The sequence below is a fragment of the Chinchilla lanigera genome, unplaced genomic scaffold (genome assembly GCF_000276665.1).
Source record: "Chinchilla lanigera isolate Chin_1 unplaced genomic scaffold, ChiLan1.0 scaffold00011, whole genome shotgun sequence".
NCBI lineage: Eukaryota > Metazoa > Chordata > Mammalia > Rodentia > Chinchillidae > Chinchilla > Chinchilla lanigera.
In genome coordinates, this window is record NW_004955412.1 from 19,211,576 (window position 1) to 19,354,962 (window position 143,387).

At 46.8% G+C, this 143,387-nt stretch overlaps 3 protein-coding genes and 1 pseudogene across 4 annotated transcripts; 2 read left to right on the forward strand and 2 right to left on the reverse strand.

Annotated features, from left to right (window-relative positions):
• The first annotated feature begins 47,379 nt into the window (after positions 1-47,379).
• On the forward strand, positions 47,380-81,191 carry Tmprss4 (transmembrane protease, serine 4). The gene is made up of 13 exons (XM_005378227.1): positions 47,380-47,629; positions 62,545-62,578; positions 66,979-67,092; positions 69,950-70,102; positions 71,098-71,227; positions 73,304-73,405; positions 74,356-74,396; positions 75,916-76,075; positions 77,183-77,349; positions 78,889-78,987; positions 79,260-79,402; positions 80,077-80,226; positions 80,656-81,191. Exons 1-13 carry the CDS (start codon positions 47,597-47,599, stop codon positions 80,665-80,667), a joined length of 1,338 nt encoding a protein of 445 aa, XP_005378284.1. The 5' UTR covers positions 47,380-47,596; the 3' UTR covers positions 80,668-81,191.
• A 15,578-nt stretch (positions 81,192-96,769) lies between these two features.
• On the forward strand, positions 96,770-97,171 carry LOC102005786 (annotated as a pseudogene).
• A 3,950-nt stretch (positions 97,172-101,121) lies between these two features.
• On the reverse strand, positions 101,122-119,338 carry Scn4b (sodium channel, voltage gated, type IV beta subunit). Its single transcript, XM_005378229.2, has 5 exons — positions 119,118-119,338; positions 111,545-111,717; positions 110,259-110,487; positions 108,381-108,510; positions 101,122-104,880 (listed from the first exon to the last, which is right to left on the reverse strand). The coding sequence occupies exons 1-5, from the start codon at positions 119,176-119,178 to the stop codon at positions 104,787-104,789; spliced, it is 687 nt and encodes a 228-aa protein (XP_005378286.1). The 5' UTR covers positions 119,179-119,338; the 3' UTR covers positions 101,122-104,786.
• Positions 119,339-129,432: 10,094 nt separating this feature from the next.
• Positions 129,433-141,988, reverse strand: Scn2b (sodium channel, voltage gated, type II beta subunit). Of its 2 annotated transcripts, XM_013511243.1 has the most exons (5): positions 141,715-141,988; positions 135,574-135,698; positions 134,227-134,393; positions 133,746-133,956; positions 129,433-133,145 (listed from the first exon to the last, which is right to left on the reverse strand). In XM_013511243.1, exons 2-5 carry the CDS (start codon positions 135,686-135,688, stop codon positions 132,946-132,948), a joined length of 693 nt encoding a protein of 230 aa, XP_013366697.1. In that variant the 5' UTR covers positions 135,689-135,698; positions 141,715-141,988; the 3' UTR covers positions 129,433-132,945. The 2 variants fall into 2 exon arrangements, with proteins under 2 accessions (XP_013366697.1, XP_005378287.1); XM_005378230.2 differs by lacking the exon at positions 135,574-135,698 and having other exon boundaries at positions 141,715-141,984.
• Positions 141,989-143,387: the final 1,399 nt, after the last annotated feature.

The window sequence follows — 143,387 nt, forward strand, 5'->3', positions numbered from 1 at the left end:
CATACAAGCACATAGAACAGCAGGGTGAACATCCATGTGCTCACCACTAATCTTCAAAGGTTTCTAGAATTTTGCCATTCTTGCTTATCAAATGATCAATTTTAGAGTAATCCTTTCTTCTCTCTCCCTCTACAGAATTCTTCTCCCAGATTTTGTGTTTATCTTTCCTAGGCCCAGGCTTTTTTACACTATTATTTCATAACCTTTTAAAATAGGCTGCTTGGGGGCTGGGGATTTAGCTCAGCAGCAAAAGCGCCTGCCTGGCAAGTGCAAGGTCATGAGTTCGGTTCCCGGTACCAGAGAAAAACCAAAAAAAAAATAAAATAAAATAGGCTGCTTCTGCTTCCAGTCATGGAATAGAGACCAGATTCAATCTCCCAGTTTTTAGTTTTCTGTCATCTTAAATAACTAGAAAACCAAACAAAATAAATAAAATAATGGACAAGGTGGTGGAAGACAGTGACTCTGAAGGAAGAAAGTAAAATGAGAGCACTGAGATTGCCCAGCTAACTGCCAGCACAAGTTTCCAACAGCCAGGACAGGGAGGAGGAACACAGAGAAGGTACAACTTAGTCTAAGTTGAGCAGACAGAATCTGGAGTGGAAGGAGGCCAAGGCAGCTAGAATTTATGGGACAAAACACCAGAGAGGAAGGAGCTGAACAGAGAGTGGTTTCTAGAGTCGGTCACCGAAAGAGATCCCCAAAATCTTTGGCTGTGGCTTGTCTTTTAATTTTGTTCATGGCGTCTTTTTTAAGCAGAAATTTTAATCAAATTTGGCCATATTTGCAGGGTTTTTAAATCTTAAGAAATTGGGCCAGAGATATAGCTCAGTGGCACAGGCACCTGCCTGGCAAGCGTAAGGTCCTGAGTTTGATTCCTGGTACCAGAAAAATAAATCTTAAGAAATCTATCACTACTCCAAGATATACTCCTTAATTTTCTTCTAAAAGTTTTAAAGTTTTATTTCTAATAGTTATGATTTTAATTTATCTGGAATTCATTTTTGTATATATTATTTATATAATTTTATATGGAAGAAGATTTTCTTTTTTTCCTTCAATAATCTTTATTGCTGCTGCTTTCACAGTTCAGGTTTAATATATGTGCATGCTTCTTTTTCCAGGCTCTCTACTGTTTTCTGTTGCTCTTGTGTGTATCGATTTACCACTCCTACCATGCCTTCATTACTACGGCCACATAACAAATGTTGATAGCTGGAAAAAATAAACAATCTACCTTATCCTCCCTCAAAAGCATATTAGTTATCCCAGGTACTTTGCTTTTCCTTGTGAATTTTGCAATTAATTTTTCAAGATCAGTGAAAATACGTACAGTATTAAAATTTTGGCTGGGATTGTAATGGATTTATACATTCTTTGGGGATAAAACTGGTATTAGTTTATGCTGAGTCTTCAAATTTATAAATATGGCAGATGTTCTCATTTATTTTGGGACATCTTTTATAAGTTATAACATAGTCTATAATTTCTCCCTTAAAAGTTTGCACTCCTCTTTTTAGATTTATTCCTGGTGTTGCAAGTATGAATGGCAGCTTGTTTTATAGCTATTGGTCAAACATATAGCAATGTTATGAACAGTTTCATTCTAATAGTTTTCTTGTGATTTCCCTTAAATATATAGGTGATTGTATTGTCCACAAATAAGGCAATTTAATCTTTATGTTCTTTTATGTCTGAATTTATTTTTTTGCTTGTTGTGTTGGTTAGAATTTCCAATACTGTGCATTTAGTATATGTATTTAATACATATGCTAGGTCTCACTTCCTTCTGCAAGGCTTGATGTGTAATATTTGTTTTTCAGTTGAGTTTTTTTGTTTGTTTTGTTTTTTGTTTTTTGTGGTTTTTTTGGTACCAGGAGTCAAACTCAGGACCTTGCGCTTGCCAGGCAGGCGCTTATGCCACTTAGCTATATCCCCGGCTGATGTGTAATATTTTTACCTTTGTCCAATTCAAACGTTGTTTAATATCCTCTTGGATTTCCTCTTGAATCTATCAGTTCTTTGGCAGCAAATTTTTAGTTTCCAGGTACATACAGTGTTTGTCCTTTTACTGTTTAAGAAGATAGATGTTTGTTATAGAGTAGTGACTGATATTTGTATAAGAGAGAAGAGAGAGTAATAGTTAACATAAGCTCAGTGATGGCCTAGTGTTTTCATCTATTACTGAAGTCAAAGAAAAGCTTTTGAAAGCTCATTCTGTAGAAAGCAAAACATCTGAAAGTACTGTGAATGTTATTGAAAGTTCATCATAAAGGTCTACAACTAACAAATAAATTATTTTGTATCTTTCATACTTTTTGGTACTCTGAGATTCACTCTTAGATATTTTCTGACCTGTATGTTAATTGACCACATCTCTCTTCAGCTATGTTTAATCTGCTTTTAAACCATCTACTTTGTTCTTAATTCCAGTTCTTTCTTTTTTTGTTTTTATTTTTTGGTAGTACTAAGAATTTAACCCAGGGTTGCACACTGAGTTATATCACAAAGCTTTTCTTTATTTTTTAGAGATAGGGTCTTGGTAAGTCACTAAATTGTTCAGGCCGGGCTCAATATTCCAATTCTCCTGCCTTAGCTTCCCAAAGTGCTCAGATTATAAGAGCATGTCAACACACCTAGCCCCAGAACTCCTTTTTTTTTAAATAAAATAAGGCAATTTATTAGAAGATGGGGGAAGTGCGGAGAGAGAGACAACCGGCAACTACTGTGGGTAAGTGGGGCAAATTCAAAAGGGAAATACTCCCAGGACTTCCATTTAATTCTTTTTTATAATTTCCAATTTTTTGTTTAAAATTTCTATCATGTAACTTAATTTTATATAATTTATTGCTCATATTTTCTATATTTTATTGGTCATTCTAGGGCTTATACCATGTATCTTTAACTTATCAGCATCACATATAAATTAAAAGTAAGAGGATAAAGAAGATACTCCAGATAAAAACTAATCAAAAGAAAGATGAAGCGGTTACAGCTATATCAGACAAAGTAGATTTTAGAACAAGGAATATTACCAAAAATAAAGAAGAATTTTTACGATAAAAGGGCTAATTCATCAAGAGGATATGGCAATCCTAATATGCAGGCATCTTTTTACACAGAGTTAAAGTTTAGGAAGGAATAACAGAACTGGAAAAAATATGCTATAAAATCTATTGTTACAGTTAGAGAACTCAATCTTCTGTCTTAGTAATTTGTAGACCAGGAAATCGCTAAGATTATAGAAGATACTATAAGCCAGCTTGATCTAGTAGATGTATATGTACTTGATCTAGCAGAGTGTATCCAACATCTGCTAAATACACCTTGTTTTCAAGTACACAGAGAACACTCATCAAATTGGATCATATGCTAAGCCGTAAAACAAGTTTTAATAAATTTAAAAGACTGACATCATACAGAGTACAGTCGCTGGCCACAGAATTAGGGAAATGAACAACAAAAAGATATTGGGAACATCTTCCAACTTGAAAATTAAACCACACACTTCTGAATACCTCATGAGTAAAAGAAGATATCACGATGGAAATTAGAAAAGACATAAAACTGAAAAGATACTGAAAGCACAACACTTTATAAAAAGTAAAGAGACATTCCAAGGCAGCTGGAGTTAATAGGACAGAAGTGAGAAACCTAGGGATGTCCAGAGGACCCTTTGAGTGTCCAGTAAGGTGTGAATCAGTGAATCTACCTGAGGCCTAGAAGGGCATCGTGTGAAAAAGGGAACTGGGAACAGTATCTAGTATTGGAATAAGTCAGACTGTAAAAACTCATACACCACAGCGCATGAGATGAAGAACTCAGGAAGGCCTTGCCTTGGTAATGAAAAAAAAAAAAAAAACTAGCCCAAAGACAAACACTGCTCTGGACTCACCCAACAGATCACACAAACAAGACCAGAAGGCGTCAAACTCTTTCCAAGTAATTTAGCTCTTTCCCGTAACATTTATAGGCAAACAAAAATATCCAGGATTCAGCAAGGTAAAATCCACCATGTCTACATCCAATTGGGGCAACATGTCAAATAGAATGAGTGGATTTAGTTACCCAAATAAATGGGATTAACTATTACATTAGCTAGTATAGCACAAGTAAATAAATAGAACCATAGGAACAAAGACCATGACCAAGAGTAAAACAGTACTCAAGAAAGAGGAAATTTCTAAAATTTGTTTTACTCTCTAGTATCACTTAATAAAAATATTTCATTAAAAAAGAAAATATTAAGAAAACAAACAAATAAACTATTATTAGTATGCAGAAAATACTTTTTCAATATAAAAAGCAAGGGATAGAATAGGTTAGAGTAGAATAGACATCATTAAAGACTAAATTAATGAAGACACCAGAAATAAACAGCTTGGGGAAGGAAAGAAGGAGAGAGGCAGATCCCTGGGGCCCAGGAAGAACCCGAAGGGAAAATTGGAGCCTACAGAAAATCAAAGAGACAGACCACAATGCAGAAAAAGAAAGGGACAGTCTGCACTCTCTCCCTGGCTCCTGGCTCATGGTGTGAAAGAGGAAGATCAAATCTATAGAGATACACTGAAAGCAGATGATTCCAGAGGCCTCCAGTAGAACAGAGCAATGGATGCTGTTGTGCTACAACAGCTAATGAGTTATTCCAGCCAAAGTGACTGCTGTGTCCCCTGGAAAGACCTTGGTCAGATGCCATTTTAAGGAGGGGCAAATTGAGCCCAGGACTTAGAACAGCTGCAAGTCAGCTTCATCTCATTCCTCCCAGTGTTAAACTACCACAGTGACTGGGTGAGGGAGAATCACAGGAAACGTCCACGGTCAGGGAGACTTGGGCAGAGCCATAAGAGATGCACAGAGTGCTATAAGCTAAAGGACTCAGGCCCCAACTCCAGGGCCAGATGTTGGGAACTTCCTGAATGTCCATGGATTTGAGAGTACCAGAACCGACACCACACCCCAGTCCCACCACCCGATGGCTGTGATTGTCAAACACAGGTCTGGACACTGACCATGGACTTTGTCTACAGTGAAAGCACAGTCACACCTCAAAGTGGACACTACCACAGACTACAGATCCAAAAAGGTGACCACAAGCCTGAAATCACAAGGAAAATTCTTCCTCTTCTTTTTTTTCCTTGTTTTGCTTTGCTATGCTTTGCTTTGCTTTGCTTTGCAGTTGTTTAGTGTTTTAAGTTTTTGTTCATTTGGTTTCTTTTCCCCTCTGATTGTTTGCTTTTGTTTCTTTGTGAGGGCAAATATTGTTTGTAGTTTATTTTGTATTATTTTGTTTTGCTTTCTCCCTCCTTTTGTTTTTTCATTCTTCCCTTCCCTCCTGCCTTCTTTACCAGGCTCTTGAAGCTGGGGTAATCTTCTCCTGTCCTTCAGCTTTGTTTTCTAATCTCTTTTTCCCCTTTTATTTCTCTATTTTTTCCTCTTCTGCCTTTGAATTTTCTCCCCTTGGGGTAAGATTGCTCTACTGAGTGCACATTTACTGTACAAAATTTTCTGATTTGTCTTAAATTTTGTTATATAACTATAAATTTTGTACATATGTTTAAAAATGGCAAGTTATTACAGTTTGTCATCTTTCAGTGTGTGTTTGATGATATTGCTTTTGCTGATTATACTACTTTAGCCAAGGTGACATAGTTGCTGATCTTCCTTGAATACCAATAGATTATATGGAGTACATAAACAAAACCGCAGTCCAGTACCAAAGAACTGGGTACTAGGCCAAGTAGGCTGCAGATCTCATTCTTCGTAAACAGATGAGGCAGGATTCTGGCACAGACTGAAAGGTCAAGAGCCAGCTACACTTAGAAGACACCTCTGAAAAGTAGTCATTTCCTAAAGAGGTCTTGATACTAGTAATAAAGCTACATGCCATAAGCAATTTATAAGCATTAATGCAGAAAATAAATTTTAAAAATAGAAAATGAGAAAAAATGGAAGCAAGATGCAACCCTAGACTTCCAGCTCACCCAAGGCAAATTCAGGGAACACTGAGGTGGAAGAAATCAAAAGCCACCCACTAAACTTTCTAAAATGGTAGCAGAAGTATCAAAGCAGATAAATGAATCTCTAGAAAACAAAACAGAAATAATTACACAAATAATTAAACAGGTGATGAGCATAATGAAGGACATGGTTTAGTGAATCTAGAATAGATATAGATAAAAAAAGAGGAGCTTAGAAAGTGATAGAAACCATGAATGCTCAATGTAGGAAAGAACTGGATTCCATAAAACAGATTCAAACAGATATGCTGGAGATTAAAATTCTATTGAATGTATAAACAGCAGAATTAACCAATGTGAAAATAGAATATCAGATCTAGAAGTCAGGGTTGCAGTTAGAGACCATCAAATGAATGACTTCTTAAAAATTGCAAGAGGGGCTGGGGATTTAGCTCAGCGGCAAAAGCGCCTGCCTGGCAAGCGCAAGGTCGTGAGTTCGGTTCCCGGTACCAGAGAAAAAAAAAAAAAGAAATTAAAAAAAAAAAAAATTGCAAGAGACCACAAAAAAAATCAACCCAAAAGCTGCTAGATGATGCAAAGAAGAATAACATAAGATTATTTGGAATCAGTGAAAAATAAGAAGATAGGACAAAGAACATAAAAAACCTGTTCACAGAAGTAACAGTGGAAAACTTCCTAAGCATAGAAAAATAATTTGACATACAGATAAGTGACATATATAGAACTCCAATTAGTAATGGTCATGAAGGAGAAAAAAGTATACCAAGACATTATAATAGTCAAGCTTTCAGAAATTCAATGCAAGAACAGGATATTAAAAGCTGTTAGAAAAAGAAACAAATCACCTATAAAGGAAAATCCATCAGAATCACAGCAAGTTTCTCAACGCAAACCCCTAAGTCAAGGAGAGCATAGAGTGAAGTATTTCAAATCCTAAAAGAAAACAACCTCCAATCCAGATTGATGTACCCAACAAAATTATCTTGCAAATTTGATATAGAAATAAAATACTTCTCTAGTAAAGAACACCTGAAGAAATTCACAACCACCAAACCAATACTCCAAAAAGTTCTGAAGAATATTCTAGAAAAAGACAACAATTCCAAGAATCCCAATAGAGTGAATCTACCAGGCAAAGCAAACAATTAAATAAAAGGGAAGGAAAGAGACTCAACAACAGGAAAATAGTATATTGACAAGGACAATCAGTTATAACCATCAACATGAATAGTCTCAATCCACCAATCAAAAGAAACAGATTGGTAGAATGGATTAAGAAGCAAGGTCCAATAGTATGCTCCATACAAGAAACACATTTAACTCGAAAATAAACCCTTAGACAAACTCATACACAAACTCAACTCATAGTCAAAGGATCAAAAAAATATTTCATACAACAAGAACCCCAAAAAAGGCAGGGGTACCTATTCTATTTACAGAGAAAGTGGATTTCAAGCCAAGATGGGATAGAAGAGACAAAAAAGGGTATTACATACTTGTTAAGGAAACAATCCAAATGAAAAGCTAACAATCATAAATATATATTCACCAAATACTTGCACATACAGCTACATAAAACAAACACTAATGGACACAAAAATCAGATAAGCACTAATACAATTGTAATGGGGGATCTTAATAGTCCACCATCACAAATAGACAGATCAACTAGACCAAAAAAAATCAAGAAATACCAGAGCTGAATGAAAACTTTGAACAAACAGACTTAGTAGATATCAATAGTGTTCCACCCAACAAAAACAAAATACACATTCTTCTCAGCATCACACAGGACTTTCTCCAAGATAGACTACATACTAACACTCAGAATATGCTTAAGTAAGAGAAAGGAATTGAAATTATCTCATGCATATTATCAGATCATAGTGCAATTAAACTGGAAATAAATGGTAAAAGAAACCTAAAAAACTGCATAAATACATGGAAATTAAATAATACCTTTCTGAACAACCAATGGGTCACAGATAAAGTTAAAGAAAAAAGAGACAATTTCTACAATTAAACAATAAGGTCAATACAACATATCAGAAATTATGGGATGTAACGAAAGAGGTTCTACAAGGGAGATTTATACCAGTGAATTCCCACATCAGAAAAACAGAGCAAACTCAAATAAATAACCTAATCTTGAGTCTCAAAGTTCTAGAAAAAAAGAAGAGCAAGTTAACCCCAAAGGTCACACAAAGAAGGAAGTTATAAAGATCAGAGCAGGAATTAATGCAACTGAGACTGTGAAAACAGTACAAGCAACCAAGGAACAGAAGAGCTTGTTCTATGAAAGATTAAATAAAATAGATAAACCCTTACCCAACTGTATGAAAAGAAGGAAAGAAAAAACCCAAATCTATGCAATTTGGAATGAAAAGGGTGGAATCACAGCAGGCCCTGAAGAAATCCAGATCTTTAGTACCTACTTTGAGAACAGTACTCTAATAAGGTAGAAAATTCAGAAGAAATGGACAGATTCCTAGACACATATGAATTACCCAAACTGAATCAAGAAGATATAAAAATTCTAAATAATCCAATATCAGTTAATGAAATTGAAGAAGTAATTTTAAAAAATCTACCAACAAAGAATAACTCAGGTTATGACGGATTCACTGCTGAATTCTATAAGAAATTTAGAAAAAAATCTGACGCCACTATTCTTCAAATTCTTTAATGAAACTGAAAAGGAAGTAATGTTCCCAAAGTCATTCCTGGAAGCAAGCATTGCCCTGACACAAAAATCAGAGAAGGATCCAACCAAAATAGAGAACTATAGGCCAATCTCTTTAATGAATATAGATGTAAAAATCCTCAATAAGATACTGGCAAACAGAATGTGGCAAGTCATCAAAACATTATACATCATGACCAAGTAGAATTCATCCCAGGCATGTAGGGATGGTTCAACATAAGTGGATCAATAACCAATGACAAAAAGCACATGATCATCTCAATAGATGCAGAAAAAGCATTTGACAAAGTCCAACACACATTCATGATTAAAAAACAACCTACAGAAAATTGGAATAGAAGGCTTTATCCCAATCTGATAAAAGCCATCTATGACAAGCCAACAGCCAATATCATATAAATGATTGAAGACTGAAAGCTTTCACTCTAAAATTAGGAACAAGACAAGGATGCCCACTATCACCACTCCTATTCAATATAATTCTGGAAGAATTAGCCAGAGCAATAAACAAGAGAAAGAAATAAGAGGAATATGGATAGGAAAGGAAGAAGTTAAAGTATCATTATTTGTAGATGACATGATACTCTACATAGGAGACCCCAAAAACTCCACCAAAAGACTCCTAGAATTAAAAAACAAATTCAGTAAAGTAGCAGGATACAAAGTCAGCCTTCAAAAATCAATAGCCTTTCTGAACATGAATAACAAACTCACTGAGAGAGAAATTAGGGAAACAACACCTTTCACAATAGCATCAAGAAAAATGAAATATTTAGAAACCAATCTAATGAAGGAACTGAAAGCCCTTTATATTGAAAACTACATTGCTCTCCCTGTTCTTGGATAGTCAGAACCAATATAGTGAGAATGCCCATATTTCTAAAACAGTTATTCAGATTTAATGTATATATCATACTTTGCAGAACTATAAAAAATCCTAAAATTCATTTCAAGCCAGAAGAGACCCAGAATAGCAAAAGCAATTCTGGGCAACAAGGATAGTGCAAGGGACATCACAAACCCCAATTTGAAGTTATATTACAAAGCTACTATGGTTAAAAAATATATATCATGGTACTGGCAAAAAATGGACTCAAAACTCAGTGGAATGAAACAGAAGATGCAGAGGCAACTCTAAGCACACTCAGCTACCTTATCTTGGACAAAGGGTCCAAACACCTTGCCTGGCAGAAAGATAGCCACTTCAATAAATGGAGCTGGACAAACTGGCTTTCCACAGGCTGAAGATTAAATCTAGATCCGTAGCTTTCACCATACTGAGCAGATTTAGTAGACCACAAAAGCAAGGCCTTTTTCAATAAGGCCCTGGTTCAAATAAGGTCCTCATAAGCACAAAGTACTCAGCACACCAAACGAAGCCCTTCTAGACTAACCCAAGGAATGTGAGGGGAGGCCTGCTTATACAGAGCAGCAGGAGGCCTGCAGTTAGTCCAAACTTGAGTCGGCTGGTTGGTCTAGATTCAAGCCTGCTAATTTAAGACTACCGATTGTCCAAATGCAGTTCTGTTGCTTGGTTCAAACTTAACCCTCCTGCAATCAGGGCAAAGATGTCCTGGAGCCCATCTGGGTTGCTCAGGATGGCCACAGCTGTCATGGGGACAGTTCAGTAGACCACCAGAAGTGACTGTGTGACTGACAACGGCCACAGCCCTATGAAAATTGCTGGGCTAAAATCCAACTGCCACCACTTTCAGGGAATCTCTAGGAGGGCTAGCTATGTTGGCTTATTGTGATTTGGGGACTTTGGGGATGCTCACAAGGGGACTTGGATCTTTCCCTGATCTCTACCCTATTAGGGGTGGTTCCCAGGCCACATCTTCAGAAAGGTGGCAGTAGTGCCTAGGGCTGCAGGAGCCAAAGAGGGGTACTGCAGCTGACCTCACAGCTGTGTCTCCTGTCAGTGGGACAGGAGCTCTGCTTCCAAGTATCTCAGGAATGGTTGGAGGACACTGGGGCAAAGGGCCCTGGTTCATCCTCAAGGGACAAAGGCAGAGTGAGGGCCGAGAGCAGGAGGGACACTACAATTGTTGGTTGGGGTGTGATCCCTCCTGGCTGACATGGGAAAAGAGAAGAGTTAGGTGATTTCTTCTCAGGGTCATAAGTTCTTCCCTATGTTCCCCAGTCCTAAAACTAGTAGCTCTGTCCTGTTATTGCTATGCCCAGGACACCTAATATTCTCTATTTACCTTTGCAATTACCTAGTTTACAACTCTTTACAATAAACTCTCTCTGTTAAAAATAACTAGTGTGGCTTTTGTTTTCTTTCTTGAACCTGACTGCCCAGACAGAAATAGAAATACCTTGGGGAATAGGTAGGGGGATACAACATAATTTACTTGTGTTTCGGACTTCCTCACAAGAACTTAATGCTGGTAGACAACGGAGCAATGTCTACTCTGTAGACATTGGAGGAGTGAAATTCCAAAATATTTTACTAAGGCTAAATGTTCAAATATAAATATAAAAGGCAGACATCCCAAAACATGGAGGAGCCAGAAGTGCTGGTGCACGCCTGTAATCCCAGGCTGAGGCAAAAGGATTGTCATGAGTTCGAGGTCACCTTTAGCTATATAGTGAGTTCAAGCCTGGACTACATAGCAAAACTTCGACGTGCGTGTGCACACACACACACACACACACACACACACACACAAATATGGAGGCAGATAATATAAACGTTTTTGGGGGGCCCACCTTCCATTGGTGGCACTGTACTAATCCGAAGCAATTTGAGAAGAGAGTTCATGGAGGAAGGAGCCGTGCAAGAGGTCTGCTTCCAGATGGGGAAAGGGAGAGTCCCTGAGAAGGAGCTCCCTGGTATGGGGAGTAAGGCTGAGCAGTAAGGAAGAAGGGAGCTGTATAGAGAGTCAGAGTCCAAGTATCACAGACAACTAAGCTAGACAGAAATTAAAATACAGTCAGAGAGGGATTGGACCCTCAAAGAAGTCAGTGCAAAGGATGAGACATACCAAGATCGTGGCTGGAGGCGATCTGAGGAGAGCCCGTCCTCAAGATGGAGGCACAATAGACAGGCTTTCAAGCTTCCCTAAAGATAAATACCAGCTTGAGATTACACTGTAATTAGCACCACCTTGTCCAGGGGGCTCAGACAGGCATCAATCGAAGAGGTGGGTGATAAGAACACCTGGACCCTTACTCCCAGCCCTCTCCAGAAACGCCTTTGTTCTTTCTATGATTAGAAGTTATAGACAAGCTAAGTTAATGATGAATGGTGCTTGCCATATACCTTTGCCATGTGCTTCATTTCCAAAAATGAATCAATATTAGTTAAGCGACTATACTTGTAATCCTATAGGTTGATTATAATTTGACCCACATTGTAATTTTGCTGTATAAAATATTCCTGGCAAACAGCCTCAGCAGCCTCCCACTTGGGACCCCTTCTGGGAAACCCAGAAGCTATTCTGCTTTTTCTTTTCTTTATTATTATTATTATCATCATCATTTTCATCATCATCATTAAATTTATTGGTACCATTTAGCTCTACTTAATGATCACATTTATTATAGGGAATTTGTACCTGTACATGATATGTCTTGATTCCTCTTTTATCCCATTCCTCTCCCCTTCCTTCAATTTTTCTTCCCCTTATTTATAAAGCTTTGTTTCCATTTTGTCCTTCTTTTCTCATCCTTTTCTTTTCCCATCCTTTTCTTTTCCCTCCCTTTCCCCTCCTCGTTCCCCTTTCCTTCTGAAAAATGCCTTCCTATTTCACAATATCTATTATATGTTTTGGTTTTTTGTTACAACTTCAGTTTCTCAAACCAAAGAGTCAATGCAATATATACATGTTTGTCCAATTTATTTCACTTAGAAGTATGGTCTCCAGGTCCATCCATTTAGCTATAAATGTCTCAAATTTATCCTTCTTTATGACTGACTAGTACTCCACTATATTAAAAAAAAACACATCTTTTTTATCCTTTCCTTGGTTGATGGTCATCTGAGTTGTTTCCCAGATTTAGCTATTACAAACTGTGCTACTATAAACACGGGTCTGCATATATCACTGTGGTACAATGCTTTTCATCCTTTAGGGAAGATATCATGAAAAGGAATAGCTGGGTCAAATGGAACCTCTAGTCCTAGTTTTTTGAGGAATCTCCACACTGATTTCCACAGTGGTTGCACCAGTCTACAATCCCAAAAGCTTAAGGAAAGACAGGGAGCACATAATCCCTGACTTGAAATTATACCTACAGAGCTACTGTGATTTAAAAAAAAAAAAAAATCATGGTACAGGCAAAACAAAACAAAACAAAACCCTGGGTGACCCTGGATGTCATGGGTGAGCAATTTCAACTCTTTTTTTTAACTTCCTTCTCTGGAAAATACTCCTTTAGATCTAGAGCTATAATTGGAGTTGAGGAGAGTCTTAGTCAGAGCTGCTTTACTCCTGCTTTAACATGTCAATTCAAAACTCAAATGTTTAACTATGAGTGTTTAATTGTCCTACAGTGTCCTACTCCTTACTAGGAAGATATTTACTGGCAAAATTGGGGGTAACTTTTCAGTTCTGGCAAAAGCCAGAGTGGATTTTATCCATTGGGACTAGGCCAGGCCATATTTCTAGATACACCTGAGGTTACCATGAAGACTTGTATTCCAATCTCGTGAACAGGTTATTTTCTAGACCTAAATGTGCAGGACATCAGTGACCTGCTCCTCCAAGACCCTGAGCAGGTGTGGTTCACTGCGGAAGCAGCTTTGTCCAAGAAGGAAATAAAAAGGCAAATTATGCACTTGTCGGTTTGCAACAGATCACTGAGGCTAAATCGCTTCCCCAAGGGACTTCTGCTCAAAGACCAGAACTCATAACTCTTACCCAGACATTGAGATTATCCTAAACATCTAAACAGACTCCAAATATGCCACTCTGGTGCTACATGGCCATGCAGCAATCTAGAAAGGAAGAAACATGCTGACTAGTAAGCAATTATCTATAAAACAAAAGTAGGAAATTCTACAACTTTTAGAGGTAGTCTATCTTCCAAAACAGGTCACTATCATTCACTGCAAGGGACCCCAAAGAGACATGTCTAAAGACTCTTTGAGGAGTCAAAAGGCTGGTACATACGCAAAAAGGGCAGCCTTACAGTCTCTTAGGACCTTAGCTTTATTCCTAGTCCCTGAGTAATCATTAAAGTGGTTCTTCCTCAAGGGATGCAGTGAAAAGCTACAAAAATCCTACATGGGAAGTGATCACTTGAATTTTCACAGGAGTAGGAAGAAGGCTACTCCTGCGAACCTCTGGAAGACTTAAGATTCCTCTTCAAAAACCAAGACTCCGGTCCTGTTTCAGGTACAGTTAAATAAATGAGCATTTGTACTGAGGCTTCTGCTTTTAATTAGATATATAATTGAGTAATCTTGCTAAGGCTATTGTTCTCCAGCTCTCTATAATTTAATCTAAATCCCTCCGGCCATACTTTCTCCTCCATAGGAAGCAAGGAAATCTGACCTTCTCATATTTAGGTTCTGCACACCCAACCTAATAATAAATTTACTCTCCTGAAAACTCCACCAAGATTTCTCCCATGGAATAGGTGGCTCATGTAAACACAAGCACTCTTCTCATTGTCTTCTGACAGATTTCTTTTTCTTCAAGCCAGTCAGTGAGGTACATCTTAAGGTAGTTGGAGAACACATAATCTCCGGTAGATAGGGCTTACAGCCCCTTTCAGCATGAGGAAATTATACGAAGACGGAGACCTCCACTCTCTCAGGACCCCGTAAAGAATTATAAGGATTTCTGTCTCTCAGGAGGAAATGAAGCAGATTACGGTATGGCAAAGACTGACTAGGGATGTAAACACAACCTGTTAATTACAAAATCCCAGCACACATGCATGGAGCAGTTCCAAAGACCCTGCGTGTAGATGTCCTACAAGAACGTGAACAGGTTCGCAATAAGATGGGCTGGACATGACGTCAGCCTGAGAGCAACTGTCCACATCAGGCTTTTTGCCACTGTGTTCTCTCTTATGCAGTGGTCCACTCTCACTCCATCCAGTATGCTTGTTTACCTACTTTCACCTGGCCCAAACTCACTCTACCAAGCATGTTTTTTTCCCTACCTTTAATAAATGTAAAACTTTGCTAACATTTATGCTTGTCTTTTTTGTTGTTGGTGGTTTTCTGGTTTTTTGTTTGTTTGGTTTTTGGTTTTTTGAGACAGGGTCTCACTGTGTAGTTCAGGCTGGCCTTAAGCTCACTGTGTAGCCCAGGCTGGCCTCGAATTTGTGGTGATCCTTCTGCCTCAGCATCCTGAGTGCTGGGATTATAGGTGTGCACCACCACACCTGGCATTTATGCTTACCTTGACCAATTCTTTGTTCAAGACAGAAAGAACTTAAAAACCACCTCTAGAAGCAAAAAACAACACACCAAAACCCAGCAACACAACTTTTCTGTAAGTTTATAGCCATTTCAAAATGAAAAATAATATTTTTTAAAAGTAGTTTGCTATGGTTTGGATCTTGAGTGTCCCCTTGAAGTAGAATAGAAAAAATAAAGATAGGTAGAAAAGAAACAAAGAAAGCAAAAATTTTAAATTTGTACTTGATAAAAACTGCAACTTTAGGACACAAACCCAGCGCAAAAAATTCCTAAGATCTTTAGAGACATAATAAGCTCTGACCTTTGACCAGTCCCCCCTCTTTTTATTCTTGTTTTTTTGGTTTGGTTTTTTGTTTTGTTTTGTTTTTGAGACAGGGTTTAGCTACGTAGTCCAGGCTGGCCTTGAACTCATTACGTAGCTGAAACTGGCCTCGAACTCACAGCAATCCTCTTGCCTCAACCTCCCAAGTGCTGAGATTACAGGAGTGCTCCACTATGCCCAGCTGGCCATTCCCTTTTATATGTAAATGGTCCTTGGTTCTATCTTACTGTACATGGGCCTGAAACTATGGGGACACTGATAGAAAGAATGTAACAGTTCTGGTGTAAACTGATCACCCATTGCTAAGGCCACAGTGTTTGCACAAGAGAGAAAACACATTTGAAACTGTGCCAAGGACCAGTCAAAAATTCCCAGGCTTTAGCCTAACTCTACAACCTGCTCATCAATAAAATCTTGATCCACAGGTTTGTTAAGCAGTCAGCCTGATTTCTTCCCTCTTATCATGTTATTCTCCCTTCAGCTTTCTTTCTCCTCAAGTTGAAGTGCCATCCCCCCTCCTCCTTTTTATTAAAAGCTTTGTCTGCGTAAGCTTCTACTCCTGGCTCTGCTTTTATTTCTTCGGACACTGAGTCAGAAGATCCCAAATCCTTAGTATCGACAGTGCCAAAGGAAAATCTCTAAAACTGTGAGCCAAAATAAACCTTTTCTCTTTATAGGTTGATTGTTTCAGGTATTTGTTAGAGTAACAGAAAGTTACTATATCCCCAGCTGGTCTCTATTTACTGGTTTGTAAAATCTCCAAGATTTCAAATATAAAAAAAGCAAACTTTTTTTTGTCTTTTTGAGACAAGATTTCACTACGCAGTTCACACTGGCCTTGAACTCAGAGAAATCCTTCTGCCTCAGCCGCCCAGGTGCTAGGATTACAGGTGTGCATCACCATGCCCAGTTTAAAAAAGCAAACTTTAAGTAAATTCCATAAAATTATTTTAAAAGAATGTATTTTGTCGTGTGTGTGTGTGTGTGTGTGTGTGTTTGCAATGTTTCTGGACAAATGCAGAATAGTAACGTGATAATCTAGGAAAAGAAATGAGTAATAGTAGGAAAGAGCTTTTTTCATTTTGTATCTTCCTGAAAGTTTTAAATTTATTACCAGACACATGTAGTACTTTAAGAACAATAAAACAAATGAACAAACAAAAATATTTTCTCTGGGATGAAGAAAATGGAGAAAAGAAAGAAAGAAGGAAGAGAAAAAATATATGTACATACAAGGATAGCTGGGATAATGGTACTGCTAATGTCTATTGGTTTATTGAAAGGAACAATTAATACTTAAATTTCTTTTCTTGACCAATTTTGCATGCTTACATCTGGTGATCTGAACAACTAATTTGAAGGCAACAAAATAAAATATAACAACCATTGTTGATTTCCTACCATCTTGTTTAGTGAAGCTCTGATAGTTTTTAATGTTTTTATTATTTTTTATTCTCTTTAATTATTTGATCTATCTTGCATTCTTACATCTATCTGGTAATCTGGGCAATTTCACTGAAGACAATAATATGTAATGTAACAACCATTGCTAATTTCCTATCATCTTGTTTTGAAATTCTGTATCATTTTTATTGTTTTTGTGTTGCTTTTGTGTTGTTGTTGTTTTGTTATTTTTTTTCTCTTTAAAATAAAAAAGTTTTCTTGCATGTGGGAATATGTACTGTTTTAATTTTTATTAATTTTATGCATCCAAAAACCTAGTAAATACTATTAAACATTTACATATATGCACATTAAAATATTTTAATTTTTTCTCTACAATAGGACAAAAATAACAAGGATCAGCTCTCATAAATTAAGTCATTTTCAACTATTTTAATTTAGATTATTAGTTTTTTGAGACAGGTTCTTGCTGTGTAGCTCAGGCTGGTCTTGGACTCACTATGTACCTGGGCTGGCCTCAAACTCACCATTATCCATTTGCCTCAGCTTCCTGAGTGCTGGGATTACAGGTGTGCACCACCACACCCAGCTCTCAACAATTTTAGTGACACAAAGTCCTCACCTGTTTTATGTAAGTTAGTCTTTTTAATTTAAAGGGATTGTTCTTGGCTACAAATTAACAAGGATTCTAGAAGACGTGGACTCTGTGGAATGTATTTCAAAATCCACCCTTTGGTTTGGGTCAAAGTCCCTCGACATGTGTTTTCCTAACTTAAAGCTTTGGAAAATAGTGTTTAAACAGGTTTAGATTAGAGAAGCCTTTCTGTGGTTTCTTCTACATTTCTTTATGTATTGCCTTCTTAGTATAATCAAAGGGTTTTTTTGTTGTTGTGGTGATGTTTGGCTTCCTGAAAATGTCCTTGTAAAATCAAGAAAGTCTAGACCAAAACTCACATCCATTCAAACATGGAGTGCTTAACATAGATTTTGGTTAATGACCTCTTGATAAGATGAAAAGGGAAGTGTCTTACTCTCTCAGTACTCCTCAGATGAAGGCTTAAAAGTTCAAAAGGCCATCAGACAGCAAGAAATCACTTACAAAATGCTAGACTCTCCTGGCAATATGGAACAGAGGTTAAGTGTGTGGGTGCTTGTGCCTGACAGACATGACTTTAATCTCAGCTTTATCAGGTACTTACAATGTACTCTTGAACAAGACACGTAATCTTAAACAGAAAAATAGAAGTACCACCTGGAATTGTTGTAGATTTATTTGAAATAATCCATATCAACCACAAAAGAAAAAATAAATATTAGTTGTTATTATTGATCTATTATTTTTTGGAAAAAAAATTGTAACTATCTCAGTTTATATTCCTAATCTCACAATTATAGTCATGAGTTAAAACAGGCTCAGGAATCACAATGTCAAGGGTAAAAATAAGAAATGGCTATTTCTATATCTTTTTTGAACCAGGAATTGAACTCAGGACATTGAGCTTACCAGGCAGGTGCTTGTGTCACTGAGCTATATCCAGAGCCCCAGCTATTTCTATATTAAACAAGATATTCATCACAAGAATGACAGAGGTGTCGACCACCTTTCCACAACACTAGCCCTGAGACAGATGAGCAGTGCCTGCCTCTTCCCTTTTTCCTGCGATGACTGGAAGAGGGCATGGAAAGGAGTGTGATTTGGCTAACAGCTGTAACACCCCTCCCCTTGCTTCCCTTCTCTCACCCTCCATCCCCTGAAGATGGACTGGGACAACTTGCCTCAGTGTCCTCTCAGGTTACTCCACAGCCACTCTCCCTGCAGCTCTGACAAGAGATGAGGCTTGGCCTGTAGCCACAGTGCTCCTCACCTACCCATGCTGCTCCAGGCAAGAAGCAGCAGGGAAACTGACCCTACTGTGGCAAATATCAGGGAGGGATCCTTTCTATTACTGTCACAAATGCCTGAGACAGTTATTAACAGCCCCAATCTCCCCAAACCCTTATAAGCTGTGAATAACACAGCTATCACTCCTAAAGATTTTCCAGTTTTAGCTTCAGTATTTTTGCAGAAACACAACAGCTGCCTGGATGACAGCTGCAACTATCCTAAGTGCCCTGTACCCATTCCAAGAGATGTCTGCACTGACAATAGCAGGCTTGAACTGAACTAACATTAGAATTGAATTTGGATCAGTCAGTAAGCTTGAATTAGAAGGGTTGAGGTTAGACCAATTTGGACCAATTCGTAGGCTCCCCTTTGCACCAATCAGCAGCCTAAAATTTGGGCTTCTCACAGGCTTGAATTTGGACCAGTTAGCAGGCTAGAATTTGAATCAATCACAGGCCTGGTGCTGCTATATAAGCAGTACTCTTCTTACAGTTCTTGGGGTAGTCAAGGAGATCTCTCTTGTGCATGGACCTCCCTGTTCTGTAGCAACACACACTGTTCAAATAAAGCCAGTGGCCCTGTAAACTTACTCATGATTTATTTCTTGGGTAAGGTTGCTCAGATCATCCCATAAATCTACTTGGAATTCTTATTTCAAATAGTGTGGACCCCTTTAAAAAGAGCTATAAGCCAGGTGGATTGACACACACCAGTAATCTCAGCACTCAGGAGGCTGAGGCAAGAGGATCACCATGAGTTAGAGGGCAGCCTGGGCTACATACTGAGTTCAAGGCCAGCCTAAACTGCAAAGCAAGACATTGTCTCAAAAAAAAAAAAAAAAAAAAAAGAGCTATAAACACTTCGAGGTATTAACCCTGAGAAGTCCCAGAGAACACTAGCCAATGAAGCTCAGTAACCAAGGGCAGCAACTGGCAGAGTTGAGCAATGGTGTTCAGCATTAACTACTGTAAACTGGTAGCTTTGGGGCCCAGGGCTATAACACTGAGGTTTGAGGGCCATTGGACCAGAAGTGCTAGCAGAGCTACTCTTTGCAGTTTATGATTTCTATCCAAATTGAACCAAAGAACCCTTAACTGATTGGCAACAGTCCAAAGATAGCGCCATCAGTGAAACTTCCCTTAGAATATGAGTCCATTAAGTTTTCAGTTAGAAAGACCAAGTTGTAGTTCTGAAGAGAAGGTAGATTGAAGAGTTTGGAGAGAAGGTGAGGAGTTTTTCTCCTAAATTTTATATAACTTTTCTTCTAGTTCCACATGAACCCTAAGTAAAGCCCCAGAGCACCCTTTCCCACACGAGGCCTGGCAGAAGCATGTATTCTCACACTCAAAAAGTATTTATTGGGTTCTTACTATGTGCTGGGCCCTGTACCCAGTCTTGCTATGTGCTGGGCCCTGTACCTACAATGGACATGGAGCAGCCGAGACAGAGGAACCCTGCTGTCATGAAGCTGTGTTCCATGGGAAAGTATGTCAAACAGATCATCACCCTGGTAATGGGTTGCTGAAAACATGTGCTAGGAAGAAGTGCAAGGGATCAGAGTGCCAGGAGAACCAAGGGGAATGAACTTGTCTAAGAGGTTAGGAAAGGCACTCTTGAACTTGACATTTAAGCAATACCTGAAGGATGCTACAAATTTAAAAAATAAGTTTAGAAAAATATTTTAGGCCAAGAAAACTACATGTGTAAAGGCCCAGAAATAGAGGCGATATAAGATATGGACAAAAAGTTTGAATGATTTCTATAAAGCTAGAGTTTACACTGTTGTGGGTCAAGGAGTCAGGATAGACCAGGGAATGGAGCACAAGAGGGAGAGGCACACAGAGATGAACACACTATTGTAGTACATGTTAAGGATTTTATGAGATATTGTAATAACAATTGGAAACCACCTAAGCATTTAAGCACTGTGATGTCACAGATACATGTGTCCTTTCTTAAAACCACTCTGGCTGCCGTCCATAGAATAAATTACAGCCCAAAAAATAGAGGAAAGGAGAATAGTTGGGAGGCAAGATGAGTTGACCTGACTTTGAGTAATTATTGTTTTTGCTATAAAATGCATGGAAAGAGTGTCAAACATCCTGATATCTGTACAGGTAGCTTTGATAGGATGGATACTGAGATAGAGGAGAAGCATCTGACTCCTCTCCCTGTCAGCTGGAGAGGAAATGTAGCTTAGCTAGCTGCTGTCTGCCTCTCTCCCTTGCTTCCCTTTGCTCCCCCTTACACTTTAATGGACTGGGACAGTTTGCTTCAGTGTCCACCCTGGCTATTTAGTGTCATCCCTGGCTATCAAACCACAATTTTCCACACTGACATGTGGGGCCAGGGAGGGTGGTGCCCCCACCCCAATCCAGCCACTTCAGATGATATTGTTGCATTTTAGAAGATCAGAGAAGGCACTCTCAAACAGCTAAAATCCAGAAGGAAGTGATCTGGATCCCAAGTAGTGTGGACAGAACTCTTGTTTCCAAAGAAATATAAAAAACAAAAAGTAAAAACAAAGAACACTCAGAGCTGTTAATACCCGAAAGCTCCAGAGACTATCAGGCAACAAAGACTTGTAGCAGAGACAACATGGGCAGTGACTGCTAGCAGAGTTACATGTTGGCAATTCATGATTTCCATCTGAATCAAGTAAAGAACCCTAGGCTGAATGGCAACAACATGGCATTAAAGATTATATTCAGTTAACTAGAAAATTAGATTGGGGCAAAACAGAATTTTTTTTTTTATCTTGGCCCAGGAGCTCCGTCTCTTTAGGTTTATTCAGAAATAAAGAGACCAGAGGGAGAGGATTCTGGCATGAGGAAGTTCATGGACCTATATCCCAATGAACCAGATGAGAACCTTGTTTTTTTTAAGTCTCATAGGCAAATAGCCTATAAGAAAACCTATAAATATTTGTTTACTATTCAGTAATATCTACAAATATTTGTTAAGAAAGGTAAGAATCTCCTACCTTCCTCTCAGTTGAGCAAAGTAGGGCACACTATTCTGGCTTGCTCAGGCCAGAACAGTTCTCTGCATCCAATAACAGAAGTAAGGGAAAGAACCAGTATCCCAGATTGTTGCAATATCTAAAATGCTCAGCAATTATTTAAAATGCTCAGCTTCCTATAACAAAAAGAGGCATCAAAGGGACAAGGGAATATAACCAATATATACACAAATATTAAGCAACACAGATCACCTGCAAAAATTAGATTTAACAGAAAAATTGCTCTCATAAGTATGTGTATAGAACTAAAGGGAAACATGATTAAAGAAATAGAAAGAGGTACAAAAACAACATCACATCACATAGAGAATTGGTGAAGGGATATAGATTATTTTTTAAAAGAACCAAATGGAAATTCTAGAGTAGAAAATTCTAGTAATTTAATTAAACAATTCACTAGAACAACTCAACAGTATATTTAAACTGGTAGAAAAAAGAACTAAAGAACTTGAACCAAGCCAAAGGACAGAAAGAAACAGGGAAGTGAATGGCCAGAGAAATCAAGACACTGTCAAATACACCAACATATGTGTAACAGCAGTGCTGGAGTGAGAGGTGAGAGAAAATACTTTTTAAACCAGGCATAGTGGTGCACACCTGTAACCCCAGCCCTCAGGAGGCTGATGCAGTAAAAATGCTGTGAGTTAAAGGCCAGCCTGGGCTACACAGTGAGACCCTGTCTCAAAAAAAAAAAAAAAAAAATTAAAAATTAAATTTAAAAACTTCCCAAATTTATCAAAAAGCAATAACCTACACATCCAAAAGTGTAATGATCTTCAAGTAGAATAAATTCAAACAAAAAGATTTGCAAATAGCCATATAATAGCAAAAAAAAAATGCTGAAAGTCAAAGATAAGGAGAAAATGAAAGCAGCAAGAGAAAAATAATTCTGTCACTTACAAACAGCCCAACAAGATTAGCAGCTAGTGTCCAGGCAGAAATAATGGAGGTCAGACTAGGGGTGCTCAAAGACAAAAACTGTCAACCCCAAATTCTGTATTTAGCAAAGTTGTCTTTCAAAAAAAAATTGTTTCAAAAGACAAAATAAAGACTGTTCCAAGGTAAACAAAAGCTGAGAGAATTTGTTGCTAGCAGACCCAGCTTGCAAGAAATACCAAAGGACATTCTTTAGACTGAAAACAAATAACCCTGCAAATAATTTGAATACATTCATATACATAGAGAGAGAAAGAGGGGGTGGAGCAACAGAGGGAGGAAGGAGGGAGGGGAAAAAGAGACAAGTAAAAATAGTTGTTATTATTTTTAAAGCTTATAAATACATAATTTTTCTCCTCATAACTGACTCAGGAAGCAACTATATGAAATAAATATATACAATGTACTGTGGGGCCTACAATGTATAGAACTATATTTGTCAATGACAGCACAAAGGAGATGGATAAAGCCAAAGATGTATAGAGCTAAAGCAATAACTACAGTTGATAAAGCAAAAATTACGATAATATACTGTTGGGCAGATGTGGTAACAACAATACAAAAAGGGGAAATAAAATAGAGCTATAGAGTAATAATGTTTCTACATATCATTGGAATTAAGCTAATATAAATCTGATGCTAACTCTGATAAGCTAAGAAGTATGTGGTAAACCCTAGAGCAACCACTTTTAAAAACGAAAAGAAGTTTAAAAAAATAAGGACATTAAACGTTACAATAAAACTTCTCTACTTAATGCAAAAGGAAGCAGTAAAGGAATAAAACAGACATGAGACATAAAAAACAAAAAGTGAAGTGACAGATGTAAATCTAACTGTTCATTAATAGCACTAAATATGAATAACTAAATCCAGTAAAAAGACAGAGATTGTCAGACTTAAAAGAAAACAACACAGGGGCTGGGGATATAGCCCAGTGGTAGTGTACTCACCTAGTACACACGGGCCCTAGGTTCAATCCCCAGTGCCACAAAAGAAAAAAAGAGAGACACAGAGAGAGAACCTGACCAACTATATGCTATCTATAGGAAATGCAATTTAGATTCAAAGAATAGAAAAAGATAACTCATGCAAGCAACAACCACAAGAAAGCTGTAGTGACTGTACTACTACCAGACAAAATAGACTAAAAAGAAAACTTTACTAGAATAAAGATGGACATTTCATAATGATAACATGATCAGTCTATCAGGAAGGTATAATACTTATAAACATACATGTACCTAACAACAAAGCACCAAAAGTACATGAAGCAAAAATTGACAGAAATGAAGAGAAAAATAACAATCCAACTATAATAGTTGAAAATTTCATAATCTCACTTTCAACACTGATAGAGTAATAACATGAAAGCAACAAAGAAGTAGAAGATTTGAATGATACTATATACAGTCCCAACTCTTTCTAGCAGATATCTATAGATATCTAATCTAATCACACCTAATAACAAAATATATATCCTTCTCAAAAGCACATAAAACATATTCAGTATATCACATATGCTAAGGCATGGACAAAACCTCAATAAAATTTAAAGGATGGCAATGACACAAAGCATATCCTCCAAGCATCACAGAATGAAATTGAAAGAAACATTAGGAAAAAATGTGAAATTCATAAATATGTAGAAATGAAACAACACACTGTTAAATAGGACCATAACCAATGGGTTCAAGAAAAAAAAAATCAAAAAGTGAATTAAAAACACTTTGAGATGATTTAAAGTAAAGACATGCCATGGCAAAACTTATATCTGATCAGTTAAAGCAGTGATTAGAAGGAAATAAACTGAAAATAAAAGTGGACTTCCTCAATCTGATAAAGGATCTTCAGAAGAAACCCAGAGATAACATCGTATCTAGCAGTAAGAGACTTTCCTTCTAAAATCAGGAAGATAAAGATGTCTGTTCTCACTATGTCTATTCAGCATTATATTGGAGGTTCTAACCAGGGTAATAGGCAAGAAAAAAATAAAATAAAAGACATCATTAAAAAAAGAAATGAAACTATCTCCATTTACAGATGATATAATCTTAGGTATAGAAAATGCTAAGGAATCCATGGGTGAATGAATAAATGAAGTGTGATATATTTGTACAATGGAATGTTATTTGGCAAAAAAAAAAGAATGAATTTTTGATATATGGTATAAGTTGGATGATTCTTAGAAGACATCATGCTAAAAGTGAAAGAAGCCAATCACGAAAGCCACATATTATATGATCCCATATACTTGAAGTGTCCAGAATAGGGAGCACAGGGCTTTCCTCAGCGCAATGTACACTGGAGGCCCAATCCCAGCACACACCACTGCCCAGTCCGTCTTGGGTAAGTCACTCGGACCTTCATGTTCATCTTCTGTAGCATGAGTCAGCTATGCCTCATTGTGGCAGGCTAACAGGAGGTAATGGAAGACAAAAGGGCCTTTGGGGATCATAAAGCATCTTTCTTCACAGAAGCAGCCTCTCACAGGCATGGGGTAGCCTCTCTGGCCTCCTGAAATCCAAAGGTCTGCAGAGAGGTCTGTTACCTGTGTGAACCCATGCTAGGGACCCCTCCCAGGCAAAGCCAGGATTCTGTGCAGGTAGACCAGAAGTCACACACAGCTCAGATGAGCTGAACACCCTACCCAGCCACTGCACTAGCCATCAGCTGCCCCAGCCATCAGCGGGCACCTGCAGCTACTGCGGAGGTTCAGAGGCAAGGATGCTTTCACTCTTTGTGTCTTCCACCAGGCCTTCAGGAGGAGGGTGGGAGTAGAAACAGCTGACATGCACACAGCGGTGGGCACCCATTCAGAGCACCCCAGGATCTTCCACTGCACAGGCACCATTTCATCCAAACTCTTCCAGCCCCCACCCTTCACGTCCTCACCGTAAATTCAGGCTGGCTCAAGCACATTGCAGAAAACAGCATGGGCTGCTTTGTATGGTTGCAAGTCCAGAGACTTTGAGGTTTCTGTATCTGGTTGTGAATATCTAGAAACACCTGGATATTTGCCCTATCTCTCTTTTTCCCATCACCTCAATGGATACTGCACCCAGGCCACCTGTTTCCTTTAAGTACTCCCCAGAGAAACCCTCTGGGGCTAAGAGGGTATTTTAACTCATTCCATTCTCCCGTTTTGATTCCACAGTATTTAGGGAAGCAGGAGAAGAGAAGGGGTTTTGCTTGGAGCCTTCATGGGGTTGTATGAGGGAGGGAGAGGAAGGTCATCTCCATCTGCATCAGAGCCAAGAAGAGACCAGCAGAGGTCAGAGGCATTCATTCACTCCAGCTGGTGACACAAGAAGCAGACAAAGTGTCCCACCCAAATCTGCAGGCTGCCTTCTGTCTTGTTTTGCTCTCTATGGATGCAGAGGGAATATTACCATCCCAGTAGAGACTAGGGCCTCTCATGCTTGGGCACACAGCTCACTCACCTGGCTCCAGCTCTCCCACCACCCAGCTCAGTCCCTGACATACAGGAGCCACACTGGATGTTGAAGTGAGTCTTGAGGACAAGGCCACACCTGATTCGACTCTATCCTCCCAGGTTAACACAACTGGAAGCTCAGCACTCATTATTGTACTAGTGAATAACCCCATTTCCCTCCGCCCTGGATGAGACAATCAAATCGAACACCCAGAAGATCTTGCAAACCAGTGCTGAGTTTCAGACATCTGTCACATGGCACAGCCTGAAACTGAGGTTTTACCAGGTAAGAGTTCCCCCAACCACGCAGAAAGGGATAAAGTAAAAACTCTATCTCATTACAGTACAGATAGATGGACTGGGTTGCAAGGGCTGCCAGCTCTGCCAACCTGTGTACCGTTAATATCAAAACACACGGCAAGAAGGGGAAATACCAAAGCCAGGTGTCTGCAGTTTCACCTCTAGGTTAGCACGTTTGCCCACGCAGGTGTCTAAGCAGAGGGTAAAGCAACAGGTGTGGGTGAGGTCTCGCCTGCCAGGTGTTCACAGGGTAAACCATTCTCGAGCCTTCTGTAGCAGGCACAGTATTGCCTGCCTCAGGGGGTGTGGGAGGAGGACTTGCAGATGCAAAAGTCATGGCAGGTGAGAAATCCTCTGCCTGTGTTGCTTAGAAGCGAACAGGTCTGATTCAAGCCCCCCCGCAACAACTGGGAACAAGACTTTGTATGAAGGGGTATCCCCTCCCACCACCCTGGCAGTGCCCTCTGCCTCCCTTCTTCTGGACAAAACTCTAGATGCTGGCTTCCTGAATCCAAGCTCATACTCCAGGGGACCCCAGGGGAGATGGGCAGGACCAAAAGAAGATTTGCAGGGAACTGGAAAGGGTAGGCCAGAGCCCTAAGAGGAAGTAGAGAGATTATGAAAGCTGTGTCTCCCTTGCAGAGGAGGGTTCACCATGAAGCAAATAAAGTAAGGCTCAGAACCTTCACTTGCATTGCTTCTTCCAAGCCTCTCTACCTAATTTTGCATTTTTGTTCTAAGAAAGCCTCTAAAAGCCTTGGTCTCCACCAAACTTCAGTCAGCTCCTGCTTCCAAGGAGGACTCCTCTCTCCTCTGAGGTAAGCTCCCATTCCCCCCGCCCCAAGCCGGTAGCCAACACTCCCGTCTTCCAGCCTCAGCCTACCTGTCCTGCCTGGGTATTTGTCCATTTAGCCAAGCCTGAGCAGACCAATAAGGGACATTTTCCTGCTTGCCTTTCCCCTAACTTTCCAGTCTGATGAACTCCTACTCATGCTTCAGGATCCACAACAAATACTGTGAACCCTGTGAATCCTTCCTTAAAGTCCCAGACAGAATCAACACTCTATCCTAGGTTCTTTGCTGTGCTCAGTGTGTGCCTCTGTCAGAGCACAAGTACCCCATTTGGATCTGGAGCTCTGGGGATGTAACTGTTACCCAGGCTGTGGGCCCTCCAGGGTCCTGATGGTCCTGAGTCTATAACCTGGAGCATTCCTCCTGGATGCAGGGCAAATGTTTCCTAAATGCATGAATCTCTGAATGGCTCTAGTGCTGGAGACAACGCCAGAGTGATTCAAAGTTCAGAGTGTACTGCTGGTTTCACATCTGCATGGCAGTCACTCTGACCAGCCCTCCCAGATGCCTCCTTTTCTCTTAATACAGTCCTGAAAAACCACTCCTGGGGACTGTGCGCCCCCTGGTGGTTGAAATGGCTCCTTCCCCAAGAACTGAAGATAACAGGCAGGACCCAGCATCCCTGGACCTGCTGCAGAGGTCCTAGGCCCCTCCCAACCTCACCACTCCCACCACCCTGTCAGCATGTTCATGGGGTCTTATTCCCTTGGAAGCATGCTAAAGAGCGTGTCATTTCTTGGCCTGGATGGGGTTATGAGGACTCATGTCATTCGTGGTCCCAAAGACCCCACCCTAGGCCCTATTCCCCAGGGTTGGTGATTCCCAGACCTGCCTCCAGGATCTTATAGAAGAAAAGCAAAGGCAATCCCCACCTCCTGTGTCTCTTGCATGACATCGGTGCTTGTGACTTCCAAGACAGTCTGGAGTCTCTAAGTAGGGACCTCAAGTCCCAGGGCCTCCAAGCCCCTGGACAAATGTCAAGGGAGACTGAGCTGCAGACACCCAATCCTGCAGGGAGTCAGCATAGCAAAGTCATGTCTGCTTAAGGACCTGCCAAGGACTCTGTTCCAATGGTCTCGCTCACTGTGTCACACATTGCCGTCGTCACCCCAGCCCACCACCTCCAGTTGGGCACAGAGCTTTGTGCTTTGTTAGAGCTGGACAATGCCGCATTCATGCTCGAAGGTGATGCCTTTCACAGGCCATGCCTTCTGCAGGTGTCTCCCGCTCTCCGTGACACACACCTAGTCATTTCCCTGTCTCCCCTGGGTTCTGAAGAAATTTGTGTCTGAAACCCCCACTCTAAACAATTCCTTCATCACCTCCTTCCCACACCATTTCACGACTGCCTACAAAGTACCACTTAATAAGGTCCTCTTCTAGGAAGTCTTCTTTGTCATTTATTTATTTAATACGTAATTATGTACTACTGTTTTGCCCATGAGGCACGTAGTGATGAGAGCAGCGGCCCAGACTTCTGCTGGAGAGGACAAAGAGGCCAGCCTGCTCTTTTTATGGGTATTATGTGCCGTCAGGGGTAAGCACAGAGGTTCTGCAAGCACAGCAAGCAGCCTAGATTTGAGGGTTACGGGGGGCGCTCCCCTGGGGTGGAGGCAGTGCTGTGGCTGTGCTCCTGTAGAGTGGCTGCAGAGTTTCCAGCATCCAGGTGCAGGGCTGGCGTGGGTGGACGCTGTCCGACCAGGTGCTGCGGAACAGCGGGGCGGGGGCTTTGCAAAGGGTTGGTGTGCTGAAGGGTTCCGCCTGGGGCTGGGCAGGAGAAGGTGACAGCAAAGCCAGGAAGAGGCTGACGGAAGAGTCTGAAAGGTCGGGAAGGGAAGGAAGAGCAAGTGCAAAGAAAGGGAGTGGCAAGCCAGTGGGCTGGAGAGTGTGACAGGAGAACGTGCATTGGACACCGAGTTTCACCATGTCAAGAGACGATTTTTGTGAAATTAAGCGCAGACAGCTTAAAAATGGAAAATTACATTCACCTTCAGTTCATCCAAGCCTGTAATTTGATACCTGGCCCCAGGGACAGGATAACCACAGGCAGGGGATTCAACTATTGACCCTATGTCCTAGTTGCCAAAGGTCAACTAATTAGGAGAGTTGGTTGGCTGCCCTACCTAATTAGAGCAAATTTTGTAATTGTGGGAAAAAAACCGTCTCAGGTACCTGCGGCTGGTCAGCCTGCTATAGGGACTGTGCTGTTGAAGCAAAGGGAGTCACCCCTGACACACTTTGACTGCGCCTCACCTCTGGAGTCTATTCTGTGTGCCATCCCCCTCCTGGGTGATAAGTGAAGCACTGCCCCCTTTTCAGAGTCTGCCCCTCCTTCTGTGGCAGTTTCCCTCCTCTCACTCTGATCTCAGGGTCAGTATTCAGCCCAGGGCCTGGATATGGGGAAGGAGCGAGAGCCAGAAGTGGACCCGGGCAGAGGGAAGTGCAAGTGTGTGCAGCTGGGCAGCAATGGCATGGGCACACAGAAAATGATGGTGCTCAGGAGGTTGTTCAGGATGCGTGGGTGAAAGGCACATGGCTCAGAATAGCGACCAACTAGAAACTCACCTGTAAGAACATGAGAAAACTCAGAGCTTGAGAAACTTGAGGTAAGTGCCTCTCCCTTAAAGTAGGGACAGCTCAGATGAGGAGCTGAGAGCCCAGTGCCTGGCTGGGTGCCATGTGATGCACCCCTGACTCTAGGGCTGGGTCACCAAGTATGTCCTGCCTACCAGCCAGACTGTTCTAGGATGGGACAAAGAGCTTAGGCCCCGGTACCTGGGGAAGAAATGGGAGGTCCTCTGCAGAAGGTGAGCCAACACTTTCGGAGCCTCTCCCACTTCCTGGCACCCAGAGAGAGCACAGCTCTTGAGACGTTGGTGGGAATGGGAGGGAAGCAGGAGCGAGGTTAGCAAAGGACAGGATGGGCAAGTTACAAATGGACAGCCTGTGGCTGAGCCGGCTGAGGCCTCTCCCTAGGCCATGGCCTTATCTGGAGAGGAGCCTCCCTGCTCCTCCTTACTCAGGCTTGCCCAGGCTGGTATCTCTGGCACAGCCTCAGTCAAAATCACCAGGAACTTGTAAGCACCTATTTGGTCCAGTGCACAGATGTATAGGAACCAGGGTGGACCACCAAAAATATTCAGGACACTCTGGGAGGCTGAGGCAAGGGGACCACACATTCAAGGCCAAATTCGACAACTTAGTGACTTCATGAGACACTGTCTCCAAAACAAGGGCTGAGGATGAAACTCAGTGTGAAGGCCCTTGGTTGAATCTCCAGTACTAAGGGAAAATCCCGTGAGACCTAGCTACCCCACGGAGAAGAGGGAGCCAGGAAAAAGCATAGTGCTTCTTGTTCACCAGCAGAGTCATCTCCTTGCATGGAACTGATATGAGAAGGGAGAAGACAAGGCCAGGAGTGTAAAGAAAGCCGCTGCCTGGGCAGCCTGGGATGCACTAAGTGAGCCTCTGTCTGGGAGGGGGAAGGCACTTGGCCCACAGGCCTGCTGGGCCCTGGTGCTGCCCCTTACTTGGGCAGTGAGCTGCCTTTTAAACCCCAGCCCAAAGTGGCTTAAAGGTTAACACACGTGAAAGAACGTCTCCAGCTGCAATGCACTGAGCAGATGACGGTCACCAGTGCCCAGCACAAGCCGGGGGCTGGGGGCTCCAATGCCTTGGAGCAATATGGTGAGACTTTGGATGCCCTGGAAATCTCTGTCTCACAGGGCCCTCCAGTGTGACTCACCTCTGGCTCTTTCCTGACCTGGAAAAGCACCCTAGATTTCCTAAACCCTGCCCCACTTGGGACCCCGATGACACACTGCAGTGCTGTTAGCTACCCCCAGATCTGGACAGGAGACAAGGCTCTCAGCGCTGCAGGAGAAAATTAAGTGTCATGAAACCCACCCTAGGCAGCAGGACCTGGTAGGGACCTTACAATCAACTTCAGCTCTCTCTGCAGTAAGGAAAGTAAATGCTGAATAAAGCTAAGCACTTATGGGCAGGGAAGAATTTGATTAGCATCTTATGTCCCGGCCCTGAGCTTGGGTGCCTGCTGGGAGCCAGTGGAGGCTGTACAACCTGGTAGATAAACCTGTAGACCCACCAAAGTAGAACAAGGAGAGCTTGGGTGTAGGGCTGGGTGGGGCGCTAGAGGCAGCCAGGCTCTACCTGAGCCCAGGCCCTCAGCCAACAACCCAATTCCCACACTCTAGGACTCTCTCAAACCACATCCACTACCATGCTTTTCATCCCAAGATGGCCCCTCTCCCTGCTGGCCTATGTGGAGTCTCCATCCAGAGCCCAGGCAAGCCTGCATCTCACCACCACCCTTATGAACAGAGTTGATGGGGAAGACAGAGTCTTTCTCCACCAGCGGAGCCCCAGGCCCGTTTCCAAGCTCTGAGTGTGGATACCCTCTTCCACCTCCTGCTCAGCCCTCTTACAATCAACTCTTGGTGCTAATGAAAGAGCTGGATGATACCAAAATAAGACCTCTTGACCTTGGAAGGTATGAGTCAGGATTCTGCTGCAGTTCTATTTTGCTTCAGCCAATGTTGTAACCACTTTTGCTCACATCCTTGGGAAGCATTCACAGTAAAAACCCAGACGTGACTGTCCTGTTCCCCTGGGGAGGCTGTTCTTGGCTGCCTTTCCTTCCAGGCTTAGTGTCGTGCAGGCCTCTGAGTCTCTGGGAGAAGGAGGAAGGAGAAAGCTCCTACTGGCCATCTGGAACCGCTTCTCTGAGCTGGAGTTTGTAGGGAGCAGGTTTTCCTCTCTGAATCTCTAGCTGTTCCCTTCCCCTTCCCTTCCTCTCCTTCCCTTCCTCTCCTTCCCTTCCTGTCATTCTAGGTCCCCTGGAAGGCTGACTCCAATCTGGCTTCCCCGTCTCCCTTCAGCCAGCCCTGAAGGCAGACATCCATCCTCCCACCACCTCCCCTCCTTATGGCTCCCAGGCAGACACCTATTCTGGTTCCTTCTCTTTTCCTTTTATTGACCTAAGAGCAAGAGGCAGAGAACATACCTGTTCCTTCAGCCCTGTGTTCTCCCATCACAGTGGCCGTAGGACTGGGCAGGGGAGGCCCTGGGCCATCCGAGCTGCCTGGAGCACAGCTTCTGCCAAGTCCTCTGCTCTAGTACCTGCTCCCAGCCCTGCTTGTCCATAGATGGGACTTGTTGCACCACCGCCTCAGAAACAGACACATGCCACCCACTGTGGGGATGACTGAGTGTTACGGACAAGCCAGGGCTGAAAGCTCAGCATCCCCTTCGATCCTGCCTCCTGCAAGAAGGAAGGTGCATAGGAAACTAGGCTTTGGCCTCAGAGAGACTCCACTTCAAACCCAGCTCTGAGCCCATCTTCCTGCCTATAAAATGTGGGAACACATGCTCACTTCATGAGACTGCTGAAGACTGGATAATTTACACACATGAAGCATTTGGCATGTGCCCACCCCATAAGTGGCATTTTTGCTGTTATGCGAGTGGACTGTGTCTTCAGTAGTAAATTATTGCAGAGATTAGTTGGCAAGTCCCCACATCATGTTATCTTCTTGGCATCACTGTTCCAGGGAAGTCGAGTCAGTGAATGGGTAAGCAGAGGAACACACGATCAGATAGAGGGAAGTGGGAGGGGGCGGGGGAATGCTTCCTGAGCTCTGGGGAAGCCCCAAGGTTAGCACCACCCCTGCAGGGGCCGCCCTTTGATGTGCAGAGCCCTCCAGTGGCCCTGCTCCCCAGGCCTTCCTCTGACCTGGGCTGGTGGACACTAACTCACTGAGATCTATGAAGTCCAATTTGCAGCCTGGAACCACCCTTTGCTGACACTTGCCTTGTGTAGATGTGGAAATGTAAGAGATTCCTGAGCCTTTGTATCTTCTACCTCTATGAGTTAACTTCAAAAAATCAGCTCTCTGTGCTCAAGGGGTTCCCGCTGCTGCAGGGAGTTCCCCGGCAGTTGATGTGTAAGTAACAACACCACTCCATGTACATGGCATGACCCCACCCACAGCCTCAGTCCCAGTTTATCCTGACTCAGTCTGCTCCTCTGATTTGGAAGGTCCTGAGCTCCCACCAAATGGACTTCCAATTTTATTCCATCCAAAAAGAAAAGCAGGTCAAGCGAGGTACCCCAGAGCTGATACATTACGTCAGGCATCCTGGATAGCTCACGGGGCTGCTGATTGCATGTCAGCCCAGCTCCTCTTCAAGTGCTGCCTACGGTCACTTAAGCAAAGGTGACAGTTACTACCTAGCCACATCGCACAGCCCAGCTATGGACTGTCACCAATGGAGACAGGCCATGCACTCAGGCTCTACTCTTGATTTGCAATTGGGAGCCACATATATGAACAGGAAAGGACATGGGCCTCTCCATCCAAGCTGACCTCTCTCCAGCCCTGTGGCTGCCTCTTAGTTTATGCTTCTTCATCCACTTGCTTTGTTTCATTTTGTGTGTACATGTGCATGCTCACTTTAATTTTTTTTTTCTTTTTTGGGGGAGGTACCAGGAATTGAACTCAGGACCTTGTACTTGCCAGGCAGGCGCTTATGCCACTGAGCTATATCCCTGGCCCTCTTCTCTATGTCTTAATTCCACTCTTCTTTTTGTTTCTTCCAGCTAGTCATTTTCTACATATGTTTCTAGTCTCCCTTTCTGTCCCCTTTTCTCCTTTTCTGTCTCTTTCTCTCTCTCATCCCCAATCTGTGTATTTTTATTTCCTCTTAATTCTGAAGCTTTTTGCCTATCTGTATCACTCTTTCTTCTCTTCCAAAGAAAAATTTTGAATGGAGAATAAAATTGCCACCAAGCATGTATTGATTTCATACACCTCGCTCCCCGAATCCTCCCAGAGGTTCAAGTTGGTAATTCCAGTTGTCAGCCTCAGAGTCATCACTGATATTAAGTGTTGGCCTCCTCCAGGCTAAGCCCCAGGTACACTCTCAGTCCAGAACATCTTGCAGCAAAGACAGCCCGACTCAGAAAGGACCAGGTCAGGCCAGAATGGATACTTCTGTTCTAAACCCCACTGGAGCCCTTCTGCTTGGTGAAGAGCCTGTCCCTGACCAACCTTAGTAGCTATGTAGCACCCACACTCCACCCTGCCCCACCCCTCTTCCTCTGCCTTTCACTTTGTTTATCTCAGCTCTGATGATGACAGCAAAGACACTCCCTAACCAATCAGGTTCCAATGGCTTTGGCCTGGAGCGTGGAAGATAAATAGCTTGATCATATTCAAGATGGCTCAGAGGAGAAGGCAGACACAGGGGCCCCACTCTTAGGGTGTTTCTCAGAAATGAAATATAGGAAGAGGTCAGGGTGTGACGCTGGGGCATAGCACCAGTGGCCTAGCTAGAATCAGGAGGTCCTCACAGAAGACAGCATTACTGCCCCTTTACTCCCTTTGTCTCCTTCAAGAGCTGCCATCACCACCACTGTCCAGGCCCTGCCCTAAATTGCTGTTGAACCTTAGAAGCTGAGGGAACAGGCAGCCACTCAGGGTTCTTCCTGGCATGTCTGGCCAACCTGTTCGTCTTCCTCCCCAAACCCCTCCTCACTTCTATTTACCATCTTGGTAAATAAAATGGTGCTACAGTTTGCCTGGTCATCGAAACAGAAAAACTACCGTGAACCCTTCCCCCTTGTTTGCCAAATCTAGTCAAGTTACCAAGTCCAACTCATCTGTGAATTTTTCTCTGCTGTCTTGGTTCCCCTAACCAGGTGGGATCTCTTCTTCTCTCACCTAGACTTCTAGACTTCTGCACTGGTCCCTGCTACTTAACTCCAGTGTCTCTTGCTCCATATGGTGCCAGGTGCTCTTTCAAAACAAACAAAACAGAAACAAATATGTCATCCTCCTGCTTACACAACTGCTACAGGTTCCTCAGCGCCTAGCGCTATGGGTCCCAAACTTCTTTAATCCCTGTCAATTGAAAAACAAAATTAACACACATCTCCGATATATGTGCATTTTTAAATTATGTTCACATGCGTTATCACTAGCCAATATCTGGAGGCATGATAAACCTTTATGCAAGTACAGTATTACTGCTATCAAGAGCTGAAACTCTGTATTATATTTGGTAATGGGGAATTTGGGGGCAAACTTCTATCGCTACGAGTTTTAATCTAAGATGAGTGGGTAATGAAGACCCCATTCTGAGTGAAGAGCAGCCTTTGTTCATAGCTGGGCTACTGACCTCTTGATTCTGGTATCTTTTCAGAAATTTTGCTAAGTGCATTATCTATTGTGTGAGTATTAACTCACTTGAATCTAGATAAGATCACTGATAAATCCACTTTGCTGACCAGTATAAATTCGTCACCATACAGTGAAAGTGAATAAAGAGTCGAGGATCCCTCTGACGCCCTGTCATGGAACTCTTGTGCCTCCCCTTTCTCAGAGTCTGCTTGCAACAGGGGAGCCTCCGACATGAGGACGATGCCCACAACCCAGGGTCAACCATCACATTAAACATTAGAGGAGCTTAAATCCTTTCTTTGTCTTTGGTTAAGAAATAGACATAAGCAGAAGTTTTAATATTTTTCTCCCATCCCAATGCATCATCCTGCATAATCCGTAGATTCAAAAACCGTAGTTTGGAGCCTTCTGGTCTACATGAAAGGTCCGTGTTCAAAGTCTTTGGTTGTGTTCAAGTCTTTTAAAAAAAACTATCTTTTGTGAGAGTCTCTTTATTAAGGCCATGCATTACTCATCTTCCCAATGCACAGGAGGGGCTGGGGATTTAGCTCAGCGGCACAGCACCTGCCTGGCAAGCGCAAGGTTGTGAGTTCAATTCCTGGTACCGGAAAAAAACCAATTTTAGCACAGAGTCAGTAAGTATGTATGGAATTAAATGCTGTTTCCCCAAACACACACAGCTTCCTATCTGGGCTGAGGATGCTCTCCTCCCCGCTGTGCCTCCAGTTGCCCACCTGACAAGGTCCTATTCATCCTCATAAGCTCAGTTCAAATGTTACCTCCTCAGCCAGCTGCCCTGAACTTTCCACCTCTGTTTGCCCTCATATTAGCAATTACCAGTGTGTCACAATACAATGTCTGTGTCAAGTCACCTCCCCACCCTGCTGGAGAGTCTGCAGGCAGGGAAGGGGCCCTAGTCATCTTCGTGTCCTCGGTGGCTGGCACATCGGGGGTGCTAGGTACATGCCTGATGAGTGAGAGACTGTGCCAGACACCGGGATGACATCGAGGGATATCTGGGCCTGAGGACTTTGGGTTCAAGAACTTTCATTCTGGCCTTGAACCCAGTGCTCTGCAGGCAGCCTAGATAATGGGCAGGGAGAGGGTGAGGGAGAAGGAAGGTGGTCAGAGAGGTGTCCGGAGTAGCTCTGTGTGTCAAATCTCACGCAGGTGCCTTGCTGAGGGCCTTTAAGGTTGGAGATGAGTCTTTTTGGAAAAACAGGGACCCTGGGATGGGAGAATGGGCTTCTGCCACTGTGTATGCATTCCTGGCAACTCCACCAGTGCCAAGTGGCATCCAGGTGCCAGCCAGCAACCTCTCCCCAAGCATCACTCTATAGCCAAAAGCACTCAGTCAAGCATAGGCACAAGCATTATCAGTAAATTATCATCCACAGGATGTGCCAGGGCCTGGACCTAGACTACCTAAAAGCATTCTCTCTTCCAAAGGGCTCAACCCCACCAACTCACCCATTAATGGCCCACCACTGAGTCCATCACCCGTATAGAAAACTGAGTCATTGCCATTCCTGCCACAGCCAGTTCTTTCGACTCTGCCTCAGCGATATGTCTACACTCCAGCAGCCTAGTGTCCTTCACCAAGCTTAGGCTTTGGTCTGCCTGCCGAGCACAGGCTGTGTGTTGCCCCAGCTTCCTCAGTCCCCTCATCTGTAAAATGAGAACATCAAGAACTCATTTGCAAGGTTATTAGGATAGCATCAGACATCTCATGTAGAGGATGGAGCTTAGGTTACAACTGAGTAGAATGAGAGTAAATAATATTTCCCCTCTTCCCTGTGGGCCACGCTTACCTCAGACCTTCTCCCTCTTTCCCCTGAACTATCACAACTGTCTCTTATCTGGCCTCTCTACCTTGCCCTTACATTACTGAATTATCTTCCTCTCTGGTAGGAACCGTGTCTTAAATTTAAGCAACCAACATTTAAGCACCTTTCGTGTGCCAGGCACTATGCTGATGCACAGGCCAGAAAATAAAGAAGGTCTCTCCCAGGGGGCCAAGCACAGGGCTCCACAAATACTTGAGACTGGTCTAGCTGCATGGCTGTTATGGTCTGAACGTGTCCCCCACTTTAAGTATGTGTCCCCACATTAAGTGTATGCTGGGAACAACCGAGGAATAAAACTTTGTTGGGAAGTGGGGCTTAAAGAGAGGTAAGTAGGCCACAAGGTCAGAGTGAACGAACTAACGTCATTACTGAGGGACTGGATTTGTTGTTGGGAAAGTGGGTTCCTTATAAGAGGACCTTTGCCTACAAAGAGGGTATTCACCACCACCACCCCGCTCACCATGGAATGACATACCAAAAAGACTCTCATCAGGTACATGCTGGCCCTTCAGTCTTGCACCTGTCAGCCTCCAGAAGCCAAAACATTTATGCTCATTATAACAACCAGTCTCAAGCCTTCGAATACAGCAGCACAAAACGGACTAAGTCACTAGACAGGGACTTGGACGGAACCCATGTTCTTTCCAATTCACACTCCCCTTTCCACTCACTGCACACCTGCTCTCCACGCGCATCTCCAGCCCCTTCAGCACAGCACAAGAAGCAGAGAGGCCCAGAGTAAAAAGGCTGTCTGGGGACAGAGACAGAAACAATAAACCGGCAAGGTTTATGACCTGACATCTGCAAACATCTGGTTAAATGGTTCTGGCAGAGAGACTGTGCTTAGGGCTGCTTCCCAGCTCTCTGTCTTTTCCTATAGGTGGCAGACTGAGCAAGATCAGATCCTCTTCCAAGAGGGTGTCTTCACACAAAGGTAGAAAACACGGCATCTTCATGCTATGAACCCCCCACAGAATAAACCCACGCCCAGCTTCCACTGATCAAGCTTGCATTTGAAGGCCAAGAGCTGGATTCAGAATAAACCTTTCTCCGCAGCCAGAGGCTACCCCCATCCCCAGTGGATGGGTTCGAGCTATGTCATCTCTTCCCTCCCCTCACACCAGCACACTCATCCACACAGACAGGGTACAGTCCTGATGTAGCTGGGACAGCAGAAGTTACACTAAGTAAAGACCCGAGGCAAATAGGATTAGACAGGTGGATCTGCTGCAATAAGCATAATCTAGACCAAGGATTGAAAGCCTTGTCCACACAGACCATGCACCCCCAGAATTTGGTTGTTCTGTATGTACAAGTGTTGAGAAAGAAATGGACACAGCAACATGAGGAAAGGGAAACAAAGAGAAGAGTAAGACACAACCCCTTCAGGGATACTGCATTCATTTCCAAGGGCTATGGGAGCAAAGCACCACAACTGGAGGGCCTAAAACAACAGAAATGTGTCGTCTCACAGTTCCGGAGGTCAGAAATCTGACACCAAGGCAACAGCAGGGTGGGTCTGTCTTACTCTACTTTGTGTTGCTATTACAGAATGCCTGAAACTGGGTATGTCAGTCCACTTTCTATCACTGTGACAAAATGCCTGAGATAACCAATTTAAAGGAAGATTTGCTTCGGTTCATGGTTTCAGAAGTTGCAGTTCATGGTTGGTTGACCCTACTGCTTTGAGCTTGTGGTGAAGGAATACCTCATGGCAGAAAATTGTAACCAGGCAAAGCTGCTTGCTTCATGGTGACCAGGACGCAAGGAAAGAGAAAGAGGAGAGGCTGGTGTCCTAAGATCCCTTCCAGGGCACACTTCCTCAGGACCGGAAGACCTCCTGTTAGGCTCCACCTCTTAAAGGCTCCAGCACCTCCCGGATAGTGCCACAAATCAGGGAGTAAGCCTTTCATTCATCCATCTTAGGGAGACGCTTATCCAAACCAAAGCCCTGGGTATTCTTTATGAAGGAAAGAAATGTTTTTCTCAAGTCCAACAGCATGGTGCCAACATGCATCATAACATGGCAAAAAGGCAAACAAATATACACAAGAGGTAGTGAGAGGATGGGGGTCAGCCCCCATTCATATCCTTTGATCAGGAATTCACTCCCACAACTTTTAAACATTCCTGCAATATCAATACCAGTACATTCATGAGCCTCTCAGCACTATTACACTGGAGATTAGGTGTCCATCACATGAACTTTGGATAGCAGCGGGTTTCCTTGCCTCTTCCAGCTGCTGATAGCCACTGCGCTCCCTGGTATTTGGCAGCATGACTTCAGTCTCTGCGTCTGTCTCCACATGGTCATCTTTGCTATGCATTTCTATGTACTCTTCTCTCACGTGTGTCTCAAGCTTCTGTGTCCTTCCTCCTTGTCTTATAGGGAAACCAGCTGTATTGGATGAAAGATTCATCCTATTCCAGTTGGTCCTAATCTTAACTAATACTAAGTATCTGCAGTGCCCTTGTTTCCTGATAAGACCACATTATGAAGTTCTGCACAGACATGAATTTTTAGGGTCCACTACGCAACCCAGCACATGCATCTACACTCTAGCAGAAGGATATACGCTAAATTGCCAATAAAGGGCAGAATAAAATACTGCACGAAGGGGCTCTGGCCTAGGTCAGTTTTAGGTGGATGATTTGGCAGCTATGGAACCCTGGACAAGTCACTCAACTTCTCCCAAGCCTCAGTCCTCTCTTGGACTACACAGAGTTGGTTTGGGAGTCAAATGAAGAAAGGTGGTTTGTTACTGGAATGCACAGTGCAGAGACCACAAGGTGTTCTTTCACCAGCAGGTGCACTTTCTCCCTCTGCACCGCCAGATATAACAATAAATCCTTGCTGCCTTTTTTCCCAATCCAAGACTTCAAGAGCATATTCCTGAGAGGTGTCTCGCACTAACGATTCATTAGCTTCTTGGATGGCACTGGAAGTTACCTTAATCTTGTCCTCCAATGTTGCCAAAGTACCTCTGCAGAAAGACAAAGCTCAATCATTGTGTGATTCAGGACTTCCCAAAAGCAGCCAATAGTAGTAGGGTCAGAGGGATCTAGTGTGTTGTCTTGTTAGGTCCCTGTCTGGAACACCCTCTCCCCTGGTTAGCACCCAGCCAGCCTCAGACAGAAATGGAACTGCAGACTGATACCCAAAGAGATGCAGGAAAAGCAAATCGCCCCTACAGAGCTCAGGGCTGACCTCTGTGCTGAATGAGCCACACACAACCGAACCAAAAGGCTCCAAGCAGGTGTGAGAGTCCAAAAGGGCTGCAGCCCACTCTCCACACAGCGCAGTCCCACCCAGAGTGGGGGATGGGCCCCATCTGGACCTTCTCGATGTTCCCAAGTCACAGGTCTGAGTGAAGGTAGCTCCTTACCTGACAGTGCTCTGGGCAGTGAGCCAAGACCTAACACAGCATCCTCCCCTCTTTCTTCATCCCAGTGAGGATATGTCATATTGCACAACCCCACACTGTGGTAAGATATTCAGCTATTAACCATGCAGGTAACTAAAGCCGAAGAAAGAGGGTCCTGCCCGTGCTCACACAGTTGGCGGGATTTACAACTTAAATAAAAGCATGAGCTTTTGATGAAACAACAGAGAATTAATGATGGATATAGAATATATGGTAGTACCACATAATAATTTAAAAGTCCATCTTGACAAGAATGATTCATTTAAACTTTAACTGAAATAATAATAATTTTTACTTCATCAATTGTGTGTGTGTATGTGTGTGTCATGGTTTATATCTAGATGTCCCCTCAAAGCCTCATGCACTCAGAGGTAGGGTTTTGGGGAGGTGATTGGTTCATGAGGGTTTGACACTCATCAGTTTATAGCTAATTGTGGAGGAAGAGGGTCCCTGGAGAGGTAGCCTGGTGGTCTGTCTCCCCGCTCCATCTTTTGATCACTCGCTGCCTCCTGCTGCCCTGCCACAAGCTGTTTCTCCTCTGTCATGCGCCTCAGTCATGCTTCCCTGCTTTGGAGCCAGCTTACTATGGACTGAAACTTCTACAAACTGTGAGCCAAAACACAATTTTTTTCTTTAGAGTTGTGGGTGTCAGGCATTTGTCCCAATGACAAACAAATAACTAAGATTCTGTGTGTGTGTGTGTGTGTGTGTGTGTGTGTATGTGTGTGTGTGTGTGTGTGTGTGCCAGGTACCACTATAAGCAATTTAGTTATCACAGCAGTCCTATTATCATCCCCATTTTACAGATGAGGAAAATGAGACAGAGCTATTGAATAATGTGCCCAAAGTGAGATAGTTAACAGGTGAGAGAGCAGTGATACCTTAGATTTAAGGTGTGCATGAGGGTCATTCCACATATATGTTTTTTATTATTGGATCATAAGAAAATAAATGTAATATAGTAAGTTTATATTTTTTGATTTCTAGCCATATTCTTTTTAAAAAAATTCTCAAACTACCATTTATCATCTCAACTCTGGAGCATAGTTGTGATTAAAGTAGAATCTCCCAGTGACATTGCCCTTCCTATGTCTTTTATGCATGTAGTTTCCAGGGGTAAAATTAAGAGTATTCTTGAGAGACAAATGAAAAGAAAGAGGCTGGGGTTGGGCTGTAGCTCAGTGCAGTAGAATGCTTGCCTAGCATGCATGAGACCCTAGGTTCAATACCTACCACCATCATGAGAGACAGAGAGAGAGAGAGACAGAGACAGACAGAGACAGAAAGAAAGAGAGAAAGAGAGACAGAGATTGCATTCAGAAATTATCTGAAATTTGTTCATCACATAAATTGGGGAAAGAAATGAAGTCTTTCACTAAGACTGCTAGCCTGTTACACAGCAAGGTGGAAACCATCCTCTGGGACTCAGGCAGGCCCACACAAGGGTCTAGTACTCCAGGGTGGCCTCTCAGAGGTTGCTGGAGTGTTGCCAAGGCCATTGGAGACCCTCTCCACCTGTGCCTGATGCAGTGGAAAAATGCCTGGGAACCCAACTGTACATAGACCCAGATCTCGACCCTGTCTGTGCCTTGATTTCCTCCTTTGAGAAACAGAGGTAACCGCAGCACCCACATCCCAGGTGGCTGGGAGGACAAGATGAATCAATACGACATCTTTACACAAGCCTTAGAGCCTGCCCCATGGGAACACATAACATGTGAGCTGCTGTTGACTGTTTGCAGTGTATTTGAAGGGAATGTGCCATCATTCCATCAAGCTCACGCCTATCTCCCCCATCTTCATCCTCAGCCTTAAGTCTTGCATGTGTGGAGGGGACTTTGCTTACCTGGCAGGGGCTATGAGAAGAAGGTCAGTGCCTGGCCACGAAAGTGACTGAGGATCAGCCAGGATTTGGCACTCTCAGTGTCCTCCATTCTGCTTTGGTGTGCAGGCTTGAGATTCCGTTTGACAGCCTCTGGGCCTAAATTATGTCTTGGGAGAAGAGCCTCTCGGCAGTGAGAATCTTCTCCTGAAACTGGGGAGCTGACAGCTACACATGCACTCCCTCACAGGGAGTGGAGCACTGCTTGCTGTCCCCATGGGACAGGCACTATATTCTGCACACTGCTCTCCGTAGCTGCTCAGCATGGGAGATCCTGGCACTGTCAGCTCCTGCCCACCCCGCTGCACCTCTGTCTACCTAATCCTTTGAATCAAAGTGCCTGTCTCTGAACTGGATCTCAAGTTACTGTACCTGGGATCAGAGAAGGGAACCACAGGCTCTGTTGGCTGGAAGGATTCCTATGGGTTCGTCTATGTTAAGCTTCCACTCTGAATTCAGCTCCAAAAATGACAGCCTGTACCTGCTCCTGAGCGTGGGAAGAGATCTGGAGCAGTGTTCTCAAGCTTTAAGGGGCATGTGCCTCCTTGCCTAGAGATCTTGTCATGCAGATTCCAATTGTGGATTGTGGGGGAGCCTAGATTCTGCATTTCTAACAAGCTCCCAGGTGACAGGTCTTGGACAAATCTTGAGCAGGAGGACCTACAAGGCTTGCTGGGCCAGAAAAGGGGTGCAGGGGAAGTGCAGTACAAGCACAGACTGAAGGCAGAAGCTTTTTCATTTTCTCCAGCAAGTGTCTAACCACATTGTCTGATAGCATCATAGAAAATACCTATTGAGTGGATGGACGGATGGGTAGACTGGTGGAGAGATGGATGGATAGACAGGCACATCTGGATGGGAAGGTGGATGGCTTCTAATATTAAGATTAAACTGGTCATGGTGGGTACACATCAGTAATCCCAGCCTCCTGGGAACCTGAGGCAGAAGAATCATGAATTCAAGGCCAGCCTGAGCTACTTAGCAAGTTAGAGACCAGCCAAACTTGTTATGGATCACAAGATTCTATCTCAAAAACAAACATCAAATGCATAATCTGAAACAGCTGGCAGTTATTATACAGTCCTGTAAATCACATGTCTGAATAAAAACATCCTAAGGTAAAAATCAAGGCAAAGGGAAGCAAGGAAAGCAGAGAAGGAGGAAAGGAAGGGGAGCACAGAAAACATGAAAACTTAGGATGATTTATGGGTGTTCCCCATTGTAGAGGACCACCTAAGCGACTTGCCTTGAAAGAGGAGCAATTGCCTCCATTTTGGCCGAGCCTGACCCTATTTCCACGTATTGATATGTACTGAGCTGGCTAGGACGTTTCCTTATCCCGTCAATTGGCTTTAAGCAATGCATACTGGTCTAGCCAAGGTGCTGATGGTAATCTTTGGAGATGGCAGGCGTATTTCCCTGACCCCCTGTTGCTTGCTCCAGTGAGCCAGGATGAGGCGGGATGTGTGAGTCAGTGCTCCACGCTGTCGGCTGGCTGGGATGGAGCCTTGGGAATAGAGGCTATGATTTCCTGGGGCTTCAAAGATTACATATTAGAGCTGCAGCACCGACCCCAAAACATTAGATACTATCTTACTTGTGTTATGTGGATTACTCTTTCTGCATATCCTTCTCTCTGCATTTGGCAGAGGTGATTTCGGGCCTCCTACCTAGCCCAGCTCATGGCATTCACATATTTCCCACCACTCTCACCGTCACTCATCCTCAAGCCACTCCCTTCTTCACGAATAAATAAAACCTGGGTTTGACCTTGGGTCGAGGCCTTTGTTCCAGATAGCCATCATCATGGCCGGATTTAGGACCCCTTGGCTCCCCATAATACAAATATGCTTTAGTGTCTTTATTCTCACCATGGATTGCACTGGAAGTGGTAGATTGGAATTAACACACTAGAATTCCAATAACTTTTCATAGGATTACAAATACAAACTTCCTGGGCCTTGAGGAGGACTGGGAAGGGCTCTCTATACCCCATCTCCTCCAGTAGACTATGAGGTATGTGTAGTCAGGGTCCATGCCTTTTCTTGCCTAACCCCCAGCACTTAGCACAAAAGTGGGTGCTATCATGAGCTCAGTAAACACACATTTTCAAAAATGACTAGGAATAACAGCTCCACTCACAAAATCTCTTTTAGGTGCCAGACCCGTCACACAGATTAGCTCTTTTAACTTTCATAACAATTTACCGGGTCATTACTTTTATTATTTACTTTATAAATGAGAAATATGGAGCTCAGAAGGATGAAGTAAAATGTCCACAGTCACATAAATAATTAGTAGTTGAGATTAGAACACAGGACTTCAGGCTACCAGAACCCATACTCTCACCAAGGGCAATTCAGGTTATGTGAATGAGGCCTGAAGCTTACATATTTTGAGGAGCCTTCCTACAAAAAATATACCAAAAACTTCTGCAAAAGTTACAATAACATACAACTGTGAGGATATACTTCTGGGACCTTCCCTAAGGCCATGCAAATGTGGGGCTCTGAAAGTTGAGATTCATAACTCTGCACTGACCTTGACAATTTGCCGGCAGCAGAAGAAAGCAAAAGGAAAAGCTGCTGGAAAAAGAGATGAAGAGATAAAAAGGAGTCAAAGGAAAGAAGAAGAAATGAGGCGAGCAACGAGCTGGAGGTGGACCACACATTTGGAGCTAGAGCAAGGCCAGCCCCAAGAACATGGAGCACCAGAGGCGAGCCATGTAAACAAGCTAAGACCAGAGCAAGGCCAGTGCAGCAGGTGTCTGGCCTTGGTGTTCTTCCCTGTTTACTGTAGCACAGATAGCTCTAAAAATGTTTTCACTTTCCGTATTCTCAGCAAAACAGAGACCTTGCACTTTTGACTCCATTGTGCGCTCCTCCACCCGTTTTTTTTACTGTACATAAATCATGATACAGATTGCGCTGGGTTGTCATTGCCTCTCCATCATAGTGGACAGGTCCCACCCGGTCTCAGCTTTCCTTTTAGTATGTGTCTAGTTTTTTCTTAATCTCCTGTCACCTCCTCTCAGGACTCCACTAGCTACGCGGGTCGCAACAGAGGAAGAAAAAACGGGGTAGAGTGAGTAAAATAGAGAGAGAAGCAGTGCAGGTTAGGGATGAGGGAGCTGAAGTTTCCTGGGGGCAAATGAGGCTTCTGGTCAGGCTGCTCGCCCCTGGCACCTGAGAGAAGCTGGCCTCTGCTCTCTTTCCTCACAGCCCCTCTACCTGTCATCTTACAGCCCCTTTCCCTGGGTTTCCCAGCAGCCTGCCCAGCCTGCCCACATGCTTGCTTCCCAGGTCTCTCCACAGGTTCCCACATTCAACTGGGGTCTGAGGCCAGAGCTGAGGGGGAGGACAGCTGAGAATCATCCTTCCAATCACCCCCACCCAGCAGCCATCCTGCCCAGGCAGCTGCCTGTTTCCTGATCCACCTGAGCACCAGGTGAGGAAATGGAAATCTATAGGCCAGATGTTTATTCTGGCACCTAGAGGAACTAAAGTAAGGGAAAGCCTGACCCAGAGTGGCTCACTGGCCTCTCCCCGCCCCACTGGTGAAGTCACCCTTTAAAGGGAGGGGCTTCTTGGAGCCTGTGCTCTGAAGTCATCTGTTCTGACCTCACAGGCTCCCAGCACTGCCCCACACTTGCAACCATAATGCCCACGGCCCTGGGGGAAGAGCTGGGGCCACGTATGATCATGAGGCTTCCAGTCCACCTCAGATCGAGCCTGAAGCCACCTGGCCTTGGTTCACTGAGATCAGGCCGCCATCAATTACATCCACAAGGAATTCTTCTTCCTCCTCAGACACTGCTGGGGTCTGTTACGGGCCATGCCATCCTGGACTAGACACCCAGGCTGCCAGTGAAAGGAAACCAAGACCTCAATCCCAACTCTGCAAGCAACCTCTTCATCTCCGTGAGGTATGGCTTCCTCAGCTAAGTGGAAGCAAATATTCGTCACAGAGTTATTGTGAGAATTAAAGAGCTGACATGCAGAAGCACATTACCAACAGATGGGCTGACACACATGTCTAACCTAGGCTGGTCTCCTGGGAGAGGCAGGGGTGAAAAATGAGAGATCTGGATTTGCTCAGAATCAGACATTAGCGTACTATGTGACCTTGGGCTTTGCCTCTCTAAAGTTCAGTTTCACCACCCAGGGAATGGAGGAATGGCAGTGGACAAGTACGCTATGGTCTTGTGATTTCCAGGTTTCATCTTGCACATCTCTTGGTTGGGGCACCTCCAGCGATCAGGAGGTAGTGGGACATGAATCAGAAGTAAGTTTATAGAGGAGAGGCCTTGGGCTCTAGCACAACAGCAACAGTATTTTCAAAAACTGTAACAAGCAATGAGACCTTGGAGGAGATGCTGGCTGGTATACTGTGCATTAGTCCTGTCCTGGACAGCTTGGCTTCTGGAGTCCAGGGAGGCGGGTAAAGTGCCCTTAAGGGAAGAAATCCTCTCCTTCTCCATGAATTTTCTAATTCTGTTACTCCACATATGGCAACAGTCCCATTCTGTGAAGTGGCAAATTCTGCCGTCCCAACCCCAGACTCCTCCAATTTTCTGCATCCTCAAACAAAAGCACCCACACAATGAGAAGTCACGCAACCAGGAGAGAGTCCTCTGTCAACGCCCAGCTGGGTGGGAGCTGTTCAGGAACACGTTTGTAACAATTTAGGCGTGTCACCTGTTCCGAGGAGGCCAAAGGGCTTATGAATGACTCCAGGTGTTGTTCCCGCCCCTAAGATAGGTGTCAGGTTACAAGATACATAATCATTCCAGTTTGACAACTTCACTTGTAGGACTGTTTTAATGACCAGCCCCACAGTCCCCACATCACTCCTGGAATACAGCGGCAGGGCGGCCAGCTTGCTGAGGAGAGAAGATGCTGGCTGTGAGGGACCGAGGCTGGCCCCGCACTTAGGCATCCAGCCAGTGCTGCCCTACTAGCCAGGGCGGCCCGTCCCTGGAGGCCCTCCTCTGGCCTTTGGTTGCCGATCTCAGCTCCAGGCTATGGGAAAACTGGACTGCCACAGAACCACCATGGTGAGTGTGGAGACCCCAGCTGCTAAGGCTAGGGGAGGGGGTACTCTTCAAGGAGGAGGCCCTTCAAGTAAGCCGAGGGGCTGTCTGTTCAGAATTCAGTTAACTGCCCGAACACCCAGCCCCTGTCATGTCTGGCCTCCTCTCTCCCTTCATCGCCCACCGAAGAATCCGGCCACAGAAGCCAGGGCTGTCCCTTCTGATGATTCCCTCCAAAATGCTGCCTGTTTGTTGTTTGCACAGGTCTCCTGGTCTCTTGGCTAGAGGTTGGCATTATTGTTTCAAGGCAGGGACTGCTTGGATGTTTGCTACTCACTAGGGAAAATGATTCCTCTTCTTTTTAAAGAAAACTGCAGAGATCTCCAAAATGACCTATGGTGTTTGTGGAGATCTCCTACTGGATCATTTTTTATTCTTTCCTCTCTCGTTCTCCTCCTCTGAATACCTAGAACATCTTTGCTCTTTCAGGGCACAGAGAATCAACTCCACCTTTCAAGCAGGACAAGTGAGGTCCAGGGAGGGGAAGAAAGAATAGCTGGGTCTGAGGTGGGACCGGAATCTTTATCCTCCCTCCTTGGCTGAGTTTCAACACTTGCCCAAAACAAAACAGAAAGGAAGGGAAGCAAGGAGTAGAGGTGGAAGGGAAAGAAGGAGCGGCTGGGGGCAAAGGGTGTGAACTGCTGGCCCTCACGTGACCCTCTTCTGACCCTCTGCCCATGACTTCCCAGACCCTGTAATAAAAAAAGGTCTGGCAAGGGCAGATCGAGGGAGGGGCTTTCTGCTTTCTTCTGGAACAGCCTGGACCAGAGCACCAGCTGCTCTGGGGCACGGGGTGAGGAGAGAAGTGCCAGCCAGAGCCGTTACTGGGTCTTTTCTGAGGGAGCAGCCGACAAAGGGACAGTTTTTGGGACAGATTACAGGAGCAAAAACCCTAGAATCAAACACTACAAGGCCAGCTGTGCTACCCTGAGACTTTAATCTTTCTGAGACTCAGTTTCTCCTCGTGTACAGCGAAGGCATAACGTGAATCCGTGACAATCCCCAGGCACACACAGGGTGAGCGGAGGTGCTGAGTGGGCAATATATGTGAAGTCTGTGTAAACCAGGAAACTCTGTACAAGTGAAAGACCTTGTGACTATAGAGGAATCCACTCCAGGAAATAACAGCCTCGTGTCACATCTAACCCTGACCCTTTGTCACCCGGTGTAGGGGCTGGGTGTTGCAGTATAAGAGAGAAAGCATGAGGAGGGGTCAGGCATGGAGCCCCAAAAGCAAGGCAGCAGCCTGGCAATCTTGGGAAGAGGATTGAGGGAGCTTCTGGCCCCAAGCTAGCCACTAATCCACCTGTGTCTAATAGCCCTGTGCATCCCGCTAACAAGGCCAGGATACCCAAGGCTCCCAGCCCTAGGGAAAGGACGGGGTAACTCAGGGCCAAGCTCCGTCTGCCTGCCCCTCCCCTCCCTGCCTCCTCCCCTACCTGCGGGCCCCTCCCTGGGAGAGTCCGAGCCCTGCCTGGAGCTGCCTCCTAACAATCATTCTTGAACCTATTCCACTGGGTCTGCCCAAGGAGGGCTGGAGCTGTGAATGGGACCTGAGCAGAAGTCAGGGCCCAGCGTCTAGTCCTAAGGGGAAGGTGGTCTATCATATTTACTCTGCAGCTGGTGCCTGGAGAGAAAACAGGTACCAATGACTGCCATCCTGGCCTTAACTCATGTCTGCCCAGAAGGCCCCAAACATGACAGAGACTCCGCAGAGTGTGAACATCTCAGTAAAACAAGAGTGTTGACCTCAGAGGTCAATCCCCACCCTTCTAGCTGCCCTGGAGGGAGCCTTCCCCACTGCCTCTTCCTTTCCTTGCTTGCTGGTGTAGACCGGGGATTTGCTTGGGCTTCGCTGGGGTTTAAGGAATGCGGCAAGTCAGTGAGCCAGGCTGCCAGCAGTGGCGGGCTGGGAGGGTCCCCCTCAGATGAAGGTAGAGAGCCCAGGAGCCCACAGCCCTATTGGCACCATCATGGGCTCTGAGGGGAAAGTTGAGAGTGGAGCAATGGAAAGGCCCAAGCCCTGCCTGCTCTCCTCCTCCCTCTCTCTCTGACTTCAGGAACCTGATATCATCATGACCCAAAAAAAGCGCCAGCCCCAAGTCCCCATTTATTTAATCAGTACCTGCCATTGGCAAGCTCTTGAAGGGGAAGGGAGGGTCTAGGTCAGTGGTGGCGAACCTATAGTACAGGAGCCACAGTGGGGTGTTATCACTGAAACAGCTAAAAGATTCGCCATCACTCGTCTCGATTTTACCCTGGATATGCTCAAAACAGAGTATGACAGACAGAATCCAGAAGCAACCACAGGGACCTTCAGTGCTGAAAAGGCAGATTCTCTCCAGGGTGGTTAAGAAGTTGTTCCACAAGAGAAAAATCCCTACACTGGACCTTGAAGGATGAGCCAGCTCTCTCCAAGCAGAGAAGGCAGGAAGGGTGTTCCAGACAGGATCACAGGACAGAGTGGCAGTGTGAGGACAAGGGGCAGCCTGCTATATGGAACAAAATACCCAGAGAGCAGAGAGGCCACAGGCTGAGGGCTGGTCCCCTTGTGGTGATCACACAAGCCCCTTCCTCAAGCCCAAGTTCAGGGCCCCCACTGTGCCCCGGAGCTCAGCAGCACCCTGCTGGAGAAAGACCTCAGCAGCTACCATGCTGCATCACCCCCAGAATGTGACTGAGGCCATCTCCCCACCAGGGAGGACAGCAGGAGCCCCGTTCTGTTCACTCACTACACAGAAGTGTATCATGCCTGTCTGTGCCAGGCACTGAAGATACACACATGGATAAAGAAAACCCACCTGGGTACGGCTCTCCGGGGTCCAGGGGCTAGAGAGGTGGCAGGTAGGGAAAGGTAGACACTCACTTATCACACAGTGCAGATTTAACCAGCCACTGAGGTGTGTGCTAGGATACACGATAGGGAGCACAGGACTAGCCTTGCGGGAGTCAGAGAGCGCTGAATTGGATGTGAGCTGGTGGGGGTGCTGCATGTGGGAGAGGAGGTGGAGATTTACAGGGGAGAAATGAGAAAAGCTCGGCACAAACAGAGCTCAAGCCTAGGACAGCAGGAGTCAAATGCTTCCAGGCCTGAAAAATCAGATTTCTCTGATATTGCTTCTACTTGCAGCCTTCAGCCTTGCTCAGATGAAAACATCTGCTCTAATCAAACACTTCAAGTTCCGAGTGATTCCCCAAGCCGTGAGTTCCTCAAACCTAAAATGCCACATCTTATAAATCTTTTGCCACCAGACTTTGAGCTTCTTGGGGACAGGTCTATGTCTTTTAGCTCCAAATATAGCACAGGCCTAGCAAGGATGAGGCATTTGGTAACTGTGTGTGAATGAGTGAATAAATGAATGAATGACAAATGATTCAAAACTGAATCCTCTTGAATTAGGTTCTGATCTACATGACACCGAAAGCAAGATGCACCAAGTCCAATCAGAAAGCACGCCCAACCCTATCAGAACTGTGACCAAGCTGTTTTCATACCAGAAATCAGAGGCAGAGAGTTAGTGAAGGACAGGACTAAGCCTGCCTTGAAAGCCCAGAGACAGGAAGGAGAGTTGAGCAGAGCCACTGGGCCAGTCCCCTGTGACAGGTCGAGCTCTACCGCTGAGCCTGCCACTCTGGTTAAGCATCACGACCGCAGCAAGAAAGTTGCTAAACAAGGCTCAAAGCTGCTTCCCTAGCTCTTGCTCCCAGCTTCCTGCCCTAATCCTCATGCAACCAGAGACTCCCATACACAGCAGTTGAAAGAAGCACTAGGGGAAGAGGGACTGACGGCCCCTGTACCAGGGTGGCAGCACTTCTGTCATAAGGTAACCAGCACATCAGATTTTGCCCACTGGTAGGGATGAGCTGATCACCAGGGGTGTTTTGGGCACTTTTGCAATCTCAATTTTTTTTCATCGTAGGCTAGCACTTGTTCATTCATTCATCATGGAGCCCTGAGCAGCCACCATAGAGTAGATACTGGCAAAACATTGTAAGATTCAGAGATGAAGATGCAAAAGCAGCCTCAGTTTTGATCTTCAGAGACAGAGCAGGGGCAGGTAAAACAGCTTCCTGCAACCCAGGCAGAGCAGAGCACTCATTCATTAATGGATATTAAAAACAGGGTGCAACTCTAGCTGAGATCAGCCATCTTGCCTTCATCCCACTGCTGCCCCAACAGCTGGGACCACACCACGATCACATCTCCCATCCCCAGAGAGGCTGCTGGGAGGACCTCTCCCGAGGAGCAGCTGTTTGTAGTCTTACAGAGAATAATCACAACAGCAGCCCAGTCTCGCCTTCAGCCTAATGCAGCAAGAATAGTACTTTGTGGTTTAAGAAGCCCCAGAGTCTCCCTTTGAGTAAGAGAGACACCAACTCCCTAAGATGCTGACATCTTCATTCTACAGATGAGGAAACGGAGGCACAAAGACGTTAAGTGACTCCAAATGGTCCACTCAGCCTACAAGAGTCAGAGCTGGACTCCAAACTCTGGGATTCCCTCCCTCCAGTCCAAGATGTAGACCCAGAAGACTGAACCTGAAGTTGCCTGAGCAACCTCAGAGCCAGGGCGTCCCATTTCCCTGTCTCGAAGTTGATAAATCTTCCAGCAAATTGTGCTCGGGTGAAGCTGGTGCACCTGCCAAGGCAGAGGGAAGACAAGGTGCTTTCTACAAGGATCTACTAAAGGAAACACAGACAGACAATAAGAAAACTGTGGGCATAGTGAAACTTAGGCTTTCAAGAAAATTATAGCAAAGTTTTAGACCTAGGGCTGCTCAGGGAAAACATCTAAATTGCCATGAGATAGAAACTGATTTGCAGAAAGAAATTCTTGAATGAATCAAGACTAGCCTTATCTAGCAGAGGACAGATGGTCCAAGCTAATGGTAAGCTCTTTTGAGAGCTTTGTCCTCCTTCCTTTGTCCACTCCTTCATTGTCCCCATCTCTCAGGCCTGGAGGGGACTCCCCAAAGCCCAAGGGTACTAGAGGCTGGTTCTAGGCCTGCTCTGCCTACTGCCAAAATGTCCTTCACAGTGAAGCTTCTACACATGTGCCTTCCTAGGAAGCTCTGGTCTATCCTGATCTCATGGCAATTTAGATGTTTTCCCTGAGCAGCCCTAGCTCTACAACTTCGCTATAATTTTCTTGAAAGTCTAAGTTTAACAATCTTCCCCCGACCTGAAGAAAGGACCTCCTGTTACTCCCCTATTCATCCTCAGAATCCTTTCCTGCCTCTTCCTTGAGATGGTTTAAAGGACCAGGTTCGCCCTTGCCCTTCTGTCGGTCTTTGCTTTTCTGGTCTGCATCCTTTGCCCTCTCTTCAGAGAGTGTTCACAAAGGTCGCATGACATCACTTCAGGGTCCCCTAAATGTCCTGGCCACTCTCTTGAAACGCACTTAGTCCACAGCTTACCCTCCTGCTGTCAGGCCTCTTGGCCTATGAAACCACCAAAATAGCTACTATCTATTTAGCCCCTGTCACATACATGCCAGACTCTCTCTGAAACTCTTTCCCATTAATAATGAAGAATGTTTGAGTATCTACTATGTCAAGCACTTACCAGGTTCTATTGTAATATTGTTATTAATTATTAAGAGAAATAATATAATATCTGCTCCATGGAGATAAGATCACTGCCTCTTGTCCACTGCTTTGTCTCCAGGCTACCCCAACAGTCTCTCACTCAATGAATAAAGCACAGTTATTGTTGCAGCTAATAGTTACTGCACTCCTACTCTGTGTCAAGCAATGTGCTATTTGGTACTCATTAGGGGGAAAGACAGTAAAAGTCTCTCTCTCTCTCTCTCTCTCTCTCTCTCTCATGAAATGAAGATTCTCAGTGGTTAGCAACTCACCTAAAACCTCAGGCCAGTGAGCGACAGCAGCAGGATTCAGACCCAGGGGGCAGAATTCTGGGGCCTGTTCTCTCTCCACTGTCAAACACCCCCAAAGATCCTAGCAAACAGCGTTCCAGTGAGGAAAAACCCCATGAACCATTTGCAGTTACGTGAGTGGGCAGGAAAGTGGGAAAGGAACTTCAGGTTATGCAATCTCAAAGTAATAATGCAAAGAAGTCCTGGGAACATCAGAGAAGCACTATTTATAGCTCATGAGTTCAGAGTTCCCAGGAGAGCAATCTAGAGTAATCGAGACCTCTGCTAGCAGACTGGCTGCAGCAGTCAAACCAGGTGGTTATCACTGAAGCATCTAGCCCACTCCCGCCCTCAGATGCAACCCCAGAGCTAACCCTCCTGAACACTGAGTGGAGTTCTGCTTCCCAGCCTCCAGGGTAATTGGAGCAGATGGCACCATCCACTTATTAAACTCTGTTTCAAGCACCAAGCCAAGAATATCAGGTGCACACTCTTATTTAATCTCCACCACTGACTTTTTAAAGCAGATTGTATTCTCCCCATTTTACAGATGAATAACTGAGACTCAGAAAAATTTACAAACTTACAAAAGACTGATAACATGACTGAGAAAGGCAGAGCTGGATTCAGGTCAGTGTGTCTGCTCAAGAGGAGAAGGCAAAGAGGATGATCCCCTTCTGACCCCCAAATGAAGCTACAGGGATTAGAGGACTGTGACCCCACCCACTCCAGCACTGCCTCCACCTCCCAGTGCTGAGGGGGTTGGAGTGCTCCACCCAAAACCCAAGGGTGCTGAGACCCATCAAAGCACAAAGACTAAGCAAGGGGGACCACATACAAGCCTGGGAGACCAGGAGAGGACCAGAGGGGGTTCAGGTAGGCTTGAAAAGGCACACTTGTACCAAGATGTGGAGTCTTACACAATCACTGCTCACTAGGGCCATCTCACAGGGTCAGATTTATCACGCCCACATTGCAGAGAGGGAAACTGAGTCTCAGAGATAAATACTCTGCCCCAGCTTGCTCAGTGGGGCAGTATAGAAGCCAGACCTTCTACCACCAAACTCCCTCTTCTCTCCCCTCTTTCTCTCTCCCGATCTTAAAGCTTAAGGGATAATATGTAAACTGTGTGGAATTATTTTATAAACCTCAGGCAGCATCTCAGATGGCAGGTAAATTACAGTGTTTGGAGAATTCTGCTAAGCTGTAAGCTCCATCAGCACTTCCCAAAACAGCGGGATCTGACCCCTGCCGGCTCTCTCCAGCCCTTTCTTCCACTGGCTGGGCATAATCCTCAGGAATGCAGAGGGAGAGTCGTGTTCCTTCTCATCAAACCCTGATGGGACGCAAAGTGGGCTCAGATGGATCCACCATCCAGGGCAGAAGAAAAACTGAACAAAGTAGAACAGTAGAGAACTCAGAAGGGTGGGAAGAATGGACCGCTTCCCCTGGGACAAAGAGAAGAGTCTCGTAAGCTCTTAGGAGCCACACAGCCCCTCACCACCAAGGGAGGGTGCCTGACAGGGACTCTGGGCTATCCGCAGTTCAGTTCCACCCGCTGGTCCTGTACTGATGCCTCACTCCTGCCTTCCTCATTGTCCTTCCATTTGGCTTGAGAGGAGAAAACATAACACCACAGCCTCAGCTTCTCTATTTGGGAAACAAGAATAATTACCTCTCTACCATCTCTATGCAGGGCCCTGCATAGAGTTAAGAAGTATGCCCAAACATAAAGGCTAATTCTTAAATGACGAAGCTGAACAGCCGACTGGCAGCAGGATAATGGTAGGTCACCTGACACCTCCCGCCTGCCTCAGGCCCTGCCCTGGAGCTATTATACCCTGGAACGGGGACTGAGGTGTCTGGCTCAAATTGCCAACAGGTCAGCACCTATGTGGCTTAGAACAGGGTGAAATGTTTTCTAATGTAGCAGCCAAGGGTAAGGTTAGACCTAAAGGAAAATGTGTGGCTGTAAGGACATTAAAGGCAAGACAGAGTTTGCAAGAATGCTTCTTGAAGTTCCTTGTGTGGAGCCAGGGCTGGGGACCTGCCTGCAGACAGGGTCTCTAGTCAGAGGCTCCTTGGAAGTCAGCATGGTTGTCACCTCTGAGAACCTTCCACACTACTCTCCGCTGCTGCCTCACGGCCAGGCCTGGGAAATGCAGCCCCCTTCCCCACCCCATGATCATGCAGCATTCCATGTCCTCCACATCACCTTACCTGTCATGGCTGAGGCATCCAAGAGATAGGATCCTGCTTGCAGCTTGGCGAAGGCATCAGACTCCTTACCACTGAAGCTGGTGGAGAGGACACAGCTGTGGGCAATAGGGTTTGGATGGGATGCAAGTTGGGGTTCAAAGAGCGTGAGACCACCTACAGAAGCCCCTGCGCACCCAAGCCAGCTGTGCCCCAACCCCACTCTGAGCTGACTGTGAGAAGCCTTTGGGTCTCTTGGCTCACCAGAGAACGTTCCCCACCCCCTCCCTTGGGCTTCCCCCACTGCTTTGTCACTGGTCTCAGCAACCTAGCTACCACCTGCCAGAGCCTCGAAGGACCTGTTCATCTCATCACCTAGCAACAGCAGCATCTCTGTTTCTTGGTTTTCCCTCTGAGATCATGGAAAGCCAGGGCTTGTCCCCCACAGGAGCTGGAAGCTGCCAAGACCAGAGCAGGGCTAGAAAGCCCTCTTTTCTGCACCCCTAGTTTTTTCCCTCTTTGTCCACACCCCAGTTATTCCAGCTCTGCCCCCACTGGCTTCTTCTCAGAGCAAGACAATGCAGAGTCAGCACTGCAGAGAGGAACAGAGGAACAAGGCCCAGGGGCAGGCTGCTTGGCAAGGACAGCAGACAAATGAACTGGCCTTGCTTTCTGTTCCCTTGGCCTCCTTGAGCTGTCACCTCTTCACCTCATTATTAGCCTGGTAGAACACTAGCCTGTTTCATTGTGAGGTTATTAACTCTTATCTGCGCCACCATCTCTGAAAGACAGTTCCCAATTGCTTGACAGGGACCTGAGGTTCAGAGAGGTTGAGAGATGTAAGCAAGGCTACACAGCAAGGTGGAAGATGGGACAAGAACCCATACTCCCCAGGCTGATTCTTTGTGGCTCCTCTGTAGCACACAAAACCCCGTATCCCCTCAGAAACAGGTACTTCCTGGTGTCTGGGTTCATCATCTCTGAGCTGAAAAGGAAACAGGACTCTGAGAGGTCCATTTGCCATTTTTAGCCTGGCAAAGGCATCAGAGTACCTCTCGCCCAAGCTAGCAGAGAGGGCACCACTAGGGGCAGCAGGGTTGGGGTGGGATGCAGGTCAGAGTGTGTGGGACAACTTAGCGGAGCCACTGAACTCCAAGATCTGAACACATAAGGGAGAGGGGGACAAGTAGATAAGAAAGGAACCAACCTAACAGAAGAACGAAGGGATGCTAACGCCAATAAAGCCGCCCAGCCCTGCAGTCAGACTCTGCTGCGGGGAAGTACAGACTCAAAAGGACCCAACACCAGCTACTGACATTCACCCAGTGCGTTTCTGAAACTCCAAGGAAATGAAAGCAACAGTCCCTCAAGCCCAGAAGCCTGGCCCCAAGGGCTGGATCTGTGACTTGCTCTGTAGCCATAGCAGCAGCTACTAAATGTATATGAGCCTTGGCTGCTTCTTCTGTAAATGAGAATAATTTCTCAAGGTCATTCCAAGGATATCATTTATGAAAGAAGGATATTGTAAGTTATATGGCAGTAGCCAACTGCAGTAGTTAATTGTTCTACCTCCACATCTGGGTCCTGGGGTAATATCGTTCTGCTGCCAATGACCAACTGGGAAGGAAGGAAGAAAAGAAAGAAGGAAGGAAGGAAAAAAAGGAAGGGAGAGAGGCAGAGAGAGAGGGAGGGAGGGAGGAGGGGTCTCTGAGCTAATCAGACAAAGGCAGGTGTTTTCCAGCCATCAGCTCCCCACCCAGTCCCACCTCCACCTCACTACCCACCTTCTCCAGCTTGGGCCCTCAGGTGCCCCGGGGCCTGGGCATTCCTGCTCTTCCACTGTCCTCCACATAGCAGGAGGACACTGACTAGACTAGACCCGTGAGTCAGGGCTCTGCAGCAGACTGAATCAGCAGAGCAGACAGGCCCAGCCTAGCAGCAGCCCAGATAGGAAGGAAAATGCCGGTGCCCTCACTGGCACTGGCCTGGGCTGCAGCAGTTATGGCCAGAGCCCAGGTTCAGGTTGGGTATATAATAAGATGTTTCTAGCAAAGCAAAAGGAAGCATAGTTGGTTTTTGCAGACTTCCGTCTTCCTTCCATCAGTGCCAGCACAAGACACTTGTGTCTGGCCTCAGTTGGAGTCATCTGGTTCCTGGGTCTTTGATTCTCATCTGGTACCCACCCGTCTCAGCCCCATTCTCTGCTTTTCCTCAGCTCAGAGTTTATCCTTGGCAGAGAGGGGATGGAGATGGCTACAACTTCCTGTTTCTGTACTGGTCAGGAAGGTCACTAACACTGATGGTCCCCAAACACCACTCACAGGCTTACAATGCACCTACCTCCCTCGCCGTTAGCCCTGATACCCATGACTTGCAGCAGCTCCTTTTCCCAGGGATCCCCTATGAGCTCTCTTTGTCAGTGATGTTTGTCCATGAGCTCCAAGAAAAGCCAAAGAATGATCCACTAAATGGAAGAACTCTGGCTTTGTGACAGTCAGAGTGAAGCGGTATGAGGACAAGTGTTCGACCTTCTCTGACCACTCAGCACAGCCAGCCTTTGGCTTCTTATGTTCTGTCTGAACACTGGGTGTACAGCATTGGATAAAGCAGGACCTTTAATTCAGGGTGTTTTTCACTCTTGGTCCGAGCAGAGCCCGTTTGTAACTCACTAGCTAGTTAGTGGACTTAGCAATGTGGTTAGCCTTGCTAAACTCCAACAAAGCCTAGGACTTAAATAATGACCTTGACGTAATCACAAAATCCTTCTTCCTCTCTCACATGCACATCCATCCCCCAGTGAGGCAGGTGGGAAGGTATCTTTTGCTTTTTAATTCAGCTACTAGTGACCGCACATCTCTCACAGGGCAACAACTGTGCCAGCTGCACTCTGCCAAAGTTGGCATCGCTCATCACTCCCTTGCTCTTTTGAAAATGCTTCAGGACTGTGTGTAATTTGCTGGGACTTCCTTTATTGTTGATGTTAAATTGCAAATGCCACCCATCTTATTTTATGTCACTGTAGTTCATTTCTTTTGACTGCGGCCTAACATTTCTTTGTGAATACTGTATGCCACAGTCAGCTTCTGAAAGACTGGCCTGAGACTCAGTCCTAAAACTGAGACTCACCCATTTGTCTTTTTCACTTTCTTTATTTCTTTCTGCCTTTCTATCTTTCTTTTTCTTTCTGTCTATATTTTGGGGGACAAGGTTTTGTTTGCTGTGTTGTCAGTGCTGGCCTCAACTTGCAACCTTCCTACCTCAGCTTCTAATAGCTGGGACTACAGGTACACAACGTGGCACCTAGCTCATTAATTTTTTTGTTCAATAAATATTTATTCATACTTACTATATGTGGGACATTGTAAGGGATATCAGAGATGCACCGATTAACTGAAGATTTGGCTTATAGTGTCCATTTGGTTCATGCTATTTCTTTCTCACTTTTGCTTGCAAATGGGGATGAATCATTTTCTATAGCCGCCACTCAGGGGTAGCAGCTGGAAGCATTAGCTCTGGTGAGCACTGGGTTGCTTCAGTTCAGTTCAAGATGATGAGCCAAGGGCAGGCAAGGTGCAGACTGTAAGCCTTTCTCTCTGTTCTCAGCTTCTACCACAAATCCTCACCCATCAAAGGGTATAGTCAGTTTATTGAATGAATACTAAACAAAAGTGATCTGCCCTATATTCCTCAACCAACGCAGGCATGCGTGCACGAGCAGACCCAATGAAAAGGATGAATTGATGGGGACGGGCACTAAATGGATACTCTTAGTATCCTGCCAGTCCTTCTGCTGGCCTCCCACAGCTCAGCACACATTCTTACCTGCTTAACCAAGACCCCAGGGCATTCCCTCCACTGGCAAGGCCCATTGCCTTTATTTCCAGACACTTGAGTGTCTCTGCCGCCATCCTCTTTCCCTCTCCTGTCCTCACCTCACTCTAGCCATACCAGTCTCTATGCAGTTTCTCCAGTGCCCCGAGCTTGTTCCTGCCTGGTTGGTTCTTCATGCTGTTAAAGTTCCAGCTCAGAGATCACCTCCCCAGAAGACACTCCCTATGCACAAGTCCCCAGACCTTCCATTCAGAATCTCCGTCCAGGCACTGTCTCTCTCACCCCACTTTGCTCTCTGATAGCTCCCACTAGGCTCTGGTTGTTTCTGGCTACCTGTTTATACCCTGTCCTCCCCAGGCTCATCCTTCTTCCCAGAGATGCAGCCCTTCCTGTCTCTTTTGGGATCCTCTCCTGTCCTGAGGAAGGACTGTTTATTTGTTGTTGATTCCATAGCTCCTGGAGCAACACCTGGTACAATACGGACCCTCCACAAACCTCTATCTAGTCTGGTGATGATTTAATGCTACTCATCCTGGTTATCAGACACTTCATATCAATCCTTTTTACCCTGAGTTAGATGAAAGGATTTTGTCAACTATTACATGCCAATTGTATGCGAATTGTTGTTGGTATTATTATTTCCTGACTCTCTAGCTACAACAAGGCAGGCTTACCCAATCTGTTCTCATCTTTATCCTGGAAACTGTCTCCTCCAGCCAGCCAGAAGAGAGGAGGACAGAGGAGAGGAGAGCCACAGTGTAGAGCCCAGTGAGCAATTCCACTCAAGTCATTAACTGAGCCTTTACTAGGAAAAAGCCTGATGCTGAACACGAAGGATACAATGGCAATAAGAAAGAGTAACCGATACAATTATTGTCAATTTAAATGTTTAATTTAAAAACATGACACCAACCAGAGAGAGAGAAAGAAGAAACAATGACTCCCTGACAGAAGCAGGACTGTGATAAAGATGTCCTGAGTGCCATGGAAGCAGAGAAGGTGGAGGCCACAGGAAGGAAGCCCCATGTGTGAGCCTGGCACTCCCCACTGGTACAGTAGCCCTTCAAAGGCAGTATTCTTTTCCCCACCTTACCAAGGCTAAACGTGGGGAGCAGAGAGTTTGAGACCTTGCCCAAAGCACACAGTTAATAGTGTGCAGAGCTTGTATTCCAATGCAGGAGGCCCTTGCCCAAAGCACACAGTTAATAGTATGCAGAGCTTGTATTCCAATGCAGCCTCTGCAGACAGCAGCACTTGGCTGGATACTGCATCCGCCAGCCATGACTCATGCACAGAGCGTACATGGAAATGTACAGAGCCCTGCTTCCTCTCTGGCCACCGCTGGGGGGTACCATGACCTCTGCACAAAGGGTCAGGTAAATCCCTAGGTGGACGCTTAGACCTCAACACAGCCCAGGGATTCCACACCCTCAGCCAGACTGGGAAAGGGAAGAAGGAACAGGAAAGCTTCTAGGAGGCAGGAGAAAGAGAGGGAAGGGTTCGGCTGCCAGGAATCTGGGTGTCACTCTTTGACCTTTGTTCAGCAGTAAAAGAGACATGTACTTTACATGTGAGCCTTTGTATGAGTATGTGCTCCCTGCACATGTAAAGTTGTGTGAACAAGTGCGAGAAGTGCCTGTCCTTATATTTGTGTACATGTGTTGCTGATAACTTAAGACCACACTCTCAGAAATGCCATTATATATTCTGAGAGTTCTGGGTTTTGTTCATTTCAACAGGTATAATATCCCTCAAGTAAAACACTCAAATCAGAAGTAAATTGCTCAGTGAGGTTTTACACATATAAACGTACAAGAAGCCAACATCTAGAACAAGATCTAGAAGTTTCTGAACATTCCAGAAGACTCTAATGTGCTCCTTCCAATAACCACCCCTCCCTCCCCAGTTGTAACTGTTATCCCTGTTGTCACCCCTTAAACTTTGACTTCACCTCTTAAATCTCATGCAAATAGAATCATACAGTATATACTTTTGTTTCTGGTTTCTTTCCTTCATGACCATGTCTATAAATTTCACCAGGTCACTGCATTTAGCACTAGGGAACTCTTGTCTATTGCTGTAATTCTATAAATTATATAAATAGACTATGTTTTACCTACTCTGCTGGTAGTTGACTTTGGGTTTTTTTCTGATTTTTAGCTATTACTAATGAAGCTACTACGAACATTCATGTATAAGTTTTTTGCTAGATATATGCATTTATTTCTCTTAGCTATTGGTCAATAAATCATAAAATAGTCATATATTTTGCATTAATAGATTTAACCATTTTCCAAAGTATTTGTATGAAATTACATCCCAAAAGCAGTGTATGAAATTTCCAGTTGCTCCACATCCTCTTCAACACCTAATATTGTCAGCTTTTTAAATTTTAGCTATTCTGATGTCTACGTAGAGCTATTTCACTAGAGTTCAAATTTGCATTTGCCTCATATGTAATAACATTGAGCATCTTTTGGTACTTATTAGCCACTTTTTTTAAAAAAACAGGGTTTTACTATGCAGTTCAGGCTGGCCTTGAACTCACTTTGTAGCCCAGGCTGGCCTCTAACTCACAGCAATCCTCTTGCCTCCCACATGCTAGGATTTATTAGCCACTTGTAAAGTATCTGAGTTTTTAACAGAAATATATTATCTGTGAAACTAGGCAAACTATTGACAAAAACAGATAAGGCAGAATTATCTTGAGAAATTCAGCAATACACACAATTAGCAACTAGTGGTTTCAATAATTGCTAACTAATTGCTAAAATTAGTAAGCTAGTTAGGCTAGGTCAAATAGGTACATGACTGAATTTTTTATCTTGAACCAATTATGTAGCTCTCACAGAAATCCCCACTTAGATTTAGCAGGATGAAGGGAATGCACACAAGAACCAAGGATCTCCTGTAGGCTACTAGCCCTAGCCTTAGAGGTTCCCTCACTCAATTCACTGTTTTTCCTTCATTACAGGATCCTGACAGTGACCATCCCCTGAACAACCGTGGTAAGCTCAGTCCAGCTTTCCTTTGTCTCCTTCAGCCTCTGAGTATCAGTCACCAGGCAGACATTGAACTACTCTCATATGGCCCTCACAACCTTCCCCCTCCTGCCAAATGGAGTAGATGACGTCCAGCTCCCATCGACCCAGCATTCAATGATACTAAGTCCCAGTATTCATTCTAGAAGTAGGAGGCCTAGTCTCTGGGGAAACAGGATTAACAAACCAAAAACTCCAAGGGCAAAGATTCCCCAGTTCCATCACTGTGCCAGGGCCTGGGCTGCTGCTGGGCCATAGCAGTAAGACAATCAGCCTTCATGGAGTTCACAGGCTATTCATGCTGCCAAGAAACAAGCTGGTCAATGTTTTCACTGGGAGGAAAGAAAATGGCAATATTTGCCTGATTTGCTATAGAAAAATAAGCCAATACACAGAATATTCCCAACTTTAAGTGTTGCATTTGGCTATACCCTGGATCAGAGTTGTTGTGTAAATAAATCATAGACTAATCATATGTTTTACAATTAGTAGATTTAACTAAACCATTTTCCAAAGCTTTTGTATGAATTCACATTACCACAAACAGTGTATGTTACATTTTCTTAAACCATTGATATCTATTCTTGACACAGCTCACTGGATCAGCAAAACAAATAAAGCACAAATTAATATGGACAGATCAATAAGAAAATGGTTGATCCTACTTACCTTGACAGCTGATTTCTCAGTTCAGGGTCACAAGTTAATAAGAGCACAAATGATGGAATCTTCAGCAAGTAAAAATGGTGACTTGTTATACTTTGGAATTTAGTAGATCAGTAGACCATGGTGACCCCAAAGAACACCGGGCTCTCTCAGGCTCCACCCATTGAGTAAGCCTGAGAACCATCAGACTAGAAAATGAGCTGAATCTGCTACAAATTCCTGGAATGGAGGAAGTGAACAGTTCAAGCTGTTCAAGTGGTTGGGGATGGCACCATGGGCCAGGTCCTAGAGGATGAGTCAATTGTCAGCAGACAGAAGGGAGTGAGGAAGTCTCAGGGGAGAAGGGAAGAGCCCAAGCTCTCCAGACTCACAGGTGAAGATTGATAGGGTCATTCCAGATCAAGGAGCAGACCCACCAATGCAGAGCTGGGGACTGGCGAGGACTGGCTATGGAAGTCCCTTAGGCCAGGAGAGGGAAGCCAAGTGACACTGACTTTGAAAGCATAGGGAAGAGTGCAGTCTGGATGAGGAGATCACAGGGAGCCAGGGGAAAGAAGCTGTCTTTTAGGAAGCTCTGTCCAGCAGCACTGGGCAGACAGACGGAAGAAGGATCAGTAGCAGGGGGGAGGCCATTCATAGCTCAGGGAGTTCATGAACTTAAACAAGATATGAAGCCCCTTCCCTTCCTGCTAGGGAAAGCAGGACAACCCTGCCACTTACAGCTCTGGGTAAATGAGGGAGGGTACCATCCCTCACTTAATGCAAATGAAAATTTGCGTTAAACACAAATGCAAATGCAATATAATGCAAATTTGAACTTTAGTGAAATAGCTCTACATAGACATCAGAATAGCTAAAATTTAAAAAGCTGGCAATATTAGGTGTTGATGAGGATGTGGAGCAACTGGAAATTTCATACACTGCTTTTTGGATGTAAATTCACGCAAATACTTTGGAAAATGGTTAAATCTATTAATGCAAAATGTATGATTATTTTATGATTGTATGCAAAATATATATGACAATGCAAAATATATGACTATTTTCCAACCCAGACAACACCCTGGAGGCAGAGACCTTGGGCCCTGGACACAGGGACTCAATGCCCCCTACAGGTCATTCACTCCCCAAGAAAATAAACCTAGAAAATGTCCCCAGGAGTAGGAGCTCAATAAGTAAACCACAGATGCAAGAATGAACAAAATGTCAAGGGCTGGGAATGTAGCTCAGTGGTATAAATTCCTGCCTGTCAAGCACAAGGTCCTGAGTTCAATTCCCAGTGCCACAGGAAAAAAAAAAACAAAAACAAAACAAAATGTCACATCCACAGGAGAGGGGATAATTCTGAAGACTTCTTGCTAACATGTTAAAGAGCTAGCGTTATTGATAACCTATTTTGTGCCAGGTCCTAGCAATTTACAATAGGCAATACCACTTCCAGCCCACCTCCCCAGCACATGGCCCCTATGTCCAAGGTTAAAAACTCTCTTTTAGGAAAATGTGAAGTTTCCGGTTTCCTTTAAAACAGATTCATTAATATTAGCATTTACTGAACACCAAATTCTGGCAGGATGCCATTCTCTGCTTTTGAAGAGCAGAGGAAAAGGACAGAACCAGACAGGTGACTAGCTATCATTCAAAATGGAAGAAAATGAGATCTGAAGAAAGATAGAAGGAATGTGTTTAGGAGACCATTCATTCAACAAACACTTGGTGAGCACCTCCTGCAGGGCAGGTGCTGTCTGCCGGATGCTGTTTTAGGCACAGGGGACTCAGTAATGCACAAAGTCCTGTCTTCCTGCAATCTTCATTTGGAGAAGGGAGACAGGAAACAAACAAAACATGTGAAATATGCACTATTTCATAGGACCAGCCTATTGCTTGCTTAGGTCTCTCCGGCTACCTTACTTCCTGCCCTAGCTCTTCCTGGAGGAGAGGTCCACACAGCACCTTCCCAGCTTATTTGTGTGCAAGGAGAGGGGACTGGAAAGAACATGCCTCTGCTACTTACTGAGAATCTAACTTTTCACAGTCATCCCCGTGTCCCACCTCCTTGAACAGCCAGGGGAGGTGTACGTGTAATTATTACCTGTTGTAGGCTGCAATGGGCTCCTACCTCATCTCCTAATCCTTTGCTTCAGTCCACCTCTTCCCTGATAAATGATTCCTCCTTCTAAATACTAATTTGATCATGTTTCTCTGCGGCTCAAAACTCACTGTCTTCAGGATAAAACCCAGTCTTCAGCATGGCTTTCAAGGGTTTCACAAACTGCCTTTGTTTTCCTGCTTCCTAACATGCTTTGATTCACCTCAGATTCTACGTCACAGGCCACTCACAGTTCCCACTCCATGTAGTGCCTGGGCTGGTCCAGCGACTCCATTCACCATCTCCACCTATGTCTAAGTACTGCCTGCTCAAGAAGCCATCCTTGGCCTACCTTTGATGGTGTCTCTAGTATAACACACGCCACCTTCCACACTTCCGTCCGTGTCCCTGTCTGCCCTTTCTCCAGACTGTAATTTCCTTAAAGACAAGAACACCCCAGTGTGATATTACCTATAATTCTAGTACTCCAGGATGCTGAGACAGGAAGATTCCACGTTCAAACCCAGCCTGGGCAACTTAGCAAGACACTGTCTCAAAATAAAAAATACAAAAGTGTTGTAGATGTAGTTCAGTGCAAGGACTGACCCTGGATTCAACCCCTAGAAAAACACACACACATACACACACACACACACACACACACACATACACACACACAAAGACAAGGAAAGTGCAAGGACTTATTGTTTGTTGACTGACAAAGATGGAGGCCCTCTGGTTGCATCCTTTTATTAAGCCTCTACTCTCAGCTTTCACAGTGCTAGAGGGCTCTACCTTCCTGGATCTTATAGTTTAACCAAAAAATAAATCGGGGATAAAAGGAATACGTCTAATGTTCTATAGCACAGTAGAGAACTGTATTTAACAATTAATTATATTTCAAAAGAATTTTTGAATGTTCCCAACACAAAGAAATAACAAATGACTGAGATGATAGCTATATCAACTAACCTAATCCTATCGTCATACATTATATACATGTATTGAAATGTCATACTGTAGCCCATAAATATGTATAACTGTCAATTAAAAATAGAAAGATTTTAAAATTTATCAGCAAGTCAGGAAAAGGATAAATGACAGCACAATGAATACACCTTCATGTTCATGCAGGACTTGGCCTGTCCCAGGGCAGGCTCAGAGCAGACCGAACAGGCTGATATCCTCGGACAGGCGAGGAGAGTGGTGGTGAACCTGTGAAATGCATGCTATTGTGTTTTCCTTTTAAGACAAAAGATGTTAGTGTGTGAGCTGCTTTTTCTAAACTAAAACCTCAGTATTTAGGTTTAATTGCCATGTTGGCACTTTGCAATAAATAAGTGGCTTTTGGGTTGCAGGTTGGGTACTCAGTCTTGAAAAGGTTCTCCATCACAGGGGTAGGGCAAGACAGGAGGACAGCATGGGCTGCAGACTCACTGGCAGAGTGCTTACGAGAGAAGGGTAACCCCGGGGAAGGGACAGGTGGGGTGGCCTCCTCTTTTGGAATAACCCTCCAGCATAAGCCAAGACTGTCCCCAAGGCAATCCTGCCACAGGCTGGGGAGGCTCCAAGAACTGAGAGCATGCTTCACCCCTCTGCTTCATATGTCCTGCAGGTGCCATCCCGCCATGCAAGCCCCGGACCCCAAAGGAGACCTTCAAAAAGGTGGGGATCCCCATCATCGCAGTACTGCTGAGCCTGATGGTCATCGTCATTGTGGCTGTCCTCAGTAAGTTACAGCCCCTAACCAGCTTTTGCCCCCTGAATAGGTGACGGTACCCTCCCTCATTTACCCGGAGCTGTAGGTGGCAGCTACACCTCCATCCTCCACCCCCACAGTCAGAGATGGGTGATCTACATAAAGCTGTGCAAAAACAAAAAGGAAAAGCACATCCACCTCTTCTTTGAAGGCAGCCTTCTTCTAAGAGTGAAAGGGGAAGATGAACTCAGCTCCCATCCATCTCTCCCCATCTAGCCCAGATTTCTCCTTCACACGTGACACACATCACAAACCCACGCAAGCAATTGCAGGGCACTGCCCCTCCCTCCTCCTGCAGATTGACAGCTTGTGGGTCTGAGCAGCTCTTGGGGCTGCCAGGACAAGAAACATTTCTGCCAGGGAGACACAGAGGAGTCATCAGGGAAGGTGGAACCCCTCCCCACCTTCAGCTCTGTCTTCATCATTGTGAACGTCTGAGCCCCAGTGTAACCCTGAGCAGCCCACTCTGTGACAAATAAGATTAAACTATGTGAGTGGTGATTCCCACTACCCTTCCTAGCTCCCACACTCTGCAACTGAATCCTTACCTTCATCAACCTCACAGACACAGCAAGGTACTGACCACAACCAGAACTCAGGCCCAGGAGACCAGACTAGGAATGAGGACAATGGGGACAGAAACCTGGTTCTATCACTTGCAGCTATGCCACTTGAGGGCACATAAATGGGCCCTCAATCTCTCTTACTCTCAAACTCTTCACCTGTAAAATGTCCTGCCTTCCTCCCAGCAATATCATGAGCACCGAGGAGATAGTATGGATAAAAAACCAAGCTGTGCAAAAGTGTGTGTCATCACACAGCTTGCTGAGATGTGACTCAGGCCTCTGACTAAACAGATCCAGTCCCACCTCATGGCAGTAGAAACGCAGATCCACAACATAAATACCACCTAAAGCCCTGAGAGCCTTGGATGGGTGTGAAAAACAAACAACTCCAAATCATTTCTTCTTGACCTTGGCTGGCCTGACATGACAGTGATTGTGTTAGTCAGCTGTCTACTACTATAACAAAATACCTGAGATAATCAACTTATAAAGAGAAAGAGGTCATTTTGGCTCAGTGTTTTGGAGGTTCCTGTTCATGATCAGTTTGCCCCACTGCTTTTGAGCCCATGTTGAGGTAGCACATCACAGCAGGACTATAAGGCAGAGCAAATCCCCTTACACTCACAAGTCAGGAAGCAAGAGGAAAGGGTGCGGTACCATGATCTCCTTAGAAAAAATGCCCCCGGCAAACTAAAGACCTTCCACTAGACCCCATTCTAGAGATTCCACCACCTTCCACTAACACTGTCCTGGGGATCAAGCCTCTGGGGAACACTCGAGGTCCAAATTACAATGGTGGATCTACAGTGCCTCGCAGATCTGCTAATATTAAAACAAGCTTGTTTTATTCAGACTAATATTAAAACAAGCTTGCTTTCTCTGAGCATATGTTCTGCCACAGTGGAAGGAGAAGAGGCCAAATTTGTCCAAGGGAAGCCAGAAAGGCAGCAAGTCATAATTTAGAGTTGGGCTCTTGCTATCTCAGAAGGCCCTGCATGGTTTCCATGCCCTGGGTCCTCCCAATTCTGAAATCAGAGGTGGCAAACAAATCCTTCACCCTGGTCTAGGCTCTCTCAATACTTTGGCTCCTGAGCAATGAACTGCTGACCCTGTTTCCTGGTTTTGTCCCAGAAGGCTGGGATGATCCTGCCTTACTCTGGCTCCTAATCATGAACCAAACTTGAAAGGTCTAGGAAATTCCTGGCCTGCTCTTTCTCCTTTACTTCACTCAAGAAAGGAGCATCAGGGCCAGTAGGTTCCATCTTCAGATGGGAGGTAGACAGATGTTGGCTTTACCACGTGGGCACTGTGAGGCTTTGGGAAATAAGCCCTAACCCTTCCATCTTCCGTCTCCTTATTGGTGACATAAGTTAGAGTGACACCTCTCTTCTGAGGTTGTTGCCAGGATGCATGAGGAACAGTATGGAAATTTACTGGCACAGTGACAAGTGGAGGACATCAGAGACCCACTGCCACCACTGTTAGGACCAGTTGGGACTGATGCTATACTGGAGAGAATCCACTTAGGAAAGAGGAGTTCCTTCCTACCAAGGTATCTGGCTGTCGTCACCAAAGAAACCTTTGGAAATATCTGTTCCCTAAGGGATTGATTACACTAAATGCATTCCTGTCGACCTAAAATGGCACAGGAGAAACAGAAGTGAATGCACCTGGCAGAATCTTTAAACAGCAGGCAGAAAACTGAACATGAATCTCTTCATGAGTCTTTCAATCCCAGATAAAAACACCTGCCTCTAGAACTACACTTAAGAGTTACAAGACATTTTCACAACTACCAGCTTACCACTTTTCTCACCAGCCTGTGAGATAGGTACTATCCTTCCGTGGCACAGAGGGGGAAACTGATTCCTAGCTGGGGAAGTGAATGGTATAAGGCTGCACACCGTAAGTAGCAGAGCCAGAAGCAGGTCTTGGGTCCAATCATCTTCTGCATCATTACCTAAGCCAGAGCTCAGAGTAAGAGACCTGCAGAACCCATTTCTCAATATCCCCCACATACATTCTCACTCTGGACTCCTCTGCCACCTTAGAGACGGGCCTGTGTTATTTTCTCCACTTTTCCAATAAAGAAACTATCAGGACCAGATAGATCTGCTACTAAGCAGCAGAACTCAGCCTTGGACCCATATCTGCCTGTTTCCAAACCAAGTATTAACTTGCAGAAAAACACAGCGTCTCCCTGCCCCGGCTGCCTGCACGACCCTTAACCCTCTCTGCACCTCTTTGTGCTTGCCTTCCAGTCAAGGTGATCCTCGATAAATACTACTTCATGTGCCAGCACTCTCTGCACCTCATCCCGAGGGAGCAGGTATGTGACGGCCACCCCGACTGTGCCTCAGCAGAGGATGAAGAACCCTGTGTCAAGGGCTTCCCTGAGCAGCCTGCTGTGACAGGTGAGTCCTGGTGGGGACAGGGTATGAGAGGAGTGGACCCAGCAAGAAATGTGCTCAGGCCCCCTGGGTCACACACAGCACCAGCATACTGACTTGGTATCCCCATAGAATAGGGTTCACCAGAGCAGGACCCTGCTGTGTCTATCTCTAGATTCTAGCATGTAACAAAGAGCACACACTCTGTTTAAGATTGGATGAGGGGACAGGCAATTGTAGCTGAGCCTGTCTCACTCCTGTTTTACCTGCTTGATTTTGAGAAGGAGGACTAACTTGATTGACCTTGGAGAGTTTCTCCTTCCTATGAAATCTCTTATTTCAAGAGAAGAAAGGAGAATGTCAGACTATCCAACCAGCTAGTGATCTTTCAGTTAATTAGTGTTTACTGTAACATGCTATGTAACCAGCCCTTCAAAGGAACATGAGATAGATGGAGCATTAAAACCATATTATTTCTTGATCTGGTACCTGGACTCTGAAGAGAAAAAGCCAAAGAGATGGGTGATGAGACAGAGCTGAGTGACTTCCTGTGTAGTTTGCTCTTTTTTATTAAATTCAAATGCCTCTGAGCACCTGCCATCTACTCCCAACAGAACTTCTCACCTGACCTCCACCCTGACCTAGGAGAAGCACCTAGGTCCCTGGCTGAGATGCCCCCCAGGCTAAGCAAGCTGTGTGGACCATGGGTAGACCATGGTCATGACCATGTATCTGTTCATGAAAACTGATAAGAGCAAAAGGAAGCGATATTACTCATTGTGCCAGGGGAAGAGGTCAAAATGGAGATTGATATCAGAAGGTGTATGTGCTCTAGCTACTGTCACAGTGAAGCTTAAACAGAGTGAGATGGAGGAACTTCCCTTTATCTTAAAAGTATCAGTGCTCACGATGTCCCCAGTTCTGTGCTGGGGGAAGTTGAGCTGGTCTCAAGATGAGTTCAGAGGGGCTGGGCCAGAGGGGCCCCTACCTCCAGCTGACCCAGGCTCCTCCCCTCCCAGTCCGCCTCTCCAAGGACCGATCCACCCTGCAGGTGCTGAACCCAGCCACAGGGAACTGGGCCTCTGCCTGTTATGACAGCTTCACAGAAGCTCTGGCCAAGACCGCCTGTAGACAGATGGGCTATGACAGGTATCCACCCAGGCCTTCAGAGGCTGTCACTTTGCCCCTGCATTCTCCTCTCTCCTTTTTCCTTCCCTCCTCTTCGCATCCTCTTCTTCCTTTCCCTGTTCTCTCCTCCTGTCTTTAAAACACAGACAGTCAGGCTTTTGATTCCCAGCACTTTCACTTGCAAGTAACGTGAAGATAAAGCTCTTCAGCCTCAGTTTCTTCAAGAGTTAATCAGGGGAAGTATTTCCAGCCTCATAGGATGAGTATGGGATGCCAACAAAAGAATGTATGTGGCCCATTCCAACATACACCCACTCACACACACACACACATCCATATGCAGGTACACTCACACATACACTGACACATAGCACATATCCATACATGCACACTCACACATACACTGACACACACCAAGCACACACAGAGTTCCAGCTCTTCTATAGTCCTCTTTTTGTCTTTACTCCTCAGTCCTTACTCCTTTGTCCTTTGGAAGAAGCTTCCCCTGTCCAGTCATGCCAAAGTCTAATTTACTTATCAAAATCCCATTGGTTAAAATTTAATCAAAATTATCCTGATTTCACTGGGCCCCATCAACAGCAATCCCAGCTCTCTCCACAAATTCCAAAAGCAGTTCCAAATCTGGAGTGGATAGAAGGTACATAATTTTAAAAAGGATAATTAGCATTATATATATGTATATTCATTGGCTCTTGGCAGAAAACCAAAAACATAGTTATTAATATATCTATGTTGTAAATAGGCTCAGAGAAAGTAACTTACTTATAATAGCTTGGAGGTAGAGAACTAGATCTGTGCCCAAGACCCCTCATTTGAGGGGTGGGGGGATCTTGGGTTTGTACATCAGGAAATTCTCTCTTCTCTCAGGGCTTCATGTGTAAGGGAGGGAACGAGAGACCACTGATCACTCAAAGAGCCAACCTGGAGAAGGGAAAGAGCACATTTGCGGGGTGGGACAGCCTCTCCCTGGCAGGCACCAAACTTCAGGATTCTGAGAAACTGGGCCCAAGGATGAGATAATAACTGCTAGGCAGACATCACCAACCAATCACAGATCTCTATCCCATAGATTCCTAAAGCAGCTTCAAGGTCCTTTTCAATAAATGCTCCAGGCAGCCTTTACAAATCAGCCTGACCTACATGCTCTCTCTACTCTCTAGTTATCAGGCTTCTGCTGATTTCCACCATCCATGGGCGCAACCCCCAGTACCCTCTAGAAAGGACACTCTGCACCTTCATTTTCAAGGTGATTGGAAGGCATGCCTGGTCTCTGTTACTCTCGCTCCTCCTGCAGCTGCCGTGATCCAGCCTGGCTGCAGCCAGCCCCTCCTCCCACTGCAGTCCAGCCAACTGCAGCGACAGCTGTGCCTGGCCCAGCAGGCTGAGGCTAGATTATGAAACCTGGATATCTCCTGGGGTTCTCAAGATGACAGGCTCCAGGCATTTCCGCCCTTCTGGAGATCACTAAGGCATCAAACCACCTAGCTCTAGGACCCTACCTAATCAAATTTCATTAGAATTACTGATCAGGCTATAATTGATGAACAGACCGCAACTTTCCTGGGAATGTCCATTTCCAACATTGTCTCTCTTGGGCTAGATTTCTCTACTCAGATTTCTCTACTTTCTTTCCTCTGCCTGGATTGGAATCACTTCTTGTCCCACAAAGCCATAGGTGTGACCCTAGGGGTCAACCGGTCCATTCAAACTTTTGCCAAGAAGAAAACTGAGGCTCAGAGAGATAACAGAAAATCCTGCTGGGACCTTTGAACCAGGGACAGAGCTAGATATTAAGAAAGAGGATCTCTAATGTTTCTCTGCAGCTCTGGGTTCCGGAGTAGGAATCCCCAGCAAAGAAAGCAAGGGCACATGAGCAATGTGCCCAGGGTTGAGTCCAGGATGCCAAGGGGAAGTCCTTATTGTATAGCAAAACATATCCCACCCCACTGGCCAAGACCACCTCTACTCCTTGTTCTCCACCGCCATTCTCTGCCACCCTCTCTCCTGCGAGCGCAGGCTGCCCTACCATCTTGTTCTCGCCTCCCCCCAGCTCCCAGCTCTTACTCCCTCCCACAGCCAGCCCACTTTCCAAGCTGTGAAGAATAGCTGGGACCAGGATCTGGATGTCGTTGAAGTCACAGAAAACAGCCAAGAGCTTCAGGTGCAGAACTCAAGCGGGTAAGTGATGGATCCCCTTCTGACCTGCAAAGGCCATGCGTGGAGGCTGCGAGGGCTGTAGCGAGCTCAGCCTAAAGAGACCAGCAGCAAGAGGAACATAAGCCAGACAACAAGAACTCTTTTCCAGAGCTATAGATGATTAAGTGCAGCTATAGCATCACATTTCTGGGAGGTTTTCTGTGTTGACTTTTTTAACACCATGAACAGCTGGACAAAGTGTGCCATCCTACCTACCCAAAGGCAGAAAGGTGAATAAACTGGCCTTTCTATCAATCTGAATATAAAGCCAAATGTCTCTTGCTACTGCCTTAGGTCCCCTAATGAGTTGCCCAATAAGCCACTTTGCAAAAGTCACTTTGTCTTTTCCCACCACTTACCCAAGCCAAGGCAGGACTTCCCCACGTTCCCAGTGTTGCAGGGAAGAGACCCCGTAACTCTCACCTCACTGCCCTGCTGCAGAACACAGCATCCAAATGAAGTCTGTCACACTGCAGCAGGGTAGTTTGGAGAGGATGCTGGCTCCTTAGCATTCAAGGTTGTTTCTGAGGGCTGCTTATTCATCAGAGTAAATCTTGAAAAAGACAGTGTTAGTAGAATGACTGTTAGCCTCGAATGCCATTAAAATCTCATTCTTCCATTTGGAGAGCCTGCAGCACAGCAAATTCTGTTCTGTGCACTGTTCTTTTCCTGCTCAGGCTGCCAGGACCCTGACCTGTTCTTTGAACTGGGCAGAGCCCTCCCTGCACATAGTAGATGCTCATTAATGGGAGTGTTGAATAAAATCAAATTGCAGCGAGTGTTACCGCAGTTTCCATAGAGTCCCCATTATGCAGGTTTCAGATTTCCCAGGTATTGGGAAGGGTCTCAAATCAACATTGTTAGAAGGGCTGAGTCCCTTCCTCCCAGCCAAGGGAGAAGTGGAACCCACAAGACCCTGTGTTCTCTTGCAGACCCTGTGTCTCAGGTTCCCTGGTTTCCCTGCACTGCCTTGGTGAGTATACTCTATCTCTGAGGATTTGGGGCTGAGCGAGCAACAAGCAGGGAGGAAGACCTTTGTCCTCATTCTTTTTTTTTTTTTTCTGTCCTCATTCCTAAATCTCCTAGAAAACAAGTTTCACTCTACTTCAGCCCAACTTTTGTTCTTCAGCCTTTGGACTTGTAGGTTAGTTCTCCTTCAAGTGGCTGAGTTAGGACCTCCCTTCTACCATCTGATCACAGCCCATGGCCTCAGTGTACTGTACAGTATTAGTTTTTCACTATTGTAGTGAAATACCTGAGGCAGGCTAAATTTATAAAGAAAAGAGGTTTCTTTAGCTCACAGTTTTGGAGAGTAAAGGTCAAGATTAAGTAGCCCCATTGGTTTGCCCTCTGGTGAGGGCTTAACTTCAGATACAAGAGTGAAAAATCACATCACAGAACAGGAAGACAGGGACACAGGGCTCAGGCTGTTTCTTATCACAACTCACTCTCTAAGAGCTCTGAGATCCCATGAGAACTCTCTTAATCTCTTCTGAGGGCAGCTGCTCAGTGACCCAAGGGCGACCCAAGGATGACCAGGTCTCAGACATGAAGCTTTGGGAGACATATTTAAATCATATCCAACCACAGCAGGGAGCTACAAAGAAATTGATCTGGCTAGAAAGAAACTTTATATAAAGACAGCAGCAGACTGGGAATGTAGCCAGGGGGCTGGGATAGCTCAGTGTTAGAGCACTTGCCTGGTGTGTACAAGGCCCTGAATTCAATCCCAGCACCTCCAAAACTAAGACAGCAGGAGGCTGCCTGGAAGAGTTTAAACTCCACCTTGTCAACAAAGGGGCTTTGTGAGAGTGAGCAAGGTGGCAGTGCTTCAAATCAGACAGCCCCCACCTAGCACAGTGCTAGGCACGGAGGAAAAGGGCAGCAGCCTCTCGAGGTTGCAAAGATCGCCATGGCAGGGCTGCCGGAAGGGTCAGAGAGGCAAAGCACAGGGTGGGGAGGTGGAACTGGAGGATTTAATAGCGGTCAAGGGTTGGATATGAAAATACACGGATGTGAGGAGGAAGGCAGGCAAGCAGACAGGGAGCAGCCCTTCACAGGAAGAAGGACCTTGGAGAAAGGTGAGTTTGGGATGGGAAGATCCCATTTCTGGGGCTTTCTTCCCACTTCCTGATGCCAAAGTAGCTTGTGCACATCTGTTTACTGTTACTCAGCGGGAGCAGCTCAGGACACAGGACATTCTGCCTGGGCAAGGCTCTTGTCATTCATCCCTGTTCAGTGGGAAGGTCATAAACTCCCAGCACAATGGACACACCTGTGTGCACAATCTAAACTCCGAACCACACCCAACAGAGAAATTTGAGGGAAAGCCCGCGGTCTGGGACATTCAGCAGCTCCCCATGAACAATTCAAAACTGGCCCCATCCTTTCCACCCTCCGGGACCAGTCCTGAAGGGAGAAAGTGGAGGCTCAGGCTGCCGCCCCAGCCCTCGGCCTGACTTCCTCTTCTCCCTCCTTGCTGCTGAGCTCAGCCTGTGGGCATAGCGCCAAGACTCCTCGTGTGGTGGGCGGGGAGGAGGCATCTGTGGATTCTTGGCCTTGGCAAGTGAGTATCCAGTACAACAAGCAGCACGTCTGTGGGGGGAGCATCCTGGACCCCTACTGGATCCTCACAGCAGCCCACTGCTTCAGGTAAGGGCCCAGGTCTCAAGGCCCCGCCTTGACTTACTTTACGATGCCCTCTCCCCGTCCCCTGGAGACCGCTGCTAGGGTGTAGCAGCCATGATGCCCTTTGCTGGGCACTGGGGTCTGAGCAGAGGGTGCTGATCACCAAGCTTGACCTCTGCTGGGCGGAAAACCATCAGATACCCAGGGTCCTCACTCACCACAGCCCATCCCCCATATCCTCCACTCCCTAAAAACTCATCCCTCCTCCCTGGGATCCTGAAAACTCACTCCCTCCTTGCCAGTCTTCCAGGAAGTGGCTCCAAGATCTAGAATCACTGTTATTCCCTCATTTTATACAGAAATTTAAACAGGTGTAGTCTCCCATCGGGTCCAGCAGAGATAGACCCAGCCATGCCTCTGGAAGGGCCACAACCATGCCCGCTCGGCTTTCACTCATTCGACATCTCCTTAGTGCCAGCCAGAACCCAAACCCAGGTGCACCAGACAGACTCCATCACTGCCTTCAAGGCACTCCCAGTCCAGGCCAGGGGTTCTTAGCCTTTTTGAGGATCTGATACACACTATAAATTCTTTCGTGGAAGAACTGCACAGTACACTGTACCTGGTGTGTGGCGGGAGGAGACAGACACACCCACACATGACTGACCACAATGAATAGAGAGAAAGGATGGGAGGCCAGGGGTGGTGGCACACACCTATTATCCCAGTACTTGGGAGGCTGAGGCAGGAGGATCGTAAGTTCGAGGCCAGTTTGCACTACACAGTAAGTTCAAGGCCAGCCTGAATTGCACATATGGCAAAACCCTGTCTCAAAAAAGAACAAGGATGAGAAGCATGTCAGAACGCCAGGGCTCAGCCATAGAACAGCCACTTTCCCAACCCTCTGGGCAGAAGTTTCCCTGTGCAAGTTTCACCAAAGAAAAGGAATCAGATCTCCTTTTAGAACTCAGCTCCTGAAAAGTAATTCCTCTGACTGCCTCTCTGTACCCCAGACCCCATACTCTCATCATCGTGTCAGGTGGCGCCCGCCACAGGGCTCCAGGAAGCCAGCCCTTACCCACACCTCCTTGGGTTCGGCTCAAGCTTAAAGCCAGCTGTCTCTTCCCACAGGAAGTATCTCAGTTTGTACAACTGGAAGGTGAGGGCTGGCTTTGACAAACTGGACAACTTCCAAGCCCTGCCTGTGGCCAAGATCTTCATCCTTGAGCAAAACAACTCGTACCCCAAAGAGAAGGACATCGCCCTCGTGAGGCTGCAGCTCCCGCTTACATTCTCAGGTGAACAGTGGTACCTGGGGACAGAGACCCAAGCCTCTCCGCCGGTTCTGCACTCACTCTGCCTCTAGACCATTTAGTGCCCTTGGGCGCCTTCACTTCCCCTCTCAAGACCTCAGCTTGCCCATTTATTTCTGACTCATGCGTCATCTCAGTGTCACCGGTACCACACAGTCACCTCCCCCTTGAAGCTGCCGGCTATCAGCTCACCATCCCCCACCCCCGCATCCTCCAAGGTCCCTTTCCTCCACTGGGAGCACAAATGAGAATCAGAGCCACCCACTCTTGGAGTTACGAGGGACCTTTTTAAAGGATCATCTTGTCCACTCCCCGAATGCAAGCAGCACCCAAGAGCTTCTACAATATCCCTGCCAACGCATCAGAAGCAACAATGCTTCAACTGCTGCTGCACAAGTGGGGAGCTCATTACTCTAAAGCAGCCCATAGAGTCTTGGAACAGTTCCGTTAGATGCCCCATGCTTATACTGAGTAATTTTCCGATTAGTATTTCCAACCCTGAGGGGACCACAGGACATAGGCACCCAGGGGAAAAGAGAGTTTCCCTGTCAAATAAGTTTAGGAAGTTTGTCAGAGTGTAATTCCATTCTTGGAGTGTATTCGCTTATTAAAGGTATGAAAAGTATTTTAAAGGATCTATTGTATTGTATGAAATCCACTTTTTTCAGGGGCAGTGACTGAGGACAGAACCCAGGGCCTTCACACTTAGCTATGTCTCTTTTTTGAGGTAGGGTCTTGCCAAGTCTCTAAGTTGCCCAAATTAGGCTCAAACTTGCAGTCGCAGTCCTCCTGCCTCAGCCTCCCGGAATGTTGGGATTACAGGCATGTACCACCATGCCTGATTGGAATCCACATTTTTTAAACTTATTTGACCATAAAATCTTTTTTTTTTCATACTACTTCTCTTAGTGTCCCACAGAACAAATGGCAGGTTCCTCTTGGAGGGCTTAGCTGCCAGGGTATCCTGAACTCTGGTTTTCTTTCAAGATTTTTGACTGTCGTTTGCTTTAATCAGCCCTGGTAAGGTGATAGATACAGAGATGACAGCCTTTGAAAGGAGAGAGTTCCGGAGAGAAGGGGGCATGCGGGGCCCTGTGGGGAGCACCAGGTCAGCGCAGGTTGGGGTGGGGGTTGAGCACAGCCCAGAGGCCTGACTGGTTTCCAGGTGAAGGCACTGCAAGGTTGGGTAGGTGAATTTGAGCGAGCTTGGGAGGCGACAATGAGAATAATTCTCCAGGCCAAAGAGGTTGGCCTTTAGTTGTCAAGGCCCTGGCTCTGGGGTGATGCAGGGAAGAAGAAAATGCTGGATTTGTGTGTGAGAGTTAGATCAAGGATGTGGCTGGTGATGTGGGCTTTGGATTGGTTGGTTTTGCCTATTAAGAGTATGCCCACAGCCCACTGGTTTATTATCTCTAGGAATTTGCTAACCAAGTCTCTCCTAGATCAATAAGCTCCCAAACAAAATACAGACAATTCTAAAAATATCAATAACACGGAGACTTCCTCTTCCTCTGTTCCCAATAGGCAAAGTCAGGCCCATCTGCCTGCCCTTCTTTGATGAGGAGCTTGCTCCAGCCACCCCACTCTGGGTTGTCGGATGGGGCTCTACAGAGCAGAATGGAGGTAAGTCCTGGGCCAGGTCTCTTTTCTCCATGACTGACCCTATGATGCTAAACTTTACTAGAAAAAAAAATCTTGTAGGGCAGGAGGTGTCCTGGTATGAGGGAGAAGTTCCCATAGACCATGGGAAAGAGAATCAACTTTCAGAAGAGCCCATTCTGGAAGACCAAGCCCCAAGGCTCTTGACATAAAGCAAAGAGCTTTGGTGACCCAGAGAATTAACCTGGGCTAGAAATAGAAGATAAGAATGAGAATGTGTGTTTTCACCCTCCCAGGGGAGATGTCTGACACCTTGCTGCAGGCTTCCGTACAGGTCATTGACAGCACCCGGTGCAATGCGGAGGATGCATACCAGGGAGAAGTCACTGAGACGATGCTGTGTGCAGGCGTACCGGGCGGTGGTGTGGACAGCTGCCAGGTGGGGCCTCCAAGGTTTGTGGGGAGTTCTTTGGATAAGGATGTAGGTTCTAGAGAGATGTGAAAACCCAGATGCTGAGTACCTCATATGACACTTTGCATATGATGGACACTCAGTATGTGATGAAGGGTAGTAGGGAGACAGCATAGGAAGAAAGGAATAGTCAGGTAAAGATATAAGAATGGGTGAGTGAGCAGATAGATGGATAAATTGATCCAAACTAACAAAGATTTCAATGTCTTGTTCACATACGGATGGTACTACTCACCCTTCCCATCCACCCTTAGTTTTCATCCTCTGCAGTATTATGAACCCCTTGAGGACAGGGATGCCAGGTGTGTCAACTTAGGTCAGCTTAGGAACTTCCCAGTGAAACAAAGATAACCAAGCTTCCTTAAAAGGAAAGGCCCATTAGAGCCTTCATTTTGCTAGTGTGAGTTGTGACTTTCTGAGCAATAAAAACAGCCAACCCACAACTTACTAGACCACAGGCAGACCCTCTTTGCCCCTGGAGGGAACAGTATTTGAGATGCAGAAACAGCATGAGCATGGGGAGGATGGAGGAGCAGAGAGCACCGGGGATTGCAGGGGAAAGAGGCGCCAGTTCAGGGAGAGGAGGAAGGAGGCCACTCCCTGCCCTGCCCTCCCAGCAGCTCCTATTCTGACTCTCACAGGGTGACAGCGGAGGGCCCCTGATGTACCACTCTGAGAAGTGGCAGGTGGTAGGCATTGTGAGCTGGGGCCATGGCTGTGGGGGCCCAACTACCCCAGGAGTATACACCAAGGTTACATCCTATCTCAACTGGATCTACAGTGTGCGGAAGGTGAGCCCATGTCCCACCGTGGTGCCCTCCCTCTCTTCCTCTACCCTGGTCATCCTTAGATTTGACTTCAGTGGGTCTGACAACACTTACTATCTCAAACTTCCCTCCCAACAAGCTGTCAGCCTGAGATCCTCCATTAAGGCTGTAAATCCTTAGGTCCAAGATTCCTGTTAAATGCAAGTACCTTAAGCTATGGAACCCACTGAGCTCTACCATTCTTTCTCTTCTTACAGAAAGAGACTATCAGATCCTTTCCAGAGAGATTCTGATAAGGAAGTGGGTGGGAGAGCTAAGGAGACTTCCTGGTCCCTGGAGAGTAGAGAGAGAGGGGGCAAAGAACTTCAGCAAGGGAAGACAATTTTGCACTTATCACCACTTCGTCAGTTTAAAATCATTTGGCTTTCTCTTCCTTGTTCTCTTTCATTCTAGTCTGAGACGTAATGTTGCTGTCCCTCTGCAGTGCTGAGCTGCTTCCCCTTCCCCTCCCTACGTGGAAATCCCCCAGAAATCAGACTCAGAGAAAGAGCTTTCTTGGGCACAGCTGTCTGCCTGCAGTCTCAGGATTTCTTGGACCAACAAAGGGCCTCTGTTCCTGAAAAATGCCCCACACCCCAAAGGTACCCAGAAAGAAGTCAGCTTCCTTCACTCAGCCACCCCCAGGAGTGACACAGTGCACTGAACAGAACCAGCCTGTGGACCAGGCGTCGGAGGCATTGCAGAACTGAGAAGGAACCTCTCTCTACCAACTGGAAGTGGGTCTTTCATGAGAATGGGAACTGAGGACTGCGTGGAGGAGGGAAAGGTCTGACCAGCCCTCTCCTCCATCCATCCCCAAGCCCACTGGAGCAAGGAACCGGATGTAATGTAAAATGCATTGTCCTACTGTTGACATGACTACTGCTAGCTATCACTGTTACTGTTGATACCTGTATGGCTGCTATCATTAAACAGGTGTGTGAAATCTTTGGCATGAGTTGAAATCTTTGGGGGCTGATTTGATAAGTACTAATGCTTTATTCTTTAGCTTGGAGATCAAGGGTCCTGAGGAAGTGTTTCTCAAAGTAGAGGCAGAGGGAAAATGAGACATGGAGACCAGTCCTGCTGAGTGAAGACAACAGTGCATTGCAAACAGAGGACGCCAGAGTGCCCAAGTCTCATTGCTATCCAGGCCTTCTCTCTTTTTTGCCGATCTGTTGAGGGTTCTTTTGCTCAGTTTGGATGGAAACTACAAATTGACAAAAATGCAGCTCAGTTAGCAGCTCCTGGCTTTAAGTGCCAATGGCCCTTGACCACTACTGTTATAGCTCCACTGCTCTCAGCCACCCTTATCGGCTCCTCAGCAGCCCAAGCTAACCATTGGCCACTACCTGGAGCTCTCTCAGCCTCCTGATCTCCGCAGATCTCTGCCAAACATCGGCAGCGGCTGCCAGTTGCCATCACCAGTTAGCTAGTTAACTCCAGTCACCTGCTGCCGTACACTGCCACCAGTCAACACCAGTTATTGCTGCCAGTCACTGCCAGTCTCTGCCATTGATCTCCACTGATCTTTATCTTTTACTCCTGCTCTCTGCCACTGGTCTCTAGAACTCTCCAGAGTGTTTACAGCTCTTTTAAATATGATCTCCTTCGTCCATACTACACAGGATAAGAATCCTCAGACTTACAGGGCCACCAGTAAAAAGTTTTATTTGGACCTATGTAGTAGCACAAAAGGTCAGCACACTGGACGGAGCCCTCCTGGACAAACCTAAAGGATGTGAGGGGAGCACTGCTTATATACAGTAGCAGTAAGGATTGTTCTAAGTTTCAAAGAGTCATCTGGGATTGGTTTACATTCAGATCCAACCCTAGGATTGGTTCAAACTTCAAGCCTACTAGAGCAGTGTCATCTGAGCTAGAGTCACCAGGAGTGGCCACAGGGCAAAGTCATCCAAGATCGGACCATGCTTTAAGGCTACTGTAGCCAAAGTAGATATCACTGGGGGTGTCTAGGGCAGCTGCAGCTATAGCTGTCAGTCAGGGGATCCCCCTGTACCTTTTGGGAAAAAGGGAGGGGTCATACATTTCCTGTCTGTCTCATTTTTTCCATCCCTCCCTCCCTCCTTGCTGATATGGGCCAGGGGCAAACTGACTTTGGAGGAAAATGATTTAGACACTCAAAGGTGACATTCAAGCAGAGTCACCCAAGTTCCAAGAAAGAGATATTGAACCTCTTAAGTCGTGACTTCCACCCAGAAAATGCTCAGTGTTGTTCCTTTGAAATTTTTAAAGTATTACCTGCCAAGCAAGAAGTCCCTCAAGTTCTGGGCATTCACCATGAATAAGCTCCTGCACTCAAAACTGTTGGAGAATTAAATCCCATAGACTTCTCTGGCAGATAAATGGAGGCTCAGGTTTTCTGAGGACCCTTTTGGTATAGTTGAGTCAGAGCCTGCATAAAAAGCACACCTGTAGTTCCATCTACTTCAGAGGCTGAGGCATGAAGATCATCAGTTTGAGGTCAGCCTGGGAAACTTAGCTATACAATGCCTCAAAATTTAAAGGACTGGACATCTAGCTCAGTGCTCCCTGGTTTCGTCCACAGTACTAAAGAAAAACAAAGATCCTAGATAAAAGATACTGGTCAATGCCTTGTAAGACTCTTCGGAAATAATAAAAATCCACAATGACACAAAAATAAATAAATAAACAAACAAAATTAACAAACCATCAGAACCATGAGTTGAAATTAAAGTGAAGATCTAAAAGCAATAAACTCAAATTTTGGGTTGCCCTGAAACAAACCTCTCTGAAGGCTGAAGTCAGGACTAAGCCTGTACCCTCTACAGATGGGAAAGTTGAATCTGCTGCACCCCATGAAGCAGAGATGTCTGAGAAGCACAGGAGATTCCAAGTGGCAAATCTCTTAAATATCTCTAATCTTTAGAGCTTCAGGATTCTCAGATCCCTTAAATACAAGCTCAAAATTGAAGTTCAGAGATGATAATCATTAAAAACAACCAGTGTGACACCCTCAAAAACTACAGATGTCAGAATAATCAGATAACTAATTCACATGGACTATTTCTATGTGCCAGATATTATTCTAAGTGTATTGGTTCATGTAATGTTTACACAAACCTATAAGATGGTACTATTCTTATTCTCATGTTATAGATTTTTTTAAAAGCCAGGAGAGGTGGCACATGCCTATAATCCCAGCACTGGGGAGACTGAGGCAGGAGGCTTACCATAAGTTCATGGCCAGCCTAGGCTACATAGTAAGTTCAAGGCCAGCCTGAACTACATAATAAGATCTTGTCAGGGGCTGGGGATTTAGCTCAGCGGCAAAAGTGCCTGCCTGGCAAGCGCAAGGTCGTGAGTTCGGTTCCTGGTACCGGAGAAAACCCCCCCCCCAAAAAAAAGATCTTGTCAGAAAGAAAGAGAAAGAAAGAAAGAAAGAAAGAAGTGTTACAGCAAAAATTCGGGCTGTATTCCGCAAAAGACCAAAGAGAACAGACAAAGTTTTTAATTTAGACAGGTCACCTCTCATCCTGACTTGCAAGTCCGGGAAGTGGGTGTGGACCTGTCTTTGTTCCCAGGTTATATACATTTTTGGTTTCCATGGTAACAGAAAGGAATGTTATAGCCCTGGCCACATGTTGTTTTCCTTGTGCCATGTAACCAGGTCAGGCTTCGGTCATGAGCCCAACCACAATGATATATACTTTCTGTACTCTGTTTTATACGTCCCCCTTTGGATAACCATACATTTCCTTTATGGTTACAATGTTTACCTAGGGCCAGGAGATGGAACTGCCCAGGCAGGGTCACGGAGGGTTAACTAGGCCTAGGCACCCCCTTAATTTGGGGAGACATTCCTGGGCAGTGTTGATCTGGGGAATTAGCTCTTACACTGTCCCGGGAGTCTTCCCAAGGCACCATGTAGGCTTTTACCAAAACTATTTTATCTAAAATAATATGCTAAGAGTCACTGCCCCCTACAGAAGAAAGAAAGAAAGAAAGAAAGAAAGAAAGAAAGAAAGAAAGAAAGAAAGAAGAAAGAGAAAGAGAGAGGAAGGGAGAAAGGGAGAAAGAAAGAGAGAGAGAGAAAGAAAGAGACAAGGTAAGACCTAAGTCACTATGAGGTTATTTCTTTGCCTGAGATTATAGACTGATATATTGAACATGAGCATTCTAACTCCAGAGCTCATACTATAAACCACCACACTATAAGGATTCCAATATGAGAACTTATTAATGTTTAAATAAATAAATAATTTTTTAAATTGTGGTTTAACATGTACATAACATAAAATTTACCACTGACTATTCTAAGGGTGCAGTTCAGTGATTCATGCATTCACCTCGCTGAGCTGCCATCACCATCACCCTTGCACAGAACTGTTTTCACCTTGTAAAACTTAAACTACATCCAGTACACAGTAACTTCTCATTTCTCCCTGGTACCAACCATTCTTCTTTCTGCCTTTTTTTTTTTTTTCTTTTTTTCAGGGCCTTTAAACTGTGCTATATCCCCAGTCTTCTCAGTATTTATTTTGAGATAGGATCTCACTAAGTTTCCCAGGTGGAACACAAGCTTTCCAGCCTTTTGCCTCAGCTCCCTGAACCACTGAGATTACAGGCATGTGCCACCGTACCCAGCCTTCCAGTCTACTTTCTATGAATTTGACTATCCATATAAGTAGAATCACAGTATTTGTCTTTTTGTTCTTGGTTTATTTCATTTCACATAGTGTTCTAAGATTCATTCATGTTGTAGCACACATTAAAAGTGCCTTCCTTTTTAAAGCTGAATAATATCCCATTATTTACATCACATTTTATCCATTTATACACTAAAGAGCATTTGGGCTATTTCTATTGTCTGGTTATTGTGAATAATGCTGCCATGAACATGAATGTATAGGCATCTCTTTAACACTCTATATTGCTGTAGCATATGGTAATTATATTTTTTCTAATTTTTAAGAACTACCGTATTGTTTTCCATTGAGCCTGCACCATTTAGATTGATTTTTACATATATCAGCAGTGCACAAAGTTTCTAATTTCTCCACCTCTGCACCAATACTTTTATTTTCTGTTAAAAATACATTTTAACAATCAAAGAAAAATGACTGACAGATTTTAAAAACAATCAAATGGAACTTTAGGAAACAAAAGCTATAATGAGAATGGAAAGTGGAGTGGTTTAGATAAATTGCATTTAGGATGTAGATTAAGAGTGAAAGAATGAACTAGAAGACAGATTGAAGAAATTACTAAATGTACAAGAGAAAGATAAAATGAAAAATATGAAGACAAGGTGATAAGCAATACAGGCTAGACTGGTAAGGTGTAACATACCCTGGGCCCTGTAAAGACAGCAAAAAGATAATGAAAGAGAGATAATATCTAAAGGGATAATAGCTGAGAATGTTTTAAAACCTGTCTAAAATATGGGATAATAATAACATGTAAGCCAGGAGAGGTAGTTGTAGTTAAAATAATCTAACATCCTTAAACTGTTAAAAAGAGAGGTTAAATATTAACCAAAGTTATGTTACATAAAGTGTGTGTACTATACTCTAAGTAGTTGAAAGATCAACTACCAAAGAAATGACAATAAAATATTTCACTTCCAAAACAATAAAAATAAGAGATAAAGGAAAAACAAACAAACCAAACAATCTCAAAAAAAGAAGAGAAAGGAAGAAGAGAACAAGAGAGGTGGCAAAATATAGAAAAGTCAAACAAAAAGAATCTGCAAAGGGGGATGATTTTAAAAAGTGTCAATAGCCATAACAAATGTTAAACTAACCAATTAACAGAGAAAGATAATAAAATTAGATGAAACTGTTATAATTTGGGCCGTGAACAACCATGAAAGGCACATGTGCTGAAAACTTATCTCTAGCTTGGGATACTAGTGGGAGGAGGGTGCCTTAAGGAGGTGAGCTAAGTAACAAATGAATGTAAACTCAATCTGCATTATTTGTGAGACATACCCAATACCGAAAGACGTACCCAAAAAAAGATGCATTAAAGCTAAAAAGACGAAAAATAGATAGATAGATAGAAAAGTAAACATAGCAAAAAATAACCAAATTTAAACTGGTTATGTAGTATTTTTTGTTGTTGTTGTTGTTGGTTTTTTTTTGGTTTTTCTCCGGTACGGGGAACCGAACTCACGACCTTGTGCTTGCCAGGCAGGCGCTTTTGCCGCTGAGCTAAATCCCCAGCCCCGGTTATGTAATATTTTTAAGTAGGGTTTTAGGACAAAAAGACAAAACTAACTTTAGGATTAGAGAGTCACTACATAATCATAAAAGGTACAATTCACCAGGAAGATATAATAAGTTAAAAATTGTAAACAAAGAAAGAACATACACACAATCCTTTTCTCACTGCTGGAGTTAGCTGTTACCCCAAGTCCTGACTCTGAAACAGTGTTTAAAAGAGAAAATAATAATAAGCATTTCGTTTTGCCATAAGGTTCAACTTTCAGGTAACAAGATGACTCTAGGAAGCAAGGAAAGTACTTATTTTCTGAAAGTATAGCTAATCAATACAGAAGAGAGTTTCAAATCCACTGTCCTCAAATTCTAATGAAATCATTAATTCAGGTAGGAATTATTTATGAATATTAAAATCATTATGTGAAAAAGCAGTTTCTTTACTCTTTATTGAAATCCTACCCTCAAGGTGATGGTATTAAGAGGGCACGCCTTTGGGAGGCCATGAGGTATCCACCTCCATCAATGAAATCAGTGCCCTTATAAAAAGAGGCTTGAAGGAGCCTGTCTGCCTCTTCTGCCACAGAAGGATACAGCATAAGACACAGCTTTAAGCAGAGAACAAGCCCTTACCTTGTATATAATGTTCACCTGTCACTCCACAGTGTCCTTGCTAATCTTAGTAGGAACCTAGTTTTTAAGTGAAGAGATTAGACTGTTATCACCTTATCCACTAATAGTGAATACTGTATTATGTTCTTCCAAATGTTAATATGCAATACACTTTTATGCTGTATCACCTAAAGATGTATTATCAAAAATGCTAAACTTAAATCCCAGCTACTCAGGAGTCTGACATAGGAGGTCAGCCTGAGCAACTTAGAAAGACCCTGTATCAAAATAAAAATAAACAGAAATGTCTAGGAATGTAGTTCACAGCATTCCTGGGTTCAGTCCTCAGTATGGGGGAAAGGAGTGAAGATTAACATTTATATCTAATTCCCAGTTTACAGGAAATACATAAGAATTAAGAGAAACAAATTAAACTACATCACTTGTAAGCTAAAGGGTAAATCCAGAAAATGGGACATTTTACCACACAAATGATCCAATCTCTTCAACAAATCAATGTTATGAAAGACTCTTAAGAGACAAAACAATCAAGTACAAGGTGTGGAGCTTAATTGGATATAGAATTGTGCAAAATGTTTTTGGATGAAGGGGTAGTTGGGGAAACATGAATATGATCTTAATATTGGATTATACCAAAGAATTGTTCATTTCATTGTAAGTAACAGTGATGTGATAGTTAAGTAAGAAAAATGTCAACTTCTGGGAAGATGACAGAGTCCCAAGCAGCAGAGAAAAAGCATCTCCAAGATTTGGTGTCCAGACACTGAACCTGGCCTCTCTGAAGTGATAACAACAAAGCAAATGAATGAGGCTCTAGAAAAAATCAAATCAGAAATAATTTCTCAGATAACTACAAAGATGTTGACCACAATGAAAAACATGTTTAGTGGCCCAGAGCAGATACAGATTTTTTTAAAAATAGGAGAGTTTATGAAAATAATGGAAACCATGAATGCCCAACATAGGAAAGAAATGAAATCCATAAAATAAATTTAAGCAGATATCTACAAGATTAAAAATTGCATTGAAAGTATCCACAGCAGAATAAACCAATGTGAGACTAGAATCTCAGGCAGGCTTATGGTTACCAATCATGAAAAGAAATATTTCTGAAAAATAGCAAAGAACTATGAGAAATTAATCCAGCAGATGCTAGATGATGCAAAGAAGAATAATATAAGATTGAATGGAGTCAATGAAAAAGCAGGAGATAGTGCAAATGATATTTTTTTTATAAAAACCTCTTCACAGACATCATGGCAGAGAAGAATTTGACATACAAATAAGTAAGGCATTTAGAACTCCAATTAGCCATGATTAAAAAAAACTAAACCAAGTCATATATTAGTCAAGATTCCACAAATTCAACTAAGAACAGAATATCAAAAGATATTAGAGAAAAGAAACAAATCATGTATCTGTAAAGGAAAGCCCATCAGAGTCATGGCTGACTTCTCAACACAAACCCTCAAGTCAAGGACAGCTTGGAGTGAAGTATGTCAAGTGCTAAAAGAAAACAACCTCCAACCCAGATTGATGCACCCCACAAAACTATCTTTCAAAATTGATGCAAAAATAAAACACTTCACTGACAAAGAACACCTGAGGAAATTCATGAACACCAAACCAGCACTCCAAAATGTTTTGAAGGACATTTTGAGATAACAAGGACTATAACTCCATGAACCCCAATAAAATGAATCCAGGCAAGGCAAGCAATTAAATAGAGATGGAGAAAGGGAGCCAACAATAGGAAAATAACATGACAAGAATAAGTCAATATATGTCAGCTATACCCATCAATGTTAATGATCTCTATTCACCAATCAAAAAAACCAGACTGGTAGAGTGGATCGAGAAGCAATATCCAACAATGTGCTGCATACAAGAAACACATTTAATTCAACAAGAAATTCACAGACTGAAAGTCAAAGAATGGAAAACAATACTCCATGTGACAGGGACACAGAAAAAAGTAGGGGTAGTGTTATGGGTGGTACATTCTGTCAACTTGAGGAGTGTAGAAGCTTAACTAAGTGACTCAGCAGTTCTATGTCCTATGGTGAAAAGGACATGCCCTTCCTGCTCTAGGATGTTGTTCATTGTGTCAACTTGAGAAATTTAGAAGGTTAACTAAGTGACTAAGCAGGGGGACAGGATCCTTACTCCTGAGCCTGTGGAAGAGGAGGGCATGGAGATTACATGAGTACTACACATCCCTTCAGTAGGGATAGCCTGCTTACAATATAAGGGAGGAAAAGAGGCTTGTTCCCCCCACTTTTTGCTCTTGCTGCTGTTGTGCTACCTTGAGGTGTTGTCCCTGTGTCATGCCACTTTGCCTTGGAGCCAGCTGATTATGGACTAAAATCTCCACAAACTATAAGCTAAATAAACCTTTCCTTCCTTAATTTTGGGCATTGGGTATTTTGTCTCAGCAATGAGAGAAAAGTAGTCAAGACAGGTAGCTATTGTATTTGCAGACAAAATGGATTTCAAACCAAGACTGACTAAGAGAGACAAAGAAGGTCACTACATCCTTGTAAAGGGAACAACCCAAGAGGAAGAGATTGTAATGATAAACATATACGCAACAAACACCAGTGCACCCAACTATAAAAATAAATACTAATGGACATGAAAAATCAAATAAGCATTAATACAATTGTCTTAGGAAAGCTCAATACCCCACTGTCACAAATAGATAGATCAACTAGACAAAAAATCAACAATGAAACCAACCAGACTTTTGAAGAAAAATGTCCTTTTAGAGACTCATAAAAAATATTGGGGGTAAAATGACATAAAGTTGTAATATATTTAAAAATACTTTGAAGAAAAATATAGTTGAAGCCAATGCAGGAAAACATCAATAAATGCTAAATCTAGATGATAGATCCTTACTGTGCTGTTTGTCTATATATTCACAATTTTTCTCACAAATAATTCTTTTTTAATGTATATAAACACATTATATAATAGTCTCAAATTTTAAAAAACTACAAAAAGAAGTTGGTAAATCCATTCCATGATTTAAGTGTGTCCCCAAAACTTTAAATGCTGGAATCTGGCCCCAGTGTGGTGGTGCTGAGATGGTGGGGCATTTCTGAGGTGGATAGCGGTTAGGTCATTGGGAACACCAATGCAAGAGAGAGCAGATACAGCACTAGAGCAGATACAGATTTTTTTTAAAATAGAAGAGTTCATGAAAATGATGGAAACCATGAATGCCCAACATAGGAAAGAAATGGAATGCAACCAATGCAAGACCCCAAAAAAGATTAATGTGCTTCTTGAGAGACCATTGTTAATCCTCATAAAAGTGAGTTTTTATAAAAAGAAAAAGCCTGGCGCCTGACTTTCTCTGATTTCCTGTCTCACCATAGTATAACTCCCTTCTTCACACAACCAATTTCCTTCTATTTATCTACCATGATGGGACACAGCCCGTGAGCCCTGGTCAGGATACCAGTGTCATGCTGTTTGGGTCCTCTAACCGACAGAACCATGAACCAAATAAACCTCTTTACTTTATAAGCCTCTTTACTATTTGTTACAGTAGTATAAAACAGACTAAGACATTCCCTATCAGAGTCAAGATTTTAGCGCATTTCTCTCAATTATTAATGGGTCAAATAAGTAAAATATTAATAGAGAAGATTAAACAACACTAGTAGAGAAGATCAAATACAAGCTTGATTAATAGATATATAGAAATAAGCACTCAATACCTAGCAAATAAATATACTTAAGCATTTTTTACTAGTCCATAGTCAATAAATTTTTAAATTAGCAAGGGTACCAGACCTAGTTTTGTTCTCCCATCAATTTCCTTGAAGCTTTGCATTCATCCACCACCCTCCCACCTCTAGGCTTTAATCACTTGCCTGGCTTCTTGCTTTGAATGGACCCAGCTCTGGTACCTTCCATTCTTGCAGAAGGAGGAAAATTAACATTTTAAATAAAAATCTGCCCACGATGCCTGCCAAGACCAAGCAGACATGTCTGGCAAACCTGATAACAGAACAATTTTCCCTTTATGTAAACCCCTGTCTTTGCTGCCTTTGTAACTGATGACCTTGCAATGTAACTTCAAATATAATGGGACACTTCTTCCTTTGTGCAACTCATGCCTTTGTAATTAATAGCCTTGTAATGTAACTAAGATATGTAAACTCCTTCAGCAACCCGTGAGGTCACTCAACCCTCCAATCATACGCACCAAATCTGTCTATGTACCTCCCCACTCACTTTCCCTTTAAAAACCCCAAAATCCCACTGGGCAGGCTCTGACTCTTGGAGAAATCCTAGTCAAAAGCCCACCAGTATAATAAACTACCTTCTAAACATTCTCAGTGCTATTTTTCCCATGTTTGGTCTGTTTTCTGAAGCAGTAAAGCCCTGCTCAATGGCATTACCTCCTCTCCTAATACCACCACTGATCTCAACTTTCCCAGTGGCCAGGGCCAGGTTTTGGCTTGATGATCTCCATCTAAGGCATAGTGTGAAAGCAAAATGAACTCCAGCACCCAGAAGCAGCTGACTGTACCAGAGAGCTCTAATTTCCCCAGGGCTCCCTGGAAAGACTGAAACATGGAAAATTGTTCTCTGCAGGGTAAACACTGAATAATGAAAGGAGACAGGAAGGAGCCAGCCAATAAGTTCCTCATCCTTCTTCCCCAGGATGGAACTATTCAGAGAAGCTGTAGATACTCAGGGACTGTCCTTGTGATTCAGCAACTAGCCATGTTGTGGTGAAGCTGAGATCAGATAAGTAACATTGTCACTTGTATTTTACTCTTGCTTCCCTGGCATAGAATACACACACACGTGCGTGCACGCGTGCACACACACACACACACACACACACACAAAGTGTTAAAATATACTTTAGAAAATTTCCATGGGGGTTATACCCTAGTTAGAAAGATACAATAAACAAGTAAATAAGTATATGTCAGATGGAGCTGAATGCTTTGAAGGAAATAAGATCAGGAAGAAGTGACTGAGCTGGGTAGGAAGTATTATTAAAGATGTGATGACTGTGTTGGTTAGCTTTCCGCCACTATAACAAAATACTTGAGACAATGAACTTACAAAGAAAGAAGTTTATTTTGGCTCACAGCTATGGAGTTCATAATTTGAACTCTATAGTTTTTAGCCCATTGCTTTGGGCCACTGGTGAAGCAGGACATTAAGTGAGAACATATAGCATGGAGAAACCAAGTTTCATCAGCAGAGTACAAAAGAGACTAAGAAGGTGATGGTGGGGCAAGGGTCCCACCATCCCCTTTCAGGGTTCACTCTCAGTGACCTAAATCCCTCACCCCAGATTCCATTTCCCAATGGCTCCACCACCTCCTCAAAACAAACACCACTCTGAGGACCAACCCTTTAACAACCTGGGTCCTTGGGAGACATTCAACATCCAAACTATAGTGATGCCCAAGGAAATATTCTCAAGGAGATGACATTTGAGCAGAGATCTGACTGAACAAGAAAAATATATTCTGTAGCTATCTGTGGGAAGGGCATGCTGATAGAGGAACTGCATGTACAAAGGCCCTGGGACAGGAGCAGGCCTGATATTTGTGAGAACAATGAAACTAAAGTGGGCTGAGTCAGTAGGAGAATAACAGAAAGAGAAAATATGAAAGACGCAGTAGGGGCCAGAGCAATAGGGCCTTCTGGGCTTCTGTAAGTTAGAATGGAAGGTTCTGAGTGGGGGGAAAAAAAAGACATCTGATTGTCATTTGTCAAAGGTATCATTAACATGCAATGAAGTTCACCATTTCAGAGCACTGTCCTGCCAATTTTGACATTTTCTACAAGCAAGCAACCACCACTATGGCTGCATCAGTCCCCAAATGTCTTCTTTGTCCTTTGTTGCCATGTTTCCCCCTCCTATAGCCCTGACAGCCACTGTTCTGTTTTCTATCCCTATAGTTTTCTTTTTCCACAATGGCATATAAATAAGACCACATAAGGCTTTATTTTTTTAGAGCAATTTTAGATTCACAGCAACATTGAGCACAAAGTATAGCGATTTCTACTGCACTTCCCCGACATGAGGACATTCTCCTCCATTATCAACATCCTTCACCAGAGTGGTACAATAGTCATAGCTGATGAAACAGGTACCTCTCTTCATCTGAATTTTGTTACTTATTGTAATACACTTGAGATTAATTCATGTTCATACCTGAAACTTTTTATTACTAGGGAGTGTTCCATTGTGTGGATGCATGACAGTATGCTCATCCACAGCTATAATCTGGGTACAGTTTAAACCCCAGAGGTTCACATGTTGGGAACTTAGTCCCTAGTGCCTCAATATTGGGCTGTGGTGGAACGTTTAAGAGGCTGTGTGTAGTGGGAGGTAATTACACCAAGGGGCTACCACCCTCATGAATGGACTAATGTTATCTCATGGGAATCCAGATTGATACCTTGAGAGTGGACTGTTACAAGCAATCCTGACACCATCTCTGACTCTCTCCCACTTACAGAGCCTGTCTCTTCTGCACACACTGCCAAAGCAGTGATGGTACCCACTAGAAGGCCCTCACCTGCTGGCAGAGCCCAAAAGATGCCAGTGACATGCTTTTGGAACTCCAGAACTATAAGCTAAGTAAACCTCTCTCTGTCCAAAGTATTCAGCCTCAGATACTTAGATATAGCAACATAAAACTGTGTATTACATTCACTTACCAGTCAGAGGATATTTAGGTTGCTTCTTGGTTGTAGCAATGACAAAATAAAACCTCTATAAATGTTGTACAGGTTTTTGTATGAACATAAATGGTCATGAATATTTTCTCTGACAAGGATGGAGTAATACAGAACAATTTACTTTCCCATCAGAAACAATAACATGGCTGGGGGAAGAAGGAAACTTGAACTAGACATAAGAGGTCAAACAGCACAGGTCAATGATCACAGTGAGGAGAGTAATGAAGGGTGCCCTATAACAGCCACAGTCCAGGGACAGGGTCTCACACACAGCTTCATACCATTTCTGAAACAAGGAGATGAGGTTAGGGAAACCAAAGAAGATAGAGTTCACCAGGCAAAGCGCTAGAGAGCTTCACAGAGAATGAAACCTTCAGAGATCTGCAAGAGGTCCCCTTGAATCTTTGACTATTCATCAAGGTTGAGAAAAGAACCAGTAGAAAGGATTACAGGGAGCAATCCCTGGATCCCACACAAAGCAAGGAACAGTTCATTCACGTTACCAACAAATAAAATGGCAAAGCTTTATAACTCAAAGGAGATGAGGAAGTGTATTCAAAAGATACTGCTTGAGTAACGGAGCAAGATCAGTCCAACATTAAAGTCTGCACTATGTGAGCTCCAAGATTGTTCCACTCAATCCTTGCCTGTAGTTCTGCTAGCTTCACACATCTGCACTATCAGCCTAAGACTTGTGGGGACCCTCCAGAGATCTTTGGCCCTTCCCCATCCCAGTACCTCTCCTCAGCTCAAGGAGAATGTTGGGCTTAGCCTGGGGCCCCTTCCCTGCACTGCAGTCTGGAAATTGCCTCCAGGTGGTAAGTTGGAGCAATAGTAAAGCTCACTTCGTTTGTTTCTGTCTCTTAAGAATCACAATTCTCCACCCCACCCTTGTCGAATGTCTGAAAATTGTTTTCTTTTTTCAAATTTTTAGTTGTTTAAGGTGCAAAGGTAAATGGCCCCTGTGATGCCATTTTGACCAGAAGCAGAGATAATGTAACCTATTATAATTTCAGAAGGATCGCTCTGGTTGCTGGACTAAGGATAGCCAAGGGTAAAAGCAGGAAGATCAGCAAGGGCTATTGCAGTGATTCAAAATGACAGCCAAGGGTAGCCTGGACCAAGACTGCAGGGATGATGAGTTGATTCCACAGCGCAGTATATTTTGAACATAAACCCGATGGAATTTGATGATGTAAAGGTTTCAGATGTGAGAGAAAATAAGAGTCACAGCAGATTCTAATAATTCTTTTTACCTGGATGGATGAGTGAGAAACACTGGTGAGGAAGAGATCTGGCATCAGAATGAGGTGTCACGAAGTGGTTTTGTCACCACTTCCCTCCTAGCCCTGCCAGCTTGCTGACAAACCCTCCCCCTCAGCAATGGGAGCGTGTGAGTTCAGTGATGGCCTCTGCGGGGCTTGGCCTCAGCGGAGCTTTACCTTAGGCAGACCCTTTCCAAGTACTGTGCAACAGTCACCTGGCTCAGAGACTCCATATATTTATATGGTGAACACTTTGTAGTTTTTAGAGCATTTCCTGCCTTATGAAATCTTCACAAGAGACCATGCAGGCTGGGAATATAGCTCAGTGGCATAAGCACCTGCCTGGCAAGCGCAAGGTCGTGAGTTTGATCCCCAGTATGGCAAAAAAAAAAAAAAAAAAAAAAGAGCCCATGCAGTAGGTATGACCACCCCCATTTTTCAGGCTAGGGATTCAAGGCTCAGAGAAGAGAGCTAGTATGCTCAAGGACACCTCATGAGGAGATGATAAGAGAGTGAGAACTTGAATCCAGATCCATGGATTCTGAGTCCCGGACTGTTCTTTTCCATGTGCACTTAGAGGCCGTGGGAGAGGGCCCTCCATGTTACCTACCAGCATTATCAGTGCTTTTAAGATATGAGAGAACAGCCTGTTGCTGCTGTGTGCGTGCTTTGCTGTTTCAGTGGATGTGGGTACGGTCAGAACGCCAGGGAAGGTGCTGCCCTCTCAATCTTGGGGCCAACCCCCTTTACAAATTTGCCCACACTGATTTCCTCTTGACTTCCTCTCATCTGTCTGTGGCAGATGTGTAACTTCAGGCCCGTCACCCCATCTGGCCTCTGGATCCCATCCCCCTGGGTCCACCCTAGTGACTTTTCCCTCTCCACCAGCAACTCTGGCCTTTCCATCTCCACTCTCTTCCCCATCCATGTTTAACCTGCACTGTTTTCTTCCTTCTCTTAAAACCATTCTCTCCTTCATAACTTGGCCAATGCCTTTCCCAGCTAAGTTACCTGAAGTACTTTTTGTGCTGCTGCCACTTCCCCCACCCCCACTGACCTTTCTGAATGCTGGGATGAAGCCTCTGCCACCGCCTCCACTTGGTGACCATTCTAATTGCTGGACTCGCTGGGGTCACCAAGAACCTCACCAAAAACTGACACTTAACAATGGCTACGGTGTTCTTAATACTCCTGGCTACCTTAGCCATGAAGACTTCTCTCTGCCTTTTGCTTGAGCACTTCTTCGTTGGCCCTCTTTTGGCCTCCAGTGTGGAGCTGAATGTCAGAGCCCAGGGATCTCCCTTCCCATGACTCGGATGAGCCCACCTGCCCGTCACTTCCTTCTACCATGCAGACTTCTTACTGGTACCTGCCCACCTTTTGGGAGCAGATTGCCTCTTCTGCTCAGCATCCACATTTGCACAGAGGTCACCAGCCTCCTGGAAAGCTGAACATACAATGCAAGGGTTGGTCTCCACCGAGAGTTAACCTCATCCACTCTGTGGTGGTGAATTCAGGGAACTGGCCAATTACAGGATTTAGAGAGGAAAAAGAAAATGGAGTCCAAAGGGCCTTTCAAAAGGAATCTTTTTGGCTGGGTTTGAGCCACTTGGAAAGGACTTGGCTGCGGTCGCTGTGGTGTGGATGAGAAACTACTAAAGTTCCTGTGGAACCAAAATAGAATTTCATAAGAACATAATGGATGGAGAGGAGAAAACCTATGCTGGCTGTGAAGGCCCTGATGATATGTATGTCAAATTGATATCCTCTGGTGGTCATGAATTTATTGTAAAAAGAGAATATGCACTAACATCAGGAACAATAAAAGCCACGTTGAGTGGTCCCAGTCAGTTTGCTGAAAACAAAACCAATGAGGTCAATTTCATTTCGAAAGTCTGCATGTGTTTCACCTGCAAAGTTCGCTACACTAACAGCTCCACCAAGATTCCTGAATTTCCCATCGCACCCAAGATAGCACTGGAACTGCTGATGGCTGCAAACTTCCTAGATTGCTAAATAAAATAAATCACAACAAACTGTTAATTTTTCAGTATTTAATACTTGTAGTTCAGTTAGTAGTTTTTTCATATATAGCATATTGCCTGTATGCAGTTGAACTATACAGTTAATTGCAAAGCAGATTATCTTCTGGTTTTTGTATAGCAGAGCTGATATTTGTCTGGAGTTGATATTTGTTTGATATATCTTTTGGATGTAACTTTTAAAATGAGAACAATGATGATATCGCAAATGCTGAAATATAGTCATAAAAGAACATGTTCTACAGGTAAATAATGGGACCATGTATTTTTATGTTTTTGTGGTTTTTTTAAAAAAATTCTGACCTTATAGCTACTGATAAGTATTACTAGTTATGCAAATAATTACATGATAAACATTTATAACTTAGTCAAAACATTTTATATAACTCTCAAAGTATGAGTTTTTCTTAAATGTGTTTTTTTATAAACTGCAGTATTGTTTACATGTATTGTGTTTTGTTTATTGCTACAGTTTAAGAACTTAATTTAAAAGCTAGTTTGGAAGGTTACTAGTTACAACTTTCGGGGCTATAAGTGTTTGAACTGTAGCCAGACGGTCAGCAAGTAAAGAACCTGACTCAAGAGTTCTGTGTGTGGTGTGGTTGGGGCATCCAAAGTGCTGCACTCTCATTTTACATTCTCGTAGAGCTCCCCCTGTAATTGTTGTTCCTCCCTCATGGTCCCTTTTCAGTATATGTCTGCTTGTTTCCGTGTGTATTAACACACTATGAGCTTTATCGAAATCTTAAAAGGAGGCAATTCCAGTCTTCCTCCACCCAACTGAAATGTTGTAAAATAAAAAAATGTGGAGAGATACAATGAAAATTTTATAATATACTTACATATAGTACATAAATTACCTTCTAATAATTAAAATAAGTTACAGTAAATATAGTACCATCAGCAGCGAGTTTCTAAAATAAAAGTCATGCCAGGCGTGGTGGCGCACCCCTCTAATCCCAGCATGCAGAAGGCTGAGGAGGATTGTTGTGAGTTCAAGGCCTTCCAGAACTACATAGCAAGACCCTGTCTAAAAGAAAAAAAAGCTATGACAGAGCAGCTTTCTTTAGACATGGGAACAGAGGCCCTGGAGTTGAGTTTAGTGGTGTCTCTGTCTTAGAGCTATCATAGGATCTGTAAATGTAATGTTCAGCTTCTTTCTTATTAAAACGAGCTTAAGCTGGCTGTGATACCACACACACCTGTGACCTCAAGTATTTGGGAGAATCACAAGGTTGCAGCCAGTCTGAACAACTTTTTAAGACTCTCAAAACAGAAAACACACGAAGAAGGCTGGGAATGAAGCTAGTAGTAGAGCACACCTGGGTTCTATCCCCAGTACCACCAAAAAACTCAACAGCAAAAACTACCTTAATATAGACCAGCTTTTTTTGGAAATAAAAATAAAAAGTAGTTTCCTCTTAGAAAACCTAGTACTTTCCAGCTAATTAAAAGCAGTTGCCTATTTTTAGTAAGTTCTTAAGACGTTGATATGTACTTTAGTATAAAAGATTATCAGCTATAATACTTATGGGGCTGGGGATGTTCTGTGGTAGGCATAAAAAATAGTTTGCTACTTGGTAGCAAAAGTATCAACTATAAATATAAATGATGATTTCCAAAGAGGACAGCTAGAAATAAAGTTTTACTCTGACAAAAAAAAAAGAAAGAAAGAAAGAAATCTTTTCTGTTTATTTGGAAGCAAATATTTAGGCCCTTTCGGGTTAGAAAAGATCACATCTCTGTCATGCGTAGCAACTCGGTGGTCTCTCAGTGGTCCCTGGGAGAGGAAGCAGTAAAGGGAGAGAGCAGGCTTGGGAAAGGAAGAGGGGAAGAGACAATCTGTTTTCTGGACACCGCTGCAGACACATGGAAGATAAGTCCCAGCTTTTGTACACAGGCCCTTCTGAAAGGCCGCCTAAGCACATGTTTACACTTTTATGCTCATTTTCAAGTTTACAGACCTATCAGATCTGTATACTCACCACCATCTCAGATAAAACCACTTAATTTATGTGTATTTTAGTCCTGGTTAGTCAGTGCGGGGCTGGGAAGGGGCTACACAGGGTGACCCCATTTCCAGGCTTGCCCGTCGTAGTCCTAATGGCTGATTTTGTTCTCAGACATTGGGTCATCTGTCAGTTAGCACTACTGGGTGTAGAAAGGCAGTGGAGATGAAACAGAGTAATGGTGGGGGCCTAACCAGGCCTTGGACTGATCCTTACAGAGGTGACTGCAAGTTCAATGCACAGCATTCCAGGGGTACTGCAAACTCAGGCTTGGCCCAGGAAACTTTAATGACTATCAGATATATAGCAAGTAGGAAGGTGGAAGGAGGTCCCAAACAACAAGAAATACCTAAAAATAGGGGTATTAGTCACTTTCTTGTCGCTGGGACAATACCTCACACCCACAACTCCAAGGAGGAGAGGTTTATTTCGTCTCACATTTTCAATAGATTCAGTCCCTGGTCGGCCCCAAGGCAGAAACATGTCAGAACACTATGGTAGGAAAAGCAGGGTAGAGAAGCAGAGAGGGAAGGGACGGGGAAGGAGGAGAAGACTCCCTGCCAAGTCATGGCTCCGGGGACCAGCTCCTTCAACCAGATCCTCCTACCAGGAGATTTTGGGGCATAGTTTAGATCTAAATCATAAAGGCAGGGAAGCATGGAGAACCCAAGTGATGGATCCATTCAGCATGTGAGCTCAGAGCACGGTGACTGCAGCTGAGGGCTTGAGAAAGCAATACTGACTAGGACAGACACTGGGATGCAGAGCCTCAGGGCCCTCTGCCTTCCTGGGTCCTTCACATAGAAGGGACAGTCTTTTAACATTTGAGAACTTAGTGTCTGGAACCATTTGAAATACAATCTGAGGTGAATCCATTGAAGAGAGGAATATGGTATGATGAGAAATTGTGGTATTATAAATCCCAGTGATATAAGCAAACACACACACACACACACACACACACACACACATGCTAATACAATAGTCTCCCTTGTCTGTCTGATGTCACAGTCCATGGTCTCACTTACCCACGTTCAAACTATTAATATTTGCCTAGAGTCTGAAAATACTAGCGTTTGAGAGAGAGAAACCAGCCATGTGTAGTGGTATACACCTGTAATTCCAGTACTTAGGAGGCTGAAGCAGGAGATCACAATAAATTCAAGGTCAGGCTGTGCTACATATTGAATTCAAGCCAGCCTGAATTACATAGCGAAACCCTGTCTCAAAAAAACAAAGAGAGCAGAGAGAAAGAGAGAGAAAACACATTTATGTAACATTTATTACAATGTATTGTTATAATTGTTCTAATCATTAGTTATTGCCATTAATCTCTTACTTGCCAAACTTACATATTAAATTTATCATAGGTGTGTTGTATATAGGAAAAAGCATAGAATATATAGAGATCAATACTTTCTGCAGTTTCAGGCATCCATGAGGATGGAGTGGGGGGTCATGGGACATAGTCATCATAATTATGTCTCCAAATCCTTCCAGCCTAGAATCCCCAGCAGCTGGAAACCCCTTTCTGGAGTCAGGCATTCATTTGAAGCAGATTTTTCCTGGATATAAATGCTAAGCTGGGAAGGAGGGCCGGCGGGGTGGAGCTTGGGAGAGGTACGGCATTTGGTGGTACTGGAACCATTACCAAGGGTCATGAATGTGCGGATTCTAATTGATTCTAGTATTGATTCTAATACTAAAGGGCTACCTTTCCAACTTCTCCAGAGGTGGTACCAAAACTAAAACAATCTGAATGCTGGTGAGTATGCCAGAACCTCCTAGGCATTTTACATGTGTATCTGCTGGTGAGGATGCCAGAAACTCCTAGGCATTTTACATACGTGTCTTGCCTAGGCAAGTAACATTTTAGACACAAGCGGACTCAGGATCAGAAAAGGTAAATTTGTCTCAGTTATAGCTGGCAGGAACTCCCTACCAGCTATATAGCTGCCGCTCAACTCCCATTTATTCAAAAAAGAAACCCCAAGCCCTAAATTATTAAATATAATTTTTATTTCATCCAGAGCAAGCTAAATACAATTCTACAATGCAAAACATGTTGTAGAGGCAAGATAGTTTGATCACATCCATTCTGTGCTTGAATACAGGTCAGTGCTAGGTGTGTGCGCATCTGTACCTCCCAGAGGCACCCACAGACCTGAGGCCTCCTAAGGCCCATCACTATATCATTTGATCTATAGTTATATGGGAAAGTTGACTATGGGTATTGTCATTCAAGCCAGAGGAATAAATCATATATAAGATAGTCAAAAGCACTGCATATCAGGTGGGAGGTGGGAAGGCAGGGACTCCAACCTGGGACAGTGTAAGGTGCAGCAAGCTATAGGACTTTCCCCGGAAGTCCCTCCTTTCAGCACATCCTCTCCCCAGCCCTGCAACGGCAGCTGTCTGTAACAGTGAGATGGCGTCACAGAAAGATGAATCCTGCACCATGGCCAGTGTTCCCCTCTGTCTCTTTCCTCCCTCAAGCTGTAGTTCAAGCCAGGGATGATGGTTTCTGAAATGTGCACTCTCTCCCATCATGAAGTCCCCTCACTCCACAGTCACACCTCTGCACCTGGCATGCATGTCCATATGCACACAGCACATGTGCACTATACAACACACCCTCACCTCCTCACACCCCTCACACCCCTGGCTCCACAAGAATTGGCCAGCAGATGCATGGAAAGTCTCTGCCCCAGCAGTCCCTCTCCCAGGCCTCTCTAGCATTACAGGTTCATTCTGGCTGCCTTCTGCTCAGTTCCTACAGAGGGAGAAACTCCCAGCCTCACATGCAGATGTCCTATTTTGAGGTCAAGGATGAGGTACTTTGAACTTTCTCCTTGGTCTCACTGGTGTCATTGTCAGAGCAGCTGCGTGTGCCCTGAGCTTCCAAGACCAACTCTAGAGATGGCCCTCCCTAGCCCAACAACTCTGAAAACTCCCTCCCCAGGTTGGAGACCATCATCAGAAACTGGTGTGCTCAAAGAGTCTGCTTGGGGAAAATGGCTTTGTCAACTCTACAACCTGTTGCAAATCCATGGCAACAGTTTTCCATGGGCATGATGCTGGCATCGGGACAGGACGTTCTCTGTTGTGAGAACTAAGTTTAGTACTCCTAGTCCCCACCCACTACATCCTAAAGGCATTGAAGCAACCAAAATACCCCCTCTACAGTCCCAATCACCTCTTTTGAAAACCACCAAACAAGAGCCACAAACAAGAAGCTTTAAGCATGAGTTGGAGTCAAGGTTTTTAACATTGTAAAGACTGAGGAATTCCAAAGGGGAAAAATGGGACGTGCGTGTGGGCATGCATGTGTGTTTTTTTGTAAGGAAGAGACGCAGAGGTGAGGATGAGACCAACTTGGAACAACGTCTCTTATTATAAATCCTGCTTCCTAGATGCTTTTCCCAGCCAAAATTTAACAGAAAACTCGCCAAGCCTCACGACAGTCAGGTGAGGTAGGTAAGTATTATTATACCCTTCGGCTAGGTGGCAAAAGCTGAGCCCAGAGAAGCTGCATGGCCCACCTCGAAGTTATCAGTAAGCTGGGAAAGAGAAGAGGATGCCCCACTTCCTCTCTTGTTCCACAGGCCTTGGGGACCTCTCACTAGAGCAGGAGCCCTGCAACAATCTGTCTCTTCAACTGAGAAGGGAGAAGAAAGCAGTTTTGCATGAAGGCAGCTAGAAGTTTTCTGAATGGCTGAGGGCTCTGGTTTTTCTGCTCCCAAAGCCGGGGAAATCTGAACCCCAGGCTGGGATGGGTTTGGGGTAAAGGACAGGAGGGGAGGAGGCAGATGGCAGAGGGGATTTGCGAGCCCACCAGCTTGACCAAGAAACATGGCCACAGCCATGAGAACACTACTGTTCCTCAGACTCCCCCAACTTCCACACTCAGAGAAGTTGAAGCTGCATCTTGGGAAGGAGGGCCCTGGAGCAGTCCCCAAACCCTCTGGAAAAGAAGGCTCCCTCTCTCCATCCATCCTTGGTGCCCAGAGGACAATGTCCAATAGGAAATCCTATATGGGAGCAAGGGCATGGGAGCACATGGCAGGGACGCCATTACTGCATCTCCCACACAGACCCACATAATCAGACCCATCGGGAGACCCCCCTTCCAACACTCTCACATCTGCCTATCAGGGTCCCGGATGGAAGCACTTGGCAGGCGTCTCCAAGCTTCAGTCCCTGGCCAAGGGGCTGTCAGTAACACAACTCCGTGGCCTCCTCCACAACCTTGGGAAGGGGAAGGCTGGGAAACCCCTGCCACATCCCGTTGTGCAGTTAGGTCAGGGATGATGGGTTGGAAAGGGAGGGAGGGAGGGAGGGAGGGCAAGAGCTGGGACTCAAGGAGCTAAGGCACGGTCTAGCCCCACACTCAAGGGGTGTGCAAACCAGTGCTGCAGCAAGCAGAGAGAAAGTGTGGGTCCCTTCTCCCTGCTCCTCCCAAAACCCAGAATAACAAAAGGGGAGCCTGCTGAGCAAGAAGCAGCCAGAAAACCTAAGGGCTTTCTCGTCCAAGGAAGAGGGTCCCTGAGGCAAAGGCAAACACAGGGCTGGGGGATGCACTACCCCAGGCACAGGGGCAAAGGCGCGGTAGAGCGGCACCAGAAGAGCAAGCCAATGGGAGGGCATGGCGGCAGGGAGAGAAGAAGCTGCAGCCCCTCCAGCAGGATGACATCCCCCGGTGTTTCAAGGGAAGAGAGAGAACAGGGAGCCAGGCTCAGGAGTGCCCTGGATGGCAATGGTCCTGCAATGCCAAGGAGAGTACTGCGAGCCCTGGGGCCCTGGGGTGGGCATCCCAATGACCAAAAGGCCCAGGATTCTGGCTTACCCACCTCTGCAGCCCCATTCCCCAAGACGAAATCCTAAGAAAAGGCATAGGGAGCACTTGAGTGCTCCAGAAAGGATGAGGGGCCCCTCCACGAGCCCCTCAGCAACCCAGAGGGCAGAAGGGTTGGCAATGTGGGCCAGGATCACTCAAGACCAAGGCAGCCAGGCCTGTCTGGGAAGGAGGGCTTGGAAACTCAGAGGAAGAGGCAGGGAAGGGCAATGGGACAAGGCGGAGGCACTCCAGCTGACAGAAAGGGAAACTCCCCACTTGAGGGACTGTGGAGACCAGGGATCGCACGAAGCCCAGCTTGCCTCTCACGGTGCCCCACCTCCAGCAGCTCCTGCCACCAGGTCTGCTCCAGAGTCCTCTGGCACAGTTCTCACCATCAGAAGAGTTTCCCTCTCCGCATAAGGCTCTTCCTTCACCCCACGTCCAAGGACCAACTGATCCCCCAGGTCCCTCTTGCAGGAAAAATAGAAAGAAAACCACAGCTGGGTTCACTCAGGATGAGGAACCTGAGAAAAACCCATTTGCTAGGTGTTGGGGGACCAGCCCCTCAAAACCATCTCAAACCCTCCTTTCCTTCTCTGACTTCCGTAGGCCCCATCCCCTGGTCAGCCCTTGTCCTTGGGAAGCCCTGGCTGGGGAGGGGGGTGGGGCAGGCCAGACAGGTCCCCAGTTTCTCCCTGCCCAGAAAGACTACAGTTTGAGCCAAGCAGCAGATGTCTCAGGCACATGGGTTCTACAGACAGGGCTCAAGCGTCAGTGTCATGGTCAGAAAGCGAGGCTCCCTGCGCTGCTCGGCCCAAAGTAGGGCCTCACACTTTTGTGGGTGGCTTCTCTTCCGCCTTAGAGCCTGGCAAGCCGTTCTCTGTGTTGTCGTTTCCTGAGGAACTCACGAGACACTCTTTCCTGGAGAGGGAGAGAGAAAGACATGGTTGAGGAAAGTAAGGGATGGACTGGGGAGGAAGATGTGGTCCAGCTCTGAACCCACTCTCCAGCAAAAGACCAAGTCACCTAACATTTCCTCAACTATAAAGCAGACATAACCATGACACCATCTTCGTGGGGCTGCCATGAGGGTAAGGGCGTTTAGAAGGGTGCTGGCATGGAGAAAAGACTCACTAAGGCTTAACGGTCACCTGGTTGTCTCAACATGCCAGAGGCAAAGGGACACTGGGCACAGCTCCCAGAGGCCAGGTCCAGGCTGTGCCACCCAAGAGGGAAGGTGCAGGCCAGCAAGGAGCACGCTGAGGTGACAGAGCTCCTCCCTGCAGGGCCTGGTGAACCAGAGGTAAGAGAGTGAGGGTCATAGAGGGGGAGCAGGCAGCAAATAGGCATCAAGGTGGCACATCTGGGCAGAGGGTGGTGGGAGAGGGCAGAGGCAGAGGACGGAGAGGCAGATGGGAGGGCACCTCCCAGGAGCCACATCACCTTGACTGCCCTGGCTGCCTGGGCTCCAATGTAGTCTTCTTCTCCTCCACGGCAGGGCCCAGGCTGGGTCTCCTGCCTTTTGCTGTAATGCAGGCTTCCCACAGTGCTCAAGGGACACCCTCAGGCTCCCCCCGGGCCTGTCCCCTGCCCCACCCTCTCCCCTCCAGGCCCTGTGCCCCCAAGGCAGACTTGCTGATCATGCCAGGGCCCTGAAATTCCTCCCCAGCTTCCTGCAGCCAGATGGAAAGCCACATGCAGCCTGGGCTCCCAGGTCCCCAACGGTCTGTCCCCAGTGCCTTTGCAGGCTTTTCTTCCTCCTGTCCCCACACCCCCACTGTTACAAAGAGGCCTTGTTCTCCACATGCCCACTGCCCAGACCCTCTGCCTCGCTCTCAGCTTCCTCCACGGGGAACACTGCCCTCTCCCTCTCCTCAGCGATGAAGTAACACCCACCATGAGGACCCAGCGGAACCAATATCACTTCTGTAGCAGCATTTTATCATGCCTTTTCGCAGGAACTGAGCCCTTGCACTACATCTGTCTCCTTTACTGAAGGGCAAAATGCTATGCCTTTCAGACTGCCCCACAGCACCCAGCACGGCGCTTTGCCACTAAATGAATGAATGCGCTCTACTAGATCTGCCCAGTGAGTCAATAGGATATGGTGGCAGTGGTTTCAGGGCTGAAGCCAAATCAGTCAGAGTTCTAATCCTAGCTGTATCATTTACTAGCCTTCAACCATACTGAGTCCCACTTTGCTCTGCTGGAAAGCAAAAATGGAAATATTGTATAAAAATGCATGGTGGAGTACAGAAAGCACGGTAAGCAGTCAGTAAATGCCAAGAACAGTTATTGTTACGGTTGATATTTGGCTGTCACCCCAAAGCGTCATGGGGCGGGACTTGGGAAAGTGACTGGATCATGGCTATGGGATACCCATCAGTGGGTCAGTCACTGAAGAGTTTATGCTAATTGTGGTGTTTGGCGGTGAAGCCTGGTGGAGGAGGAGGGGCACCGGAGGCGTGGCCTGGGAGGGTCTGTCCTCAACCTCATCCCTTGATCTCTTTCTTCTTCGAACCACCATACCATGAGCAGTTCCCCCTCTGCCATGTCGCCAGCCTGAGGACCGAAGCCTCTAGAAACTGCACCACAATAAACCTTTCCTCCTTTAAATTGTGGGCCTCAAGTGTTGTGTGTCAGGGTATTGTGTCTCAGCAAGGAAAAAGTAACTAAGACTATCTGTAGCAATCTGGTCTACCAGCATCCTAGCAAGAAAACATTTAGCAGGCCTGTTTTCTTTTTCCATCTCTTTTGGTTCGCATTTTTGTTTTGTGGTGCTGGGGACAGAACCCAGGGTGCTCGTCAAGCAACTGCTCTGCTAATGAACCTGACACCCCCAGCCCAGCAAGCCCGATGGACCCGAAGGATCACTGCTGTAAAACTGCATGTTGAAAAAAGTATCCTCTGGCTTTGTTCACACTGGCAGTAGGACTGGTTATTAAAAGCAAAACCTGGTCAGCATCTGGCACAGTGCCTTGCACACAGAACCTCAAAAATAGCCACCAAATAAATGAATAAATGAATGAACTCTAGATATGCCCAAAAAGTCAATAGGATCTGGTAACAATGACTTTAGGGTTGGAGCCAAGTAAGTCAGAGCTCAAAGCCTAGCTCTATCATTTACTAGCTGTGTAGCAAGTTCTGTGCCTCTCAAGACTGCCAAAACTCATAGCCTCTGGCCACAGGGCAGGCAGACCACGCCCTCTAGAGTTCCTCTTCTCTGCCCAGGGCCTAGGGCCCTGCTGCCTCCTGCCCTGGAGGTGCTCCCTTACTGTCCCCTCCTGTCTTCAGCTTTCTTCCCTTCTCGTGGGGGAGTTTCTGCCCTTTGCATCGGAACTCTCCACAAAGCAGAGGCAGCAAGCAGGATCAGAGAGCCCTTCTCTTTGCATCCCCAAGTTGCCATGGCCCTTGTGCTCCAGTGACAGCCACCTCATCTCCTTTCTTCTCCTGGCTCTGTAAGATTCACAGTCTGCTGCTTTGAAGCCCGCCTGACACTGTCCCGGAAACTCTGGGCCTGGGGCTTGCACCCTCTGTCCCTGCCCATCTTTCCTCTCTTTCCCTTATAGATGGTTACTTTTCGTGATGCTGGGGATGGAACAGGTCCTTGAGCTTACTAGGCAAGTCCTTTACCACTGAGCTTATCCTAGGGCTTCATGGGAGGCCATGTCAGCCTTTTGCTTTACTTTATTTTTATCTCCCCACTTGAATTTTTTTGCTTTATTTTATTTTTATCTCCCCACTTGAATTTTCAGAATTTCACAGTAAGAGACTTCCATCTCCTTAGAAGGGTCTTCCCATTTTAGAGTTTATGTACATGGACCCATATTTTCTGGATTTAAACAAAAATAAAAGCTTCCTGAGTACTTTGATAAGTCCTTAGGGCCGGTAGTACAAATGAAAAGAGAGGCCAGTGAGGCGGAAAGGACGAACCGGTGAACAGTGCTCAGGTTCCTAACAACCTCAGTGCACTCAACAGCTACGTATTGGGAGGCGAGGAGAGGAAAGCAGATTAGGAGAGGAGCTGAGTGACAGGGACCCAGTCACAGGAGAACATAGACAGTGGGGGATTAGGAAGACAGGTGGACAGAGGGCAGAAGGAAGCCTACAGGAGGAGGCGGGATGAGGGGACCACAAGCCAAGGAGTGGTGGGCTGGCAGGAGCACAGGTGGTACAGTTAGAAACAAAGGAGCTGGTGAGTCTCCTTCTTCCCTCATCTGATTCTAAACAGCACCCAGCAGTTATTCCTGCTTCCATGATCCTAAGAGAGGTACAAAATAAAATAACGAACACTTAGGAGATTGCCATGTCCTGGGCGAGAATACAGGCGCTACTGAGGGTAGGCTTAGCAGTTCTTTCCCAAGAACCTATTATTGGCCCATTCAGCTGTAACACAGGGTGTGCACGGGAGGTCAACTCACTTCTTCTCACGGGTCTTCTTGAGGATGAAGGCAATGAACTTCTTCAGCAGCAGGATGAAGACCAGGAGCCCGATGACCCCGCCCACCACGCCCAGGATGATGAGTGTCACCGTGTTGTCCACTTTTTCCACTGTGTGGCCAGAGGAGGAAGGAGAGGGTGGAGAGAGGAGAGCAGAGGTCACCTGGAGCCAGCACCAGGGTAGCACAAGGGCTGGCAGGCAGGGAAGCTGGAACACAGCACCCACCAGGCTACGGCACATGAAGTTCCCTCACCCGCCCCACTCACAGCCTCCCACTCACACAGAAGCTCCTGAATAGATCAGAATTGGAGTTCATATCAACCAGTTTGGGTGAACACTTGACCCTCAAATTGCCACATGCAAACTGCATTGCCTTTCTCTATGCAAAAGACATCTTCATGAAAGAAAGAAAAGACATCCTCACAGTTTCCTGTCTGACCTCCTTCAGATGTTGCTTTTTCCAGCGAAGCTTTCCCTGGCCACCCTGCAGACATCTATCTTCTTTTGCTGCTTTATTTGTTTTCCACAGCACTACCCGTGTTCTCTCACACAATATAATCTGACAACAGGTTTGGGTTTGGGTTTTTTGATACAGACTCATTATGTAGCTCAAGCTGGCCTCAAATTCAAAATCCTCCTGCCTCGGTCTCCTGAGTGCTAATATTACAGGCATCTTCTTTTAAATAATAGTGCTCACTGATGAGAAGGGGAGAAGAGCAATCTCCCCAAGCAGAAATGTGCCTGTCTGGCTCACCCTGCACCCTCGCACCTAGAACAGTATCCACCACTTGCAGGTACGCAGTAAGTACTTGTTGATCAGGTGGATGAATGACTCTACAATGGGAAGAAGAGCTTGCAGGGACTTTATGGGGAGCAGAGGAATTAGGTGAGTGAGAGCACCTAATTCAGTTCCTCGCTCCCGAAAACATCTACCAATATTCTCTCTTCCCTTCTCCTCCTCCTAAAAGGCTGAGCACAAAGGAAGATGACAGGAACACAGATAGATAGGAAGAGGTGACACCATACTCAGAGGGACTTCGATGACTTCAGGCTCAGAAAAACATCGTTTTAGCATGACCACAACTGAACCCCCAGCGTCCTCCTCTCCAGGCGCTCTGTGTCACCCACACAAAAGGCAGCAGGATCCAGACCCTTGAACAGCTCCCCCTCCCTTTTCCTTGGCTCCTGCGCTTCCCCAGCCTTCCAGGATGCCTGCCCACTGCTCCCAGCGCAAAGCCCAACCTAACTCTTCCCGCCCTGCTCATCCTCCTCTGCTTCTCCGGGGGTCCTGTGACCACCTGGCTCCTTATCACAGGCACCCTAATTGGCCTACTGTGTCAGACTGCAATCCCCGAGTAGTAGACAAGTTCCCAGAAGGGAGGGACTGTCTCTCATTCCATCTCCCTTGCAGGTTTCTCTACCAACATAGGTATATTTCAGTCATCTGTGCGTGTCTTCTGTCCTACCCTGAAGTGAACACTCCTCAAGAAAGAACACTGCATCTTTCATAGCACTGGTTTGTATGACACCATTCAGACATAAAATACAAACTGTAGCAATGATCAATACACACAGAGAGAGCTTGGGTTGGCTACCACCTGCTCCCAGCTCACTCCTCTAACCCTTACAACAACCCAAAATGAATGCAGCCACCATCCCATTTTACAGTCTTGAGCTAAGTGGATTTCACAGGCTACCCAATAGCAGAAGTGTTCAAACTGAATTCCTCTAGATCCCAGGTGTAATTCCAGTAACTCTTGAAAGTGTAAAGCAAAAAAAAAAAAAAAAAAAACACCAGTATAGTGATGCCCCCAAGTCCTTCCCATTCTACTGCCCTGTTCCTGGTCCCCATGCATACGTTTATCAACGACTTGGAGGATGATGGTGGCCTGGTGCTCGAGGTCCTTCTCCTTGGGGTTCTTCACGTGACAGGTATATTTGCCCGAGTCACTGAACTCCAGGTCCCTCAGCAGAATGGATATGTTGTTCTGCTTCTCCTTCGTGGTGCCCACCAGAGTGATTCGGTCATCACCTTTTGACTTCAGCTTGGGATCAGACTTCTCATTCTTTACGCTCCCCTCTATAAGCTGGGGGAAAAGAGAGGAGGGTCACAGCTCGTGACATCACTTCAGCCCCTCTGTAGGTGCCTGTCCTGTCTGGGTCTAGGAAAAGCCTGTGTGGCCCCCATTGATTTCCTCTGCTGATGTCAACAGCTCCACCTGTCCAACCTGAATTTTGCCCAGTTCCTTTTATCAAGGTCTCCCTGAAATGCAGCATGCTCCTTACTGCTCTCTCCATAAACGCCTTTCACATGGTGATCTGCAACTACCACAGGGGCTTCCCTCTACACTTTCCGCCCAGCATTTCTGACTCCACGTCCCCTCCCTGACTTAATTCTAGCCCTCCACCTAGACCTGGGTCTATGCCACGGCTCTGCCCACCAGCACCCTAAAAGGTCTGGCTTTAACTCCACCCCAAGCAGATCTTGGGTTCTTATGGCTTCTCTGTGTCACCTGAGAGCAGACCCCTGCTGGGTTGCAGAGATCGCAGTACACACTTGGCTGATTCCACCCTGCCCTACCCCACTGCTGCTCTTACAGCCACCCTGCTCCTCTCCTACTTCCTGTCTCCTTCCTTCCAAGTCCAATCCCCCTACCCTTCCCTCATTCGGAGTCTTCTCACTCTGTCTCCAACCCGCCCAATGATCTTCCTCTCTCTTGTTTATTCCATTAAACGATTAATTTTCACACAATCAACCCAAGTTCCTGGCTTGGTTGTTTGTTGGAGACCAGGGTCTCGCTCTGTGTTTTGGAGGCTGGCCTCCAACTCATACCCATGCTCCTCCCTCAGCCTCCCACCTGCTGAGATTACAACGTTCCAGGTATTTCCTAAGACCAGAAGAGGACCTCGCCAAGAACTCCAGCAGCCCCAAGTTCTGGCAACACTACCTAACCTAAGCATCCCTCCCACTCAAAGCCTGTCTGGAAGGAATACTTGGAGATAGGGTAACAAAAGGTGAGTTCTGGGGCCCATCACAAAGGGGCTCAGACAGAAGGGGGCAGAACCTGGGCTGGGAGGCATGCATGGGAAAGGAGAGAGAAGGGAGAGAGGATCTGGGCTGCCTGAGCCTTCCCCACGACTTACAACTCTGAAAGTCTCCGTGCTATTGTAGAACCACGAGAAGCTGAGGTTCTCGAAGCCAAAGCAGCTGGAGAAGGTGCAGGGCAGCAGGATCTCGGTGCCGTTGACAGCGTAGATGGTGGTGGCCTTCCCCACAGATACCTCCAACGACAAGGACATGGGAAGCAGGAAGAGACCTGTGTAAGGGGCATGGCCTCCCTTAATAAAACTGCACGGGACTCTCCAGGCTGCGGAGTCTTTGGTCAGGCAGGGAGGCCTCTGTCACCCTCAGCGTCAGCTTCAAGAGGACCATTCTTTTTATTGCACTTGACACCGCCTGGGGCACCCCCTATAATTCTATACTTCTCATCCAGCAGGATTGAACTCTGGACAATTCAGTTGCCCTCGTGACACTCCAGATGACCACCAGGGGTCACCCCAACTCAAGAAAAGGAGGATCTGGTCGTTTTGCGGAGAGGTCGCACGCCCCGCCCCGCCCCACTTCGCCCCCTCACCTGGAACCAGTCCCTAAGCGCACCCAGGAAGAGCGGGGAGGGCGCCCTTCTGCGTGCGTGGGAATTTCTCTAGAACCGGGCCGCCTCTTCCCCGTTTGCCGCATTCGGGGTGCGGGGTGGAGAGAGCGGCGGCCCCGAGGAAAGAGGAAACTCGGCCGCTGCATCAGCGCACTGTCCAGCACGCGGGGACGGAACCGCAGAGGGACGCCTCCGGGCTGGACCTTACTTGGCCACCTGAGTCCATCTTCTCCTGGCCACCCAAGGAGACCCCGACAACAGGAAGACGGGCTGGCAGGGCTGGAATAAGGGGTGGGGCTTGGGGACACCCTGGAACCGGCAACCCGAGCAAGCAGAGCCATGGGAAGAGAAAGGGGGAAAGCAGAGGCACGCTGCGGAGATGGATTCGGACGAACTGGAAGGCGCGCGTGCACAGCCGCTGTCCCCGCCCGATCCCCAGGAGCCCGGCCTCCCTGGCCACGCTCGGCCGCTCAGCCCGCTCAGCCCGCTCAGCCCGGGAACGCAGCGACGCCCCCGCGGCTCCTAGCGTGTCTGCGGAGCCCCCTGCGCGCCCCCGAGGCGGGGCTGCCCCGGGCCCCTCCTGCGTCTTCCGCTCTCCGCCCGTCCGTTCGCCCGCTCCTCAAGGAAACGCGCCTCACCTCAAGGTCGTTAGGGGAAGAGGGTCCCTGATGCGCGCTCAGCTCTCCTTTCTCCTAGGGGAAAAGAGCACCTTCTCCCGTCCTCGAGGGTGTCTAAGTTAACTCCCTTGTGCGGCATCAGAAATCAGTTTCCTCCTGTGTTACCCCCAGGAGGTGATGACGCTTGGTGCATCTGAGCAGTGCTTTTTGAATGACAGGGAAGGAGCTCCGAAGAGCCCTTAGGAACAGCCCCGCTTCTAGGCAGCGGTCTCCTCGCCTTTGGGGAATCTTCTTTGGTTTTGGAGGTGAAATGGAGTGCTGGCAGCCCACCCACCCCCGCTCAGAAATCAACCCCATGATCCAGTAACTGACTCCTGACCCCTGCCACTGTCCATAATAGCAGCAATAGCTGATGTTTATTGAGCATTTACTATGGGCCTGGCACATTTCATCCTCACACTCGTCTTAAATCCACATGAGAGGTGAAGTTAGATAACGTTTTTAAAGTCAAGGAGAGAGAGATTTCCAGCATCCCCTGGTACCAAAACAAGAAAATATCTCTTCATATCCCCAGACAGTCAACTTTGCCCCCAAGGCTCCTGAGAAGCTAATTCACTGAGCCCTCATTTAGCCATGTATGGTTGCATGTGCCATACCTGTGGTCTCACTCCTCAGAAAGCTAAGATGGGAGGATAACTTGAGGCCAAGAGTTTGAGACCAACTTGGGCAACAGAGCAAGACCTCAGTGTCAAAAATAAAAAAAAGAAGTGTCACATTTGGCTCTCATTCTTGTGGTCAGCTCCTGAATGCCAGACATTGCTGCAGAGCTGTGTGGCTTTCAAATATGACAGGGCATCAAAATGGCCTGGAAGACAGGTGCAGGTAGCCGGGCCCAGCCCCTGGCACTGCTGATTCCGGAAGTCTTCCTTGATGCCAGATAGGTGGCATCTCAGAAAAAACGGTGGGCAGGGGCCACACCTTGAGAACCGCTGCACCAAAGGACTTAAACATATTAACTCAAATTTCATTAGGATGCCAAAAGTAGGTACAATTTTTTTCTTACTTTATAGATGATAAAATTGTAGCTCAGAGAGGTTACATGACTCACCCATGGGCCAATCTGGAACTGAGCACTTACTGCATATAGGACAGGCATTTTTATATGTCTCATTTAGTCCTTATAGTAACCCTATAAGGTAGTTACTGTTTATAGACCCAATATACAAGGGAAGAAATAGGCTCAAAGAGGTTAACTCACTAAGGTTGCATAACAGAAACACATACACAACATCCACAAGACGCGGCTTTTCACCTCTCCAAAAGAACAGTTCTGTCAGGACTTGGTGCTCCTTGGAGCTCCCAGTTTCCCTTTTGCTTCTGCCCTCCCAAGCCCTCACTTCTCCCAGAGGCCTAGGGACAGGAGCCAGACACCAAATTCCAGTCTCCAGCTTGGGGCCAGCACTAGCGGGTGCCCTTCTGGTGAGAGCCCCCAGCTCTCTCCTCATTCCTCCCAGGACCCCCACAGACCACCGATCAGGGTTCAGGAGATAGGTAGAGAAGCACTCAGGAAAGGGACTCCCTCAGGGCTCCAGAGAGTGCAGCAGCTGCCCCTGCAGTACTCATTTTCACCTTGGCCCAGGAACTACAGTCCTGGAGAAGATTTCAGGGGCCAAGCTTCCCCTTCCAAACCCTAGTCAACCCCAGACACAAAGGCTATTCAAGAGAATAAATGATGCACATTAAAAGGGAAAGACTTTGATTGCCTTAAATAGAGGAGGGCGGTCCAGAACAGAGAACAGTATTTCTTAAAGGTCTGGCCCACAACACTGTGCGTTTCTGCCTGATGTGGATGACTTAACTCCAATACACTCAGGACTCTCTGAGCAAAACATTGTCATTTCCTCCATAGCCTGGAGGAAATAAAGGAAACTGGCAGAAATTATTTTCTCAGAGTCCAGAGCCCTATCCAGGTTAAGGCATCAGAGAAGACAGGCAAGCTTGGCTTCTGCACCACACAGCCCTCCCAGTTGGGTGTCCAGAAGTCTGGGAGAACCCAGGTACCTGCCTCCCACACCCCATCTCACCCATGAGGCTATGCTGCAGGGAGAGTCAGATGCAAGAGCAGCTCATCCCCCAGACCCCACTGAAGGCTGCTCAGCAGGATGCTCGGCAGGATGGCCAGATCAAGAGAGGACCGGTTAGCAGCACCAGGCAGGCCCCACTCTGCCTCCTGACCTTGAACAAGTCAGAGGCGCTACATCCCCAGCGCATCCCCTAAACCAGCACAGGGACGGCTATAAACTTCCCTACCTCCTGAACCCATCAGGAAGCCAAAACGTGAGACTGGAAACACAACAAGGGCATTGGTGAGTGGGCACCAGGCCCATGGAAGAGAATGGTGTTTGAAAAGGGGGGCGGGGCTGTGCCCATCCCAGACTTGAATATAACCAGGGCATCCCTAGCTTCCTTTAATGACCAGCCTGACCAGCATCAGCCAAGAACATCTCCAGGCCACTCACACATTGATTTATACTTTTGCCCTGTACCACATCTTGGATTATTTCCACAGGGTTATTTCTCTGAAGTAAGGGACTTACTTTGCTTGGTCCTAAACTCAACTCTTTAGAATATCGAGGTGTGCGTACATGTTTGGGAGTAAAGCCCGCCAGCCCTCTTTTGGCACTGTGAGCGGACTGAAAACACATTGTCCTCCACCACTGCCCCCATCATGGTCCTGTGGAACTAGGTCCTGGGACCCACACCTTGCCTTTCTTCACTGCTTAGCGACTCAGCAGCCATTCCCTTGTCATCTGAAGTCCTAGCCCCCTGCCACTCTCAGCTGGATTCCGGGGTTTGTCTATATATAGACTTAGGGTTCTCATATTTTATCAAAGTAAAAAAGTATTCGCTGGGCCTGGTGGTATACCCCTGTAATCACTGCAGTCTGGGAGGCTGAGGCTGGAGGATCACAAGTCAAACACCAGCCTGGGCAATTTAATGAGACCCTGTCTAAAAATTTAAAAAAAAAAAAAAAAGCTGAGGCTATAGCTCAGCAAAAAGACCCCAGAAGCCCACACACACACAAAATCAGCACTTGCAAATGTTATTAAATGTTCACACTAGCAGGGATTTAAAAGCAGCCATCATATAGTCCAAGGCCAGCACCAGGCAGGCAACAACATCTTCCCACATCCGGGGATCAGCGGCACCTACCCTGAGGCACGGGGAAGAAAGAGGGCAGGATGGCGCCCACTCTAAGTTTAGCTCTGAGGGCACAGCCTGCCTGGCAGCATAGCAAACGGAAATTCGGCTGAGACACGTTGGCCTCAGGGGAATTAGAAAGCTCAGAGTTAGAGCTGGGAGGCAGAAAGTGGGCCGAGGGCTGTAGGACAGACCCCCTCCTGGGGTGCAGGCCCTGGGGGATATAGGAGGCAGGGCTGGGCCTGGCAAGGCCCATGGGCCCAGAGACAAAGGAAAGATTTCAGCTCCCTCTCCCTAGGCAACCTGCCTGCTTCCTTCCCACCCCCAGGAGCTTTGCAGGGATGAAGCATGCCCCTGAGACAGTGCTCAGTGACACCAGCTTTGCAAACAAGTCCAAGCAGTGTGCCTGTCCCTCCTTACAGGCCACTGAGCCCAGGGTTTGTGTTAGGCCAGCCCACCCATGGCTCACGTGGATATCCCCACATCCCCTAAGGGCCCTGCCATGGGATTGGGGGGCGGGGGTAATAAGACTACAGTCTACCTGGAGTGCGGACCCCGCCAGGAGCTGGCCAGGCCAGCCATAAAGACTAAGGGACTCAGCCTTCCCTGTCAGCCTCACCTCCAGTCTTGGACAGAGAACCATCCTTTCCAGACCCAAACCTGAAACCTTCCCCTCTTTACTTCTCTCCTCTCCACCCTTCCAAGAACTCCTGGCTTATCCTTGCCATATTTTTTTTTTCCTGAGTGGAATGAACACCCTCTCTTTAATTGTGTTCTCATTAAACAAGCTCTTAATAAATACATACCAAGGGAAGGAGGGTTGTGCAACATAGCATCCTCACAAGTGATAATTAAACACAGATCACAGCAATTAAGCAAATCAGCGAACAAGGAAGGGGTGGGCACAACAGATATATTGCTCTACATGCTTAGGAAGAGTCTGGAACCCCATAAAGCTCAGTTGCAGTGATATGGCCTTGGGAACCGCTTCTCAGTTTAAGAAAATGGCATCTTGTCAGGTTACCAGAACTCACTGTAGTCTGTGAGACTGAGTTTGACATGGCAAGAGGAGGAGAAGATTCCTGGGAATTTACTGCTCCTGCTACAGTCTCCCCGGCTGTGAAAATGGCAGCACTGGGCCCCTCCACAAAGACTGTATCCTTCCCTCCTGTGCCCTAGAGCCTCATCCTCCAGCCCTAAGCATAATAATTCCTGTTGACCTTCCCCCTCACCAGACATCTGGAAACAAGGCGGCAGCTCGGTGGGACAAAGCCTACGAGGCCCAGGTTCCATCCCACTTGACTGTTAGTTAACCATGGAACCATGAACAAGCCACTGTCCCTGCCTGGACCGTGGCTTCCTCACTCTTGGGAGAGCTCTGTGCTATGGTTCTAAAGTCCCTGCCCACTCTGATGCTCCCAGAGAGCCCCAGCCGGGCGTCCAGTCCTCTCTGCATCTTCCCCCCTGGACCCAGAGGCTCAAAAGTGCCTCTGTGAAGGCTCATAAGTGTCTCTGTGGGCAAAGCCCTAAGGGAAACTGTGATTGTTGTCCCTTTGCAGACTACAAGGGTAGGTCTGGGAGGTGGGAGCGGTTGTGGGGACCACTGGCCTCCTACCTTCTAGTCATTCTGCTCTGTCCTAGGCGCCCAGAGGCAAGTTCAGGGAGTAATCCAAACCTACCCCCCTGGGACCCTGCCCCTTCCCATCTACTCACTGGAGCAGTCCCTGTGGGAGGTAGGGGCATGCACCTGGACAAACATACCAAGAGTGAGCCCCGCTCCCACACACACACATACACACGTAGTTCCCGGTTCTCAGGCTTCCACAAAAAAAACTAGTTCTATGAATATTCTAACAGCCCACAGCCTGGCACCCCAACAGCCAGCACGGCACAGGAGGCAAGGCAGCCCACAGCATAAAGTGGGGTAGTTTAATGACTGGACGAGTTTCAGTGCCTCAGGGACCCCTTCCCTGGCCATGGTCACAGCGGTGACCAGGGCTGATCTGAGAGGCGATAGTGGGGAATTCATTATGCAGCGGTACTATGTCCATCCCAGGAAAAAGAGCCTCAGCCCTAAGAGGCCAACTTCATTAAGGTCACTGTGAAACTTGCAGGACATCTATGCCAAAGGGACAGGAGAAACGCAGTGCCTTCCGCCTAGCTGTAGGGCTAAACAGTGGCTTTGAAGTAAAGCAATGCTTCAGCCCCCTGCACTACCAGGTGCCCGCGGGACAGGTCTGCACACAGTTCGCAGGTGCAGAAGCAGCAGTGGCTTCCCACAGAGGTCTCCATCCCCCTACTCTCAGCACAAACACCTCTCCCATGTGCCCAGTGGGGGAAACTGCCAGAGCCAAATCTGACAAACATAAACAGGAAGGGGCACAGGTGCCAGGGATGGAGTCGGCTTACGTTGAAGTCCGGCTATGATTTATGACATTACCTTCTGGACCAGTATCATTCCCTAATCTCTCTGAGTTTGACACTCAAAACTACCATGTGCATATTCACAGATATTAATACTACTCTGTTCCCTCCGTGTCCTCTGGATAGGTCTCCTCAGTCTTCACAGTCACCCCCCAAAGAAGAGCAGGGACAAGCTGAACAGGTTTTCCCTGTGGGATCCCTAAGGGAAGAAAGACAAGGCCCTTCCTAAAAGCTGGCTTCTGGGTGGACCCCCAAGCCGGTGCAGTATTTGGAGTGGAGCTGCAGGGACAGGGCAGTGGCACTGGGGAAGGCAGCGGGCTAAGAAGGCAAAAGGGCCCAGCAGGACGAGGAGCCCCCGGATCTCCTGCTGGTGCATGTCCGATGCCTGCGAAACAAGCAAACCGCTCTGGGCAGGGGTGGAAACCACCATCCTCACAATCACGTGCAACCCACCTGGCACCCCCTAAACCCGAGGCACAGACCTCCTCCCCCAGCATGCCTGAGCCTGGCAACTCGCAACTCTGGAGACCTCCACTGCAGCTTCAAACTGAGCCTGAAGCTCAAGGCGCCAGAGACTGCAAAAAGAAAAAAACTGATCTCAAGACTGGCTGCTGGGGTGAGGGGACGCGCATGGTCCCCGGGGAACACAGCCTCAGCCGGAGCCTGGCGTCCGGCGGGAAGAAGGTGGGCACCGCGCTCATTCCGTGCAGTGCTCCAACACCCACCCGGTCCACGGCACCCCTCTTCTCAGGTGCCCCCTCCTCTAGGGGGGAGGTGGGGGAGGAAGAGGCGAGAGAAGGGACCAAGCTGGGGCCGCCTTACCCAAAAGCCCAGTGCCCGGCCATCTCGCCAGGGCTTTGCCTCGGTCCCCAGCCCCGGACATCGTCCTGTTCTCTGCGGAGCTCGGGGATGGGGTACTGGGCACCGCCGCTCTCTCCGCCAGAGGTCGGGAACGGGCCCCGCAGCTGCCGGGAGCTCTGCGCCGCGGGTCGGGGCTCCGGAAAGTTAGCGCGGAGAGAGCGGGCGGAGGGCGAGGGGCGGGAGCCGGGCTGGAGGAGGAGGAGGAGGAGGAGGAGCCGAGCCGGGAGGGAGGCGACGCGAGCGCCGCGGCGAGGAGGCTGCGCCTCTGCCCTGGAAGCGCTCCAGCCGCAGGAGGGGCGGCGGCAGCCGCGGGGCCAGGCCGGCCCGCCTGGAGGTCCCGGAGCCCCCGGCCCGGCGCAGACTCCCCGCGCCCTCTCCAGTCGACCGGGCTGCTGCGGGCTAGCGCCGCAGGGCTGGCCCACAGCCGCCCGCAGCATCCCAAGCTCAGCGCAGCGGCCGGTTGGGAGCACAGTTTAGAGGGGAGCAGAGGTGGAGCTTTTTGGATGTTGGAAGACTGTTGTTTTTTTTGTTTGTTTGTTTGTTTGTTTTTGCCTAGGGAACACGGGAGCGGTAGCTGCTCCGCCTTCAGGGCCAGGTCCGCAGCGGCGCTACGGCAGCCGGTGGGCGTGTTGCCGGTTCGCTCGCCCCCTGTGCCCGCAGCCTAGGGCCGCGCGGCTCCTCGGCTCCGCGGGTTGCTTTGGGCTCAGAAAACTGGGCTTCCCAGGGCGAATCACCCCTGCCCGTCTCCCACCACGCTCCGCGACTGCTTCACACACTCTTGTCCTGGTGTGGGAGTTGGCTAGGTGCTAATCCATCCGCATCTGGTGGTGTGTGGCCTGCGCTCCATTTCACACACACACCCCACAGCTCTCCACCTCCTACCCCCTCCCAACCTAGGCCACCCTCTGTAATCATGTATACCCCCCCCCAAAAAAAGCTTGGAACCCACCGGCAGAAACTTCCTCGGCCTCCCTTTTGAAGTGGGGTGAAGAAGACCAGATCACGACCAGGTCAGAGGGAACCAAGAAGCCTTTTCCCAGACAGTCCTGAGTTAGAGCAACCACCTCAAAGAGCACCTGTGAGGTGGGGTTCAGTAAATACCGTGGGGGTCCTCATTAGCACCGCTGCCTGGCATCCAGGCCTCCTTCCAGTACAGATCCTCTTTGCAGTCCGGAGAACCGCTCCAGCTTGGAAATCGCACCTGCTTCCCGATCTGGCCCACCGCAGGCAGGCCACCACTCTGGCTCACCCACCTTCTCAACCTGGGTCCATGGGCTGAGCCTTCTGGAACCCCTGAGATGTAGGCAAAATGAGAAGGCCTGTGCAATGTTGGACAGAGTCTTGCCACCTTCTTCTGTATCGTTGCTGGAGCTGAAAAGAGGCTCTAGTGCCCCATTATTTGTAGTAGCTGTAGAACCCTGGGCAGGTCACACAACCTGCTTGAGAAGTCTCTGCTCTTCACCTGCCAGGTGGTGGACAATGCATGATATTCACCTCATAAGACTGTCGAGAGCAATACAAGGTATGTATCAGTCTGTGCTTACTAGGGAAACAAATTTAATCAAGATATAACAAACATATAAAAATGTATAAGAGTGGCTTACAGTGGAGTCAGATGTGGAAGAGTGCAAAATGTCTTCTGCACGCTGGAGATCTGAAGGATCCAGCCAAAGGCCTGGAGCTCACTGTAGTGTCCCATATGAGTCCATATCAGGAGGCCAAAGGGTCTGTGCTGGAGACTGAACTTCATGTCCAAGGTGACGGTGAAGACTGGAGCGCCTCCAAAGAAACAGAAACAATCCTTCCTTCTTCATTTCTCTTTAGTACCATTCAGCAACACGCTACCCTAGTGTGGGTCTTCAGTCTTCAGTAAATCCCCTCACCCACACTCAGAACTATGCTGATCCAATTTACTTGGGTATTTCTTACTCAAGTTGACACAATCAGTTAACTATCACAAGAGATGATCAAAAAGTAATATGTGGGGGCTGGGGATTTAGCTCAGTGGCACAGCGCCTGCCTCGCAAGCTCGAGGTCATGAGTTCAATTCCTGGTACCAGAAAAAAAAAAAAAAAAAAAGTAATATGTGTTTAAATAAAAATGTAATATAGTAAAAGACATATTGCCATTAATCCCCATCAAAATATTCCCCTCATCGCTTTGAACACATATCCCAGTGCTTTTGCCACTTTCTGAAGCAGCTCTGGAAGTGCTTTTTCATGAGTGTCATTATGAAGTCTGATTTAAAAAATACTGTGAATAATGCTGCTAAGTGTCACCCAGTGGAAAGGCGGGTTTGAAAAAAAATGGTATGTTTTCATCCACTTTAGTAACTGGGTCTGATATCCTGTGACTTTTGGTTCTCCCCCAAGTCAAAATGACCATGAAAGCAAGTGTTTTGAATCTGTTTGGGACACTGAGACAGCCATTACAGTGCAACTGAAGATGCTTACAAGAGGACTTCCAGAACCACTTCCGAAAATGGCAAGAACAATTAGATAAGTGCATTTGGAGCAAGGGGGTGTATTTTGAGGAGGATCAATAGCAATGTCTCTTTTACTATACTTTAAAATTTTAAACATTTACCATAGTTTTTGATTGCATTGCACATATTACCCTCAGCCCTGCCTTCCAGATTTTAGCAGTTCTCTTGCTGACCCTGCTCTGGCCATGCCTCTCCTCCCTGGACAGTGCATCCGTAGGACGTATGCAATGCAGGGTATGCATTGCATCCGTAGGACGTATGCAATGCAGGGTAATGCAGGGTATGCAATTCCTCCCCCTGTAGACTGTACCTGAGGTCTGGGACCCTGGAGTTTCCTATGCAAATACCCTGAGCCAGCCTTTTTCCAAACCCACCCTCTGAAAGCTGGCCACACCAGGCATGTTCCCAGAGGCCTGGAAAGTGGCCAAAGGAAAGCCATGTGCAGGTGGTGGGGAACGCATGGAACTTGATGTGCAGATGGAGCATGCCCACTATGCATGAGAGCCTCTGTGGCTGCAGGACCAAAGAGAATAGACCAGGGAAGAGTCTAAAAAGCCCTATTTTAGATCTTGTCTTCCAGGGCATCACAAAGGAAAATATGAATCGAAGGTAGAGGACAAAAGACCAACTTGACGATTTATTATCCCAATTTATAACTTATATTTAGACCTATATGCCACTTTCATTTTTACTCCTTGCCCAGACTTCACAAACATCAGAAATAGATCTGGCTGTGAAGGTTGAATGAGATGCTACTGCATGGAGAAGTACTTAGCAAAGTGATAGGCACAGGGTGAACGCACAGTACATTTGAGCTCAAAGAGGTCTGTGGCCTCAGAAGTCCTGACCCTGGGGAGGGCAGGCTTGCCCTTTTCTTCCCCCAGGAGGTCCCTATACTACACTAACAGGGCTGGCTTCCTAGCCGCCTGCTTTATTTTTACAACAGGGTCATGTTTCTCAGAGGAGTAGGCTGAGGTGAGAGAGGAGACGAGCCAAAGGGAAGGAAAGTGACCCCTGCCCAAAAGGGGACGGGAGGGCAACGGAGCTCAGGGATATCTTTAGATCTTGGTACAGAAAGGGGGGGCAATTTCCTCTGGTGCCCTCTCCCCTGCTGTCTCCCTGCTCACAGCTTCTCGGAGCTGGAAGGGTGCTTAGGAAATCCCCAGGGCTCAGATAAAGAGGCTGGCCCAGAGAGGTAGACTATGTGGCTCAAGGTCACCTAGAAAGTTACCGGTAAAGAAAGAGGTGAAATCTTTCCCATATTTGGTTTTCCCCCAGGTTTCCTCTAAAGAGCACCAGGAGGGCTCCAAAGCCACTGGACAGAAAAAGCACTTGGGAAATGCATTAGTGGCTAGAGGATTTTTACATTTACAGAGCACTTTTCTCAAAAATTCTCAGAAACCTAGCCCAGTGATCTAGCTGAGAGGCTCCTCCAGAGGAGGAGGGTGACAAGAATCCGAGGTCCCTCTCTCGAACCTTTGGGAAACTCTTGAGGAGCTCTCCTGAGTTCAGCCCCTTTCTCCACAGCTCAGGAGCCCCTAGTCTCCAGGGGCTAGGAAGGGATCCCACTAGCTTGGCTCCTATCACTCCGCCAGCTGAAAAGCCTTCCAGGAAGGGTGGGTGTAGTGTTGGGGACAAGTCCCCCAGCCGACGCCTGACAAGTCAGATTCCTGAGGATACAGTAATGCACTCAGGTCTAGGTGCCCTGGCTCAGAAATACCTCAAAAAGCAAGCTTTTAGGATGCAGAAATAGATTGAGGCCATGCCAAGGAGCATCAGAAAGCTGTCGGCTCTCAGGCTGGCAGAGAGGCTTGGATTTAAGAGGGAAGAGACTGCTTTCATGGAGCTCCAAGGGGGGTTCTTTGAAGCAGTTAGCACAACTATCTTCTCTGAAACAGGGCAGCCCACTCACTTGGGTCCCTCCAAGGGGCTGGGTTGTATTGATGAAGGAAAGCAGGTCTCTATTTCCAGGTGGGGCTGCCTAGAGCCAGTGTAAGAGGAAGAAAGTGTGGGCAGTGATGGGGACCGAGCCCTGCAGCAGCCAGCCTCAGAGCTGCTGTTCCACAGGAAGGCACTCCTCACAGAGCGCGGGGCAGGATCACCTTCTACAGGTGACCAGGACAAGTGGATGGTAGGCTGCCTCCCTGTCAGTCCTCAGCGAGCAGCCCAAGATCCTGTGAAGGGAGAAAGGGAGATGAAGAGAGGGAGATGCCGGATGGACAGGTCTCCGGGCTATTTTGAGAGGAGTTCCTCCGAAGTAGCAGGAGCCTGGCAGGGAACCTCCGCCCCCTGGCTCCCCTAATGCCCTTGCCTGCCGCCTCCCTCTCCCGCCTCCTCCCCCAGAAACCCTCGCGCTCCGTCAGGGCACTGCAGGTAAGGAAGCGCTGACTTGGTTCCTGGAGCCAGAAGACGTGGGTTCTGCAGGGAGCGTACTCCACACCCTCATCCCTCAGTTCCTCTCTGGCCTTAGATCAACACGAGCAGCTGCATCTGCACCTCACCTACCCTGCTACCTTCCACTTGCAAACAGAGTCCAGCTTCAGGACCATGGAACTGCAGGCACCACATTCTCTGCATTAAAGTTAAATGCCCACAAATCCTTCTGCCACTTGGGTCAGGGTTGGACAGACACTACCTGCACCAGTGTTTGGGAGCCCCATTCTCATGCACCTAGGCCTGTCCTCTGCCCCTCCTGGTCCCCTCCTACAGCTCAGAGTGCCCTCTGGCCCCAGCCAAAGTCTCAACATCCACTGAAGGTTGGCAGGTGCAGAGGGGGTTAACAGGACAGCATGCACCAAACCAACCCGAAGCCACGTGGCTTAGCAGGCTGGCAAGGAACACTGCTGCAGGGCCACTTCAGCCTGCACTGGCTCCCAAAGTCCCTCTGGCATTGCTGAGTTAGCGTACAGATAAACTCTCTCTGACTCCTCCTCCCAGGATCTCTTCATTTCTTCTCACCTCTCTCCACTTTCTAAGGGCTCTGGGCACAAGCAGGTAGGCAGCCACCTTCTCCATCCCTCCCTTCTGCTTTTTCTGCTTTCCACCAGGTTCTGTCCAAACAACCTCCCAGGCAAAGGGGGATGGGGAGCCCCAGACAGATGAGCTCATTGGGAGGAGGAGAGCAGAGGGAGGAGGGAGCTAAACATCCCAACCAGAGAGATGCTCTCCAGACAGTCCCAAGCTGGAGAGGGGTGTGTGCCCACTTCCGGGAGCGGGCATATGCTTTGCTTGTGCAGCTCAGAGACAGGGTGAGTCCTGGGCATCTCTTTATTTTGGGCCATGTTGGGGTGGGGTTTGAAGCCCCCTGGGGTAGTCTCAGCCACCTTACCTAGCACCCCAGAGCTGTATTCACCTCTGCTTCATGGGTCCATGTCCCTCTACTCCTCATCAACAGAGGAGGGGGCTCAGGAGGTGGGGGCTGGAGGCATTGGGGAGGGTTGTCACTCATCGCAGCTACTGCCCATGGGACCAGCATGTCCACTGATGGCTGGATGTCCCTCTGGCCCCCTAGACTGGTCCTGCCCCTAAGAAGCACAAAGTGGTATGAGTGCCCAGGAGGACTTCTAACTGTTCTGGGCCCATTTATCCCCTATGGACGTTTTAGTGTCTGAGCAGTGAGGGAGGGGGGATTGTGGATTAGGAGAGGAGACCCTGCCGAGGAAGAGGAGTCGGGGGAAGGGGAGATGAGAGAGAGGGAAAAGCCTGGGAGCAATAAAGTCTTCCCGGGGTGGTAAGCGACTTGAGGAAGTTGGACTGTGGCTCAGGCTGAGGAGGAGGGGTGGGAACAAAGAGCTGGCCAGAAGGTGAAGAAGAAGATTCCTGGGCTTTCTGTAATAAAGAAAAGAGCTGCAAGCCAAGAGGAAAGAGGGTGGCAGCAGAGACCCAGCTATTTGCACAGAGCCAGATCAAAGGGCCAGGCCAGGTAGGGGTGAGAAAACTTCACCCCTGCTCCCAGACACTTAGCTTTGCGGAGCAGCCCGTGGTCTTGTTGAATGAAGGTGGCTCACATTGCCTTCCCCCCACCCAAGCCCTCTGTCTCTGGACTGCAGGAGCCAGTCCACAGTCCTTCTTGTGGTGTGATGTGGTGACTGGATTCATGCGCCCCTGCATTTGGAGTGACCTTGGCAATTTCCCAGCCATGACGCCTTGTTTGTGTGTGTACTTAATGTAGCAGAACCTCAGGTTCCTCCTTTCTTAAAACAAGAAAGGAAGGCACATTTCAGGGCTTGTTCTGAGGATTAGGTAGGCTGCTGGACATAAAATACCTAGTTTGGTGCCAGGCACAGGATAGGTCCCTAGTAAAGAGAGGTTGTTTCTGTTGGTCTAGCCAATTGTCATTCTCCAGCCTTTTTAGGAGGGACATGGAAAACCACCAACAGGATTGGCCCAGTGGGAAACCATACAGTGTGTGTGCCCTGGGGGGTAGGGGTGGCTCACTCATAAAGCTAGAAGGGCTCAAGGAGAAGGTGCCGAAGAGCACTTTTCTCTTTTCTATGTGGCCTTGCCTGGAAAGACAGGAGTCTTTGCCCTGGCTGGTGGGCCAAGGAAGGCAAGTCAGGCTTGACCTGATCTTTGGTGAGAAGCCCCCAAGGGCACCTGGCTTCAAATGTCCCACCCTCTCCCAGCCAATGTCTCACTGTATGTAGGGTTTTCCCAACACCTCCCACCCCCACCACTGAAGAGCCAGGTAAAGAAGAATTAGGTAAAAGGAGTACGAGAGAACAGAGGTGACCTGGGCCAGACCACGACTGAGTGAGATGGCAAAGAGGCAGGCATGAGTCAGTCATATTTATTTTCAGGCAAGCAAAAGTTACTCCTGCTTTTATCATTTGAGCCCTAAAATGAGGACTGCCAAGGGTCGTTATCAGTCATTTTAAAGTGTGCTCTGGTATATAAACCTTCTCGACAACCCCCCAAGCTATGCTTAAATACCTTCCGGGACAGGGATCTCATTACCTCCAGACACTCAGCCCTCTGCACTGCTCTGACTTACACTGGATCAATAGCTGCCTCAGCCAGCCAGTGTTAATGCTTCACCTTGGGGCAGAATGGAGCGGGTCTGATCCCTCTGCCTTGTGGCCACAGCCCAGGCCAACAACTACGATCTACACTTCCCTCCTGGCTGAGCATGCTCTCTTTCTCTTCCTTTTTGCCCTCAGGAAGGGCTCTCAATCTACTAGGCAAATAGTCCCTAGTACCCTTGTCCCCAGTCCCTGTGCCATCTGTTTATGGGGACTTGTCCCAGCGGAGAAGCAGACACAGCTGTGGCTGGGATAAAGGTGACCCTGCCCGGGCTGTAAGGGGGACCTTCTCCTACGGAATCCCAAGGAGCCTGGCTGAGTGTCCAGTATCCCTTCCCCATTACCTCCTGGACTCTCAGGGCTGTATTGCCAGAGGAAAGGAAAAACTGCCCCCACAGGCCACCCAGTCCCCACCTGAAGCTCCTCTACTGTCCTACTTCAGCTCATCTATCCCCACCACCTCCACCCTTTCTCCTCTTTTTGCCACAGGTCTCCTCAGTCCTCCAGGGGAATGGAGTCCTGGAAAAGACCCCACAGGGACCCTCCCCAAAATCTATATGCTTGTCAGAGTGCAGGATGTGCATGTCAGTTGGGCATCCCCAACCTAGGCCTCTGGGACTCTCATCTCCTGGGCAGCTGGAGCCTCGCCCTGGCATCAGTATGGCAGCAGGAATCCAGGGTTGACTGGGACCTGGTGGGCATCAGAATATGGGTCTATAAAGTGGAGGCAAGCTCCCAGGGCTCTCTGAGAAGAATTCTACAGAGCCCTGCCAGCAGAGCTTCTGAGCCCCCAAGGTGCCAACAGTAAAGATCAGGAGACCTAGTGAGCTTGTCCTCCTGTCCTGCATCCAGCTGACCAAGCTGCATCCCTGCCTGCTTCTCTCACCTGAAGTATTTGAGTGGCACCTCTACCCCTGAAGGATGAGAGAGAAGCATGGGTGGGGACCTACATTCAAATCAGCCTGAGAAAGTCTTACTAACACTGTAGGAGTGGGACTCTGGGAAGTGGAGCTAAAGACATGTGTCTTTTCCTCCCATGGACAGCAGGTCAACCTAAGATCTTTGCCTGTGGAAGAGTCTTGGTTCCAGTCATTAGTCAGCTATGTGACTTTAGGTAAATTCCTTTCCCTCTCTGAAATACTGAGCCCGTAAGGAAGCATGAGTGAATACCTCTACTAGATCAACTCGCGACAGCAGGGGCGGGTAAGGCAGGAGCCTGGGCTGGGGTGTGTTGCTGTGTTGAGTTGTGCCAAACGCTAGACCAAACACTAGGTCTTGGCTGTGGGAGGAACAGCAGACTTGGAGCTAATCGCAAGATCCTGTCCTTGTGTTTGATGCAGCATGTGTCCTTAAGCAAGTTCTAGTCCTCAGTTTCCCCTTCAGGATGGTGCTTGAGCCAGGTATTCCATGGAGCTCTCCCCAACTCCTTCTGGCCCAGATTCCTGTCTCAATGTGCCATAACACTGGGTAGAGAAGAGGCAATGGGGATTGTTCTCATATACATACCTGCACCTTGGTTGCGGGACACAGGAAGCCAGGGACCAATTCTGAGTATCAGGGTAAGAGTTAGTCTTTCCTCCAAAGTCAGCCCACTCTGCAATCAAAACCACCCCTGACCCAGGTCCCAAGCAGGCCAGAGGATATTTAGGGAAGTACTTGAGCTAAACCCAACCTCCCAGAAGCCAAGTGAGGAAGATGCTGCTGCCCAGCTGAATTTCGTCCTGTGTTCGCCCTGGAAGAAACCAAACAGACTCCTCCCCAACGCTTGGCCCATGTCCCTTGCCTCAGTTTCCATATCTGTTGAATACAGAAACACCCATCTGAACATGCCATTCTTGGAAGAACTCTGGGTGCCAGGGACCAGATATCCTAAACCAAGGTCCGTTGGTTCTGCTAAGTTCAGCCACCTTTGCTTAATGCTACTGCCTCCTTTCTGGCATCTTGCTCAGGAAGCAGCTGTCGTAGTTTTCTGTTTTAGTTCTGTCGATCCTCCTGGATTCCTGGTATTCCTGATCGCCAGCCACAGGTAAGGGTCTCTGGGTCATCAGGGAGCAGGCAGAAAGGAGAGAATCTGCACAGTATTTCCTTATCGTTCAGCCATTTGAAGCTTTCTTTATCTGTCAAGCCTCCTAAGCAAAAGGGTGTGTGTGTGTGTGTGTGTGTGTGTGTGTTCTGGGATGGTGGAGCCTCTAGCCAGAAGGTTGGCTTTGATCTTGAACTTCTCAAAGCTGATTCAGCACTATGTAAATAGGATGCAGAAGTACATATGTGGATGTGACAGGAGCAACCTGCCTCTTCCCACCAGCCACTCTCCTCTGTGAAGTTGCACGAGGGCAGACTGAGCAGCTGTCATCTATTTTTCTGGAGTCCAGAGCCTGCACAAGAGCTGCTTGCCTAGTCAGACACTGTGGAGAGGAAGGATGGCCCATCTGTCCATGGAAAGAATAGGCAACATCCCCAGAATAGTCAGCCTTGGGCGCTAAAAGGTTGTCTTCCTCCCAGAAATAACCAAAAGCCCTCCCAGAAGCGGGAGATCAGCCACCCTGTCCCAGTGAGTTTCCCATGATAGGTGGAGTCCACCAAGGCTCTAGGGAGGTGAGGGGATGGAACATCTGTATGAGAGTAGAGTAGGTTGAGCTTTGAAGATGACAGATCTGGCTATGTTGGTGGATTTACCTGGAAAGGAGCACCAGGGGTCCCCATCAGGCTCCTGGCAAACCCTCAACATAGCCTACTCTGCACCCCTGAAAAAAGTCACACTCTAGACATGTCCAGTAGAGACAGTGTGTTTATTGTAGTCAACAGATGCAAGCAGTCACACAAACTATGGAAGAAAGTCTGCTCTCAGAAGCAGATACATCCCAGCAGTCAGGTCACAAAGGACCATTTAAGCTTCTCTCCCCTTCCAAACACCCCTTCCAACCACCACACAGCATGTAAAGCCTAGATGTGCATAAATTCTTCTTATGTAGCTGGGTTTTCCCCTCCAAGTGCACAAAAAGCAGTGAAGAACATTCCATAATTTGCCTTTGGTGAATCAACTCAAAGCACTGAGAAGTGATTACCCCTCCCCCTGCAATATAATTTCTGGGGTGGGTGTAGGGAGATGTTTTATATTTGTATATATAATATATCTATACCTATACAGAGAGGCTATGTACAAATACATCAGCAAGCTTCAGTAAAGGAAGACATCAGCAAGAGGCACAACAAGGGACACAGCCTGTCTATCCTTAAGACGTAAGTAGGAAGGAAGATTCCTCCACTTAACATCACTTTCTGTGGCCTGGGACTATCTTTTCAAACCTGGCCAGGATTTCCACTTGTCTACCTGCTTATGCTTAACCTAGCCTTGTCAATATTTACCAGCCCGACCTCCCCAAGGAGACTCATGGAGAGAAATATGGATCCAATCAGCTTTTCCTTTTCATAAAGTGGGAATAATAGTGATAAATCCATAGCTAGAGGGGCAGATAACTATTTCCCAAGCCAGTTCCAAGGCACCTCAAGGCATTTCAGTCCTGAAAAATTGTGCTTTGTTCTTGTAAGCTAAATCCCACAGGTAGCCAGCCCATCTCTCATTGCAGTGGCCCTTAATTAGGAGGAAGAGACAGATGGGGATGAGAGGGTTCTGAGAGAGGAGAGGCAGAGGTGGTGAGAAAGCCGACAGACTGACACCAGCAGAGCACAGTGGTGGGAGCATGCAGCTGGAAGTGGGGCCTGAACCCCACACTGCAGGACAGGCACGGATTGCTGGCCTCAGCTCGAAGCAGGGCAGAGCAATGGCTGCTGTGTGAACATCTCACTGGCTTCCCACTTCGACTCACAGAAACCCCGTTTCGCTCCCAACCTCGGTTCCCCGGGGGAGGAAGCTCTGAGACCTCTGGAGAAGGACCTAGGAGGCTTAAGCAAAAAGTGCATGTGAGGCCACGCACCTGGAACAAAAGAAGCTCAGGCCCTTGGGGACCACAGACAAGAGGCATTGCTTTTCCTGGGCCCCAACTGCTCAGGGCAGAGAGAGACAGAGAAAACTCAAAAGGCGTGAAGGAGAGTTAGAACTTCTTAGATGGAACCTAGGGAATCTTGTAAATAACCCCTCTGAATCTTGTGAGTCTTGGGAAAAGAACAATTCCCGACATCAGCGCAGATGCCTCACTCATCCTAGGAGAGGAGGATGTGTATGAGGTGACTAAATAATGAAATCTGTCAGCCGCAGCAGTGTACACCACCATCCTTGATCCCAGCTGGCCCGAGGTGCCTACCACCCACCTCGCTGGCCCCAGCTGGTTGGCTTGGAGGATGGGCAGCATCCACCTGCTCCAGGCATCTGGTGGCTTAGCCCACCCCCGTTGGCAGTGTGTTGATTGGCAGTTAGGTACTGAGTGATGAGTTTAGAACTCCCTGGGGCTGGGCTCGCCTCACCCAGGATTTCTCTGGCTGGTTGCCTGTCCCTGACTGCAGGCCCTCTCTGCCTGGCCTCTGTACCCCTGTTTGCACTTGTATTTGCCCTCTTCCCTGTTCAAGGCCCTGATTCTAAAATTTTTTCCTTCTCAACTTTCATCCTAGAAGTAGTGGCTGTAGAGGTGGAAGTAGATGCACCAAAAAAATAATAAAAATAATAATAATAATCTTGATCCTACAGTGCTGACCTGGCAGTCTCCAACTCTGTTATGGCTTTGTGTGTGTCCCTAGCACCCAGCACAGTGCCTGACACAGAGCAAATGCTCAATAAATGGGTGTTGAACTGAAGTGAAGCAAGCTGAATCTCCCATACAATATTGCGCTCACCCCAAATTGGCCATCTGATAGGCAGAGGCAGGGATTGGTCCCTGAGACTGTCACCATCCCTTGCTGTCTCTGTCCTGTGTTCCCAGACTCTGGCACCTAACTCCCTGAGCTGACAGGCGCTGGGCTCCTGGGAGAGGAGCAGGGCTAGGTGAGCACCCTCACCCTACCTCCCCCGTCCACCAGACCCTAGAGGCCCACCCACCAGGAAAACTATGGCTCTATTGATTCAAAATGGAGGTCCAGGTGCTGGAGAAGGAGGCAAGACCCTCGGTCTCCCGTCGCACGGATCTTCCACTCTCCTGTGGCATAAGACTCGGCTAACCCCCGAAGGTTCTCTGAGTTGGCATTTCTGACCCAATCCCTCTCCTTCTCTCCAGTCTAAAGCAATTCCATTTTAATGTGAGTAAAATGGCAGTGAAAGTTGGCTCCCACAAGTACTGATCTCTTCCCCCACAAACACAGCTGCCAGAGCAGACGGGCAAGGGAGCAAGTGACAGGCTCTAGGTGGGCCAAGGCCAGCCCCAGGGCCCGGAGGCTCCTTGGCCCCTCTCACACTGCCCTCCAGCCTTCCCACCTCCAGATGCAAACCCTACCGAGGGCAACTGGAAAGTCTAAACCCAAGGCCTGAATCTTGGCTCTTCTTGGCCCAGGCAAGGGTGGTGGCCCTGGTAGAGAAGGCAGCCTGGAGCCAACCCCATTAATGACAGAGCCCCACTCCTCAGTCCCTTAGCCGGTCCTTGAGGGAGAAGCATGGCTCTACCTGGAGCTGCTTCTCTAGTACCGTCCTCAGCAGCATCCCCAAGAGGTCAGTAGCCGACAGCAAGCCGAAAGCCTCCTAGGGGAGCAGCTAACAATGGAAACAAGAGCCAGAACAGAGCTCCCAGGGCCAAGGTTTGTGCCGGGTTTTCCTCAGCCCTAGCTTTCCTTCAGTGTCCTAGAATTGCACCATCATCCCTTTAACATGCCCTCCCAAAATTATGGAAGCCCTCCTCGCCCGCAGCCTGAAAGGCTGCTCTGGGCTGGGAGGAGCCCGAGGGGCACAGCAAGGCCACAGCCAAGGTCTTCTCGAGGGAGCTCGGGTCAGCACAGGAGGGCTCTCGCTCCCCACCCCAGGTCCTCCCTGAAGCCACTGCCGGACCCCTCCCTACACGGCTGGACAGCTGACTTCCTCCACCACTGCCTGCCCTTGCCTCACTGTTTCTGGGACCCCCAGACATGCCTCCTGCCTCTTCTCAGGGACTGGCAGGGTGGAGCCCCTCTTCTCCTCTCCCCAAGGCCCGCACATCCTGGACTCCATGGTAGGTTCTCAGATGGAAGAGAGGTGTGTCGCTCTTGGTACAGGGTGTGGGGTACGAAGTGAGGGGTTCAGGAGGCCCCAGGGGTGCCCTGGGGCCCTGTTCAGGAGAAGCACACCAAGAGAGGGCAGGCAGGGTCACACGTACAGGGCAGAGTGGGAGAAGGCAGGACACAGGGAGGGGCTGCAGGGGTGGCCCTGTTACTTGGCGCCGTCGTCCACGTTGCCCTCGCCATCCGTCTTGCCCTCCTCCTCGGTCTTCAGGTCATCCGTGCTTAGCTTCTGCTCTTTTTTCCTCCTTACACACTTGACCACCATCAGCACCAAGATGACCACAGCTAAGAAGCCTCCCACAGAGGCACCCACAATGACCGCCACTGTGGAGTCCCGCTCGGGGGGTTCTGGGGAAGCAAAGAAAGCAGATTCACTGAGCACAGGGGCTGAAAAGGGGTCCTCTTCACCACTCCTGCTCCCCTTTACCCAAAGCCTAACACCAACTCAAGCGACTGACCGCTAAGCACTCCCACCCTCGAATTCCAAGGCACCACAAAGCCTCCAGAGGAGTCGTTAGAATGCAGTGCTTAAGAGCACGGACTTTGAGATCAACTAGACCTAAGTTTGACTCTGGATTGTACAATTTTATGAATTGTGTGACTGTAGGTAACTTATCCTCTCTAACCTCGTTTCCTCATCTGTGAAATGGGGATCCTAAGTGTACCTCCCTTATGAGGTTCTGATGAGGATGAAATGAAATACAGCCTACCAAGTTTAATTCAGAATGAGACACAGTAAGTGTCCAACAAATGAAAGCTGCCATTATTTTTAAAGTTGGGCTCAAGATCAGTATCATTCTAAGGAGCCTGAGGCCGGTTTCCTCAAGGGCCAGAGGGAAGAAGGTGGATGCTTTCTGCTCAGCTCAAGCTGTACCTCCACCCTCATGCAGGGACAACCTCCCACGCGCCCTGAGCTGGCCCTGCAGATGGCCAGGGCCCAGCCCTCACCTTCCAGGAGGACCTGCAGGTAGATCTTGCCGTGGCCCCGGTGGCGGTCTGGCGGGTTGGTGACGTAGCAGTTGTAGATGCCCTCGTCCTCCAGCTGCACACTCCTCAGCGTCACTGACACATCGTACTTGCTCGGGTTCCCTGAGAACTCCACGCGGTCTCGGAACCGGTCCAGCTTCAGGTTGATGATCTTCATGCGGAACTGGAGGAACTGGAGGATGGAGCAGGGGGTGGGGTGGGCCGCTGGATGCATAAGGAGCTACAGGTAGTGGGGGGCACCTCTTCCCGTGCACCCTTTTATCTGGGAAGAGAGGCAGTTCCCCCAGAAGGGCCACCTCGACATGGTGCATGCCTGATGTCAAAGCCCTCTGCAGCAGATGACCCGCCCAAGTCCTCTGGAGCCCGGCTCCCAGCAGGGACAGGGATGGGGAAGGTGACCTCATGTTGTGGAACCCTTATCTCCCCGTGCCCTGGCACTCACCATCTCCTCGGAGCAGTTATTACATTCCTGGTACGTCCAGTTCAGGGAAAACTGCTTGTGGTTCACGGTGTAGCAGGAGTTGAAGGTGCAGGACAGGCGGGCATCAGAGCCATTGAGAATACTGAGGGTGGTAGGGACTGTGACCTCCATGCTCCGCCCTGATGGCACTGCAGACAAAGCCAGGAGCTGGTGAGGAGTCTGGCCGACAGGGTCAGGAAAGGGCAAACCCCTCTAGCCAGTAGGAGAGGAAGGGTGAGGCAGAGCAGCGCTGCGGCAGCCACTGGGTTATCGCTGCAGTTAGGCAGGAGGGGGTTAGAGAAGCAAATCAGCGGGAGTGCCGAACGCGGTCCCTGGGTCCAAGGGGCACAGAGCAATCGTGAGTGAAGAGTGACCAAACGGTCTATCAAGCCAGGGACAGACAGATGGTCCCCAGTCTTTTCCAAGACCTCTGCCGGGCAGCTCCTCCACCTGGCCCAGTACATTTGCCGTGTGAACAGGGCGTTTCACTGTGCTCGCCTCAGTTTCTCCCTTTGTTTCCATGTCTTCCTGACCATCTTTGCTAGGCCAAAGCACTTCCAGCTGAGGCTCCAGTGCCCCATGTGGGACGGGTAGCTGAGAAAAGACGGGGACTCAGGAAGCCTCAATGGCTTTCTATCCCCAGGAGTAGGGCAAGAATGTCCTAGCCCAGCAAAGCCCCTCACTGTCCCCACACTCTAACAGGAAGGAAAGCGGGCAGAGACGCCTTGGGGAGAGAGCAGTGTCCCAGAAGGGACACCGTTCTTAGGACCAGCTGATGGGCCTGTAGGAATAGGAGTCCATTTTGGAGATGGCAGTCATGGAAACTCCACAGCAAGGAGCTGGTACAGGCTGACAGGTGCCAGGGTGGTAAGCACAGGTCCTATGGGACCCGGGGAGGGGCACCAAGTCTGGCCAGGAGACAGGAGTGCTGAGCTGAGAAAGGCCCAGCCGGCTCTGGCATTCTAAGCAGTTCAGGGCCTATGGGAGGCAAGTGATGTACACAGGACATAGCAGACCACGAGGCATCCACTTTCAGGGTCACAAAAATACCTCCTTAAATATTACACTCCAGCATCTCACTTGCTCCACCCTACCCCTGATCCTGATTCTAAGATTCTCTGCCAATGTTAGCAAAGCCTCATCCCAAAAGATTAATTTAATGTTAACAGGGCTCAATGGTAGAGCGCTCATCTAGCATGCACAAAGTATGGAGTTCAATTCCCAGCAACACACACACACACACACACACACACACACACACACACACAATCATTATCAGTAACATGCAGCATCATTCATTCACTCATTTACTAAATATCTATAAGTTACCTACTATGTGCAAGGCCAACAGGGTTATCATGAAGCAGACACTGCTCGTATTCCGGTGAGGGGGACAAGCAGTAACCAGGAGAAGATAAGAGTGTGATTGTAGGGAACGATCCATGCCGTGGGCTCTGAGGACCAAGACAGGCGGAGAGGAGTTGTTTTATTCAAGATGGTCCAGAGGACTACTGGGAGGGGTTGGTGTGCAGCAGTGCCCAGCTCACGTGAGGGAGGAAGCCACTTCAAGCTGTGAGGGAACCAAGGATCATGGCAAGGGGAGCACTGAGGACCAAGTTCCAGTGGCTGGAACAACTCCATGCGTCCGAGGCAGAACAGAGGGATCAAGGGGTGAATAGTGAGGTCTGAAGTCGGAGCACAAGGCTGGGACTGGGCCACAAAAGGCCAGAGCATGGAGTTGGGATGCATGCTTCTGAGTGTAACAGGAAGCCACTAGAGGGCTCAGGGGTGGGCTGAGGGCAGGATGCCTGGCTGGAATTTCAGCCCTTGATATGGGGACAACATAGACAGAGGAATCGATTAGACTTGGATTCCATCCCAGCTCTGCCGCCATCTGCTGGCAGAAGGAAAGTACATAAGCTCCTCCAGCTCTATGCCTCAGCCTCCTCCCTGAAAAACAGGCCGGTGATGCCCTTCTTGGGGTTGTTATGATAACTAAAGCAAGCAGGATATGCTCATCAAATGGTGCCTGTTATTATTTTGCATTCTCCTCAAGTTCTACCTCATGCACAGGAAGGGCTTTGGAGGGGCATGGAGTCCAGGCTGCAGGACACATAGGAGAAAGACCCCTCAAGCTAGCCCCTTGGAATTCTCTCAGATCTGGCAAAGGGGCCAGGCTGCAGGGCCCATAGTCTTCAAACTGGTTGCACAAAACTGCTGGATCCTTCCCCAGAAGTGGCAGCCCTGCAGCCTGGGAGCTGGGAAATCAAAGCTGGTTCAGAGCACCCTTCTGCTCACCCCAGGGGCAAGAGGCAGGGCCAACTGGCAGAAGTTAAGGGCAGGAGAAGCTCTAAACTGCTACCCCCTCTACCGAGCCCGGGATGGAAGGATAGGCAGTGGACCTCACCCTCAGGGCAAGGACAGCAGGTACGAACTAAGTGCTCATTAGGGGAGTGCCAACTAGGGAGGCTGAGTGGGCCCCACGGGAGGAACAAAGCCTAGTTCCCATCCCCTGCACTTTCATATCCATTCTAAAAGAGCTTGGCCCGGTACCAGGCAAGGAGGAGGTGTGCAGAAAATACCAACACCACCCCCGCTCTGCAGAGGCTGAGAAATCTGCAGGAAGATGGAGGCTTGTCCTGAGTTTACCTTCTGTCCCAGGAATGCCCTCCCTCTCTAGCCCCTTCCCTTGGAAGGGCGGCCACCTTCCCAGGGCCCCCTGGGCAAAAAGGAAGAGCTCTGCCACGTCTGCCTGGCCTTTTGGATTCCACCCTCCTTAGACCTATGTCCAACTACGGCAACCCCAGGCAGCAATCTAGATTCAAACTTGAACCCTACTCAACCGTTGCCTCCATTTTTAAGGGACCAGCACTGTACCGCTGCGTGAGAGAGCAGAACCCTAGGGAGGCCTTTCCTAGCTGGCTGTGGGGCACGGAGAGGTGCAATGCGGGCTTCTGTTCATCCTCCCTGCCAGAGGCACCGGGCTGGAAACGTGTGCCCTCTAGCGGTCACATAGGTCAAGCATCAATTCCCATCTGCAGAAAGGAGAAGGGGTCACCAAACTAGAGGATGCCAGAGCTGAGGGAACCCCAGCATTTGTAGATCTGGTGCCACGATTTTACCTCAGAGGAAAGAGGGACCATGGGAGAGACACACAGAGCATAGGAACAAGCTGAGGCCAGAATCAGGGTCCCTCCTAGTCCGAGACGCAGCTGAGGGCCTCGTCAGAAACCCAGAGGCTTAGGATGAGGGGCCTTGGGTCTTCCACCAGCCTGAGACCACATTAAAGACAAGGAAACATTTGCTCAAGGTCACAGTTGTGAACAGCATCCTGGTCTCCGGATTAACTCTGCTGCTTCAGGAAGGTATCGGATGCAGGACCACAGAGAGGCCTCCTATAAACACAGATGCCCACAAACTGCTGATGAGGGCCAGGCAAGGAATCAGCACTCAGCGTATGTTACCCCATCTATACTCAGAGTCACCCTATTATCTCCCCCACTTTCGGGGTAAGAAAATGGAACACAGCTGTTAAATGAATACCCTAGATTTCACAGCTAGTACATGACAAAGCTAAAATCTGAACCCATGCTGCCTGGCTCCAGACAGGTTAGAGGGGTCAAACCTGCACGGAGATGTGATTGTCATTCCAAGGCATCCTAGGGGACAAGTGTCCTGCAATCAGCATGACAAGCCCAGCCTTGTAACTTCCTGTCCCTAGCTCCAAGCAGGCTGACCAGCAGGGAACGGTCCTACTTACACAAAACACCTCAAAAGGGATCCTGCCATTTTCCTATAGTCCCCTTGGGACAAGGCCTGGGGTCTGAGTCTCCTGATTTCCTTCTCACCGAAAGGAAATCATCAACAGGGATACAGCGAGAATGTGACATCTGGTCTTAGCTCCAAAACATCACCAGTGCCGGGTACCCTCTCCAAGGTGCATCTGGCCCCCATGGGCCACATGTCACCCATTGTTCTGCCAGGCCCATCTCACAGAGGTCGTGAAAAGTTGCTTGTCCACCAATCTGGAAGTCAGTGCCCTTCACTCCCCTTTCCAGCCCTACAGCAACCGATGAGGTAAGTTTATCTTATCCTTGGTTGAAAAGAAAAGAGTATCTAAGCAGAGACATTGCCTCCTGGGGCAGCCCTTGCCTCTCAGGCAGGTGTGACATCCAGGCCACCTCCTCATTTGCTTGGCTTTAACATCCAGACTCTCCCTCCCCAGGTCTCCCCCATCCCTACCTCCCACGTTGCCAGGAGAAACTGGGCCTCACCCCTCTTCACCTCCCAACCTTCAACGGCGCCTTGCTGCTTTAAGGACCGAGTCCAGAATTTGGCACGGAGACGGCACAGCTCCCGAGCCCTTTGCCCTCTGAGACCAACCTGTTCCCAGTCTCATCTCCTGCCAGCTCCCACCCCTCAGCCCTTCACTGCAGAGACCCCAGATTCTGATCTTCCTACAAACGCTGCCCTCTCGCCCCCTCCAGGTCTTTGCACATGATTTTGCTTCAGGATGGGGAACTCAGCCACCCTCTGCCCCGGGTTTCCCCCACGTGTCCCTTAGATGCCAGCTTCCCCACCTCCTGGCCCCTCCCCAGGCCTGTTCCTCTCTTCCCTGTTCCCCATTGTAACTTGGAGGCAGAATGGTGTACGGGTCAAGTCAGGGGCTCCAATGCCGCATCTGGTCTCAGGCAACAGTTAATTTTCCAACAAGTCCTTTCCTCACCTGTCACATAGGAGACAACAACAGGGCCTACCTCCAGGGGGCGCCATGAAGATTAAATGACCCCCTACATGTATAAGACTCAGCCTTGAAGGGCCTAACATAGCCCTTGACAAAAGGCGGCTGCTCTTATTACCACTGTTGCTAATATTGCTACAATGCATAAATTGTTGTGTTGCTATTACTTGTTTATGTGTTTATGTCCCTCAAGAGGCTTTGAGGACCTAACTGACTCTTACCATGATTTCCTTGGCCACCATAACAGTAAGTGCTCAATAAAATTCTGTTGAAAGCTAGGCATGGCGGTGCATGCCTGGAGCCATGACACTCAGGAGGCTGAAGCAGGAGGATCACTGCAAGTTGAAGGCCAGCCTGGGCTATACAGTGAGTTCAAGGCCACCTTGAACTAGATAGTGAGACCCTGTCTCCAAAAAAATTTTTGTTGCTGTTGACAGAAAGGAAAATCTTTTCCCTCCATGTCTAGGTGCCTGTCCCCACCAGCAGGTACGTGCTGTGGGCTTGAATGAGGACTACATTCCACTTTGCAAGCCTCCCCTCCCATGCAAGCCTCCCCTCCCATAAAGACTTTGGTAACCAGGGACATAGCTGCATAGTCAATGGTTTTGAGGAAAACTCCAGGGAGCCCAACCATTCACAAAGTTTCTAGCTAAAATTAGACTCCTGTGCTTGTGCCGCGGTTACAGCCACTTGCCCAACCTGCTCTTTCTCTTTATCAGTTCTACGATCATCACCACAAGCCCCACCCATGGCAGTCCCCTCCCTCAGCATCCACGGCACTCCTTCACCCCAGTGACTGATGTGGCTACAACCACCAAAGTTCCATGGCCCACGCTGCCCACAGCCTTGGAGTCCAAGAGGGCATCAAGCTCAAGTTCAAGGTCTCCCGTTCCTGCAGTCTCCAGGTCTGGTGAGGTTTTAGCTTCCTCCCTCACCCCTCACAGCCCCTACATCCAGATCTCTTTGTCCCAGGCTCCATCTCCTCCTCAGCCCGAAGTTCCTGGTCCTGGCCACCAAGCCCCTTGCTTTCTTCGCTTAGAAATGACTCTCACAAGTCATCTTCCTTCTCATAGAATGCTCTTCCTAACTCCTGAAAGAAGGTGACTGTCCTTCAGCTCCAGGCTACTCACCCAACTGCCCCCTCTTTGCCTGCACTTGGGATTCCAGAGCCCCTTACTGTTAACGAAGCAGTACCACTTCTTGACTAGTGAGGGCAGTAGAGTCCCAGCATTTAAGTCTATCATTTACTGAAGTCAGACACACAGCAGTTCAAATCTCAGCTCCACTTTTTGCTGGTCATGTGACCTTGTGGACAAATTACTTAACTTGTCTGTGCCTCTGTTTCCTCCTTGCAACATGAGTATAATAACAGCATCTACGTCCAACAATTGCTATTAGCACTGAACATGAGCCCTGTGCCTGGATTCATGAAAAGCCGGTCCACCTGCTTTTGGAAACCCACCGAAGCGAATATCCTTTCAACAAGGTTAACCACTGCTGACCCTGCTATGTGCAGGGCACAAACTCACCAGAAGGAGGCACTGTCCAGCTTACCCACGGAGACCTGAGGTTCATGTGAGCTGAGTAACTTGCCTGTGGTTATTAATCAATAACAAAGGTGGCTTTAAACCCCAAGGTGAAGCTTCTACATTTCTGCTCTGTTTTCAATATGTCGACTATCTCAGCAAAGCTAATAGACCTGGTGCAGGCTGCCAGGGGCGCCGCATGACTCTGGTTAGCACTTCTGCCCAATGCTCAGCATACAGAGAGAGACTTTGTGACCAGGGACATTCCCACTGGCAATCCTTGGACTTCACCCTTGGTAAGCGATGAGTCAGTTTAACAGCAAGAATGAAGCTATGTATGAAACAGCTTTCAAATAACTTTCTAACCCACCTGCCGATCGGGAAGTCTATGAATGAAATATGAAATATGAAATCGACATCTGGGGGCCACTTGACAGGACCGGAAGACACATGGAGCTGAACAGTTGTAAGACCGCTTTGAAAGGGCCCGGCCTCACACAGCCCCAGGGTTCCTTCTCTTCCCTTGAATGTCTTCCCCTGGCCCTCTCCCCTTCCATCCCGCTCCAGCCAGAGGTGCCTCGGGCATTCGTGCCTGGCTCAGCCGTCCTCCTCCCCGCTCAGGGACTGCTCCTCAAGCCTGCTTCCCACCCGTTCTCACATGCATTGCGTTCCGACAAATCAGGGGAACAGACTTTCAGGATGCCAGACCCAGACTCAACTTTCTGCCCCCGACTCTCCCAAACACTATTCTTTTAATACCCTGAAATCCACCAGATTTCAAGGATCCACGTTCACGAAAGAAGTCCTTCGAAGAAGCAGTAAGTCCCAGGACCCTCCATCGGCAACAGCAACAAAAATTAAAATTAAAAAAAAAAAAAAATCCACAAAGACTCGGAGTATCGTCCTACCCTCTGCCCCACCCCCCACATGGGTCCACTGAGGGAAATCCAAGAAAAATCACCTCCCTTGACAATCTTCACCCTGCAGCAACACTCGGACCCCCGACCCAACATTTCTGTGACCAAGCAGTCCCCGCAGTGTGCAGCCTGGGCGACGTCCCTCCAGCCCCCCACACCTCCCTTCCCAAGGACACGGAGGGAAGCGCTAACAGTGTCTCTCTTCCGTTCTGCCCCCTGCCCGCCTCCTGTTCCAGGTGTTGCGCCTCTGAACCCTCGGGAGCATGCAGATGTGGGTCTAACTTACCCAAAGTGAAAAAGAGACCGAGCCCCGCGAGACTGGAGGCAGGGCGAGGTAGCCAGGCGTCCCTGCGCATTTTCGCGGACTGAGATGTGAGGCGGTGGGCTCGGGGAGAGGGGTGGATTGAGGGACCAAGGACTACAGGGGAGGAATGGTTAAATGCTAAAAAAGAAGATGCACGATGTACTTCAGAGACATGTACAACATCAAGGAAGCTTTATTTCCATCTCTCTAATATGGCCGACTTGTATGTGGCTGCTAAAAAGAGAGGGGGAGTGTGTAACGGAGAGAAAGAAAAAGGGGGATAGAGTAAATATTATGGTTGGTGGATTTCAGAAAGCAGGTGGGAGGGCATAGAAAGTCTCTCCGCAAAGGACAAAGTTGCCAGGGATTTTTGCCCTCTGAAACAAGGACTAAAGCAAATACCCCTTCACTTGGAATGATTTTTGGACTTTGAAAGCTACTAGAGGAATCCATTTATTTCAAAGCTGCTATAAGGGGAGAGGCTCTTTTCATTTAAAATCATCCCCTCAAAAGGCCAAAAAAGGAAATATTTGTTTTTGTGGTATTTGGAAAGAGTTCAGGCAAGTGAGTCAGAGAGAATTTCAGGAAGTAATGACTTCCTCATTATTCTAGCATTTCCCAGGAAAACAGAACGTGCAAAGAAACTTGTGCAAAAACAACAATGCAACATAGACCCTTGCGGGACCCGCATTCAAACACACCAACAAGGAAAAACATTTTTTAGACAACAGGGAAAAAATAAATATGGCCCAATGTTAGATGATATTAGTGAATAATTCTTAATTTTGTGCAATGTGATTAAAAATATATTGTCGTTATGTTTTCAGTGTCTTCATTGGTTAAATATACACACCGGAGCGTTTATAGGCGAAGTGATATAGGGACTAGAATTAGCTTTAAAATATTCCAGAAAAAAATAGAAAGAGAAAAGAGGTTGGAGAACTGGAGATCATCAGAGCAGACAGCTTGATGGTCCGAACTAACTGGTGGTGGGTAAAGCATCCATTATCCATGTTCTTTTTTTGTGTGTGACTGTATGTTCAAAACATTTCTTTTGAAAAGGGAAGGAAATAGTGGGTTGAATGTCATAGATGGGGGAACTGAGGTGCAGGCATAGCAAGGTGGTGGTCAAGCAGAATACAAGTTCTCTGCAGCAATCGCATGCTTTAGTGAAGGGCCACCCATGAGCCAAGGAGGGAGGAAGGCATGTTTCCGGGTGCCAGCTCTGTGCCTAGTACTTGGCATATAGTATCTCATTTTAATCTTAACCCTTAATCTTTCTTTCTTTCTTTCTTCCTTCTTTTCTTTTTTACTTCCTTTCTGCCGCTGTCCCTTTAATTGTAAATGAGGAAAAAGAGGCTCCCAGGACTTAATTCACCTGTTTACACATGGTAGTTAGGGGCCAGGATTTAAACCAAGGCCTCTGTGAAGCACTGGGTATTTCCACTACTCCTCGTTGCTTATTACCCAGGGCTGGAGACAGAGAGCCAGCCCTGAGGTTGTTCAGAAGCCCAGAGAAGGAAGGACTAGGAGGACAGACAAGAGCTTGAGCATCTGCAGATGCGTTACAAAGGTGCAGAGGGCAGGATGTGGAGGAATGCAATGGGAGTGCTGCGGTGCCTGGCAGAGTAGGCAGTAAACAGGTGGCCACCGAC

Excerpts from the sequence above, each read along its gene's own strand:
- Scn4b (XM_005378229.2), bottom strand. The coding sequence starts at position 119,178 with ATGTCCGGGGCTGGGGACCGAGGCAAAGCCCTGGCGAGATGGCCGGGC. Across the intron at positions 111,718-119,117 it reads GCCGGGCACTGGGCTTTTGG|GTCTCTTCCTGCTTCCCATG; the intron begins GTAAGGCGGCCC and ends CCCCTTACACAG. Across the intron at positions 108,511-110,258 it reads CCTCCAAGTCGTTGATAAAC|TGGAAAAAGTGGACAACACG; the intron begins GTATGCATGGGG and ends CTGGCCACACAG.
- Scn2b (XM_013511243.1), bottom strand. The coding sequence starts at position 135,688 with ATGGATCGTTCCCTACAATCACACTCTTATCTTCTCCTGGTTACTGCT. Across the intron at positions 134,394-135,573 it reads GTTGGCCTTGCACATAGTAG|TGCCATCAGGGCGGAGCATG; the intron begins GTAACTTATAGA and ends CTTTGTCTGCAG. Across the intron at positions 133,957-134,226 it reads ATAACTGCTCCGAGGAGATG|TTCCTCCAGTTCCGCATGAA; the intron begins GTGAGTGCCAGG and ends TCCATCCTCCAG.
- Tmprss4 (XM_005378227.1), top strand. The coding sequence starts at position 47,597 with ATGGGAAAACTGGACTGCCACAGAACCACCATG. Across the intron at positions 47,630-62,544 it reads ACTGCCACAGAACCACCATG|GATCCTGACAGTGACCATCC; the intron begins GTGAGTGTGGAG and ends CCTTCATTACAG. Across the intron at positions 70,103-71,097 it reads TGAGCAGCCTGCTGTGACAG|TCCGCCTCTCCAAGGACCGA; the intron begins GTGAGTCCTGGT and ends CTCCCCTCCCAG.